We start from the raw sequence: 144,179 nt of genomic DNA, 5'->3' as shown, positions 1-144,179 counted from the left end.
CATCAATTTAATATGTAACATGATACGTTTGCAAGATATATTTTATGGTATTGCATTTGGGAGTGAGAAAGTTATTGTTTTATGTGAGACTCATTGAAAAGATGACGAAGCTGCACTAGTGATAATGGCCTTCAGAAATGCTACACAGTCGAGAGTGATCCCACAAGAGCGCTGCCCTTTAAATCACTCCTTCCTCCGGCCCCGTCTCTCCAGGCAAACAGCACATTAACCCCCATGACTGTGATTATCTCTGCTCTCATTTCAAGACAGCATATGGAACCAGCATAGGAGGACCGTAACTCAGAGGTGCACTAACTCACTTTCCGAGTCAGTTCGTGGGCACTTCCATCCTCTCTGTGTTAAACCGCTCTTACCAAATCAGCAGTTGAAATGTCTCAATCAAGCCTTATGAGCTGGTATCAGGAACCACGACACAAAGAGTCTTTACATTTGGCGCATGCAAGTTTTGTGGGAATGAGTAGGGAGTTGGGGCATGTTTTCACTAAGGAAAGACAAACATACATTCAAGCCCTGCACCCAGGCACTGGAATGTTGGCAGGAGACCCAGGAGATGCAGAGATTTGAGACAACCCATGCGTGTGTTACATCAGAAAGAGAGGAAGAAAACAGAACCTGTGAAAGGGACTTCAACTAAACAACCGTGAGGAAGTGGGAGAGTGGCAAGCCTGGAGCAAGGGCTGGGTAATCGAGGACCTTGGAGAACTCGCACACAACTCCTGTCTGCAGCCACCCCGGGGGCTTGCAGACACCACTGCTACCAGGCACCTGGAGTTCCAGAAAGGAACTCAAATCCCAAATCAGACTTACATAGGAAGTCTGATGTGAGCGTCTAATTTCAGTTGCCTGTGTTCAAACATTGATAAACGCAACTGAAGGAGCATTCTATCCTGACCTTCATTCTAATGAGCTCTTGGGAATTTGAGAAATTCACTTTGTGATACAAATGTTATGGGGCGCAAGGACCCTTAATATAAGACCTATCTCTGTTCAACACAAATAACCTAAAACTTATTCATTCGCTGAAAAAAAACTACCTGCACACGCTGGTTACTTTTAGCCAACTTGATTAGAGTAGGAAGTACCTCCACCAGATTGGCTTGTGGCCATGTCTGAGGGGCATTTTCTTAATTGTCAATGATGTAGGAGGTCCATGTCCACTGTAGGCAGCACCCTCCCTAGTCAGGTGGGCCTGGGCTGTGTAAGAAAGATAAATGACTGAACAAGGCAGAGGGCCCAAGCCAGTGAACAGCATTTCTCTGTGGTCTCCTTGGTCTCCTTTTCCATTCTTTCCTTGATATGCCACCCTGACTCTCTTCAATGATGGACTGTAATCTGGAAGTCAAATACAGCCTCCTTGACCCCAAGTCACGGTTGGTCAGTGTCTGACCACAGCAGCAGAGAAGCAGGGGGACTCTGCTCTGAAGGTTTATAATCGTGAAATACCCATGCTTAAACCCTCACCTGCAAAATGACTAGCTCTTAGCAGCAGGGACCTCATTGTGGGGTTGGTGTCTGGCTTAAAAGGCCAGGGAACTTTCCTCAGCACCTTTCTACCTCCTGAGGACATAGTGAGGAAATGGGCTTCTGTGAGCCAGCTGTGGACTCACGGCTGTGGACCCACATCTGTCAGTTCTTTGATCTGGACTTCCAGGTTCCAGAAGAGTGAAGCTTAAGTCCTTTGCTTCTACATCATTGCTTTCTGATACTTTGTTACAGCACCCAAACAGACTTAGACAATAATGGCATTTTAAGGGTTATGTGTTTGTCTTAGTTAAGGTCACTGCTGTGAGGAAACAGCATGACCAAAGCAACTTGGGGAAGAAAAGGTTTATTTAGGTTACACTTCTCTATCACAGTTCATCAACCAAGGAATTCAGGACAGGAATTCAAATAGGACAGGACTGTGGAGGCAGGAATTGCTGCAGAGTCCAAGGAGGGCTACCATTGATGGACATTTTCTTCATGATTGTTCAATCAGCTTTCTTTCTGAACCCAGGACCACAGGCCAAGAATGGTACACCACCCATCTATCACTAATTAAGAAGATGTCCTATAGGTTTTCCTACAGACCCCAATTTTATGGAAGTATTGATGTATGTGTGTGTGTTATATTTATTGATTTTTACATCCCAACAATAGTTTCCCCTCCCTCCTCTCCTCCAGGTCCTCCCCTTCAGTTCCCCTGTGGTTCCCCTCTCCCGAAACCTCTGCATCCATTCCTTCTCCCTCTCTGCTCAGAAAAGAGCAGGTTTCTTGTGGATATTGACAAAATATGGTATATCAAGTTGTAGTAAGACTAAGCACTACCAGGCAGTGATGACACATACCTTCAATCCCAGCACTCAGGAAGTAGAGGCAGGCTGATCTCTGTGAGTTGGAAGCCAGCCTGATCTATAAGAGCTAGTTCTGGAACAGGCTCCATAGTACAGAGACCATGTCTCAGAAAACAAAACAAAATAAAAAGACTAAGCAATCACCTTGTATTTAGGCTGGGCAAGGCAACCTAGTATGAGGAATAGGGTCCCAAGAGCCAGCACAATTCAGAGATAGCCCATGCTCCCATTGCTAGGAGTCCCACAAGAAGACCAAGCTATACTACTATAACATGCAGAGGGCCTAGCTTAGTCCCATGAGAGCTCCCTAGTTTTGGGTTTAGTCTCTGAGAGTTCCTATGAGCCCAGGTTAGTTGATTCTGTAGGTTTTCTTGTGGTATCCTTAACCCTTTAGACTCCTACAATCTTGCCTCCCTCTCTTCAGCAGGATTCTGCAAGCTCAGTCTAATGTTTAACTGTGGTTTTCTGCATCTGTTTCCACCAGTTAACTGTATGAAGTCTCTCTGAAAACTATTGGTCTGGGCTCCAATCTATGAATATAGCAGAATGTCATTAAGACATCATTACATTGACTTTTTTCTCTCTCCAGTCATGTTTGGTTCTATCCTAGGTCTCCAGGCCATCCAGCCTCAACCTCTGAGTTCTGGTGCTCCAGGTAGTTTCAGGGTTGGGCTTCCTCTCAGGGCATAGGTCTCAGTCTAGACCAGTTAGTAACTGGTTGACCACTGATGTGGGATTTCCCTCTATGTGCTGTGATTACCATTGATAAATAAAGGAACTGCTTTGGTCTATAGCAGAACTATAAGGGAACAATGCTAGGTGGGGAAAACTAAGCTGAATGCTGGGAGAAAGTAGGTGGAGTCAGAGAGAAGCCATGTAGCCCTGCCAGAGCCAGATGGAACTTTAGCTGATAAGCCACAGCCAAGTGGTGATACACAGATTTATAAAAATGGGTTAAATTAATATTTAAGAGTTAGCCAATAAGAAGCTGGAGCTAATGGGCAATTTAATTAATACAGTTTCTGTGTGGTTATTTCGGGGCTAAGCGGCCAGGAACCAACAAGTGCCCCCTCTTCACAACAGATCACTCCTACAAGCTCTGTGTCACCCTCACCCCCAGCACATCCCATAGGCCAGACAGACCAGCATATGTGACAAAGGCTATCTATGTGGTTGGGTTTGTGTCCTAGTCCCTCCTCTGGTAGTCATGCCTGGTCACAGGAGGTAGCCAGTTCAGTCTATGTGTCCCCTTTTGCTAGAAGTCTTAGCTGGGGTCATCCTTACAAATTCCTGGGAGTATCCTTCACACCAGGTTTCTGTCTACCCTGAAATGATTTCTTTACAGTCAGCTCTTTCAGTCCTTTCCCCCACCCCACCTGCACCGGATCCCTCATGTTCCCATCCCCACCATCCCTCAGTCCACCCATGAATTGTCTTCTGTTTTCCTTTCCCAGGGAGATCCGAGTGTCTGCCTTGAGCCCTCTTCCCCCCACCCCGTTACCCAGTTTTTCTGGTCTGTGGATTGTAGCATAGTTATCCTTTACTTTATAACTAATATCTACTGATTAGTGAGTACATGACATGTTTGTCTTTCTGGGTCTAGGTTACCTCACTCAGGATGATTTTTTTCTAGTTCCATCCATTTGCCTCTAATTCTCATGATTTTATTTTTTTGACAGTTGAGTAATAAATACTCCATTGTGTAAATGTACCACATTTTCTTTATCTGTTCCTCAGTTGAGAGATATTTAGGTTGTTTCCAGGTTCTGGCTATTACAAATAAACTTGTTATGAACATAGTTGAGCAAGTATCCTTGAGAAATAATTGAACATCATTTGAGTATATGCCCAAGAGTGTTATCACTGGGTTTTGAGGTAAATAGATTTCCAATCATCTGAGAAACCCCGTATTGATTTCCAGCAATGGAGAAGTGGTCCCTTTGCTCCACATCCTCTCTAGCATGAGCTGTCACTTGTATTTTTTATCTTAGTCATTCTGACAGGTTTAAGGTAGAATCTAAAGTAGTTTTGACTTGCATTTCCCTGATAATCAAGGAAGTTGACCATTTCTTTATGTGTTTCTCAGCCATTTGAGAGTTTTCCATCGATAATCCTCTGTTTAGATCTGTGTCCCATTTTTAATTGGATTATTTGGGGTTTTTTGATGACTAGCTTATTGAGTTCTTTATATATTTTGGAAATCAGCCCTATGTCAGATGTGGAGATGATGAAGTTCTTTTTCCATTCTGTCCTATTAATGGTGTCCTTTGCCTTACAGAAGCCTTTCAGTTCTGTGAGGTCCCATTTGTTAACCGTCCATCTTAAAGCCTGTGCTACTGATGTTCTATTCAGGAAGCTGTTGTCTGTGACATTGCGTTCAAGGGTATTCCTCACTTGATCTTCTATTAGGTTCAATATATCTGGATGAATATTGAGATTTTTGATCTACTTCCACTTGAGTTTTGTGCAGGGTGTTACATATGTATCTATTTGCATTCTTCTACATACCAACATTCAGTTAGACCAGCACCATTTGTTGAATATGCTTTCCTTTTTCCATTGTATAATTTTTAACTTCTTTGTCGAAAATCAAGTATCCATGGTTGTGTAGATTTGCATCTGTATCTTTGGTGTGATTCCTTTGATTCACATGTATGTTTTATGTCAATATCATGTGGTTTTTATTACTATAGCCCTGTAGTAGAACTTGAAATCAGCAATGGAGCTAGCTCCAGAAGTTCTTTTATTGTACAGTATTGTTTTAGCTATTCTGTTTTTTTTATCATATGAAGTTGAGTATTGTCCTTTCAAAGTCTATAAATAATTGTGTTGGGATTTTAATGTGGATTGCATTTTTGGCAATCTGTAGATTGCTTTTGGTATGATGGCCATTTTTACTATGTTAATCCTACCAATCCATGAGTGTGGGAGATCTTTCCATCTTCTGATATCTTCTCCAGTTTCTTTCTTCAAAGACTTGAAGTTCATGTCATAGAGGTCTTTCACTTGCTTGGTTAGAGTTACAGCAAGGTATTTATATTATTGTGAAGAGTATTGTTTTCCTGATTTTTCTCAACTATTTATCATTTTGTAGAGAGGAGGATTACTGATTTTTTTTTTTAAATCTTGTATCCAGTCACTTCACTAAAGGTATTTATCAGCTTCAGGAGTTCCCTGGTATAATTTTGGGGTCGCTTATGTATACTATCATATCATCTGTGAATAATGATACTTTGGCTTCTTTCTTTCCAATTTGTATCATTTTGTTCTCCTTTGGTAGTAGTCTTATTGCTCTAGGTAGATCTTCATGTACTATAATGAATACAAATAAAAAGTGGACAGTTTTGCCTTGTTCCTGATTTTAGTGGAATTTCTTTGAGTTTCTTTCCATTTAATTTGATGTTGTTGTATATTACTTTTATTATGTTTGTGTATGTTCTTTGTATCCCTGATCTCTAAGACTTTTATCATGAAGAGGTGTTGGATTTTGTCAAAGCTTTTTCAGCATCTAATGAGGTGACCATGTGATTTTTATTCTTTTAGTTTGTTTTTATGGTGGATTACATTGACAGATTTTTATATGTCGAATCATACCTGCTTCTCTGGAATGAAACCCATTTGATTATGGTGGGTGGTCTTTTTTTGATGTGTTCTTGGATTCAATTTTTGAGTATTTTCTTGAACATTTTTTGTATCAATATTCATGAGGGAAATTGGTCTGTAATTCTTTCTTTGTTGAGTCTTTGTGTGTTTGGGGTATCGGGATGACTGTGGCCTCATATAATGAATTTGGAAATGGAGACATTTTCTTAGTTGATGTTCTGTCTTCTCAGATGGCTTTAGCTTTCTCAAGTTGCCATGAAACTATCTAGCACAGTGTGTCTTCAAATTTTTAAAACTGATTTTTTTAATGTTGTAACTTAGTGACTTGAATTTTAGAGATGCAAGTAAGGTGTAAAATTGGTATAGTTGTGATACAGAGTATATCATAACTTAATGGATAATGTATTTTAGATATATTCTCTAATAAAATCAGAATTATATAAAAAATCTTATTTTATATGTGTACGTGTATTTTGCCTGCATGTATGTTTGTGTCTAATGCTGGGGTATCAGACATTTGTGAGTCATCCAGAAATTGAACCCAGGTCCTATGGAAGAGTAGCCAGCACTCTTAACCACTGAGCCATCTCTGCTGGACATTTTGAAAGATGACTGTTTTCTAAATCACTTAGGTAGGGAGTGTCAGGTGATGGATATTTGATGTTCAGAGGTTGCCTTAAATCTGTGGACTCGTCATGGCATGAACACTCCCATCACCTGGATTATTTGCTTCTTGTCGTTTCTAATTCTTGTTTATCTGACTTTTGTCCTGTTATTTCACCCTGGTGATCAGTTCCTGTTGGGGATTCAACCTCTTTATAATGGCTTCATTCCTTGACTTCCCAGGGGAGGCCTTACCCTCTCTGAGGAGCAGATCAGGGGGTGATGTGGGGAAAGGAGGGAATGGAAAAAGAGGAGGGAGGGGAACTGAGACTGGTATGTAAATTAATTAAATAAAAAAACTATAGTAGAAGAAGTCTGGGAGAAAAGATTCAGTTGGCTGCAGATGTGTGAGCTCACTTCTAAGGTTCACCTTCCATGTAAGTGGTCTGTGTGTCTGTAGTCATGCCAGAACCATACTGTTTTGCCTATCATGACTTTCAATATATTTCAAAGCCAGATAATCCAATGCCTCATGTTTTGTTCATTTGTTCAAGATATTTAAAAGCCAGATAATCCAGTGCCTCATGTTTTGTTCATTTGTTCAAGATGAATTTGGCTATTCCAAGTTTTTTTTTTTAATATTTGTATGTTGATTTTGTGCACCATGGCTGCTGAATTTGTTTCATAGTGTCAGAAGCATTTGGTAGGTTCTCTGGAGTTCTTTGTATTCAGATCACGTCAGCTACAGATGATGGCCTTTATAGTTTGCACTTTCTTTCTCTTCCCTAATTTCTCTGGCGAAGTCTTCCACTATAGCACTGACTAAAAGTGCTAAAAAGTGGTCATGTCTGGATGATCCCAGACCTTAAAGGTGATGCTTTCAGCTTTCCCCACTCAGCGTTGTCTTCCCTCAGTGTGGCTCACTACGTATAGCCTTTGTTGTACCTAGGTGTGTCCGGTCTCCACACTGTGTGGTTGTGCTGGCTAGTTTTATGTCAATTTGAAACAAGCTGTTGCCATCTGAGAGGAGGGAGCATTGATTGAGAAAATACCTCCATAATATCTGGCTGTAGGCAAGCCTGTAAGGCATTTTCTTAATCAGTGATTGATGGGAGAGGGCCAAACCCGTTGAGGTGGGGGGTCACTCCTGGGTGGTTCTACAAGAAAGTATGCGGAGCAAGCCATGGTGAGCAAAACAGTAAAGAGCATCCCTCTGCAGAATCTGATGTTTTGAGCTCTTGGATTTTGGCCATTCTTTGGTTCAGTTCTTCCTTGTTAACTTGATAAGCCTCCTTTGTACTGCTGTGCATAGTAAGTAACCTGCTTTTAAATTCCTTATCTTATAGGGAAATATGGTTAAATGATTGCCTCGCATCTCAGGAAAGAGCCTTTGGATTGCTGAGCAGTGAAGGGACTGTGATGACCGGGGGCATTCTTCACATTAGATGAATATATTTTATACTAGGTAAAACGCATGATAAGGCCTTGGATAGGGTTTGGGTGTGCAATGTCCTCACAGGCAGCCTCTGTGTTTGAGTCGTTGGTCCTAAGCTTATGATATTGTCTTAGAAGGTTGTGTAACCTTCAGGGAGTGGGGACTAGCTGGATGGAGATGATCACTAAGATACAGGCCTTGGTGCACTTCTTACCCAAGATCTCTTCTCCACGGATGGTGGTATGGAAAGCTACAGGCATGTTAGTGGTTAAGGCATGCTCCTGTCACTGCAGACCAAGCTCTTTTCTGTTATTCTGCCAGTGGCAGAATCTAGCTCCCTGAACTGTGAGCCAAAGGAATTCTCTCTTCCACGTCATGGCTAATCTTGGTTGTCAACTTGATATACCTGGCAAGAGAGGGTGTCAGTTAGACTTTCTTCCATCAGATTGGTCTGTGGGCGTGGCTATGGGCATTTTCTTCATCAGCAGTTGAAGCAGGAGGGCCAAACTCAGTGTGGCAATGCTACTCCTGGGCAGGTGGGCTAGGGCTGTATAGGAATGGTAGCTGAACATGAGCCCGGGAGCAGGTCCGGAACCAGCGTTCCTCCTGGTTTCTACTTCAAGTCCCTGCCTTGAGTTCCTGCTCCAGCTTCCCCCTACAGGGGATGGGGACCTGCAAGCTGAACTAAACTCTTTCCTCTCTATGTTCCTTTCAGTCATGTGTTATTGGCAGCCACAGAAAGTCAACTAGAACATGCCCCCATAAGACTCCGCATTCGGTACTTGACCTCCCCACTCCTACAGCGAGAAAATGATGAGTACACCAACAAACTTTTCACGTGTGTTCTTCAAAGCATTTGTGTCATGCCAGCATCACATTTGTCTGTACTCAAATGTGTAACCTCACGCCCCCCCCACCACCACCACACACGTACCAGGAGGATCTGAACATGTAGAAAAGGTCCCGGAGGGGTATATCACGTGGTTATCTGCATTTTCCTTCTTGAAAAACTGCAAATTCATACACTAGATGCTGAATACACCCACAGGGACAACAGTCAGATGTATAGCTAGACATTCAAGAAAGTATGAGTCTTTTCACCAACTGTACCAATGTCCCAGGTTTTCCCAATGATGCAACCACAGAACACAGGTATTGCTTTGTTGGCTTTTACATAATCTTTCAAAGATTTTATACTTCTGTAAGAAACCTTAAAATTCACCCATATACAAACACAAATATTCACACACGAATACAATTCATGTATTCACACAATTACACATAACATTAGACATATTACACACATACATACACACAGATGCAAACATAGCCATACACATATGTACATGCAGACACATGTAACATCATATGCATGGACACATATTCAGACATGTACAAACACATACATGTATATATGTGTATGTCCAAATACACATGTACATGTATATACGATATATTCATACACACATGTACACACGTATATACACTGACAAAAATATACACACATTTGCTGGTTCACATATATACATACATATATATACACACACACATACATACCACACACACATATTCACACACATAACAAATGATCACATTATATTGTTCTATGGTTGCTTTTATCTCTCAATTATGTCTATGAAACCTATATTCTCAACAAATTTTTCAAGTGGTTCTTTTGCAAGAAAAGCTTGATAACTGCTTTCTTGGCGCTTCTGTATCAAAATCAGAAAGTGTATTCTTGTCTATGACCTGTTCTTTGGTCTTAGTAGTTCTTCGTAGTTCTTGGTACTTCTAAGTCAACTTTGAGTCCTTCATCTTCAGAGACCTCGAACCACATGAATGAATGGGATCTGGCTTCATGAGAAGTATCCAATAACATTCTTGGATTTTCATTTGGTTTATGCCATGTGTCTTCCTTGAATGCAGTAAAATTATTGCTCATACCCAATATTTAGGGGTACATGGTTGGTGCTTGGGAACCAGCTAGCAAGTGAATGAAGGTGCAGATAATGAACTGGTGTGTGGTGGGATACAGGAAAGACTGACGACATGCATGACACTATTAGCCTATCGGAAGTCCTGAAAGTTTGGGGGACATTGAAAATGACAGTCTCTCTTCCTTGCCTCTCACTCTACTTGCCAGACCCCACAGTGTGGCAGGCCATGGAAACCAGTGCATTTATGCACACTGAAGGCTTCTTACTACAAAGATAGACTCCTGGAAATAAAGCAGATACAGTAGGCTAACAAAAAACCAAAACATGTGAAAAGACCAACCAAGCCTGCATATATACTGCTATCAACCCCAAACAGATGCCACCCTGGCTTTTTGGGGACTCCTAGATTCTCAACCTCCACTCTCTGGTTGAATAATAAAAATGCGATGAACGTCTAACAATTCTTTACAGAGACAGGTCCTGAATTTCACAAAGCCAGGCAAATGAAGGCTATGAAGGTATATTCTATGGTAATTTACACTCCTAAAATGCAGTTAATGAACTTGAAAGACCCATAGCAAAGTTTGAGATCATCGGCAAAGGCCTCCCAACGTCTTTTAAAGACAAAACCCAAGTGGGATTCTAAAAGGGGGAAGAGTCAAGCTAGATTGTAAAGATGAGGGTGTGGCAGGAATGGAACTAAATGGCCAGGGGACTGTTGGAGGGCCATGGAGTATAGATATCCCACCAAAGGGGCTAGTTCCAACGGTGTAAGCTAGCTGGGATGAATCCGTGCCTGAGCAGGCTCACGAGGTCTTGGGGGAGGAGCCAAGAGTGGATCAGGCAGATGCATATTCTCTCCTTGCAGTTTGCCAGCTCATAGGCATCACTCCAATCTCTCCAGGGCCTCAGCCTTCCAGAAGCCACCAGGGATAAAGCACAGACTGAACCATCCCAGTGGGGGTGAGTAGGACGCTAACGAGAATGTGGGCGTGAGAGGGCTTGAAAAACCTTCACCTGGGAAAGCATTTCAGAAATGAAATTCTTCAGACTAAGAGTTAAAACAGTATTGTGTTTTTAAAAAATGGTCATTTGAATAAAAACAATGTCCAAAATGTACTGCAAAGTGTTCAACTTGGAGAGAAAGGTTTATGTTCTGGATCGTCCAGAATTCCTGGAGTTTGATCTCTGGGCCCAGAATTTTGCTGACACCCGAGCCTGTAGATAGAGCAGTGAGGAGCAGACCTCTGAGATCAGATCACTCAGTAACTGGTTGTTTTTATCTTAGCTATTCCATTGCCCATACAGACTGGGGAATCGGGTATTGGCATGAGAACCTGATACATCAAAGAAGCAAAAGAGAAGTGACCAGCTGACCTTCCCGTTTCTTATAGAAGACCCAGCAAGCACATCTCTCTCCACACATCCAAGACCAAAAAGACCATGAAAATCTAGGTCCCTCCTTCTTCTTTCTGTGTGCCGTCTCTCTCTGTCTCCCTGGGTCCTCTGTACTCTATGGTTAATTCTAACTAGTCACGGGCTCCATCCCCTATCCAAGGTTAATTTTATTAACACAGGCTCGGAGTTTCCCAGTGCAATCAAATATCCCACAGCATTAGCTGTGGTAAGCAGGAGTCCCTGCTGCATGCCAAGCCGGAGCCTAGGACTTCTGTGGGAACACCAGGGCCAGGGCTACAGCCCTTGCTGCTGGGTTTGTTGAAATCACAAAACTAAAGAATACATAACATTCAAGATTTAATAAAGCCAATCAAAAACCTAAATTAGGCTATATAGTTGTTAGGGCAGGCATGGTGATGCACTTGGAAGGTAGAGGCACCAAGAGCGTGAGTCTGGTGCATATGGCCTTTGGAGTCAGCCTGAGTTATATCGCACCGGGTATATATAATAGATTACATAAATATTCCCATTTCAGAACTCTGAGAACAAGGGTTGTAAGAAGGCCCCGTGCTTATTGGATAAGTTGGCCATCCTACCTCCAAGGTTCACTTGGAGTATGTTTTGCTAAGATTGCTCTCATTCTCACCATCTCGAGCGTTTGGCTGAAGGAGGCGGGTCATTTCCCTTGGAGCCAAATCATTACAGCAAGGAACACATGTACTCATTTGCTTAATGGAGAGAAGCCAGTGTGATGGACAGGGCCAGAGTCTGCTTGCTCACTTGAGCACAGAGTCCCACAAGATGCTGGCTAATGTTAGCACTTGGCTGAAACCAAAAACAGACCCGGAGGACAAGGACAGTAAATGGGTGTGGCATGGGACAAGAAAACCATGTTGGACAGTTCCGGGCTTCCTAGCCAGGCAAATGCTGGAGTTTTGTTTCAGGAAAAAAAGAAAGCCAGGAAGGCGTTTTTTAATCTGTCTACCCCAAAAGCAAAGTTAAAAACAGATATTAACACTGAGCGATTAAGGCAGACTCAATTGTGTAATATAGGAAAGCCAGAATATTTTAGCCTCAAATATTCCAAGACTACTAACTGCAGGAAGTCTAGTAGTAAGGTAATAAAAGCTAGAAATGAGTGGAAACTTAGTTTAGACTCCAGGAATTTGTGAGAAGATGTTAAACATTGTCTAAGTGTCCTAGAGGAGCTGGTGTGTCCCCAAAGAAGCTCAGGGAGGTTACAGGATCCCACAGAAATGTGAGCAATGTTGAAAGAGACAGGAGGAAGTGATCAAAGGAATCCTATGGTTAGCTGGGCAGAGTCACATCGCCGTGGCTGGGGCGGAGAAACAAATACCACACTCTGTGGTTGGGGACATAGGCAGAGAGAAGACAAGTTCCACCTTTGTATATAGAGACATAAGGACAGGGCAAAGAAGTGCCACTCTGTGGCTCAGGACCCAGAGAGAGAGGAGAATAACACATCCCTGTGGCTGGAACAGAGGAGAGGTGGTTTTGTTGGCACTCAGAAACCCAGGCTGCGGAGCAGGAGCTGGAATCCTGGATGTGAAAACCTTCAGGGATCAAGCAATTGAGCAGTGGGGACAATGGAGACTGACTGCCCTGAGTGGGGCCCAGGGTGGTGATGTGTGACTTGGGCAGTAAGAGACGCCCCAAGAACGGAAGGAGCACAGTTATTTCCCCGCCAGTGTCTACAGCTGGAAAGACAGCGTGGGCTGCAAAATCCAGAGCAGAACAGGGTATTGATAGGGAAGGAGTATGAGACCAACAGACCCGGACTCATGATGCCACATACGAGCCTTGCAAATGTCAGCAGGAGAAGCTGTAACCTTTGCATTGTGAAAACGCACGCACAGTTGAGATAATGCAAGCCAGCTCACCAGTGTCTGAATGACGGGGAATGAATCGCGGATCACACAGGTGAACACACAGTGTTCCGCTTATCTCCAGTTTCAAGATGTTCTGTGTAACTCCAAGTGAGAGAGCAGTTTATTGTTTCAAAACAACGAAATTGATCTAGCTGCAGTGTGGCAGCCTTGTAGAAGCTGCTTTTGCTTAAAGCATTGTTCTCTGTTCCATCCCTTGAAGTCCCACGAGGAAACTGACATCAGGCAAAGCTGTGTGCTTCCTGCCTCTGTGTCTGTCTCCTTGGCTTAACACATCTTCTCCTCTATGATAGGTCATTTCCAAAACATTCAGTCCCCTTGGATTCCAGGAGCAGCAAATCTTCAGATAGATCAACCAAGAGATGAAGAGAGAGCCTGTGCTGTAGTGACTGCCCCCGGAAATAGACGGTCTTCTGGAAACCTGATTGATGCCCTCCCAGTGAGGGAAATGGTGAATTGATTAACACTGATCAGACTGCCTTGGAGAACCCCAGCTGAGACAAATGTGGGGCCGACCACACCTTGCACAGTGTGTGCATATTTACTGCCTCTGCCCAGTTTATCTCATGTTTATCTCATGTCTAAATCTGTATCTGCAGCCTGCAGATGATCCTGGGGTCACCAGATCCCCCGCATTTTCTCTTTCCAACACTCTGATTAAATGTTCTTTCTTAGTTTTCACTCTTAACTGCTGTGTTGGGATAAGTGACTGGGCCCAGCTTGTTGGAACCCTGGAGCTGAGGCTTCCCCCCTAAAAGTCTAGTGACAACAGAGGAATGGAAGAAAACATTCAGATCATTAGAAAATAGTAAGTACGTGGATGTTTTTAAAATTGTTTTTATTGCACTATACATTTTTCTCTGTTCCCCTCTCCTCTCATGCCCCTTTTATGCAGGAGATCTTGTCTTTTTCTCCTTCCTATTCAGATCCCCGTATGTCTTTGTTAGGGTCCTCTTTGTTGCCTAAGTTCTCGGGGTTGTGGATTGTAGGCTGATTTTTCTTTGTTTTATGTCTAAAAGCCACTTATGAGTGAGTACATATATGTGGATCTTAGAGGGCCATTTCATTTCCATTTGTTGGTTTCTGAGACACAAACTGACTCTTCAGCGGCACTCTAAATCAGTAAATAGAGTTTCTAACTCTAACCCCTGCAGAAGCTTGTTAATACGGACATTCTTATTACTAAGACTCAAGTTTTCAGTTCAGGTGAAAATCGTGTAGCACAATTACCCCTTCTAAAGCAAGCAATCCAGGGGTATTCAGTGAGTTTGCAATCTGGTCCAGCTGTTGCTTCTTCCTACTGCCAAATAACTTTCATCACTCAAAGGAGACTCAATATCCTGTAAGCAGTCATCCTCATGTCCTAGACAATCCAAGAACATTTTGTATAATTGCAACCATATGATGCTCAAGCCTTTGTGTCTCACATCTTTCACCTAATACTGTATGGGCCACTTAAACATGGAAGTATATATTGACTGTATTTACAGATTTTCAGGCCTGCATAATATTCCAGTGTAGGGACACATTTCATTCTGCTATGAGGTCAACCATCTCTTTCTGGCCCTTTGGCTCATTGCCACCTTTGGACTCTCGTGAGCAGTATTGCTATCATCCATACACAGCATCTATATGAACATCTGCTTTCAATTCTTTGGAGGGTAAATGGGTGAAATTGGCAAATCATATAGTGCTATTTATTTTAGGCATTCCCCAGCTTTCACACAGCAGAAACATACACATTCCCAGCAGCCATGTAAATACTTTTCCCTTCTCCCCACTTTTTAAGGCAATGCCTAGTATAGTCATGTTATCTTGATTTCTTAAAAAGGCATAAAGTTGCCCTAGTGGGTTTGAAGAGTCATTGTTTTTGGAAAAAACTAATGACACGGAACACCACTGACAAGTACCGTAACCTGTTGTGTGCTGTGCAGTGGGGCTCCAACTTCGCTCTTTGTTTGGTTACCCGTGTGTTCACTACACTGCTCTTCTCTGCCGTGAGACTCCACTCTGCTTTGACAACCAGCTGCAGAGACTTCATCTCCAACCATAGCCCTTCCTTCCTTCCGGGTGTTATCTCCCATGCCATGTTGTTTTAATGAATCTAGCTTTGAGTAAGTTTCTGAACAAAGAATATGAGTATTCCTGTTTTATTTTCTGCAGGACCGTTTTTGGCTTTCCAGAGTCCTTTGAAAGTCCATATGAATTTGGTGTCATTCTGCTTTTCATTTCTGAAAAAAAAATGCCAATGGGATTTTTGTAGGAATTCCATGGAGTCTGTAGAATTCTTCGAACTGTATTTGCATCTAACAATGATGAGGATCGCAGCCTAGACAAAAGGAGGTTGTGTCCAATAGTTTATGCCATCTTTCATATTAATCTGTAACCTTTGCCCTGACTTTAATATAGACCCGCTTTATTGTTCCACTATCCCAGCTGCAAGGCTCCTCATGTCCTTCTGGGATGCTCACTGTCTGTGTATGGAAACACAGTTGGCTTTTGTGTGTTCACAATATCTTAACACTCTTCAGATGCTCTCAGTAATTCTAACTGCATTTCAAACAGATTGCCTCGGAGTTTTCTGATTGCAAGAACATGCCATCTTGCGAACAGAGATGGTTGTACTCTTTTCTTTCCAAGGTGCATGCCTTTATCTTCATTTTCATGCTGAATTTCCCTTGGTAAATTCTCAGAATCTTGAATAGTAATGTTGAGAGTAGGTGTCCCTCTCTTGTTCCTGTCTCAAAGCTTCTAGCCCCTCATGGCTGATTGGGTGGTAGTTTTTTTTTTTTTTTCTCTCAGCATTCTTTATTAGATAGGAATGTTCTTCTGGTCCTTTAGAGTGTTTTTTTATTATTATTATTTTGTTTTGTTTTTAGCCTGAGCAGAAGATAGGTTTTATCAACTGCTTTTTTATAAAAATGTCTCAATTGGGACTGTCATTGAGTTCTTTTCTACCCTCCATGTGGTATTTTATGTCAGTTGGCTTTCTTATATTGAAGATATATTGCTTCAATATATATCTCATTTAGCCATGATATACAGTTGACTATCCTGTCTAATTTAAATAATTGAATCAACCTAGTATATAATATACTTACTAGCCAAAGTCCTGAAAACAGGACAACAATCTGTGGAGAAGAGTTGCAGCTCTGTCTCCCATGGAGTAAGAAGGACTGAAATCAGGAAGGCAAATGGAGGAGCTATCTTTATTGGATTGAAGAAAATATATATATATATATATATATATATATATATATATATATATAATCTACAGTCTTAAATTGCTGAAAAAGAAGGGTGTTACTAAAATCCCAGCAGGCGCTGGCCCTCTGTGACTCCAGTTGAGGACGTGGTTCATGCCTCCAGATCTAGGGATCATGAACAAAAGCAGGCACTAAGAACCACAAGTCAGACAATGGTGGTGCATGTCTTTAATCCCAGCACTCCAGAGGCAGAAGCAGGCAGATCTCTGTGAGTTCAAGGCCAACCTCATCTACAGAGCTAGTTCCAGGGCAGAGAAACCCTGTATTGAAAAAAACCAAAAACCAAAAACCAAAACAAAACAAAACAAAACAAAAGAATCACAATGAAGCTAAATAAATGGCTAAGTTGGCCTGTGTTTATAACTCTGTACTACAGCGGTTGATTTGTGTTCCTAATATCTGCGGCTGACTGGCAAGGTACACAAAATCTCTGGATGTATGACAATCAGATTATAATCTCTGAAAGCTCTGTAGTTTGTGTTCCTAATATCTGTGGCTGACTGGCAAGGTACACAAAATCTTTGAATGTACGACAATCAAATTATAATCTCTGAAAGCTCTGTAGTTCAGCAGTCTAGAAAGCCCAGCCATCACCTCCAATGGCTGGAAGGAGAGCTTGTGTTGTTGAGGGCTAAGCATCTTGTTTTCTCTCCCTCCCTCTTTCTTCTATTCAATAGCACAGAAAACATCATCTGGGGAAGAAATGAAATTCTTTACAAGGGATTATATCACTGACTCCAATGGACCCCAAAGGACACAGATAACAAACAATATTATAAACATCACTGTTTATCAAGCAATAACCAAATGTGTTCAACACTATCCACAAACATGTTCAACATGGTTGATATTCATTTTAGAAGATTGCTTTCCACCCCTGTATTGGATGTTTTCAGCAAATGATACGCCCTTATTATTCTGGGTCCAGGGCATAAAAGAGTACATAACTTAATATTACAGCTATGCATTACCTTAAGTTGTAAAGGTTGATTACATGGGAAATCCCAGGCAAGTAAGATTGATGGTTACTTTGTTCTCTTAAGGATAGGCTGAACAAAAAGGCTGGTTACAAAGTAAAATAGCAGTCTTACCTCAAGGTGTGTTATTAACCCCAGCTGTGAGGTCCAGCAAACGTTCCAGTCTCTTGGCACCATAGAGGAAGAGATATTTTTATAATAACTTTGCATTGCTACAAAATGTTGCCACTCTCAATACAAATCTATAAAACCCATCTTCTGGAAAACAATACTTTGTTTTTATTTAGGTGAGTTTTGGGGGGAACTATCAGAAACTATCATAGAGTCGAAGCCCTGGCTGTAGCTGTGACTGACAGCTCTCTGCACTTTGCTCTATCAGGGTCCATCCTTCCCGTCTGCAGAGCAAACAGCTGCTTAGCCTTTAAATGAACACAAAGATATAAGAATGGTGTCCTGGCTGTGTTAAGGGACATCTCACTGGATAAATAAAAGGATGCTCATTTATTTATGATGCAAAAAATCCATTGCTTGTTCTGCTGAGAGAATCATCCATTATTGATTCAGAACTCTGCGCTCCCAGCAAAGCTTTTTGTGTGCATGAGGGCATGTCTGTTCTTATTATTTTAAAACGTGTAATTTTATTTTTGATTGTGGTGGAGGCTCGGTCCTGAAACGTGCAGGGTTATAGTAACCTGCACATTTGATAAAAGATTTGACTGTATTATAACATTTTCATCTGAACCCTCTGTCGCCTTGCAGATAAATGCCTGGGCACCATGACCGATGGATAACAGGACGTTATTCATTCCCCAAATAGAATTATTACATTACTAGATTATTTATTATATTTTAGGAGCAAATATCCCTGGTATCTCTGACTCATCTTGCGTCTAATAAGGGTGCAACTGGATTGATATCATTTCTCAAATGGACATCACAGCCTGTAAACTCTGACTTTTATTCTTACTAGCTCTGGCTTCATATATCATCACCGTGAGATCGGATATTGGTGTACTGGTTTCTGTGGTCCATGTGGAGAACATAAGCAGTTGCAATGGCAATGCCCTTGATGCTGGCACGGGCACAGTGGGCCTTTGCCATAGTGCTCAGACTGCTAATAAACGAAGAGGTGCTTATGACCCAGGAATTTCCCCCCATAGAGCTGAGTGTTGAAGACTTTCTTGCTAAAGAGAATGCAAAATTCTCTCTTATTTAAGACTGCTGTCAGCAGCAAACACAAACGCAGCACAGTTAGAGGGATTTGACGATCAGCTAGCGAAAAACAAGCACCCAGATTCCCCACCCAGCAACTTTGCTTGGGCTCCTCCATTGACGTTGGCAAGGCCAGCACATATATGGCCCAGACTGCCTTTGGGAGAACCTCATAAAAGCAACTGTGAAGGCATTTCCCCCAAGACTATGCTCTTCCAGGCAGCTTCCTGTTGATGACTGAGACCATAGGAGGGGGGAAATCCAGGCTGTTTCAGCCCAGGTGAGGCTCTGGGAGCAGCCATCCTCCCTCTGGAGAGACAGATTCCTCTAATTGCTCTGCATTCTGAGGTTCTTTCCACCACATCTTCCTTGACCCTGTTCTAAGCAGTCTCACTTTCTCTTGTTCCATCTGTCCTTTATTAAAAGATAAGCAGCCACCCCCCTCAGCTAACCCCTCCCATTTCCCATCTACTGTTCCCTTGGGGGAGACCCTGGACTGTACACTCTGCTTTTCTCTTCTTCTCCCATTCTTGACACTAGGTCCTGCCCACTACCCTAGTCTTCCCCCTGCCCACACCCAGCAGCACTGTTTTCTTCTTTTCATTTTGGGTGACAGATTAGAAAAAGGCTATACAGATCCCATTCAATGTGAGCCTAAGTCATGAGCAGACTTAAGGCTCCTACTGTGCCCTAGGTCCACGCTGCAGAGTGGGGGCTGGTACTTCATCTTTAAGGAGGCTGGGCCTAGCTCCTCAGGCAGGGAAATCCTCTCAAGGAAACAACAAACACTAATGTAGAGTTTGTGAGAAAGCGTCCACTTCCTGTGACTCCATCGTTGGCTTTCACCCGATCATCTTCTCATCCCATATTACCTCACACAGAACTGCTGTGCTGTCCTCACAGGGAACACTTTATCTGCCCATCCCCCTCTTTGCGTATTCCTCCAGGAACCGAGGATCTTGTGGCCTCAAGCTGACCAAAGCATGTATAAATGGAAGTTCTCAACATACAAGCTTGTTCTTATTCCTCGTGTAGAAATCTCTATCAAAACGTTTGTGTCAGGCCAGCAAGGCGGCTTGGTAGGTAAAGACGTTTGCTGTGCAAGTCTGGGGACCTGAGTTCAATCCTCAGAGGCCAGTTCAAGGTAGACAGAGAGAACTGAGCACGGAGGCCACAAAGTTGACCTCCCGTATCCACAGCAGCGCTGTGGCATGCATGCACACATGTGGGGCCATATATGCACACACACACACACACACACACACACACACACACACACATGCTATTAAAGATGAAAGCATTTGCTGAACCAGGAACACTTACCTACGTTGGGCCTGATAGCCCTGTGCTGGAAAGCTGATTAAATTCATAATGGAAAAGCAATTTCCGTGGAAGTCAGATGGTGCCTTAACTAGTTGAAGACTGTATGGAAGTAGTTCTGTGGTTTCAGGATCATCTCTCATGTTGACGAGTTTATAATAATGTAAGGTATTTTCCTGAAATCAATCCTTATAATGATATTGATGAGTTTATGGTCTCTACGTTTTTTTTTCTGAACTGTATTTTTTAAAAGACATTTGTTAATTAATTATTTAATTTTAACTGAGACTTTCTGATGATGAGCACCAAGTAAAGTTGGAGACCCTTTGGGAGGGTCAGAAACAGTGGTATTCCTGGTATTAACCTGCTGCGTAACCCCCCCCCCCACACACACACACATATACACATATCTCACCTTAGCTGATCTAGAACACAATTCATATCTGGAGGACACACCTGAGACAAAGCCAGGCACTGCATTGGGCTCTAAATCCTTTGGCAGGCCATCATACACTTGACAGAAGGCCTTACAAGAAAAAGTAGTCGTACTACGTCAGGGTACACAAGGGGCTTGAAATAAGGGCAAATAGTATGACTTTCTGCTGACCCACTCCCAAGTTCTGAGACAAAGGCAGTCTGGCACCAGCAGCCTCATTTCCAATCCCTCCCTGATATCTTGAAATCCATGCCATCTGGGACAGTGGAAATTGTCTACAGCTTAGAGGGTGTAGGCTGGCTCCTACCCAGCTTCTAGCAGCCACATCGTGAGGAGAGCTTTTGTGGACATTCCTGCAAACAGTGTGCTCTTGGGATGCTCTGTGTGTGGGAGCAGGGGAATGAAGAGCCTGTCTGTTTTCTAATCAAAGCCTTTGGCAGGATCCTGGTATTTCAGGCCCTCTTTACTATCTGACAACAACTAATACAAGTCAGGATGCCTTCCCAGATGTTCCCAAGACCTTACTGGAGTATAGTCTCAGGACAGTCAGCAGATGTGGGAAATTTGTTGCCTGCAGCTGACCGAACGCATCAGGTGAGCAGAATAACCCTCGGAAGGACTTTGAAACACAAGCCAAAGATTTCCCCCTCACTTTTCTTTTTGCCCTTTTTATGCTTCCCTTGACCCAAGCAGGCAGAACATTCAACTCTCATAGCTTAGGACAGGAAACCATTTCAACAGCCACGCTCAGAGAAGAATAATTGTGTCAGCTTTGCATCAAAATTGAATTTTCCTTTATTTTTTTTTTAAAGCAAAGTCTTACTATACAGTCCTGCCTGGACTGGCACTCACTGTGAAGCCCAGGGTGACCTCAAACTTATGTCAAGCCTTCCGCCTTGGTTTCCAGAATGCTATAATAAGATGTCCATAGCTATGCCCACCTTTTAAAATGGGGTTGAAGTCTTGATTTGAGCAAGGCTAGTGGGACTTGTATACTTTAAGCCTTCCAGCTTTCAGGGCATATGAGGCTTAGTAAATACTTTTATTAAACATGGGAATAAAAACAAGATGAACAGCTGGGTTACCTGCCACACACCGGATTCCATAGTCTGAGAGGAAAAAAGGGATTGCAGAAAAAGAGAGAGAAGCCACAGATTCATCCTGCCCATTCCCTAGCCCCTGGTTCTCAGGTGGGATGAGGCAATGGGCCCCGAGGAGCCACAGCGGTAGGACAGAGATGCCTGGGAGACGGAAGCTGTTTGTTGATGAAAAGCAGAGTGAGCCAAGGGTAGAGTAGAAATGACTATCATTCAAGTCCCCAGGGCTCAGAATCCATGAGTTTAAGAGTTACACATGGAGCCGGGCAGTGGTGGCGCACGCCTTTAATCCCAGCACTCGGGAGGCAGAGGCAGGAGGATCTCTGTGAGTTCGAGGCCAGCCTGGTCTACAAGAGCTAGTTCCAGGACAGGAACCAAAACCACAGAAAAACCCTGTCTCAAAAAACCAAAAAAAAAAAAAAAAAAAAGAGTTACACATGGAAATGACCAAGTCATTGCTCCATACCCTCACCTGTCCCCAGTACAGGAGGACAAGGAGCCATATTTGATGAGGCCTGTAGGCTGGGACAAGAAAATTGAAGCAATGAGCAAAATGGTCAAAGAACTGAAGAGATGCTAGAAACAAGGATAGTTCAATTAGTGCCAGGACCAACCAACACACTCTAGGACCAGGCACCCTGTCCTCAGTGCACACACTCAAACACACAAGTTCAAGGGGGTGTGCACACAGACCTGCCTTGACATGTATCAAGAACAGAGGCACAAGGTCTAATGAATGAACAGAAACGTAATCTCTACAGGCTCCACCACATATTGAGTCCTTTATCTTTATTTTAGGCTTCTGAGCACATAGACGTGTATACGGACCTTATTTTCTACCACCCAGTGGCATGAGTTCCCAACAGAGCAAGTAAGATCAGCCATGGGAAGCAGATTCCTGTTTCCTGCAGAAGTGTGTAGACAGCTGAGTTGGATGTTTGTTTCTGGGGAATCTAAAGGGTGGGGATACAGAAATTCAGATGGGAGCTTAACCCTTGGCTCTCTCGTTCCTGACTCAGAGGCCATATTTGTCCAGCCTGGTATATAACAGGTTTTGCCCCTTTTCCCAGGTGTCTACAGCACATTTCCAGTAAATCAGCTCCTGGATCTGAGGGAAAACACACAGACCTTGAGTTCTCAAGATGCTAAATCAGTGGGTCTCAACCTATGGATTCCACCCCTTTGAAGGTCACATAGCAGATGCCCTGCATATCAGATACTTACATTGTGGTTCATAACAGTAGCAAAATTACAGTTATGGAGAAGGAGCAGAATAATTTTGTGGTTGGGGTCATCATAGATTGAGGAACTGTATTAAAGGGTCGCAGCATTAGGAAGGCTGAGAACCATTGTTTAGAGTCTAAATAAAGGCAGGAATCACAAGAAGCAAGGAGATTTTCCTCAGTCTTGGATTCTTCTCTTGTCTTCCTGCCCGGTGCCACCCTCGTGTGGTTTGTGTTGGCTCCTTCAGAGGTGCTTGTGCCAAGTGAGCTACCGGCTGCCCAAGTGGCTAAGCTCCTAATGCCAAGGCTGATGACAAACCAGCAGCTCTGTTCTGATGGAAGCCATGTGTCTGTGACTGGATGTCAGTGACAGATGAGAAGGAGGAGCAAAGCCTGGTTGTCTCATTCTACAGCGTCTGCTTCCAGTTCGTGGAGATCAGCTGCCCAGGCTACCAGGACTGCCCGTTTCTGAACTCCGTACAGATTCCCTTCTTCTAGATGAAGAGTGGGAGTGGCAGTCTCAAACCTGAAGCCATCCATGTGTCATGCCGCCCACCCAACACTGGACCTGGAGGGAGGGGAGCTGTTCCCTGAGAGGCCTGAGTATCAATCTGGCCTTTGTCCATTCGAGTGGAAAATAAAAGTCATGAAACCTCAAAGTCACCCCCAGTGCCTGTGGTTGATTATAAACAAAGAGGAGGGTCTTAGCTGGACAGGGTCTGGGGCCAGGACCACCATCTCAGGCCCAAGCCTAGGAGGGGTATAAAGACTCCCATTGTTTACATTGAGTCTCTTTGATGCCCTTGCAGGAAGCCCCCTTCACAAACAAAGTCGCCTCTGCCAGCCCTCGGGGAGCTGGGGAATTGCTTTGCCCGGCCTCTGGTCTGCGTGTTTAGACTCATGCCACACCGAGTTTCATCTGGGAGGAAAAGCTGTTTCAGATGACCATGAATAGCAGCTTTCAGCTGCTGTCACTTCTCATTACCGCCAGCACGATGTGGAAATGAACTAGAAGCCGCCGGGCCCCGGGACTGGAGCGGCCCTATTCTCAATGTTTATTGACTTCCTTTGTCCTTTTAAGAAAAAGTTAATCGGGCCATTGACTTTTCCACCCCCCTACTCTTGTCCAGGATCATCTGCTTCTTAGGTCAGAAGAAAACGTGGTCCTGGAGGCCGGCCGTTGGTTCGAAGCAGGTGCGTAGCCAGGTCACTTCTGCGACTCTCCCTGAATGGCCTCTTCCTGATAGCAAGCAATAAGGAACCTCAGCCTTTTCATAGGGGCTCAAAAGAAACAGCTACGCTTTCTCCATTAGAAGAAAGAGAACAATGGCTGTCTGGGCAGATGTTCTTTCTGTCTGATGACATCAAGAGGCTGAATCAGGAAGATCATGGGATCAAGGATGGAGCTAGTCAGTCTTAGATCAGCCTGGGTTGCACAGCGAAATCTTATCTAGAAAAAGAAAAGGAGAAGAGAAAAGAAGAAGGAGAAGAGAAAAGGCAAAGTAGCTACTGATTCATTTCGGTGACATTTGGTAAAAGAACAAGAACTGTTTTTTAAAAAAAAAAAAAAAAAAAAAAAACATAGAGCAACACTGCCCCCCAACAATCCAGATTACCTGTATAGTGCTTGCCAACTTCCAAGGTGTCCTTGGACTTACCCAGGCAGCTCACCTGTGCTCACCATATTCATCAGTGACTCTAATGTATCAAAGCTGAGGAGGCGTGAACCTCTGGCCCGCCCTCATTGGCAGAGAATCCCCACCACACCACTGGCACACAGGCTGCTGCTGCTCTTGATAGAAAGCTGGATGGTGGATAGTCCCAGGAATGTCTCCTCCATGCTGTTCTTGGAACTAACAGGAAAGTGAAAGAGATGATCATATATACGATGCGGGGAGCAGTTGGAAGGGAGGGACATGAAGGGTTGGGGCCTTAGTGGCGTGTTGAGTACCTGCCTCAAACCAAACAAGTCAGAAGAGCCCTTCATTGGCCCCAATTGAGTCATGACACTGAGAAAAACAGAACTTGGGAGGGGCTGTCTCTTTGGCCCTGTTAGAAGTTACCAGATCCTATGCACTCGCCAGGCAAGAGAAGACATTTCAATATCTTTGAAGAAAACCAGCCCTTGCCAGATATTTTCCATATGTGTTGCTCTCCTAGTTTGGTTTCTGTCCTAGTGATAAAATGTTTTAACCAAAAGCAACCTTGGGAGGAAGAAATCCATTTGCCCTGGAGGTTATAGTCCATCACTGAGGGAGGCCAGAGCAGGAACACAAGCTAGAAACCTGGATTTCGAAATGGACGCAGAGATTATGAAAGAACACTGTTTACTGGCTAACTCACCTACTCTTTTCTTAGAGCTCAGGCCTGCCTGACTAGGAATCGCACCACCCATAAGGGACAGGCCATCCTACATCAATGAGCATTTGATAAAATGCCCTACAGACAAGCCCATAGGCCAATCTGATAGAGACAAGTCTTTCATTGAGGTCTCCCCTTCCCAGGTGTGTCAGTTGACAAGCTGAGGCTAGCTATGATGTTTCTGTGGCTGAAGTAAATTCCTGGACAGAAAGCTCACACTCTAGCTTGGTACCAGGCAGGGTTTGGGTGAAAACTGCTTAATGCCTGGTGCTTGGTTGATGCGGTTGCCTAAGGGCTGCAGATGGTGGGGTCAATGGCTTTTGAGATAACTCAGGACAAACCTCTGCCATTAGGAGAGTCATATAATACAGTAACGGCAACAACAAAAACCCAAGTGGGTCATTTTTACAAAAGTAGAAATGCGCAATGAGCCCCAAAGAGTTGAGTCATTCGCCTTCTGTCAGCTCTCTCTGAGTGCGAGAGTGTGAGAAACATTTAGCCCTGTAACGAGCTGGTCCCCATATTCCTACTCCGAAGTCCTTCCTCACAGAACTCACATTTGCCTCTTTATCTATGTCCTGTGCTCATATCACAACATAGAAACATAAAATAGGCTTATAAACAAGGACAAAGTTTGAAGTGTCGTGAAGACTCAGATAAATCTGTGAGGTGAAGCAAAGGTAACTCGGAATTATGGACGAGCAGGTGAAGAGTAATGACAGCACCGGAAGTTGGTCACGGTCACAGTATGGACAGTGGAGGAGCGAGAAGGTGGGGAGCACTGGGGAACATACCTAGTAGCATGCAGAACGTGACTGGAGTCGGGGAGGCATGGGCGAGGAGCAGGAGAGGGCAGAGGAAACCACTAAAACAAGAACGCAGACAGTGAGACTTGAAGCGATGGATGGAGTGACTGGGTCTCGCTCTGAAAACAAAGGGATAATGAGAGTCTTGGACAAAAGGGAGATTGTCAAAGACCTTCTGGAAGATTCCTGCGGGGTAACATGTAGCCAGGAACCCAAAAGCAGCAAGATCTTAATTTAGTAGCCATTCCAATAAACACGGAAATGTGACCTGCTCAGGGTACCATCTGCATAAAATGATGACAACTGATAAGGCATTGATGAAAAAGGCAGATGAGATCTGCATAGCCAGCCATGAAGACTGGTTACTTCTCGCTGGACACCCTGCCAGCGCTTGGAGGTGAGCCCTAGTAAGTAACTGCATCCCACAGTATGAAAGAGATAGGGGTAACCAGAGGCAGCAGAGATAGCAGGGTTTCGTTGTCAGCCTGTCCTGTTTCCTTCTACCGGTAGCCAGAAAGATTGTACTATGTGCTTCGTACACATTCTCTCCTAACAATTAGGCGGAAAGGAAATGGGATGGATTTATTGCGGTCATTGAAAAAAGATATGCAAAGTCATCACCATCGCCTCACGCGTGGTAGCTACTCAGAAGGGCTTTGTAAAGGGGATTCTCTCGGCTTTGAAACTCTCAACTTTGAAAGCGCCCTGTGACTATACACCTGCCACTTATCAGAAATGGTAGGGTAGCCCCAAAAGGCTCCGGGGTCAGACCAGACAGGTTGAGGTCAGACGCCACCCCCTTCACCTTGCTAACCTCATGCCAACAGGTGGTTATGCTGTGTCTTGGTTTCCTCTTTCATGAGCTGGTGTTTCTAAAGAGCTGGCCTCAGACAGCAACAGGTGAACTTAGATTAACATCTAACCCAGAAAGGAATAGCCAGTGACTATTGGCTGGAAATGCCTATCAGTGTTTCCTTACTGAGCATTTACCTCTGTCTTTATCAAATGAAAGGTCAAAGTCCCTTAACATCCCGAATGGACCAGGGCTTTTCAATCCCCTGAAACCAGCCTGCATAAGTGTGTCCTCTGCTGCTTGCCACAGATACAGTCTTCATTAAATTTTCAGTTTGTCAGCTCTCTATCAAAACTATTCTGCAGAGGCTAAGCAGAACTCGGAAGCTATTCTAAATTTCTCTAGATCTCCCTAGCTTGCCTTTTTCTTCCCCATCTCTGCCCAGCTCAACCTATCTCCTCCAGGGCATGTGAAGACAGGATGGGACGCATTTGATGATGCCCCGCTTGACAGGAGCACGCGGCATCTTCCCTCCTGGGTCAGAGCGCTGTCGCTCTCTCAGCCCATCTCTCTCAGCCAATTGCTGCTCTGGAAATGGAACACCAGACCTTGCTCAGCTGTGTCGCCTCCACATTCCGATCAGGTGATGCCCCAGAGTAACCATGAGCCAAGATGGCAGTGTGAGCTTTGCAAGCGTGCAGCTGCAGCCATGAAGCTGAACACTACTGGCTTTACAGGGAGAGTCTAGCTAGGCTTGCTCTTTGTTCTCAGAGTTGATAGACTAGGAAGGGTCCAAGGGAATTTCCCCTTCTCTGTGGGGAAAGGTAATGAGGATGTGAGCAATGGACTAGGGGAATGCTTGGGGACTCTGGGTCTCAAGGAAGTTGGGACAGCCAAGGCCAAAAAAATCACTTTGAATTCCCAGATTACAGTAAATTGAAATGTAGGAAATTAGTGAGGGCTTTTTGCATTGCATTTGGCATTTCATTGACAGTCCTGATCCTTTGTTTATGCCCCTGGCTACTCACATTGAATTCTTGGATTTGAGCTCAGGGGATGAGAAAGGATCAAATTTCTTTTTGCCGGCTTTAAAACTCTACATAGTTGGAAAACTTAAACGAACGCATCTCTTAGTTTTTGTGAAGAAAGATAGCATAGGTTACGGATGTAATCAGTATTAATTCAGCCTTTAAACAAGACAATTTTAGTGACAGTAACTGGGACTGCTGATTTATCTGGTTATTTCTCCCCATAATTTTCAAATATCCTCTACTTGGAGCATGGGGAGAAAGGGGAAAGACCCAGTGATTTGCCAAATTCTTTAACTCCATCCCATTTCCCGCTCCCAGGCCTGCGGAGAGCTGCAATGCTTACCTGAAGGCATGAAGGAGTGGGACCGGCTGCTGAGACTCGAGTAGGGGGCTAAAAGTCAGCACACTTCATAAATTCAAGCGTCTACGGGACCCACTTGTTGGCAAATCCCTTCTCTGATCCTGAAGTCAAGGCTGAATACCACCCTTCTGCGGGGACTTTCCAAGAGAAAGCACAGTCCACTCTTGGACAGGAAGGTCCCTGAGTGAGCCAGCTCCCTGACTCCCCTTCTCTATTGGAGGCAGCTGTGGGTTCATCCACTCTTTTCCTTGCTAGAATAGAAGCCAGAATCGCACACGGGCAAAAGGATCATCAGTGACCACCACCAGCTCCAGATTAGGAAGGTATCAGAAAGCCAAGACCCATCCATATATTGTGGCCACAGCTCAGCCCTAGAAAAAGCATTTATTGCCAAATTACCAAATGTTTGAGGGGAAAAAATATATATTTTTCTCATTTGCTCTTGGCCATAATGGGGCAGAAAGAGCAGGAAGTTCCGCCTCCTCGGGAGCGGCTGGATCAAGCATTCCATCCCTGGTGTTAACTGGCAATCGGTGCCTGATTTATTGGTGCACATGGCTGTGATAAGGGGCACTGGTGGATGCAAGCTTCCCTGGTGGTGGAGAGCAGTGTACCCACTGGGGCAGCCCAGGGCTATGGAGCAGATGTGTTTCCTGCCCCGCTTATTTCACTCAAGTTCTGTAACCCAAGAGGTCCCTGGTGACACATTCCTCCAACACTTTCGAAACCACATTTCCCAAGAAGGTCTTTCTGAGGTGAAGTAAATGTTAACATGAAACACAGTGAGGGGCCGGGTCAGGCTGTGCTCCTAAGGATTGAAACAATTCACACAGTGCAGCGGACCCCCGTGCGCAAGTCCGCTGACCCCACAAGGAAAGTGTTGGGCTAAATGAGTCTGCCAGTCCCTTCACACAGCATGTCTGGAGCAGAGGCAGAGGAAAGCCCGGTCCCCACAAGAAAGGCCACACCAGTGGTCAGAGATAGCTCTCAACCCTCTCCAGAAGAATGTTTCAACATCCGAAGTGGTTGATTAGGAGCTCCACAACTGTTGCACACCTGATGTGTGATTTTCATCTGTATGTTGTTAAGATGTTTTATTACTATTGGTTAATAAAGAAGCTGCTTTGGCCTATGGCAGGGCAGAATAAAGCCAAGTGGGAAACACAAATAGAGATAGAAAGAGAGAGGAGATGGAGTCAGGGAGACCCCCAGAACCTTTATGGGTAAGCCACAGCTTCATGGCAATACAAAGATTAATAGAGATGGGTTAATTTAAAATTCATTAATAAGAAGCCTGAACCATTGTCCAAACAGTGTTGTAATTAATATAGTTTCTGTGTGATTACTCAGGTTTGGGCAGCTGGGAACAAATGAACATTTACACACACCAGGCCTGATTGTAAGAGCCTTGCACAGGCCTTTCCCGAATCTTTTCAGTTATCTGAGTACGATGCCCCCACTGTTTCCATTTCCATTCAGTGAAGTCATTCAGATGTAACATCATCTCCTTTTGAGCCTTTGGAGAATCTGGGTAGCATCTGCGTATCCATCTGTACATGACAGGTCCCAGAAACTGAAATGCAGTAAAGTTAAGCCCACATGGTGAAAGGCACTGCTCTTGTTTGGGATCTAGAAATCATGTCCATTTTCCTTTTCCATTCCCTTAGCCTATTTAATTCCTTTTCAGTCTCTGACCTCTGGATGGGAGTGGTGGAGAGATGACAATGGTCCCATGGCTAGACCAGCTTCAGTAGCCTCTAGAGCATGAGGCTGAGAGGATCCTGGGTGCGTGTGGGTATGGGTGTATGTGTGTGTCTGTGTGTGCATGCATGAGTGCATGTATATATGTGTGTGTGAGAGTGTGTAGATGTGAGTGTGTGCATGCAAAATGACACAGTCTTCATTCCCTCATCTTCCAAGGGATAACAGAGGAGTCACACAAACTCTAAAAGGACACCTGTTGCAGAATACTTGTTTAACTATGCAACATGTGGTTAACTATGTTTAAACATTTGTCTAACTATGTAAAGATGTGCTGCATTTGTTTATGTGGTAGAATATTTGTTTAACTATGTAAATATGTATTGCATTTGCTTAATTATATAAATATGTGTTGCTGTTTTACCTTGTGTAAAACATGTGACTGATCTAATAAAAAACTGAATGGCCAGCAGCAAGGGAGAAGGTATAGGTGAGACTTCTGGGCAGGGGGAATAAGTATGAGGAGGAATTTAGGCTAAGGGGAGAAAGAAACAATGACAGGGAGACACCAGGGGCCGGTCAGCCAGACCTGGAGAAAGAAGGAAAGTAGAACATACAGAATGAAAGAAAGGTAAAAAGCCCCGAGGCAAAACATTGATGAAAAGACAACAGACTACAGCAACAATCACACCATGGAGCATCCACAAGAAGGCTGTACATTATATGACTCCATTTACCTATCTGAATCTCTCTGGAGACATACTTTCCTGACTTGGAACAAGCAAGTGTATTGAGGAAGGCTGCTTATTAAGGGACTGAGCGTGGTCTTCAGAAACTGCATGAAGCCTGTGGTTGCTAAGAAAAGCTTCTGACAGCTGAGTTTGTCTCCAATTGACAGCAATAACTGGGTCCTGAATGCTCAAATACTCAAGGAGAGGTATTCTGTATTTACCTGAAAGACCTTAAGAACAGTTTCTTCCAAGGAGGAGACACCAGGAGAAAACAGCCTAGCCTACTGCAGTTTGATGAGACCCTATCAGAAGACCTCGGAAGGCTGCCCCTGTAGAGACTGTGAGCTAATAAATCTATGGGAATACTATCTGCAGTAGTACATGAAATAAAGACAAACTTCAAACGACAGCAATAACCACTTCTGGACAGTCAGGAAATGCTCCATGCCCTCCAGTACTATTGTGGGTTGAACTGTATCCCCTATAAGACAGGTCAGAATTCTAATTCCACACATGGGAGTGTGGTTTTATTGGTCAACAGGGTCTCCGCAGATGGAATCAAGTTAAGATGACGTGCTGGCTAGTTTTATGTCAGTTTGACAGAAGCTATGACCATCTGAAAGAAGGGAACCTCAGTTGAGAAAATGCCTCCACAAGGTGGGGCTGTAGGGACTTTTCTTAATTGGTGACTGATCCCTGGGCTGGTGGTCTGAGTTCTTTCAGAAAGGATGCTGAGCTAGCCATGAAGTGCAAGCCAGTAAGCAGCACCCCTCCATGGCCTCTACATCAGTGTCTGCCTCCAGGTTCCGCCTTGTTTGAGTTCCTGCTCTGACTTCCTTCAATAATGAACACAGATATGAAAGTTGTAGCTGAATAACCTCCCCTGACCCATACACAAACACAAAATTCCTTTGGTCATGATACTTCATCACAGCAGTAGTAACCCTGACTAAGACAGATGAGGTTATTCTGGGTTAGAATAGTTCTTAAATTCAGTAACGGGAATTGCTAAAGATGGTGAGACTTGGAGGCTGGGGAAGCAGAGACCTTCAGAAGAAAGATGGTCATGTGAAGACAGAAGCAGGAAGAGGAGTTCCACAACCATAAGCTAAGGATTCTAGAGACCACAGGAGCCCCTAGGACTTCCTGACTAAAGTTGCCAAACTTGTTCACACTATCTCCTGAACTCCCAAGTTATGAAAGAATAAGTTTGTTGGTTAAAGTAACCCTATTTGTAATGTTTTGTTAGAACAACCCTAAGAAATATAAAGTAAGCTTATTGGCCCAAATACTCAAAATTCCAAAATCTATGTTCATTGATGTGATGATATTTCAGGACAGGTTTGGATATGTATTGTGCAGGTGCAAATAAGAGCAATGGGGAAAAGAAATTAAGAGTGTCTCTGTATATGCATGCCAATCTAAATCTCATCACATAGACAGGTATTTTGCCAGATGCTAAATGGAAGAAAGAGTATTGCTTTTGTCACAACTCAGGAGCATGATGGTATTCCCTTTTCTCAGGATATTACCTGCTACCACATAATAACAAATTCTGTCATAAAATATAGACAATCCAAAGTAAGGAAAAATGGGAGTAGACAATAATGAGTCAGATAGGAATCAGGTATCAAGATGAAAATCTTACCCTCAACTCTATCAATGATTGTATTAAATATAAATGGTCTAAATATCACAATTCAGATGCAGAGATTTCCTAACCATTCCATATCTAATTATATGATGCCCAAAGAAAGTATTTTAACTCTAAAAGATAGGAGATCAAAAGAAAGATTTCCCATGCTAACAATAACCAAAATAAGACTTGTGTGCTTATAATTAATAGCATATAATTAATAATCTGATGAAAATCCATATTTCTGAACAAGTACTATACTGAATAAAGATTATTTTGTGTTAATAAAGAGATCAAGTTGCCAAAGAAACACAGAAATCTTGGATGAACCCACTAGAATTTCAAAACACATAAAAAATTGATTAATTTAAAATAATAATATTATAATATTAATATAATATGCCTGTATCATTATAATATAATATTATGTAACATATTATAATATATTATTTATTCCATATAAGAATAAATATGAAACTTTTTGAAATATTGGATATGCTCATATCTTGATTACAGTGATAATTTAATGGTTATTTGGATATCTAACAACATATCAGACTATGCCCTTCAAACTTGTTTGGCAGGTCCAATTATATGTTGATAGAGCTATTGAAAGTATGTTATAACTCTGGGCTAGAGAACCTGCTATACAAACATGAGAAACTGAGTTCAGATCCCTAATATCCACATAAAAAGTCTGTAATTGCAGTGCTAGGGAAATGGAGATGAAGGATCCCTGGACCTGGATGGCCGAATCAGTAAGCTAAGGTTCAATCAGAGACTGTGTCTCAAAAAGAAAGATGGGAAGCAGCTAAAGAAGGTACCTGGCATTGACCTGTAGTCTTTACAGGTAAGAACATGTGCACACACACACACGCATGCACACAAAACATGTTAGCAATCTGTAAGGATTGAAATAAGAAAACTGATTTATAAATTCTAGATAACTTTTACTTGATCCAAAAATATTCCTCTATGATTCTCACAAACCGGAAGACTGCTAGATGTAACTGGTTTGCATAAAGGCGGGGCCATGATAAGGGCAGAGGTTTGATAAGGCTTGTAAATAGCACAAGGCTAATGTCAGCACTGAACTGCTCACACCATCGGTACTGTCGGGATCATCAGGCACAGTATTCTGCAGACAAGTGTCAGAGAGTTTACAGTCACCATCCTCATGTGGTCCAGAAGGCCTTTACCAGGTAAAACAGAAAACACAAGCAAATTGTATTTGTAAGTTAAAACAACACTGAAATGAAATTGTCTAACATAAAATGTCTTTGAAGACATGTTTCATATCCTTTAGTTTTCTTATCATAAAAACATATACTTCAAATAACATAGAAAGAGAAAACATGGTGTGGTGATACAGTTTGATAACATCATTTAAAATGAGCATCTCTCACTTAAACTGGAATTATTAATTTGTTATTTTCATCCATAATTTCCTTATTAGTTTTCTCATGGTGAAATCACATTTCATGCTTTCAGTAGTTTCTAGCTTAAGTCTTTGGAGTGAGCAAAGCTACAAAATTGAGACCATTCTTAGGGAACATGTCTTAGTGACCCCTCCCCTCCCCCCACTCCACCCTGTACCCCACCCCCGCCATCAGCTTTCATAGGGAACACCGGACAGAAGAAATCCTGTCTGCGCTGAGGAAGCAGTCAAGGAGTTCTCCATTTGGGGAGCATTTGGAGAGACTCAAGACATCCACAAACTCAGAGTGCAGAAAAGATACGTTTTTGATGACTCAGACACTGAAAGGCTTTTTTCAGGTACCTTGAAAGGATTTTTGTAAAATATGAACGATCATCAGACAGGACCAGAGACTTGGAGCTTCAGATAGAGAACCTCCTTCCTGTAGCACACACCAAAATATTTCTCCTTCAGTAAATAAAAAACAAGTGGCGCCAAATGCACAACCACCACCACGTGTGGTCTCTCCGCTCCCTGTGCTCTTTCTCGGAGGAAAGTAAACTAAACTACACACTTGGATTGACTGAGCCAAACATTAAGGAAAACTGTTAATTTACTTATTTTTATGAATCTTGATGTTTACCAAAAGCCCCCAGGGATTTCAGATTTACATTTGGGAAGTAACAACTTATAACAACAAAAAGATTAAGAAACTAAAACTGCAACCAAGTAGGGCTGATATGTAAATTGTCAGTAGTCCAGTCTATAAAGATACGGCTCATTTAAACCTTCATTCCACAGCATAGAAGCCTTATTTCAGAGCGAGTGTCTTCACCTTGTGGCAATGCTGCTAAAGGTATTCACTGTAAGAGGTGGCCACTGTTAGCATGACTTATTCCATGGCACTGTTAGCATGACTTATTCCGTGGCTTCAGGTCATTCTGCTAAACCGCACCCCAGTTTGATTAACCTTGTTTTTGTAGTTGTTCAGATGAGCCAGCATCCCAGCTAGTGCCTGGATCAGCTCTCCCCAGGCTTCCATTTACTTGTTCATTTTCCTTTTCATTTTATATGTGTGCAGTGTTCATGGGTGTTTGCCTGTGTGCTCATGTATGTACAAACACTTGTACACTGTGCTCTGGGGATGCATGAGAGCCCAAGACTAACTTTGAAAACCTTCCTCAAGAACTTCCCACCTTATTTTCGGGGTAGGGTCTTCCTGTTGAACCCAGAGCTCACAGAAAGGGCTGGTTTAAGTAGCCAGTTTGCCCAGGAATATTCCCTGTCTCTACCTCCAGCACTGAAGTTACAGGCAGGCCACCATTCCCACCTAGCAGCATTCATGTGGGCTCTGGGTATCTAAACTCAGGGTTTCACACACTCAATGCTTGTGTGACAATCACTTTAACCACCAAGCCATAGTTTAGCCTTCATGAAGCCTTGCAGACATCTATCAGGTGACCATACCCATGCCAGCAATCTAAGTTCTAAAACTGGCACATATCATCACTAGGATTCACCAGGGTATTTGATTGATAAGCATCATTCACACCTGCTTACAGTCAGTATGGAAATTATCTCATGATTTCTGTATCATCACAAAACAGCGTCAATCATGAACTCCCCTTACCTGTAATGGATGCTGTAATGGGAACTCCCCCACAGCTTTGAAGTAGGGTGCCTGTACCCACAGGTCACTCCACCAGGAAACCTTGGTTTGTATTGTCTTTTGAACCACTTATCATGGGGATGCTTAGGTGAGCTCATGATTTGATTATGCAAAAGAGAAGAACATAAAACCATGACACACAGATTCCATCGATGTGTGTTACCTGTGGAATTATGTATGTTATGCTCTGCCTGCCCCTACATTCCATTCATTGAAATCCCACCATTGATGTGATATAGTCAGAGGCGGGCCTTTGTGGTGTGTTTAGATAATGGATAAGAGATGAATGCCATTGTAAATCAGACCTCTCAGTGCCTGCTTGTCTCCTTGCAATGTGGACAAGGCGAGGACACACCTGCTTCTCAATCAAAACTTGTCCTCACTACATAACCAATCTCAGAGCTGGGAGGAATAAAGTCTTCTTCTTTGTAAGCCATATAGTCTCTACCAGCTTGTTATAGAACCACACAGATGAAGATGAGTTTTTAGCAAGCATTAGCAGTTGGGAACTGCCAGTATGAACTTGAGCAGTCTGCTCATTTCAAGGGGAAATAATCTCAAGAGGTAAAGCAGTTGTCCCGGATTGCATCTTCTCTGCAAAGAGGGCTGGAGGCTCATAAGAAAAACAGGACGTACATGTACAGAGTTGAAGTACAGACATGAATACATCATGTATATTATTGCTTGTAGCAATCCCGTTGTGAGCACAGTCATCAACCCTTTGTGCACTAGAAACTGAGACACGAGGAAATTAAAAGTATCCCCAGACTCATACAGCTGCAAAGAGATAAAGCCAAACTGAACTAAAAATCAAACTGAAAACCCATGTTCTTCACTAACACTCTGCAAGGACCATCAGTAAGGAGATTTTATTTTAAATATGGAGATGGAAGGGCCTGAAAAGGATGTCATGTGATTTGTGGGCTTTATTGATGTATCTAACTCCCTTGACCAGCAGGAGTTCAACACTGTATGGGTCAGCTTCATCTGGCATGGACAGTTAATGAAATAAGTCATTACCATTCCTCTAGAATCTACAGGAATCTATCCACAGAGTAGATGGAGGCTCATGGTGTCTGTGCTTGGTAGTTTTAAGTCAACTTGGTACAAGCTAAAGTTATCTGAGAGAAGGAGATCTCAATTAAGATAACTCTTCCGGAAGATCAGGCTGTAGGCTAGCTGGTAGGGCATTTTCTTAATTGCTGGTTGATGGGAGAGGGCCTGGCTCTTTGTGGTGATGCCATCCCTGGTCTGGGTTCTATAAGAAAGGAAGCTGAGCAAGCCGTGGAGAGCAAGTCAGTAAGCAGCATCCCTCCATGGCTTCTTCATCAGTTCCTGCCTTCACATCCCTGCCCTGTTTGAGCTCCTGTCCTGATTTCCTTTGATGATGAACCGTGATATGAAAATATTAGTCTCTTACCAACTTGCTTTAGTCAGGGTGTTTCATCTTAACAGTAGTAATCCTAACTAAGACAGTGGCCCATCGCAGTGACCCCTCATTCATTTCCCCTTAAGATCCCCTCGACCTATCTTTATCATGTTCCAGTGACCAGCCAGGTACAAAGAGTAAGAATGAGGGAGAGGACATGGGGAGCTCATCTGATGACCAGGGAGGGTGGGATCAAGAAGGGAGTCAAGGGGGAGTGATAGTGTCTTGCTGGAGTGGAGATATGTCTTCTTGGAGGGATACAAATGGGAGTGGCTGAACATCTCATAGAGCCTGACGCTTGGATAGTTTATCCGCATATTTTTGAGGCTGTGAGAGGGTGCAGCAGGTGAAAGAGAAAAACAGCATCTCATGTTGTCCTTCAGTTCCTGCTTGGGCTCTGTGTCATGCATGCATAAGTGTGCATGGTCATGAACATGCAATAAATAAATAGATTCTTAAGAGAAAAGAATCGGGTACAATGTAACTCAGGAATGGACTCTAGACGCTCTGGGCGAGGCCTGTGCTGCCTCAGTAATGAATCCTGAATCCTCCTAGACACACCCAAGGTAGAGGACCTGAGATAGACCAAGGCAGGAGACCTGGGAATGGACCATTGTACATAGTAGAAAGTTTCAATTTTCTTTGAAGACAGTATATAACTTAGGACTTGTGAATTCATATTTCAGGAATTTTCTACGTCACACTTTCAGGCTATTGTCAGTGGGTACTTGAAACCTTAGCAAATGTGAGAATAAAGAAGGGAGGGGTGGCCTGGGAAGAGTTCTCTTTTAAACCCCTGTATGCTGTATGTTCAAATCACAAGAAAAAATCCATTTGTCCTAAACTGAGTCAAGGGAATTGAAGCAATTTATGTATGGCTATGCTCTGCTTGTCACTAGCTGAGCTAGAGAGCCAATCCCTAAGTCGTCAAGCCCTAGAGAGAGGGCTGCAGGGGCAGTCAAAGTGTGTGAGTGGCTTCAGATGCCAGGCTACCGTCCACTCTGCTATCCTGCCTTGGTAACTAGCAGGGAGGGATGTCTGGCGGTAGAGACTGAGAATGCATTCAGAAAGAGGTCTGGATATACATCCCAACCCTAGCATAAAGGAAGAAGTACAAAGAGTGAGACCCAGATACAACAGGTGCCATCGGGAACAAAGTAGGAGCTTGCTTACAGAAAAGGAAGATGAGCCGATTAAGCATCAATAGTCTGATTTCTGAGGTTTGGGTTGTCTATTAAGCAGAACCTGAAAACGTTAACTGGAAAATTCCACCAATAAGCAATTCAGAAATTTCGAAAGACAAGGTGTTTGAAGAGGAACCACGAATGCTCCGTCCTGTCCAGCACGAAGCCTCCTTTTGTCCAGAGTGTCCAGGCTGTTCCAGCTACCTGTGCACTCAGATAGCGGTGGCCCTGGACTAGCACACCATTGCCACAGTCAGAACATGTGTGTACAAGTCTTTGTGCTCCTTAATGATAGCCCCGGAGCAGTAGAGATGCCGGCAGCGTGGGTGTGCCTGAGAGAAGCTGCAAAGTACATCCTTTAATTAAAAATCTATAGTGAGAGATTGTGAGACCCAAAGAGAAGAGGGAGAGAGAGATAACACAGTCATGTAACTTACTATAATATATTGCTATAGCTGCTCCATTTTATTAAAGAATGTCTTACTGTGTCTAATTTATACATTGAACTTAGTCACAGGTCTGATTGTATGTACAGGAAAATGCAGTGTCTAAGGTGTGGTGCTGCCCAGTTGCGCGTGCTTACCTGGACTCTGGGAGCACATCTCTCCGGCACAGAGGACCACTGTATCAGAATTTGTACAAACTATGAAAGACGGTAGGGCTTCTCTGGGTATAGCCACCCATTTAATGTTTGGGTCTTGATAGCCATCCTTGGAAGGTTGGTCTCTGACCACAAGGTGCTCCTGAACTAGTCCCTGTGGCTGCCTCTCACCCCCACAGCAACAAGCACCCAAGGACCTGGCTTTTGTCCGCAGTGGCACTTGTATTATATGAAGTGAAAACCAAGAGCACAGTTGCTCATGCTTTTATTCACACGGCCATCCCAAGCAAGCTCAGGCTCACTGTTGAGCATCCTTTCAGTTAAAGAGAGAATTGTGACCGAGTAGCAAGCAGAATGTGCGCATGAGTGACATCTGACATAAAAATGGGATGGTACATGGAGGAATTCGTCTTCAGAACTCATAGGGTTGTGGTTGAAAGACAAACATCTTGAATTGTTTATTGCAGCTTTGGAGCAGGTAGGAGGGTTCCTTGAAGAAAATGAGGACCTGACAGGATCTCACATCAGGGTACCTCACATCAAGAGGAGACATATGTGGTCTCTCGGGAAGGTTGAGCACAGGTGTAGGACTACGGTGTGGAGGTTATATGAGGAAGGACAAGTGGGTCAGCTTTTCAGGCCATGAAAGATGGGCAAATCAGAACCCATTCAGATCAAGCCACACAAGCCTCACCAATAGACGATGAGGAACATTTCAAGGCAGAGAAGGTTTGGGAGAAGACAAGGGAAACAAACAGTGTGGTGAGGGGGGAGAGTAGCTTGTTCCTGCTGTGGAAGCAAAGAACGGCAGAGACACTCACAGCAAAGATCAAGGAAAGCATGGGAGGCTAAGGGAAGGAGAAGCATGTTTGGGGTCCACTATACAGGGCCCACGAGGGTTACCAAAAGGCCAGGAGAAGGCTGGGAAACAGAGCAGCTCTCTCTCTCTTTGTAATCTAGTAGAACTCCATTTGCAAAAGCGAAGCCAGGAAACAAATACTGCTGACAGTGAATGAGTGGACCTTCCCCATGCTGCGGACGGGATGCAAAAACACTGTTATCACCACAGGCAGATGCTTGGAAGGCCTTTAAAAAGTTAGAGTTAGCACATGACCCAGCAAATTCCGTTCATAATGTGCACTCAGAAAACTGAAGCCAGACTGTCCAGGAGGTCAGTGTGTGCCATGTTCACGGAAGTCTTTTCCACAGCAGTTAAAAAGTAGAAGCAGGCCTACTGTGTGCTGGTCGATGAATGAACAATGAGATGTGGCCTATATCTCCCTGTGTCTGTTTATGCTGTGAAATATTATTCTTCCTTAAAGAGGAGAGGAATCCTGAAACAAGTTACAGTGTGAATAAGCTTAAAATGGTTGCACTAGGGAAATAAAGTAGTTACAAAGTGCCGTCTACTACAATACTCTACTTAGACAAGTGTCTGGAGTCGCCATTCGTGGAGACATAAAGTAAAATGGTGGTCACCAGGGACAGGAAGTGGAGAGAGTGGGAAGTTAACGTTTAATGAGTAGGGTGTTTCTGATAGGGGTAAGACTAGAAATGAATGGGAATGATGGTTCTAAGACAACATTGTCAAAGCAGATAGCACACTGAATTATACCCTGCAAAGGTGGTTGTTTCTGGCTTCCTTTTTCTTTGAAAATGGAAAGGACACAAGAGACAGAAGACTCACTAGGAGCTTGAGAAGTTACAGAAAACAGCAGGTCAAAGCAGCCTGTCTGGACCAAATCAAAGAGAGAAGCCACAGTTAACACAGGAAGGAAGGAGTTTTCTTATTGCTATATTTTACTATTCAAGGTTGGGGGCAGTCTGAAAATTAAAGGGGCAAAATGAATGGATCAGAAGAGCCTCCATTTAAGGTTGTTAGTAAGAACTTCCTTGCTGAGTCTTTTTTGCAAAATTATTTTAGAAGCTGGGAAAGAAAGATATAAGATACGGTCTCAGAGCTCAAGGCCGGGGTAATATCAGGACATCCCGGAGCAAGGGAAGAGACACACAAGGCACATTTCAAAGGCAGTGGCATTTTCTCTTACCCTGGCAAATGTGACTGCTTTGGAGAAAAAAAGAAGTATTTTGTGGCCGTATGGCACGGACAATTTGGTGGCTTTGTGTGTGAAAGGGTAAAGTTGTTGATTCTCCTGAGACAGGCTCTTATTCTCTAGCCTAGGCTGGCTTTGAACTTGTGATTGTTTCTGCTCTGGTCTTACAAGTTCCAAGACGATAGCTGTGCATTGCAATGCCTGGCACTGGTGATCATTTCTTAAAATAGACTCAAAGTAGTCACTGCTGACAGAACCATTCACAAATGTCTCCAGGGGCTGGAGTGGTGACTCAGCCATTAAGAGCACTAGCTGCTCTTGTACAGGACCCTGGTTTGATTCACAGCACCCACATGCCCTCTTCTGGCATCCTTGATAGACACATGATGTACATATATGCATGTAGGCAAAACATTCACCCATATAAGATTAAAAATATTCAAGAACAAAGAAACATGTAATGTCTCCAGACATGTCTTGGGGATGGACAAGACCCTGACAGTGGTATTTGATCATTATTGTTGGTTTGACTCATATATAAGAAATGGAAATTCCACAATACTGATTCAATTGACTTCACCGTCGGTGTTGAAGTCAAATATACAATGTTCACGGGACACAGAGTTTCACCATTGGGATAGAAGGGGCTAGAAGTCTGAGACATCATTAAAAAGAAGAGATGGGAGCAGCCATGACATGCATGTTCAGAATCCTAGTTCTTGCAAGGCCGAGACAGATGAATCGCTGAAGTTTCTGGGCTATAGAGTGAAACTATATCTCAGAGATACTTTCTCTACCCAAAGAGGTGGAATCAAAACATGATTCTCAGATAATCAATGACATTCGTTGCATTGTTCACAATCATTCTCATCCCTACACCTAAACAGCACATGGGCAGCAATGTTTCTGAAGGAGGCGATGGACTGACAGGGACACACAGATCAGAGCAGGTCCAGTTTCCTAGAAAACACCTCAGAAGCAGCAGCATAGACAAACAACTTAGTAGTAGAACTGATAAAGCAGATTGTTGGGAAAAGGGGAAGAAAATGGGACCAGATAGAGAAATTAAAAAGAAGATCATAGCCATAATGGGAAGGAACAGGAGGAGAGCAGTTTGGTAAGACACTGTGTAGCACCAATAATAAAAACCCAGAGTCAGATATTGGGGTTCAACCTGAAGATCAGAAAAGCAAAACAGTCAGCCACAGGCTCTTACCTCTACCTCAGACTGAAAATGGCAATCCTACCTCCACTAATCTTCAGGAAGAGAGTGAGCTGAGACCTTTCTCCTCCTGTCTTAGACTCTTCCCTAGTACTGGGATTAAAGGAGTGTGTGCACCACCACCGCCCGACCCCTATGGCTAACTAGTGTGGCTGCTGGGATTAAAGGTGGAAGCCACCACTGCCTGGCCTGTATGGTGGACTAGTGTAGCTGTTCTCTATTACTTAATTCATTAAAATACAAATTAAATACCGCTGCAACCCTGAGGGGTAAGCACTGAAGACGTGGTGAGGGAACCCGACAGTGGGTACCATGGGTGCGTAGTAGAGATTTGTAACCTCAGGTGAAATAGATGAGATGAGGCCGGTGGATCATATGTTTTTAATCTGTAATAAAAGGAAAAGACATTCAAACCTTAAGCTGTGTGCAACTGTGCTATCTTATCCCATATGAAGGTCTAGTATCACCATTACAGAATATTTAGTTGGTCTGTTAGTGACGGAACAACTGATGCAGGATTTAGGGTAAGATCTTATAGCCAGGGATAAGAAAAAAGGTTTGGTTCTAGGGGTATCAACTGATGTCCTTGATAAAAGACCTTTGTTTCTATTGAAAAATTACAGTGAACTTACTAGAAAGCTTCCCTAATTACTACTCTTCTCTGACTGCTCACTGTTAGAGGCTTGAAATAAAGAACTCCAAGCTCCAGTGCTTTGTGGGAGGACAGGCAGGAGAGAAAAATCCACCAGCAGCCTGGTGGGAGACAACCTTTCAGAGTGGAAAGCCACATTACTGACTGGATTCTTCCTACTGGTGGTGAGAGGTGAGGTGAAGCACTGGAAGCCAAGTGTCTGTCCTAGTAAGAAGGACATTCCCATCTCTGACAGAGAGTGTGCCTCATACTTTGACATTAATTCAATGTCTTCATTTGGGACATTTTCTCATAGTGAAATCTCTTGGGGGACAGAAGCACCTTTAGCTTTTAGGCATTGGCATCAGGCATTCTCATCGCTCTCTGAGAGCTGATGTTGACAGCAGCTGTTCAGGGTGCACTTATTCCGGGAGCCTGCAACAGACCATGAACATCATTGAGTACGTGCATTAGGAAAGGCTAGGAAAGCCAGGGACAAATGATCAGTCATACCAACAACACACGGTTGGAAGAGGCACCAGACCACCAGAGGTGGGAGGCAATGGGACCCATCACACAATTCCCAATAAAAGCAAGATTTCAGGGGTGACAAACACTCTAGACACACTAAAAGTGACCTGGAGAGAGACCTGGGGCACATGAGCCGGAGTGTGACAGCATGGAGAGTAACAGATTAGCCCCAAACCAGAAATACAGCCTAGTCATGTGCCACCAAGCAGAGCTAACCAAGAATCAACCTTCTCGTGCCTGATCCTCAAAAGCACTGAGACGACCACATCCAGCCGTGTAAGGAGAGAAAAGGCTCAACAGAATGTGTTCCTCCACCGGCTTCACCTTTTAGTTGACAGTAAAACTAGGGGAGAGTAAGTTGTTGAGTATATGACTATTAAAAGGACACCACCAACTAAATTAAACTAAGCTAAACTAAACTAAACTAGGAGTGTGGGTTATAGCCCACAACATACTAGTGTTGCCTAATACTTCACAATGGGTTCATATATTAGAAACAATTTCTATATTTAGTTTTATTTTCTCCAAGCACAGTGAAATTCCACTATGTTATCGCTTCACTCAGGATGTTCCAAGGTCTCATAATTTTCCCAGATCCATCTTTTGTCAGGTCTTAAAGAGAAGGTCTGCCATCCGATGCGCTCCATTATCTAAGGAAGAGGTCCGTAATTTCCTGTTCATATTCTCCTCGCACAGGACTAAGGCTAAATACAGATGTGTCTGCGTGTTGATGGCATTGTTTCAAGGGCCAAGGATACTATAGTATCACTGATGTTTCCCAAAGGGGCTCGAGGTGCAGGATGGTGAAGTCCTCTTTTCGTTGATGCTGCAGAATTTGAGTGATTACTTACAGAGCAGCTTGCATGGGACTGAGTATCAGTGACTCTCGCCCTATGTTTAGAGCCACGGCTGCTTTCCTCCATTCTACAAAAAGAAAACACAAGGATTTCTGTGCTTTGAGGCAATAGGAATTTCCTGTCTTTGCTGTTGCTTAGCAGCCTGAGGACATTGGTAACTGTAAAACATCAGTCTGAATTGAGCCATTTAGGTGAAATGGGCTATTTGCTTCTCTCTAGTCACTCTGTTTTTGTCATGGTATTATGGACACAAATTGAAACTACAGTGTTTGAACTTGAGAATGCCTGTTTCGTTAGGTCATTATTTCCCTCCTGAAGTTTACCCATCCCACTTCATGGAGATGTCCTTCTCTGTCTGTTAGGAGTTGCTCCTGAAACTGCAACAAGAAAGGGCCGATTTTGTTCTCCTTAGTATGTCTCTTGACATGTGGATGTCCTCACTACAAGTTCCAACAAAAATGCTGGACTGGTGTTGGAGAAGCTAGTAACCAAACATCAGTACAAATGTAGCTTTTATTCATAGACACACACTGACCTTATGACTGACTGACTTCATTTTTTTTGAGCTGGGAACCTCGGCATGACTGGCATCTTGATTGACACCATTCTTTGTCTTGAAGGTCTATCTGGGTAGTACAGGGATTTGGTAGCAGTCGAGACATCAGCCTTTGAAATATCAGTAGCTCTGATCTCTAGGGACACCAAAAAGGGCCGCTCAACATTTCTATGGATGGAAAGTTACCTTTTGTTAAGGACAACACTCTGGAATCTCAACTTCCTCATCTGTAAAGCAAATGCTAATGAGAGTTGAGAGCTGCTGTTTACAGTATGATGATGTATTACTCTGTATGTGTGTGTGTGTGTGCGCGCACACGTGCTTGGGTGTGGGTGGGTGCACACTTGTGGTGCTTCCAAAGGCTAGAAGAGGGCATCGGATCACCAGACTGGATTCACAGGCAATTGTGAGTGCCAGGACTGAGCTCTGGTCCTCTGGCAGAGCGGTAATTGCTCTCAACTGCTGAAGGGGTAGTCTGCTCTGTGACTATAAGGCATTGCTATTTCACAGATCCGTTTGTGGGTGACAGCTTTGGTATGGCTCAGCTGGCAGAACAGACGAGGATGCTAGGAGAAACTCATTCTATTTGCAACTGTAAAATTGGGGGCTGGGCATTTACTGATGCATCTATGTTTATAAACCCTCTATTGGAATACAAGCTGAAGATTTGAGTCACATTGCCATTGAAGTTTATTTTAGGGTTGAAGATCTTACAAACATAAGAAAATTAGAGTGTGGTTAATCCTTGTAAGATAAAAAATATCTATTTTCTAGGAACCTGTTCCTGCCCAGATATTGGAATAATATCAGTGGATCTCAGCTGCTCAGTGATACTCTCTTATGCTGCACGCATGGTCCAGAAGCTGAGGGTTCAGCCTGAAGCTGCTGTCCTGGACAATGTTCCAGCCCAAAGGGAAGCGCGGGATGGTGAGCATGGCTTCACAGAAGACAGCTCAAGGAAGGAGGGCTCACGTTCCACCTGAGATCAAAGCCTATTGTTTGGTGTGGCTAAATGCATGGCATAAATGGGAGGCCAGTTCCATTCACAGCAGGAGTGTGCTCTCCGGGGAAAACAGAAACCTTCTGTTGCTTGTCCTCTGTGAAACTGAGAGAACCTCAGTCTTGTTCATTATCCATTAGACCAAGATTCAAAACTTTAGACCCCTTTAAGGACACTTACAAGCTCGAAAGTTTGCCCGGAGGACTCTTTTCATTCGTATCTCAAATCGTATGAACAAAAACATCCGCAAACTTTGACAAAGCAAAATTGAGATCCTTGGCACTGAGTTTTGTTCTTTTATTATCTCTTCCATGGGAAAAGAGAAAGGTTACTGAGTGCAGCTGTTAGATACAATTCCGGCTTTGTGCAAGCCGCTTTTGCATAATGACAGGCAGAGAGAGGAGTACAAAAGATTCAGAAGCACAAACAGAACAAATTAAAAGGTGAGCAGAGCTTAAAGCAAGTTTCTTGTGGCTGCTGGTGATGACTCACGTCGTCTAAAAACAGACTGCGGTGCTGGACGTTGAGGGTGCCGAGGGGAAGGAGACAAAGTGAAAAAGGGACCTGAGTTTGGGGCTTAACTCCCATAAGGGGGACATTAACAAATAAACCTGCAGATGACAAAATATGTAGAAAGTTAAAAAGCAGTTTTCACTCCCTTTGAACCCGTATTAGTTTTCTTAAGAGACATGGACATCTGTGACGGAGCACCTACGACAAGCTTAGAGTCATCCAGCATATTGTAAAACAATATTAACTTGATTGACAGCAAAGGAAAGCAGAATATTATTTTAGTATACTTGAGTATCTGGCCCTTTAAATTTTAGTACATAAAGACAATATTGATGGAATAGCAAACATTTCCTTTCTGTTCTTAAACCTGTAATAAAATGTTGCTGACGGACTAATTAAGAATGCTGTGTGTGCTCAGTGCCTATGTGCTTCTCCTAAAGCAATTTAATTCCCATTAATGCTAATCTCGTTAATACCCACTCAGAGAGCAAGGAGCACTCTCAATAAACTGTTGATTCATTTGAGCCATTTAGACAGGGGACAGGCAAGATGGGGGTGGGATTCCACCCACAGCTGTGCTTCTTTGAATGTTTTCCAATCGTTAATGAACTTTAGGTTGTAACTCCTATGAGAAGGAAATGGGGAGGCGGGCAGAGCAAGTGAGTGACAGGTCTCTCAATCTGAAAACTGGGGGAGCCGGAAAGGTTTCCTAACTGAGATCAGGGATGAGATACTACACAGAAAGGAAGATTTTTCTTTCAAGAACAAGGAAAGTAGCACCCTGCTACACTCTTGGTTGTGTCTGCCCATCTTCCCTCAATAGAAGAATTCAGGAATTTCTCTGCAACTCAGATGACCAGCCATGGGTCAGATTTCCTAGGCTCAGCGCTCTTTGATCAGCCAAGAGGCAAGACAGGCTCCCCAGAGAGCTTGTGTCCCCATCTCAGTGACTTCCATGAATACAGCTATGTAATGAGGCTGTGTGCCATAGGCCAGCCTGGAACTCAGATTGCAGTAACAAGGCCCCTCTGCCCTCGTGGGGTCACTCCAGAGCTTCTAAAGCCCCAGGTGTCTTAAGCAACCCCCTCTCCCTGTCATAAAATAGAGTCAAAGTGGCAGACAGGATTTTGCCCAGGATCCAGCACCAGGATTTAGGACAAGTCATTCAACCTCCCTGAGACTCAGTTTCCCTTACCTCTAAAATAGAAAATGATGATCTCCAAAAATGCCCTAAACACTTACAGCAATAGTGTGAGGGTCAAAACTGCAATGGAAACCTGCCCTGTGCCCATGTAGAGTATCATTAACTGCGAAGTGACTTAGCAGAAAAATTGGTACAGAAGAAAGATAGAAAAAGGGAAGGCCAGGCTCAACTCTATCAGGTTTCCGTACTTCACAGAAGGGAGGTTTACGCTGAGAATTTTCTTAAACCGTTTAGCGGTGACTGGTGCTTATCCTTGCGAAAAAGTGCTCAGAACATAAACAAACTGAAGATGGGAGGGGCAAATTTGATGCTGGTTATTCATAGAAACAGGAGAAAAAAAAATAAACTACTGCAACACGTACTTAATAAACAAATATTAAAATGTCTTTTCTCTACCGACGGGTAAAAAAATATATTATATTTTGATAATTTTTTTTCTTTTTAAATTATATCTGCTATCCATCCCAGCCGAAGTCGCGGCCGGTCATCTGGTAGAACTTGCGGTTGAAGGGCCTGTAAAAGTCACGCAGCTGCCGCAGCACCTCGCGCGCAATGGCGGGGTGCGCACGACCCTTGGTCTTGCCCAGGCAGTGCGGCTTGCCACTACCCTCCGCCTTCTTGAGGCACGGGAAGCCCTTGGTCTGGTTGAAGTAGAAGTGCTTGTCGGTGATGATGCGCTTGAGGCCCAGGAAATCCTGCACGCGACGCAGCTCCCCAGCTGGGTCGCTGACCAGCCGCTCCCCGCTCACGAAGAGCATCTGGCCCAGCGGGAAGTGGCGCAGCCAGGGCTCCAGATGCTTGGCATACAGGCCGATCTGGATGGCGCTCCAGGACGTGTCGATGAGGCCCGCGCTGCGGTTGCGGAAAGTCAGGCTCTCGAAGCTGGGGATGTCCGGCCGCTTGGACAGCGTCTGCGTGTAGTCCGAGATGGCCCTGGTCACCGGGTCGCGCACCACCACAATGAGCTTGGTGTCCTTGGACATTGCCGAGATGCGCGCTGGTGCCTCCCGGGTCACGAAGTAGCTAGGCGTCTTCTCCATGGTGATCTGTCCCTCCAGGGTTCTGGGCATCAGGTCCCTGTGGGAAGCAGAAAACATGTTAGAATCTGGGGAGAGAGTAAGCCAAGTCTCCTTCTGGACCCCAAGAACTGGAGAAGCATCCAATCTGAGTTCACATGTTCCTGGCCGGTTGTAGTTCCAGCTCCCTGACTTCCTGAATGCCAACTGGCCTTAACTGCTCTAGATTCCTTGAGCATGGGTCTCAGAACACACATATTGCTCCTGTCAGACAATTCCTGTGGTAATTAATGCACCGCAAGCGCTCAGAAATGCTCCCAACACAGAATAAAGACTCTGTTAGTTATCCATCTATGATACTCGGCACCCGTGCTTTCTGTAGGTGAATTACAACGTCATAATATCAAATGACATCAAAATACCCGATGCCATCCTGTCCATACCTGCCCCAAGTGTAGCTTTGTCCTTTATACACATGCCAATAATTTCTCTCAAAAAGGGTTTCCTCATTAACAAAGGAATCCTTTTTAAGGACTTATTTTATTTTTTAACTGTATGTGGTTTTGTACAATTATGTGTGGGTTTGTGCAAATGACGACTGGTACTTCTAGTGCCTGGAAGTGGCCCTTGGCTCTCCTGGGGCCGGAGTTAAAGATGGCTGTGCGCCTCCTGAGGCTGAACTCTGGTCCTCTGAAAGAGCAGAAGGTGCTCTGAATCCCTTAGCCACCTCTCCAGCCCCTCCTTTGAAGTCGAATATCAAAATGTACAAGTACCTCTTCTTTAAACTATTTACTCTACCCTACTTTTGGTTACTTGTCTCCAACAACAGCCCAAAATTATTGCACAGAAATTTCAGGCCTAAACAATCTGTAATTTTTAAATTGCATGCCGTTCCAAACAGCACAGTGGAAATCTCCCACAGTCCCCTTCTGTCTATCCAGGACACGAATCATTTCTTTGTCCAGCATATCCATTTTGTATACACTATCTGTCTGTTAGTCACTTAATCAAACTGGCTGTTACCTTATCAAAGTTCCTGTGCAACGGAGGCCCCAAAGGCAAAGGACAGTGACAAGGACACCCGTGTACCGCACACTGGAGCACACATAATGCTACAGCTGCATGCAAAGGGACAGGGCATGTGGGGAAAAAAAAGGTGGGGGGCGGCGGTATTAGCCTGGACTTCAGACCCCCACTGGGGCTCTTTGTGGGGCTGGTAAGCCTCATGAGTCCCGAGAAAATGACTTTTATATAACACAAAATGCTTGTCTTCACAGCTCCTCGGGGTTCTTTCCATCCCGTCTGTAATGGTTTGAAAAGTCCCGATTGTCCTGGTCTAAATATCTTTATTTCTTTTCTATTCCTTTGGCGTTTGAAAGGAGTCCCTTCCATCCAGGGCTGATAATGCCTATGTTGGGGGCAGGAAGGAGAGTGTGGGCACTGGGTGCCTTCCTCTTTCCTGTATGGACACTGACCTGCTCTGATACCCTACCTTGTCTTGGGTGGATTTGAGAAATTACAATGTTTCTAAAAATCATCTAGTGAGCATTCTGTCTCCATTCTTGGCCACAGTTTGTGTCTTCTGTCTTTTTTCATTCCTTCTCGGTCAGACCTCCACCCCATTTTCTAATTCACTGATTTGCATTTTAGCTTTTTTTTTTTAATGCTTCCTTTGTTTTTTAAGCTGTGCGTTGTTGGTCCCTTCCAAGGGATTTAACTACATGTTTGTTTTTTTTTTTCCTTCCAATCTGTCTTCTTTATTTTTCAGTTGGGACTTGATCAACTTTCTTAAGCATCATCATTTTGTCAATACCCATCAGTTACACTGAAGAGTTCTGATTTCCCTTTTGAGGCATATATTACCCATGACTGTGTTTATTTTTTAATTCTCACGGTGGTTTTACTTTCACAGTTCTGTAGTACCTATTTTGCGTATGTACTAAAAAGGATCTGCTCTGTGTTGGGCGCTTCTCCTTGTTGCTGTATTGCCGCCTTCCCCACCTACACTATCTGCTAAGTACACATTAAGTGGGAAATGTCAAACGTAAAAGAGGAAAACATGTCAAGTAAGCCTCACGCACATCATACCTCCTTCAAGAACACATAACGATGGCCAGTTTCACTTATGAGCCCCCCCCCCCACCCCATCTACTCCCTAACCATGCCAACTGGATTGTCTTAAAGCCAACTGGCAGATATGCGCTCAATTACTTCGCAAGTATTCGTGCTCCCATGTGGGTTATTTCTGGCACACTTTCTTTGGCCTTGGCAGTGTCTAGTGCTAACAATGCCTCGGCTCATACAATGGAGTGAGTCTTCCTCCTTTATTTGTTACTTTGGCAATTTGAATCACATGATTTTCCTCTTCTTTGAGGGAGAATGCTAGTCGGATATTGATTTATGGTGCTCAGCTCTTATTTTTAATATTTAAAGAATTTTGCAATTTATAAAAGGATACGCCACATTAACCATCTCCTATATATACCTCGAGGGCTGGGTGTAGGTGAGCACAGAGTGCGTGCCACTAGACTGAGATGCCCATCACCCTTCCTCACCTGTGCGTGCCAGATTCTCTGAGGAGTCAGACTCCAAAACTTACGATGCCCTTGTACAAGCCTGTCTCATGATGGTGGGATTTCCCAGTGAAAGGAATGTGATCAAATTTATGAAAAAGTGTTGGGCTCTAAGAAAACACCAAATACTCTGGAGGGGTGAGGGGTGTGCGTTGTCTTAAAGACACAGAGGCAGATTTCTGCCTCTTTGTCTGGACTCTTTGAGTTATAAAGACTTGACTTCACATTTTGCCTTGAATCTTAAAGAGATAGCAGACTGCTCTCTGACGCTCTTGGCTGGCTTGTCTCTGGAAACCCCCTGGGAACCTTCTTCGGAGACTGAAGTTGCAGTCTGTGCTTGGCCAAAACAGACACTACTAAACCTCAGAAAAAGGAGCCATAGTTTAAAAAGCCTATCCCAAATTGGTGCTTGAAGGGAGATGGCCCAAACAGGACTTCCCAAGAAAGCTAGCCTCATCACCTCCTATAACTCATGGGATGGAGAAACCCAACTAGTTAGAGCAAGAGTAGAGATCTGCTGCATCACGGGTAGCAATTCAAGAGCAAGAGTTCTGAAGACTGATGGCACTGCGCATGTGTGGTCAGCGCTCCGACCCATTAGGACACGGAGACGGTAAACTTTCCGCTAAGCACAGTTTACAACGAGTCTTCAGTTTTAAGCAGTCAAGAAGGAACAAAGGCTTTGAAAGCTGGATCTAGCTAGATTGCATCTTTCAACTTAAAGATAACTAAGTGCAGGGGGTGAGTACGCAAAGGGGCTGTGGTTTTGTTTTCATCTTGCTAGACCAAAGGGAAATAAAATAATTTTTGACAGTTTGTCAAGCTGATCTGAAATCAGAAAATCGCGTTTGTGGCTTATCCCTTCTAAAGGCTGCCAGGGCTCAGGGGAGACAACTTAAGCTCAACTTATTCATTTCAACAGAAAAGCCAAGCCTAATGCCTCAGGAACCAAGCCTCTAAAGGACTGTCCACGTGACTGCTGCAGAGCTCATAGGAAGCATTACTCTGAAGGGGGTGATGACCTGTGCCCTGATTCCCAAATGGCAGGAGGGCCCCTCGGTACAAATAATAGGACTCCAGATAAAATTGCAAATACCTTGTTTGTCATGACCCCGGGGTATCTAGCATCAGCACAGACATTGAAGGTCATGAGCTGGTCACTGTCTTTGGAGAGACATAAGTTGGCTGGTTGTGTTGGGAGAGATGAGCACATTCTGTAAGTGGATTGGTTATCTCCCACAAGGGGTCATCACGCCAGAAAGAGCTTCGGACATCACGGCACCTTCACTTTGGAGTTGATTCATTACTGGGTGATCTCTATGGGACAATAGTTTAAGGCAGAAGAGTTCTAGAGATCTGGAGGGTGCTCCCTCTCCACAATGAGCAGGGGACGCACCTGTCTTTGTGGTGGGGCCTCACAGACAGTCTGAGGACTAGGATGCCCCCTTGTATCAGGCAACTAATGCTTCACCATTGTCTGCATACAGGTACCTCAGTTACCATGAGAATCATCTAGAAAGAGCTGTCCAGGCCGCTTGGCAACTACATTCAGTATGCATCTAATATACACAAGAAGATACAGAAAGGAGCCATGTGTTCAGTCATTCCTACCAATTTGGGCCCTTTCTACTGGGTTCCTACTGCCCTCGCACTGTCTTCTTGATCCCCACCTTCCCTACATAATTGCTGACACCCATCTCTGGAGGTAGCTTCAAATGAATAAATGGATGGATGAATAAGTAAACAGATGGATGGATAAACATTCCTCTCTGTTGTAATAAGAGCAGCAGGGCTGCGTCCCCGGCACCCGGCCGCCCACATGGCTTATGCACCAAAATAATTACATGGAAACTGTATTCTTTAGAACACTGCCTGGCCCATTAGTTCCAGCCTCTTATTGGCTAGCTCTTACATATTGATCTAACCCATTTCTAATATTCTGTGTAGCACCATGAGCTGGCTTACCAGGAAAGATCTTAACCTGCGTCTGTCTGGAGTGCGAGAATCATGGCAACTCCCTGACTCGGCTTTTTTCTCCCAGCATCCTGTTCTGTCTACTCCACCTACCTAATTTTCTGTCCTATTAAAGGGCTAAGGCAGTTTCTTTATTTAACCAATGAAATTAACTCCTCCATCATTTCCCCTTTTTCTGTTTAAACAAAAAAGAAAGGCTTTCACTTTAACATAGTAAGATTACATATAGCAAAACAGTTATCAAGCAAGAATTAAAGTTACAATATTTATATCTATTTTATCTTTTATCATAACTAAGGAAAACTATAACTAACCATTCTTCAACTCCATCAAAGACTCCAGAAGGATATAATATTACCTAAGCAAACAAGAGATCCAAAACTCTAGAAATGACAGAGACATCTCGCTGCCTGGACAGTCACCCAAAGTTCTTTTGTACTGTTGGGGCATCCATCTTCAGCCTTCAGGTCCATAGTATCCAGCAGACATTTTTCATCAAGCAGGAAATTCCAAAGACAGTTCAGTCACTTTTTGCTGTGTCCTGCAGAATGTCTCGCAGACTCTTTTATGAGTCAGGAACCCCGAAAAACCATCTCACCTTTAGGCAAGTTCAGCAGTCTTCTTTCTGCGGGTTCTCTGTGTCCAGTTTATGCAACAGTCCAGGCAAGAGCAGTTTCTTGCCCAAATGGCTATCAAACTCCTTAAGGAGCCTCTTCAGTGCCCATCTTCCTCTTGAAGTAGATTGGTGCTGCCAGGAGCAGAAGTGTCTCATTATCATGAAAAGCCCTAAGTTATTAAAACATTAAATGCCATATTCTGCAGTCTTTGAAAGATATGAAAAATGCCTATCTAGCTGAACTATATCTATGCACATCTAGAAAATCTAACTAACATGACTAAAAGCTTGACAATTATCAATGATTATCCATTAACAACCTATATACATTACATTTTTAAATGAACTATATAATCACAATACCTTAATCAAGATTAGAAATATGCATATACATATAACAAAATTGACCTTCAAATCCACACCAATGCAAATTATTCATATCTATATCATATCCCCCTTTAAATGTAAAAGAACATTTATAAACAATATTTGGGAACATGGGCGCAGTTTTTTTCTCCAAACTGCTTCCTGCTCTATGGGGGCGCTGTATTCAGATCTTTCTTGGTGTAACCTGTGTGTCAGGGTCATCTCAGTCGGCAGTTGAGTGAAGTAATTTTCTGAAGGTGTTCACAGCAACCTTTCAGGAGGGCGTGGTCTATCATACCATATTGGTATAGACGCAATCCACAAAGTCTTCCTTTTTTTTTTTTTTGTTTAAACAGAAAAGGGGAAATGATGGAGGAAGGTCATTGGCTATTAAAGAAACTGCCTTGGCCCATTTGATTAGCCAGCCTTTAGGTGGGTGGAGTAAACAGAATAGAATGCTGGGAGGAAGAGAAAGTGAGCTCAGATGCAGGGCAGCTCATCTCAGAGCCAGAAGCTATGAAGCAAGCCGCCAGGTCAGACATGCTGAATCTTTCCTGTTAAGACTGATGCTACACAGATTATTAGAGATGGGTTGATCAGGATATGAGAATTAGCCAGTAAGGGCTAGAGCTAATGGGCCAAGCAGTGTTTAAAAGAATACAGTTTGTGTGTCGTTATTTTGGGGCATAAGCTAGCCAGGCGACCATGAGCTGGGGCGGCAGGAACACAGCCCGTAGCTCCTTCAACACCTCTCCTATTTGTTGTTAATAAGTTGCATTTAATCAATCAACCTCTTGTTATACATAAAAGTCAATTCCACATATTGCTTATAGACATAAGCAGGAGGAAAATTTCCAAGAGTAGCTTCATGATTCAGATGGAGGGAAAATGTATAGACTGTGTTGAAGAAATAAATGTAATAGGATGATAAGTTGGAGTAAATGAAAAATAAAGCTTTTTTTCATCAGACAATGCCACCAAGTGGGTAAAGAGGCAAGCTCCAGAGTGAGAGAAAATGCTTACAAAATATCTCTCAAGAGCCGTATCTGTGATATAGAAAGGACTCCGAGTCAATAAGTTAAAGAAAAAATAAACGCGTTGAAAGAAAATGAGGTTTCCAAGTGCGTGTGAGGATGAGCATTAACTGGCATCTTGCTGGTGGAGAGCAAGCCTACAAGATGATTCCAGAGCTGGTTGGCACCATTTACCAGAGTGAGCATGCGTCTCCAGCAACTTTACACCTCGTGATTTTGTACAGCCGTTCATCCATGTTCACATATTAATGATGGTCCCAAATTCAAGGTCCCCATACGCTCTCCAAAACACAGAAACATATCCAACACAGGGCAGTCAGAATGGGTACCTTCACATCTGCCAGTCACACCTGCTTGTGGATGAGTCTCAAACAACACCAATAAACACGGCTGGTCCTGGCAATGCATCTGCTGTATGACTGTTGCAATGGTTTGAATGACATACCCCTCGGAGTCTTTGGTACTGGATACTTAGTCCTCAGTTGGTGTTCCTGCTTGGGAGGGGGGGATGAGGTTGGAGGTGTGGCCTTGGTGGAGGAAGTATGTCACTGGGGTGGGGTTTGAAAGTTTAAAAACCTGCTCCATTTCAAGTTTGCTTTCTCTGTCTCCTGATGGTTTGAGATGTGAGCTCTCAGCTGATTCTGCCACCATGAATGGTGCTTGCAGCTATGTTTCTGAGATGGTGGAGATGGACTCTTATCTATTCCTATGGATCTGTCAGCCACAAATAAACACTTTGTTTTATGAATGACTTTGGGCATCATGTTTTAGCATAGCAACAGGTAATACAGCATCCTCCACGAAAAGTTGAGGTCAGAGCTGGGAAGAAGGCTCAGTTGATGAAGCACTTTCTGTAGAAGCCTAACAACCTGAGCTCAGATGCCTAGAATATATGTAAAAAGCCAGAGACAGCATGGCTTGTCTGTAATCCTGGCACTGGGGAGGCAGAGACCAGCGGATCCTTGGGACTTGATGGCCAGCCTATTCAGCTGAATCAGTGGACTCCAAGTTCAGCCAAGTTCAGTGAGAGACCCTGGCTCAAAAGAATGAGGTGGAGAAACAACTGGAGAAAACAGAGGATCCCTAACATCAGCCGGTGACTTCCACGGGCATGTGTGTGCCTCTTCCATGACTGTACACATGCTTGCACGCACATGCGTGCACACACACACATATCTGTGAAACACAAAGCAAAATAAAAAACCATTGTATCTGACTAAATGTCCAAAGGGTTGTTGCCCACGGGGTATCAGTGTGGAGAAGGAAGAACAAAAGCTTTTAACGTGATGGAGCACACCTGTCTGGATGTTCCTCACACAGCGCATCCACTTTGTGCAAGCCTACAGTGGAGCTGTATCCTCCAATTTGTGTGGTTTTATGTAAATAAATGGCCAGTTTCCCGCAAGGCTCCAAGAAAAGCACATACTTTGTAAAGCCCAAAGAGAACAAAAATTGCATTTGCCAAAACAGGCTTATCTCTGATTTGTAGAAATGTAGATGACAGAGGAAAAGGAGTGGGCTTTGGCCACCTAGGCCACCCGTGACCACTTTGCTATCACCCCAGACAAACCAAAAACACAAGAACTGCATAACTTCCATCTTACATGTGGATGGCTGTGCCCACAGCTGGGGCACAGTGGTGGGAATTGCCACAGAGAAGATGCTCAGGAATCCGGCCAACAGGGAGAAATTATCTGAAGATAGTATTGTGAGTGGGGATTGCAAAATGTTTTGGAAATAGCATTCTCAGTTTATTGTTGTAGATCTGTAAGGTAAAGTGCACCTATGATCTCCTCATGTATATGTGAATTAATAATAATATAATAAAAATAGGCACTAATGATAATACAGCAGTTCTCAACCTGTGGGTTGCAACCCCTTTGGGGGGGTTGCATATCAGATACCCTGCATATCAGATATTTACATTATGTTCATAATAGTCACAAAGTTACAGTTATGAAGTAGCAACAAAAATTATTTTATGGTTGGGGGTTGTTACAGCATGAGGCACTGTATAAAGAGTTGCAGCATTAGGAAAGTTGAGAACACTAACCTAAATGGTAATTGGTGCTTCCTCTGTGCTTCGGACTTGTTTATATTGATTCAGATAAAAAGCCAGCAATTAAAGGGACTGAGAAAAGAAATCCATAAACAAAGACTTAAAACAATAGCTTGGAGCTGGGCAGTGGTTGCACAGGCCTTTAATTCCAGCACTCAGGGAGGCAGAGGCAGGCAGATCTCTGTGAGTTTAGGACCAGCCTGGTCTATAAGAGCTAGTTCCAGACAGTCTGGAGAAATCCTGTCTCAAAAAAAATGACAAAACAAACAAACAAATGAAAAACAACAGCTTGAACAGTGGCTGGAGAAAATGAGAACCCAAGAGAGTGACCCAGAACACCATGGAAGATGCAGAAAGGCCTGGGCTCTGGACGGAGGATGGATGGGGTGTCTGCCTGCATGAATGGGGTGGTCTAGACTGACTGATGCATAATCACTGACATGGAAATGACTGGAAGCAGTGGACGGGATAGAGAAGAACACAGGCAGCTGTGTGATGTAGAAAGAAGCTCTCCCAGTGTAAATCCAAATGAGAGGAACTCAGTGGCGGTGGTGGGAAAGACAGAGGTGGGGGAGATGAAGGGTCATGTTTAGAGCCCAGAAATGAGGATGCCCTAGGTGATTTATGTAGGGGTGGCCTGGGCGTTTCCAAAGAGGATTACACAGGTTTAAAGGAAGAACATGATGACTACTTTGCCAACTAGCAAGTTGTTTGGGGTGGGGTAGTCCCCAACCCAAAATAGAAACATGTGTGTAGTTTTCTGGTTAGTGGGGTTGGATTGCTTGCAAAAAGCAGTTATTTCTTCCCAGGAACTCAGATGGAGATACATCATTGCTGTTGTTCTGAAAGATGGCTGTTTTACAGGCCTGTGAAGTCCAAGCAAGTCACTGTAAGACTTTGGGCCTCCATTTCCTCACCAGCAAAACATGACTCGTGTATGGTTCGGGACACTAATTTGCCTAATTTAATGCTCTGAAGAGTGGCAACAGAAAGAGCAGGGAGTCTAAAGCTGGTACTTGACTACACTTGACAAAAGCAAGTTCATGACAGAGGAGACCAGCATCTACCCTTGCTTCCTGAAAATACGATGCCATGGCTACAAGACGAAGTTCAGAGACCAGGCTTCATTAAAAAGACCAGATCTGGGGAACTCAGGAGTTCAAGCCCAGGCCTTGAGAAGACCCTGGTCAGAAAGTAGACACTTAAGAAGTATTCACTACAGACTGAGGCAGATGAATAATTCCTCTGGTCTCACCAGAGCAGCTAAGAATTTAAATTTTAGTTTCAAAAGACGGAGAGATAATACGGTTTGTCCCAGTGAGAGTTGTGATGAACAGGAACAGAATAAAATTCTAGGTCTTTCTCGTGCTGGAGTGCGTGTTCTTTCAGCCCTTCCGCATACCCAGGCGGCAGCAGTGTGACTCCTCCTGTCCGCCTCACTGGCCAGCTTGGACACTGTACATAAATGTCTCATTATTAAAAGCATTCCTTGCCCCATTCATCTTGGCATGTCAATTGTCTGCCCCTGTGTCTTGAAACAGGAAACAGCCCGTTATCCTGTTTCCTAAAGGCCCTCTTCTACAAGGGAAGCACAGCTAGCTGCAAGGGGAAATCCTGGGTTGCAACACAAGGACGATTTACCTTAAGAGATCGATAAATCTTGCCAATCTGTGTGTGCACGCTCTCAGTCTGGGTCTGCGAGCCGAGCCTCTGGCAAAGAGTACGCCAGGAAGGACTTTCTTTCTGGATGGCCAATGTCTACAGGTAGTCCCTGGAGATCCCTAACCGTGCGTGTCTGAGAAGGGAGGAAACCACACTGAGTCGGGAGCTGTCAGCTCGCTGTCCCTTGGGCCAAGGCTCACTTGTGCTAATATTTCTTTTCCTGCTGTTGGGATGTGAGACCTCACTCAAAACGTGACTTGTGAAGTTGGAAGGAAAACTCCCTTCTGCTGATGTTTGAGTTGGCTTCTGAGGAGGAAGGAGACTGCTGCTCCCACTCCGAGAAAACGTGTATGGGCCATTCTAATAATCAGACCATCAGTGAGAGAAGTTAAATGATAGATTGAGCGACTGGAATATGATCTGGTGCTGTGGACAGTCAATACCTTCCCAGACTCTAAATGATCAAAGGACAGGAGGGAAGCGAAGCGATTCTGACAGTCCCAGCATTCAGGATTCAACCCGTACCAGGGTTTATTTAAAGAATGAAACTCTAGAGGGGTACAGAAAATCAAGGATTCTTATTGCTCATTGAGAAACTTGGGAAAGGCAGAAAATACATCTGTTGTCATAAAAATACCAAGGAACCACCCTTAACGGAGAGGACAAGAGGTATCTTGGATCCCAAGTATAAAGAGTGACCATGCCTGTAGATGTTGAGAGTCTCCCAGCCAACCCCCTTGATCACGTCATTGTCTGATGACCTAAAGCAGCATTTCTCAACCTGTGGGTCGCACCCTCACAGGGGTCCCATATCAGACGATTACAGTACAATACATAACAGTAGTAAAATTACAGTTATGGAGTAGCAACAAAATAATTTTCTGGTCAGGGTCACCACAACACGAGGAACTATATCAAAGGGTCGCAGCCTTAGGAAGGTTGAGAACCACTGTTGTACAACTAGACCAGTGACCCACAGGTGTCACTGACCCCCTCTGAACTAAAGGATCCTTCACTGGGGAACTGGTGTTGTCCTAAGTTTAAGGTGACATTTCCACCTCTACGTTGTCCCAAAGCTTGCTCCAAGATGGTGACAGATTCATAGGGACCAAGCACTCCTTTTGTCTGTCTGTGAGACATTTGGAAAGCAAGAAACCACACTGAGAGGTAGAGCTATGCCTAGGTCCCTCCACAGAGGGCTGAGGCTGGCTCTGGGTCAAAGCAGTTCCTTATACAACTCTCCGCCACCTGCAGCTCTTGCTCCTTGCTGTTGCCCTTGGCCCCAGGAAGGATCCACATGGGCAAGCTCTAGTGGGTGTGATGGGGTTTGGGAACACGGAGTCTCCCAGGTAATTGCATGGAAAGAGAAACAGAATAACACAGTTGGGCTTTCTTCCACAGGGGAGGAGAGTGGAGAATGTAGCTTTCAACTTTATTTGGTGGAAATGCCCAGTGGCAGTAAAAGTTTAAATGGGAAAAAAAAGGCACTTTTATACTCAGCTAAGCGTTATTTCACCTGTAGTAGTATTAAAGTGATGTAATGTTCAGAAGTGCAAAGATTCAGGAAAATTCACACCCGCCTCTGCCTTTGGACAAAAAACTTGCAGGTTCATTTTCGCCAAAGAACTGAACAAGCCAAGTTAAAATGTCTTGAATGAGTCTGTGAATTTCTTGAATCAAGTGTATGTATTAAAAAAATAAAGTTAGTAACTTCTAAAATCAGAACAGAATAAAAGTCTTACAAAAGCACAATTAATGAAGTTAGAAAGGCCACAAGTAGCAGAAATAAAACAGGACATTACATGTTCTCTGGAAGCAATGCTGGAAACTCTCAAGCCCTGAAGGGTGTGCATGTTTATGAGCAATAGACAGACAGTCAACAGATAGAGAGACAAACTAAGAGATTACAAATAGACATTGGACATCAGAGATACAGATATGGTAAAGGGGCAGGGAGACGTACATCTTTCAAAGATGGGAAAACTCCACACGTGGTCTCTTGAGAAGTTCAACGGAATCATAGACCTGGGGTTGGGGAGATGTCCCCTGAGCCCTCCAGTGTCTTCCTGTCGCACTCTGTTCCTCAGTTTCCCTGACCCAGCGCTGGCTGAGATCCCAGGTATCTTCACCCTTAGTCCACAGTTCTATCTTACTTTATTTTGCCCTAATTCTAAAACATACTGTGCCCAGAGCATGGCCACTCTCATGCTGGTTCCTGAAGAGTAGAATTTGCCATCATGTGCAATAAACATATGCTAACACAAGATAACTCTAAATAAAACACAGTCCAGTCACAGAGGGGAGAATTCCCTAAATGACTTGGAACCAGGAAGATTCTGTTAAACGCGGGTCCTCATTAAAGGAAGAAAACACTTTCTTCAGCTTCAGATTCTTTGACCGTCTCTTAGGTCCACTACTTAGAAAAGGGAAGGAGAGTTTTAATGAAAGCATGGAAACCACGGGCCCAGGGCAGATGAGTTCTTGGGTCCTCTGTGATTGCCTCTCAGGTCGCCGTCTGAGTTCGCCCTGGCTCCTGACAGGAGTTCCATAAAATATGGGCTTGAGAGCCGCCATTGGAGCTGTGTCACTGTGGGCAAGGGCTTCCGCCAGGCTCTGTCTCAGCCTGGAGTTATCAGGCCTGTGCACGTGTGCAGTCGGAGATAAGGCCAACCCCACCTCCCTGACTTGGCAAGCAACGTGCAAAGCTTTTAGGGGAGAAGAACCTGTGAGGACAGGACCAGAGAAAATCTGAGACTGCAGGGAATCCCTTTGCTGCATTTTGGCAATGGTGGGCTTTGGTTCCTTCATTCCAGCCCCTTCTGCTCCCTCCTTTTCTTCTTCTTCTTCCTGTGTCTTGGTCCTAGACACAGAGTGGGAACAAAATCAAAGGTCTTCTTAAGTTTGAGACAGAAAAAGAGCTAGAAGCTACAATGCTAGCAGTAGCTGGAGGCCTGGACACCCTGGATGTTCTTTTTAAATTTATCTTCAACATTCTGGGTGTCTCTCTATTCCCCTGATTTTCAAGCAATAGAAAACAATACTAAAGTAATATTGAAACATACCAAAAATAATTGCAGACATCACAAGCCTCACTCTACAGCATGACAATTAGCAAATAACAATAGCACAATTAGCAAAATAACATCCTGAAATGAAGCTGCATGCATGTGTGTATCCTGTTTGTGTGTGGTGTGCATGTGTTCTTTGCCTCTCCTGATCCAGTTCATGACTGAAGGAGGAGCTCCCACTCACTGTGAACTCACAGCATTTACACTTGAAGACAAGCACACACCTCACAAGGAGACCAGCAGTACTGCTCTGAACCAGTCTCTAGCTCAGGCAAGAGGGGCGCTCATGACATGAACTCTACAAACAACTAGGAGGTGTCCGAAGTGGGTTCTGGGAGCTCATTAAACAACAACAAAAAAAGCCTTGCTAAAACTAAACTGCACAGGTTTTTACTATTTAATGAGTCAATTTTAAACAAGTTGAATTTTCAACAGTTTCTAGAGATTGATACAATGGTCTGACACAAGCCTATCTGGGCTCTTTTGCTGGCTTTCATTTTCTGGCAGACAACCTTTTTTTTCATATTTTTAATTCATTTAATAGACAATGTCCCATGAATTGACTAAAAATTACAAATGATGTTTAAATACATCCTTTAACCAGCCCGGTTGTGACATCATTGAAGGTATATTTAGTTGTCGGTATGCAATCCACACTTGTGACTTTTCTCTGCCATTCATGAATTATGCAGCATCATAGAAATGAAAGTGCACTCACTGCCCACTGCCATGCATGGCCTCTTTCTATGTCCTTGTGCACACATTTCCACAGTCCATTATTCACTGAGGCATCTATGCGAGTGCAAATTCACACATATAATGTGGAAATAGTCACACTGATGACATAATGAGAAAATAGCAACGAGACTTTTATTTGCAGATATATAGTCTTCATTCCAAGTAAGCAAAACTGTTAAGGGGTACCTATAGCTTTTCTTATGAGTCACAGGTGGTAAACAATGCAGACATAGTAAATGTTAAAAATGGAGGAATTTCTTCATGTGGGCTCTACAATACAGAAATTGTGCCCTTCATCCTTGACAGTCTTTAGATATTTTATTGTTTTTATTGTGCTATACTTATTTCTCCACTCCCCTTTCTTCTTCCCCCTCTCCTCTGCTACCCTCTCCCATGATCCCAATACTCCCAATTTACTCGGAAGATCTTGTGTTTTTCTCCTTCTAGCAGACAACTTTTAAAGACACACAAGAATAACTTGATTTCTTAAGCTTTACATTTTTTTGCATTTTACATTTTTGATCACAGTATATTATGATCTCCATACTTCAAAAATTCCTTATATATCTCTGATCGCATACTCAATTTCATACTCCAAACCTGCCTATTTTCTTTAACTTTCTGATTCTACCTGCATGTAACACTAATAACAAGCATCCCACAGTGCCAGGGGATGCGAGTAGGGAGAGCGGTGAGTGACAGCTTAACCAGTGTGTGTTTCCTTATGAGGTCACAGAATCGAGTAATGCTGATAATTAGCTTTTTTTTTAATCGACAAACTTTTGTCGAAAGAGCCATACCTATTTGCCTGCACACTATCTATTCAGCTTTTGAACTGAAAGCACACAGAAAGAGGGACGGAAGACATATGGCATGCAAGTCTAAACTGTTTACTCTCGGGATCTTTTCAGAAAACATTTCTCTGTCAGTGATTGAGACCATTACTGTCAATAGAATAAAATTAATATGAGGAATATTGATTGCAGCATAATTAGTATTTACTGAAAGTTGGGTTGAAAAATAAATCTTGCTGTGTGAGTGTCATAGGTCATGATTTGTGTATATCTTTATTTTATGGCTCATCCAAACATGGCTGGCCCATCCACAGAAAATCCCAAATGAGCAATAATAATTAAATTGAGTCATCTTTGGTGTTTTGCCAACTTTCAGACATATGAAAACAATAGATTTAAGCTTGTTTTTTTGTTTTATTGTTACCAAGGAATATCTGTCCAAGTAAAGGAGAGAGCATGTTTCATCTAACAGTGTATTAGCTTGATTTATAACTTTAAAAATGTTTAGACACATGGTATGTGAGCCTTCACTGGTACCCTTGTCCAGGGACCTGGAGATGTGAAGGGTGGGCCTGGAGAACATGCAGAAGACCCGGGGAAGTCATTAGGAAGAAAAATGAGGCAACCAGACAGGGCCCTTGCTGCCAAAGAAACCCAAGGGCTGTCAGGAGCAGCCCCTGCAGACAAAGCTGTTCACATGTGCTGGTGCCTCACTGCAGCAGAGATGTCGCAGATACCTTGTATCTGTGCACAGGACCTGGACTCTTCCTTCTGCACCTCCCGGCCACACCACCTTCAACTTCCATGGCTTAATTTTTTCTTTTAAAACTTTTACATATAAGATTGTTTTGTTGCATGCATGTGTATCTATATGCATGCCAACTGCCTGTAAAGGCCAGAAGAGGGTGTCCAATACCACTGGGACTGTAGTGGTAAATGGTTGTGAGCTACCATGCAAGTGCTGGGAACCAAACCTGCAGCTTCCTTATGAGAAGTTAGTGATCTCAAAAGCTGAGCCATCTCTCCAGCTTCCCCTGACACCTCTCTCTCTCTCTCTCTCTCTCTCTCTCTCTGTGTGTGTGTGTGTGTGTGTGTGTACGTGTACGTGTACACGTAGCCACAGATGGTATGTGTTCTTGATTACATGGGCCATGTCATGTCTAAAAGAGTATCACAGTTCTCCCTATCTCTTACAATCTTCCTGCCCCAGTTTCCATGGTTGAGTTAGTATTAGAAGTCTTATTTCACTTTTACCTAGTCCCTATGTGCTACCAAAATTTATACTGAATTTCTCTCTAACCCTTTTCGGTTTGTCAAGTTTCTTCCATTTTATGTTTACCCTGCTTCCTGCAGAGTGTTGCTACTATTTCCATAGTCTCAAACCTTACATGAATTTTCCTACCTATTTTACTCTTGTATATACTCTATTGAGTGTTGTCTCCTCAAGAATTAGAAAAATATTTATATAAAGTCCCTTTCCCCTCCTCCTGTACACTGAGACTGGGATTTCATAAAATGCAATGATGATTTCAGAAAGCAATGCCATTCTCTCCACCCTAAGCCCATTAACCTGGGAGAATAAAGCAACTTTCAACTATACTAATTTCCTTTTATGTTCCCGAGCAAATTTTTGGTTTATATTAAACCAATATATAAGAAAATAGACTTGGGGTGGGGTTCAGCTCTGTATGAGTGCTATGCTAGAGGTTTGCATAACTAGTCATGATCAGACTACAAAATTCTCCTCATTCCACTATCACGAATTGCTTTAGAGTCTTATTCTCTCTCACCCTGCAACTGTCTATCTAGATCTGGTCTCTGTTGCTGCTTGATGTGAGATGTCCTTCTATGTATTTGTTATTTTTATTGCTCGATGAATAAAGCTGTTTCAGCCAATGGCTCAGCAGGTCACTTGCAAGCAGAGATTGTTCTTTTGTTTTCTGGCCACCCAGACACAAATAATCACACAGAAACTATATTAATGTCAACACTGTTTGGCTGATGGCTCGTACATATTTCTAACTAGCTCTTATATCTTAATTTAATCCATTTGTATTAAGCTACGTATTGCCATGAGGCTGTGACTTACCAGTAAGGTTCTAGCATCTTTCTCCTTCGGCAGCTACATGGCATCTCCTTGACTCCATCTACTCTCTATCTCTATTCGAATTTCCCAGTTGGCTTTACTCTGCAAAGCCATTGGCCAAAACAGCTTTATTCATCAACCAATAAAAGCAACATGTATACAGAAGAACATCCCACATCAGTTGCTATCCAACTGGGATTATATGGCCTCTGGTTTCCAAGGATTGGCTCACTTCATTCACATTGCCTCCATGTGTTGGAGATCTAGTTCAAGCTGCTGTGTGCACCAAGAGTTCATGGCTGAGGAGTGCTCTGTTGTATAAACGCACTGCAGTATGTTTTTATATGTTATATAGCGTGTTTTAGCTGTTGTATAGACACAGCACAGTATGTTTTTATGGCTGAGGAGTGTTCTGTTGTATAGATGCACCAAAGTATGTTTTTAGATGTTGTACAGTCTGTTTTTAGGTGTTGTATAGACACACCACAGTATGTTTTTATGGCTTTGTATAGATGCACTGCAGTATGATTGTCTAGTCACCTATCAGAGAATATTGATTTGGTTCTGGTTTTCAGCAATCATAGACACAGCAGCCACAAACTTTTGTTTAAGGGTTATTATAAACACAAACATTCTTTCTCTGCTAAGTAGTAAGGAGGAAGGCTGCTGGGTCACTGAAGAATCCTGCGTTTAACTTTCTGAAATTCCTGGAGTTCTGTGAAGTGTGTTGCTTTCTTGCTTTCCCTAGTGCAGTGTGTGTTTTATTTGTCCCTCATTTCAGCACTCATCCTTTCCAGAGGCTTTCCAGTTTCGTGGATGGCTGGGAGCTATGGTTCAAAGAGCTCATGCCCAACATCACTGGAGAGCTTTATGAACAACTCTAGACCAGGAAAAAATACCAAAACTCCAAATGCAAAATATGGTTTTTACTGAAAAGGTATTTCTTTCCAATCACCGTAAAGTCAAAAACTCTGAAGTACAAGCATTGTAAGTTGGGGAGTGCATTACATAATTTGCTGCTCATGTCTAACAGATACATACTCAATGACTAAGTAGGTCAATGTTGAATTATTACTGTATATACAACGGCAAGATTATTCTCAACCAAGATTTTGACTTAGCAAACATTCATGGAGAGTCTGCTTCTGCCAAATATCCTATTAGCAAATAGAAATACTTGGATTACACCATTCCTGCCTTCAAAGAGCTTGCCACCTCGAATGGGTAGGCATTGCAATAAATGCATTTCCATAGCAGAACCACCCTACTGAGGAGGTTTTTACATATGAAGAATGTTGACTCTGCCTAAGGGATTTAGAGGGGGCTGACCAAACAAAGATATGAGAGCAGAGAGTGAGGTATTGATGAACAAAGGCACCATGTTGTATGATATTTGGTGTATGTTCTGACAAATAAAACTTGCCTGGTGATCAGAGGGCCGAGCTAGCCACTAGTGAACCATAGAAGCCAACCAGTGATGGCACAGACCTTTAATCCCAGTGGAGGTGGGGACAGGAAGTGATAAGGTGGGGTGAGATGCAGAAACAAGCACCTAGACTGTAGCTGGCAGAGATGTCCCCTCATTCTGTGATCTATCTGTTTGCTCTGCTGATATTTTCTTTACTGTGAATAAAAGCTTTGTATTTTGATGTAATTCAATTGGAGTCTTGTTTAGAAAGTTCTTGGAAGGAGTTACATCTTAGTGTGTATCTCCCTATCTTGGCTCTAGAAGTTTCTGTGCTTTAGGGTCTAAGTTAATCCACTTTGAGTAATTTGTGTGCATGGTAAGGGATAGGGGTCTAATGTCATCTTTCTGTGGTTGGTACCTAGGTTTGTCAGAACCTTTGTTGAGTACACGTCTTTTGTTCAGTGAATGTTTCTTGACACCTTCCCCAGAAATTAGGTGGTCATGGCTGTGTGTGTTTATCCCATTTCTATGACTTCTATTCACTTCTACTGGTCTGTAAGTCTGTTATTGTTATTGATTGTCTGTTTGTTTTTTGTTTGTACCAGACTGTCTTTGTCACTATAGTTCTGTAGTATAATTTGAGGTCAGCTATTGCATAATCTCCAAGTGCTGTTCTTTCTCCTTAAAATTGCTGAGGCCATTCATGATCTATTTTTTCCTGTTTGAATTCTTGGTGTTTTTTTCTAATTTTGTGAAGAATATTATGCTGGCTTATCAACTTGACACTAATTAGAATCACCAAGGGAGAGAGACCCTCAGTTGAGGAATTGCTACCACAAGATTGCCCCATAGGGCATATCTGTAGGTATTTTCTTTATTAATGATTGATGTGGAAGGGACCAGTCCCCTCTGGGCAGTTCCATCCTTGGGCAGGTAGTTCTGGGTTGTATTAAAAGCAGGCTGAGTAAGCCAGTAAACAAAGTTTTCTCTGTATGACCTCTGCTTTATGACATTTGCTTGAGCTCCTGTCCTGGCATCGCCAGATGGTGAACCATAACTTATAAGCTAAATAAACCTTCTCTTCCCAAGTTGCTTTTTGGCCATAGTGTCTACTGTAGCAACAACAACAAAAAAATCAAACTAACACAAATGTATTTGGAGCTTTTCTAGGGACTTTCTTGAATTTGTAGGTTACTACTGGTAGCACAGACATTTCCACAAAGAACAGAACTGTCCATTGACACATGGGCTGATGAAATGAAGAGCTACAAATGACCAATAGCAATTTTCAAAAGTTTTTGACACCCCTGGTCATCAGTGAAATGCAAATTAAAATTAGAGCTAGCACCTTACCCCGGTCATAAAGGCTATCATCGAGGAATATGACAACAAATATGGCAGAGAACATGGAGATAGAAGAGCACCTGCTAGTGGGGGTAAAAAGTATTACAACAATTATTGAAAGCATTTTGAATGTTCTTCAAAGTATTTTTTAGAAATAGCATTACCATATGACCCAGCTATACCACTCCTGGGAGTACACTCCAAGAGTAAGGCTCTGCATTCTACTCCAGACATCATTTCGGAGCCATGTTTATCGCTATTCTACTCACAATAGTAATATAAAAAGAACGTAGCACTTCCCAGCTCTATCCAATTTCCCTGCAAATTCCTGTGCTCTGTCATCATTGTTAGAAGATGCCTAGACCAGTTGCTAGAGGATGAAAGATGAAGTAACGTTGTGTCAACTCTGCTACACCAGCTAAAGCCTCTTAAGATCAGCCTTCAGAAGCTGACTCCCCAGATGTGTAAGATAGTGCAATCTCATCAGCCATCTGGTTGACCCATTGGTGACCACATGAGTCAAACTAGCTAAGATTCCAAAGTAGCATGCATCAGCTAAATGCCGCAGATCTGCTTAACGAATAGCTGTTGTATATCTGAGGGTTTTGATGATGTTAGGAAGCATTGTTTTAGCCATCGGTAATGGTATTCTAAGTTTTTATTAATATAAATTTAATAAAATATGGTGCATTACTAACACTGGGTGCCTCTAGAGAATGCAACTGCAGGCCAATGTTCTACCTCCAAAGAATATAAGCACCGAGAGACAGAATTGCTACTCCCTCTGGCTTGATCTATTCTTTTCCCTTAACTGTGTTTAAAATGCCAATAATAGATAAGATAAGATAAGATAAGATAAGATAAGATAAGATAATAAGTTTTAATCCTTGTGGCTGCCCAAGCTCTAAAATAGTCTGAAGGAACATAGTACTGGCATTGTTTGCCAAAAGCTTTAGAGTAGGCAACTTTTACTCTTGTCTCAATGCCGATGGCCTAACCATTCATCAATAAGCCACTTCATCATGATTTTATTTCCATTTTCCTTTGTGGCCATATAAGTGGCTCCAGCTGGGAGTGGAGTCATTGAGTTCATGACTATGCCTACGACAAATAGAAAAAGGCTCGGTGAGAAACTGTTACAATACCCAGCGTGTCCAAACATACCTTAAAAAGGCTTTCAGATGGTGAAGATGATGGTGGTGGTGGCACTAGCAGTGATTCTGAAGATGAAGACAGTGAGTTTTGGTCACAAGATCTATAATCTCCTCAACACTAGCCTTTCAGAGGACTGAGACAGTTGAGTTATGCTACAACCAAGTACTAACATGTAGAGTTATTCCACCCACACACCAACTGTCTGAGAGAAGATGTGGCTAGTGTTTAACTCTTGCAAGAACGGAAGTATAATGAAAATTATTGGTTGACTTGATTTGGTTGGTTGCTCTACATTAAATTTCAACAAATACGTTTAACCATCTGGAAGCCATTTAAAAGGGTGGCACACCTACAAAGTATCTGAGGGCCACATCCTGGTGTGCAGAACAGGATGCTTAAGGAAAAGTAGGATGGGGCACACCATGAAAACAGGTCAAGGTCAGATGAGCTTCACTGTGGACAGCCCCAACATTCCCAGTCCTCTTGAATCTGTAATGTGCTTAGGGGAAAACAAATCTAGGAATTCTCTTACCCTGACCACACATTGACATATTAGAAAATCAGAGCCAGGTAATGCAAAGTAACTGGCCTGCTGGATGGGCAGTTTGCTGCCGACTAGAAATAAGCTAAAACCATCAGGGGAGGAAACAAACTCCAGCTAAGAAAATGCCTCTGGGTGGATGGCAGGCCTGTAAGGCCTTCTCTTCATCAGTGATTGATGGGGAAGGCCCAGCCCATTGTGGGATGGTGGTCCTGAGTTCTATTAAAAAAAAATAAGCTGAGCAAGCCATGGGGAGCAAGACAGTAAGCAACACCCCTCCATGGCTTCTGCATCAGCTCCTGTCTCCGGGTGCCTGCCCTGCTTAAGTTTTTGTCCTGACTTCCTTTGATGATGAACTGTGATGTGGAAGTGTAAGCTGAATAAACTCTTTCCTCCCCAACTTACTTTTTGCCATGGTGTTTCTTTAAAGGAGTAGAAATCCTAACTAAGACACCTGCCATTAAGCCAAACAAACAGGATCACGAGGCTATGCTCGAGACTGCTCTAGACTACTACAGACTTTGAAATTTTTCCTAATCTGTGCATGTCTGGAGAACCAGCCTACAGTGACTACTGCCAGCATCATGGAAGAATACACACATGTATCCACTTGGCTTAATAAGAACTCTCTTTCTCATAAAACCAGACCATCATTTCTACATGCTGTTGCGATGATCTCAAACCTTGCATGCCAAAGTAGATCTACCCATTGCAAGCTCTTTATCATTTAAGAGAGTTAGCAAGTTTTCTGTGATCCACTCTTGGCCTTTCTTTCCACATGGCAGCAGCTGTCTACAATGGCATGCCCCCAGCTCCTGCCTCCCCATTTCACTCAGAACCTACTTCTTGGCTGGGCTGACCTACAGATGGCATTGTGTGCTGCTTTCGGGTTCTCTCTAATAGCCGACTCCTTTTGAGGCATACAAAAGCAGCCTGCACTTCTCTGCCCCAGTGAGCAGGATGTTCTGTGCTTTCTGATGCCCCAGCCATTCCCAATATAGACTTCATCTTGGGAAAAGAAGTAATTAGCCCGATGGGAACGAAACAGCCATTTCAGCAGTTTCCTCGCTGCTAGGTTTGGACAGAACAGGGGCCCAGGCAGGTCAGGAAGAAGTTGAGTGTGCTGGAGTTTCAATGCCCCACTAAGCTCAAATACCAGCCACTGGCACCCGCAGCTCATTAGTTCTGACCAACACAGCTAATCACCCGAGTGATGAATCAGCTTTCATGAGCGCTCAGGGAAGCAGTCATTAATGTTTTAACCTCAAAGTACTCTGGATGGCCTGGAAGACCCAAGTCTCACGCACGGCTATAAACTTGAAAAACAGCACTTTGAGCGCTGCGATGTAGAAATGCAGGTTTACTTGGTAAGGTCCTTATAAAGACTAACACTGCTCTTGGAAGAACCTGGGCATGCGTTATAGGCAAGGTGCGTGCTTCTTGGGAATCTGGAGAGGTGCTTTATGATTTGTGCACGCCATCGTTCATATCTGCATCTCTGCTTCAACACAGCTGGCATCGCAGCATGAATGGCTTCTTGTCGTACGGCTGTCCTTACAGCTATATAAGCTATTAGGAGCTTGAGCAGGTTCTTACATCTATCCTGTGGGTGTTAGCAGAATTCTCCTTCACTAGTCTTCCTCTAATGTGTGACGAGCAGCAGAAATGTCTCCAGACGTGGCCAAAGGTCCCCAGGATCAGAGTTGCCTCTTGGTTGAGAATAGCTGCTTGAAAACATTGCAACCCACCATTTCACAAAAGACTAGACATGCGGGGCATGGTGGTGCCTGCTTCCCATCCCTGTACTCATAAGGCAGAGGCAGGGTGACTCTCTGTAACTAAAACCCTGTCACAAAAAGAAAAATAAAAGTTGAGACTATAATAAAATAGAAAAGTTTATAAAATAGACACTGTATGCAAGACAAGAGAAAACATTATTCATAACCGTTTGTTTATATTTATTAGTTCTTTTGTAAATTTTCATGTAAACAGTATTGATAAGAGCATCTAATTTCTATAAGTCTGCTGCTTTATTTGTATTAGTGCTAAGGGGTTGACTTTGTTACCCACTTAGAAATTTCTCTCTGTCATCTGTTAGTGTATTGTCTGCTATTCTGGATTGGTTTTAATTTAATGTAGTTTTCCTTCAAAAATGCTGGGCAAGCAGATTATTTATTTATTTTACCTCATTGAGGCAAGTCTGACATTGAACTACTTCTACCTTTGAAATTATAAGGTTGTAAAAACAGAGCGTCATGGGTCATCCGGGAGATCAATGGGTCTTTATTACACACCGAATGAAAGAATACAACAAAACTCTGTATTCGGTCCTGGTGCCTATTTCAAGATACATTCATTGAACAATGTCTATTTCAGTTTTCCTTTAGGGACAGATGATGCAAGGTTAGTTGATGGATACCAGGTGTCCTTGGTTAGCTTTTACTGTCAACTTGACAAAACCTGAAGTCACCTGGAAAGGGGGCAACTTTACGGAATTGTCTTAATCAAAATTTTTCTGTGTCTGTATATGCGAGAGATTTTCTTGATTAGTTATTAATGTAGGAGGGTCCAGCCCACTGTGGGCAGCAGCAACCCTAGGCAGGTAGGCCTGCACTGTGTAAGAAAGCTAGCTGAGGGAGCCAGAGAGGGATCTAGTCGGTAGTGTTCTTGAGCTCCAGTCCTGACTTCCCCGCGTGATGGACTATGTGTGACCTGGAAAGGAAGCCACAGAAACACTTTTCTCCCCTGTGATGCTTGTGACTTCAACACATTGAAAATTTGAGCAAATGTATGATGGTTAGTTAGTTTTCCAGCAATATCATAAAAAAAAAAAACCCGGGGCAATGAATGTATAGGAGAGAAAGCTTTATGTTTCACAAGTTTCTGGGTCAGTTGACCCACTGTCTGGAGGCTTGTGAGGCAACCCAACAAGTGAGCAGTACCTGGTGGAAAACCAAGGGCTTTATCATATCCGAGAAGCAAACAAAGTGAAAAATCAAAGAGAAATAGCCACAATAATAACCAGAGGCAGACTCCAGGCAGAAAGGTTCTCATCAAGAAAAGGGACAACAATAAATGCTGGTGAGGATGCGGGGAGAGGCAAGCCCTTATTCACTCCTACTGGTACTGTGAACTGACTGTTGTTATGGAAACTAGTGTGAAGGTTCCTCAAAAAATTACAAATAGAATTCACATACCATCCAGCTATAGTGCTCCCCAGCATATGCCCGAAGGACTCTCTGGTCTCCCACAAAGAAATCTGCTCCATCCATAGTCACTGCCACTCTGTTCACAGCAGCCAGGAAATGGAACCAGCAACAGAAGGATGGGTAACGAAAATGTGGCATATATATACAAGGGAATTCCGCACAGCTGTAAAAGTATGAAGTGTACAGAAAACAATGGATGCATTTATAAAGGATTGTCTTAGGTGAAGGTGACCCAGAAAGACAAGAATAGCATATTCTGTCTCATGTAGTTCAGCATCGTGTCTAACTGTATGTATAGTAGCGGGGATGAAGATGAGTCAAAGCTATGGAACTAGGAAGGAGGAGAGAAGGGAAAGAGAAGCGCTGAGGGGTGGGGCTATGGGACATACACAATAGGAAGCCAAAAGGAGGATGGGAGGGTGAAGTGGGAGAGCGGGTGGGGTGATCTTGGGAATAGAGGGATGGATGAGGAAAAGCAACAAAAATATACTTTGTTTGACAAGCATCTTATTAAAACCTAATGCCGTATGTGTTAATTTAAAATGGCTTTAGGTAAAAATGAAAAAACTAAAAGCAGGAGGAACAACCCAAGAGGAGCAGTCACACCAACTAGGACAGTCACAAGAGGCAGACAGATCCAGAGCCTGAGTGCAACTCCTAAAACTCAGGAGTCTTTCAAAAGAACAGATGAAGCCGTGTCCATTTTCTCCTCACGTTATTTCCTTTCTATAAAGTGATCCAGTCGTCTGTCCCTGTGGTTCTGTGGGCCACAGTGAAATAATAAGGAAAACACAAAATGATAAGGTCCATGTGCTTTATTTCTCAAGAAGGGGGCAGGAGGCAGGATCTGTTAACTAAGACAGAACAAAGGCTGGCCCACACATGTGGGTTGGGCTTAAGAACAAAGAAAGTGAAGAATAAGAAAGGAACCCACAGGCAACCAACCAAACAGTCACAGGGACTAATGGGAAGAGCGGTCCACAAAGGGCGGTGTCCAATATCTAAGTCCACCAAGACACAAGTGAAGATGCTGAGCCATTAGAAAACATGGTCACTGGCATACAAAGAGCACGTTCCCAGATCGGTATGCCCCAAAGATGAGGGTTCCTCTTGATTGGGGATTTTAACTTCCTTGATCGTGTGAGATACTTGATGTATACACACGTGTGTGGAAACCAGAGGTCCATATCGAGTGTCTTCCTCTATCACTTCCTACTCTACGTTTGCAGACAGAGTCTCGCTGAACCTGGAGCTCCTAGATTTGTCTAGACTGCCTGACAGCAAGCACAGGACTGCATGCCTCTTCTCCCCATCACACTGTGCTGGCTTGGTTACAGGGGTATACCAGTGTCCCTGGCTTTCACATGACTGAGGAGATCTGCACACAGGTCCTCATGCTAGCCCAGCAAGCACTTCGCCCACTGAGCTGGCTCCCTGACACTGGTGATGATGGTTAAAAATCCCCAAATCACAAACATGTTTTCCTTGAGGCTATTCTCCGAGGCCAGTGCTTTCTCAAGTATTACTTGGGAAAACATGTAATGCCAACTTCCTGTTTCTCCTTTGAGGCACCTCATTTGTCCTCTAGACCGTTGCGGGGGTTGGTTCTGTTTTGGTTTGGGTTTCAGCTTATTTGTTTCCTCTATGTCTTTTGATGAAATATTTCCTTTTAGAACCGGGAGACTTGCGGGTCATTTTCATCATTTCTTCCCTATATTCAGTAAGCCTTTTAAATTGCTGGATGAAGTCTAGAGAAAACCAATTGGTTATTTTCTCACTCATTTTATGCTTTAATTGTGCATCACGGAAGGACGGAAAAGGAGGACATTCTCTCTCCGTCTCCTCCAATTGAGCCTGTCCTTTTAATGACACAGCCTTATGTCTGATCAGGTTTCTCCCCGCTGACCTCCAAGGCCATCAGAGGTAAATCTATATTTGCCAGTAGTTAGGGCTAAACAGGTTCTTTGTTTTCCCTTTGAGTTCTTGTGGAAATCTGTCCAGGGAAGAAGAAAAGAGAAATATTACTTTCTTCTCTGTGATTTCCTTTGTCAAGTTAAAAGTCAAATAACTATCCCTCGGGGAGGAAGCCGTGTGTGGGTGCCGAAATAGCATGCCAAGGAGGATGTTCAAGCAGAGCAGGCTGTGCTGAGCTTGGCTGTCCCCAGTGTGACCTCCATCAAGGGTCTGAGGTTAGCACTGTGGACTCTGACCTTGCCATCTGCAGGCCTGAATGCCGCTGACTTGCCCTGGTCTTCTGTCTCCAAGGAGTAGTCTCAGATCTGGCCTGGTCACTGCACTGTGACCTGTTGTCCCTTGGGCCCTGGATGTGAGTTCCTGATGGCTCCTCACCTTCCTTCTTACCCCAGGCTTTGCATTCTTGGCTCCTGGTGTGATTGTGATTCCTCAGTACAGCCTTCCCTGAATGCTGACTTAGTGAGGTCTTTGACATGTGGCCAGACAATGACAGTCCTTGCTTCATCAGTATGTTTTTCTGTATTGCTAACCATTGGATAAACCTTTATCCTAGAATCTTAGAGAAGACCAGACACACAGACTATAAAGTTCAAATTACTACATTGAACTGGGAGGCATCAGCAATTCTCCTATTTTTCATGTCTGGGGTTGGATCATGCTATGAATTGGAAGTGTTTATGCCCAAGTATTCACACACTGACTGGTAGCTTGATCCCCAGTGTGGTAGCTTCTTTAAGAGGTGAGACCTAATGAGTGGTTAAGAGGGCTCAAACCTTAGGATCATATCTGTGTTTGTTCCATGGAGTCTTATAAAAGGGAGAGTTCTTTCTAGAAGAGTTGCTGTAAAGCCAGGACACCCATGCGGTTTACTCCTTCTGCACATGGCAGTTTCTCTTCCACATTGTAAAACAGCCTGCATAGTCCCCACCAAGAGGCCAGGCTTGCTGATTGCATCTGAAGCCCTCAGAACCACACGAATAAAACTTTTTGTTTATAAACTCAGCCTCTGGTATTCTGTGAGAGCCACAGAACGTAGGCCAAGACAGCCCACAACTAATTTTCATTTCTTTCCGATTGAAATTAAAAAACAAACAAACAAACAAACAGATTCTCTCCAGCAGAGGGGACAGATAAGTTTAGGCAAGTAGGTGGGAGGGGCTCACACATCTTTGACATCTTTGTCTTGTGATCTTTTTCAGGAAGTCACACATTGTATCTGGCACCATTCCAGAGACAGAGCTATACCAGATACACCCCAGACCCACTGTAGGTGCCAGCCTCTATAGACACTTCCCATGTCCTCTCTTGTACTCTATAAACAGAGGTTGTTTGTTTGTGGGTCAGAAACCGTGCATCAAGGACAGAAAACAGATGGTCTGGGTCTGTTCTTATCTTCCATTCCCCACCTTCATGCTTGTCAATGAAGCTTACCCCTGTCCCTGCGGGGTTTAAAGATTCAGAACAGAGGCCCGCTTGATCCCCAAAACGATGCTTTAAAGAAAGGCGAGGGAGGGCCTGAAACATGATGGAGAAGGAGAGAGACACTCTGGGGACGGAGAGTTGATTCTGTCTAATTATACTTTTTAAATTCCCCTAATTGTTCTATTTAATTATTGATGTGGAAAGTGTTTCCTTGTAGAGAGGGGGGGTGGAGTAATCAAGAGCCCTGAGGACCAGCAGCCAGACATCACCTGCGCTGGGCTTGGTAATTAAGGCATTATCAGTCACCACTCAAGTGGGCCAGGCCCCTGTGGGGCAGCTTCCTCCCCCATGAGCAAGAAGATGGCTCCAGCAAGGGGCACACACAGGGCCTATAGAAATGCCCCGAAGTTTCTTCTCTGAGAGCAGAGAGGAAGAGAAAGGTTTTGGTTTTCTTCCACTCTGCTCACTGATCTTTCTTTTGCTAAAACATCTTCCCAGAACACCACCTACTTGCTGCTGATGAGTTGGGTCGTGGATCCAGTTCCCTTTCAGTATCTATAACTGTGTGGGGATTTTAAGGGACAAAAGCCAAATGTTTCATGTCACTAAATACTGTTTTCATATCTAATAGAACCTCAACGACATAGTACAGGTTTTAATGTTTTTTCTCATGTTCTTACCCAGTGTCAATGCCCCTTGGTCACCCTGGAGGAGGCAGTGCCTCTCTGGGGTGGTTAGAAAAGTAGGCACTTATACATGCTATTAATAACAGAGTGGAGGCGGAGATGGTTGGGTCGGGTCCTAGATTCTGATTTGAACTTCAGTGTAGTGTGGATTCGATCCCACAAAGCCAAAGCAAGGAGCTTGTGTCCCAGCATGAAGCCTGTTTCCACATATGCAAAACAAGGAGCCATCAGACAGCAGTGCAGCTAAATCCCCTCTTCATCTAACATTCTGAACCCAGGCACCACAAAATGAATGAGAAAGATCTAGGGAAGCCCACATTCCGTTAGTCCTCTGAGAAAGGACTTGCTGCATTCCTTGGTGAAATGTGTGGTCACGTGACAGACCCCATGGGGTCATCTCAGCAAACGCTGGACTCCATGTGAGTGTTGATCAGTGACAGAACAAGACAGTGGTATCCAGGGTTAGCACAATGCTGACCTATGATGAGGGTCTTTACTGCATTGCACATGGGGCTGGCAGGAAGTGATTGGCAAGGGGTCAGACCTGTCAATCTTAGCTTTCTCCTTTATGGATGCCTCCCTCAGAGGAACATTTCCTACTTGCTCTATCATGAGATTTGGTTCTAAGAGAAACCAAATAGTAAAAGAATGAGTTAAGGGGCAGGGATGAAGCCAACCACCAGGGAAACAGGAATCAATATCGTGAATGCAGGGCTGTTTGGAGTTGAACGCTGGAGAATGGATGAGGGCTTGAGAGTAGGAAACAAGAAAACAGACATTTCAAGCCCAAAGACACGCACAAAAGACTGGTGATGGAAAGAAACAGGATACGGGTCGCGATAGAGGGGGACATTAGACTTCACTGTGGGGCTGGCCTGGAAAGGAAAGTTGCAAAGTATGGGATCAAGTATAAACAGCCCCAGCCATTGTAGATGCCCCCCCACGCTCCTATTGGCTTGTACACTCCAATAAAGAAAAATGGTAATCCTGAGAGAATAATGAGCTACCCAGTGCAATAAAGTATATGGAATTCCATAACAGAGTACTTTTGACAGCCCCTCTAAAAGATATTTTACTTCTATGTAGGTGGTTTCCTTGAGCAAGTAGCACCTGCTATTTGTTAGGCAGAGAATGGACTGCCTGTCCCATGGCACGGCAAAATCAATCATATCATAATGTCAATCTATCATGGAAAATTCTAGGCTTGCCTTTACAGGAGAGAAATTGGCAGCCTGCTCATTCAGGATAGAAAAGGGCTTTCTCATGGGGCCCTAAAATAATTTCCTTAAGACCTAATTCTAACAATAAGGACCACCCATCCTAAAGAAGACCTCGTTTCATAGACAGTAATTTACATTAATTAAACAAACAATAGCAAAAAAAAATCCATCTTCACTCAGATTTCAAGCCTGTGGACACTGTCCTGTGACTTTTCTTGATAAATGCTCTCTCTTCACTACAGTGTGGGAAGTGCCATGGGTCACAAAGCTGCTCAGCTTTTTACAATGATCTCTAGAAACACAGCCCTTAAAGGACCACTACAAAATTTCGTTTACGTTTGTTGAATTCATTTCCCATTTGTATTTGATCACTACCCCCCTGCTTTCCCACCACCATGAACACTGTGGAAAAAACACTCCAGGAACATATTTTGTGGGCCAGCTCTTAGGAGGTCAGGAGCATTTCTCACCAAACCTGGATCATAAAAAAGGAAAGAACTGCCTCCTAGCTTCATCTTTCACTCTTGAACGGGATGGGTCTATCCTCGACCACAAGGCTCATGATGGAGCTTGGTCCTAATCTAGCAAATTGACTATGCGATAGAGATTCCTGGCAACAGTGAGAGCTGAGAATATTCAGTCTGCTATTTGGGAAGAAAAGCTCAAGCTGGAAACACACTTTTGAGTACATAAATAGGAAGTTCAAGGTCTACAGTTTGCCGGATTGCTGAACATTCACACATGGAAGAGTAAAGTTGAGGGAATCTGATATAGAATATTCTTACTAGGTGTAACCACAATAAAATATTCTAATTTTTTTTTTGAGACAGGGTTTCTCTGTATAGCACTAGCTATCCTGGAACTTTCTCTGTAGACCAGGCTAGCCTCCAACCTGTAAAAATGCTCCTGCCTCTGCCTCCCAAGTGCTGGGATTAAAGGTGTGCACCACCACTGTCCTGCTACAATATTCGAATCTTAACCACTTCTGACCTTAATGCAATATACTTTTTTGAAGTTTCCCGAAGGACACTAAAGTTGTTCATAAGAAAACAGTTACTCAAATCCATCCAACACAGCTGGAAAGAAAGCAATCTAGTGGCATCTGTTTTCAAAGGAGGCTGAACTAAATTCTGGTGGTTCCATGGAACTGTTTGAGAGTTGCTCTGGGAGGTGAGAGGGTATCTCAATGGCTGGGTGCTGGAGCCAAACTCATTTTGTCTTCAAGGATTGCCTACTATATCAAGCCGCAGCTCCGTTTTTGAGAAGGAGCTGTAGTGGTCCAGGTATTTGAATCCACCCCTCTCACCCACCTCTTCATCAGCCATCTCTACACATGCACTGAGGGCAGAAAACCAGCAATCAGGACAGGAGGTAAGACCAGGATCTTGTTTTCCATGAAGACACACCTACCTTCACGTCACTCTGGGCAGATGTAACACGAAACCCCACAAGGACTCTCATGCTCAGACCTATACCGCCCCAGCTGAAACCTAAATTCTGACTTTTAGGTTTGAATAAAGTTGAGAAGAAACCATGGGGCTCCCTGTTTCCTGCCATGTCTTTGGGTAAAGGGTGTCTACAAATACTAAGTTCAAAGCTTCATGAAGTCATGGGTTGAGGACAAAAATCTCAAATAAGTGGCGCTTACATATACCATCTTAACTAAGACAAATATCAGACAAGAAAGACAGTGTCATCTCAACTTTGCAGACAACAAAACAGAGGCGTCTGTCCAGCGTTAACTCAGCAGCTAGGAAGAATGGCAAAACTTGAACCCAAGACAGATTTCTTAGACAGTACTACTAGAAAGGCAATGGGTCACCAGAACTTTTATAGTCCTGTTCAGTCTGCCAGGATGTGGGTAAAACAGGCTGTTCTCAGTGCTTCTGATGGTACCTTCTATTGCAGAAATCAGAGGGAACTTGCCATCACACACAATTTAGATTAAATTATGCTTTCTAAATCATGGGCTTTCTCTGTATAGTCCCCCTCCCCCAGCCAGAGTCAGTAAACTGTGCAGTCAGAACAAGTGTGAGACACTCAGTAGTTCCATTTGTTTGCACGGTTCTTGCTTTGTGAGTGACAGGCGGCACAAGGCAGGCATTTTCCCTGACCAGTCAGTGGTTTCATAGCATCAGCTCAACTCCCCCATCACCGCAGCCCTGAGACCTCATTTGGGTGGGCAAGGGAGAGTCCCAAATGTTCTGCTATTTCTGGGAATAAACCCAATGGATTTCATATGCTGAGTAGCAGAACTGAGCTGCTCCCGGGTTTCCAACTGGCCAGTTGAAATGACCTTCCTCGGGGTCATCTTAACACCATCATCTTGGCCAAGCTTTCCATTGTCCCTGTGCAGAGAGGCTACTGGGGGAACAAGATTGGCAAGCCCCACACTGTTCCTTGCAAAGTGACAGGCCGCTGTGGTTCTGTGCTGGTGCGTCTCATCCCTGCCCCCAGAGGCACTGGCATAGTCTCCGCTCCTGTGCCCAAGAAGCTGCTGATGATGGCTGGCATTGATGACTGCTACACATCAGCCAGGGGCTGCACTGCCACCCTGGGCAACTTTGCCAAGGCCACCTTTGATGCCATCTCTAAGACCTATAGCTACCTGACCCCCGACCTCTGGAAAGAGACTGTGTTCACCAAGTCTCCTTATCAGGAATTCACTGACCATCTTGTGAAAACCCACACCAGAGTTTCTGTTCAGAGGACCCAGGCTCCAGCTGTGGCCACCACATAAGGGTTTTTATGCAAGGAAAATAAAAGTGAATTAAGTCTGTTAAAAAAAAAAAAATCATCCAGAATTTAAGGGAATGTGTCTTGCATGAGGGCCTACCTTCTTAATGAACTCAATCCAATGCTTGGAGAATAAAACACAAGGTGAGTTCAATGTCAGCCATGACCTGAGTTTGTTCCAAGAGTCCCTGATTCTTTAGACAAATGCACGGCTGAAGATCTCACTCTTCAACATCCAGAACTTGGGGCAAGACTATGAGCACTTCTTCCTGGGGGACCAGCCGTCCTGGCATATCATCCCCGAGCCTCAGAGCAGAGTTTGTAAATGGCTGTTTTATTTTTGGGGGTGGGGGGGGTGAGGGGCGCGGAGTCCAGCTCCATCTCAGGATCTGGGAAAACGCAGCCGAGTCGAGTTTACCCCTTTAAAAGTGTTGCAGTCAGGAAAGACCTCCTGAATGTTAGGAACTTGAATAGAGAAAAATGTCCATTCCTCTTCCCCTGCCCCCACTCGCAGTTCCCAGCATCTTTGTTTGAACCGACTCTCAAAAAACATGTAAATCTTGGGCCAGACTAAGCAAATCACCTTAAAAAGGAAGGTTAGAGAACTGTTTATTATTTGAAATGTCTCTCCCCAGACCTTGTTTTTGATGAATTGGCTTCAGCTTCATTACTTCATGATATATCTCCCTTGACATTTAATTATACTTACTCCAAACACATTAAGCGAATCAGTCTGAACAGCTTCTTATTAATATGCAAATTTCTCCTTTGAAAACCCATGAATCTGTGAAAAATCTCTTTAGGCTTCCATTAAACCCACTCAGGAAGTTGTATACCTCACACAGACACTTGCCCCATTCACTGACTCAATGATTCAGCATTTACTAATTGTCCAAGTTAACTATTCTGGCCACATCAAGGGGAGGAGGTAAGGATGCGAGGGAGGACAGGGAACCAAATGGGATTCAGAAGCAGAGCACTTAAAAGATGAATGATCAGAAGACCAGCCTTGAATTAGAGGCTGGTAATTAGAGTCGAAAAACCAAGCTGCATTGGAAGCTCTGTTGGCCAGATGAGCTGAGGCAGCCTGCTTAGCAGGGAGAGAGCCCCGATGCCCCTCATCACTGACTTCTCTGGCAGTTGGTGTTAAAGCTGCAGAGGGGGCTGTAAAGGAGGACGAGGGGTCCCCCTGCACACAGACAGATTGCCTGTGCCCTCCAGAGTGCTGGCTGCACACACGCTTATTTCTGCTTGCATTTACAAATGGTTTGATTGCTATCTGCAGCACGTGGGGATGTAGATAGAGGCATTCTAGTTAGCATGGGCCCAGGGAGATAACTGGGAAAGAGCTTGGGGAAAGAGCATCCCGAGGCTGACAAGGGTCAGAAACACGTTATAAAGAAGAAAGGGGAGTTCCAGCCACCAGGAAATGGAGCTCAGCATTTCAGGGACAAGCTGAGTGCATGTCAAGAAGGAGATCAAGGCAAAGGGGTGAGAAAAGCTGATTGTTTTCAAGAGAATCCAAGGGCTGAAAGAAAGGGGAACACAGTGCACACCAACAAAGAAAAGGAGTCTGGCATATGAGTCTGTGAGAAAAGCCATTCTTCAGTCTCTTTGACAGGACACTGAAGATGGAATTTGGGGACAACCATTTCCCCCCCAGACCAGCAGAAGGAAGTTTGAGACTGAACTTCGGGGCAGTAGGAGAGAGAAACACACATCTAAGGGCAGCATACAGTAGTTAGAGCGTTCCGCGGTTTCAGTATGTCCATTGGGTAATTCCAGTAGACATGAAACCAGTAATCAGTATAGGATTTTGTAACTACTTCCATGCATATAGAAGCATACACACTGTAGTATAAACTATATATGTCACTGAAAATAATCCAATATATTTCTCCTATTTTAGTGAATCAAAGCACACAGGCATTCTTTATATACAGCAGGTATTTAATCTTTATGTTTCATATTATATCATAAACATGTTTTTCATATAGCATGCTACTTCATATTTCATCATATCTGTATAAACATGCACACACCAAGAGAATCCATCCAGTGCACGTAATAACCTTGTATGTAGTTCTGCATCTCAAATTCAGGATCTTACACACGCTAGGCAAGCCTTCCACTGAGCTTATTCCTGACCCCAAAGTGCAGCCCAAGCTGATATGAGATTCACAATCCTCCTGCTTTGTCCCCGTCATTTCCACCATAGCCTGCTTGACTTCCTGATTCCTTAGTAATTAATCACAGCTTCTCTAGACCCCAGTCTCATCATTTCCCTTTTAGGGGTTGATATCATGTACTCAGGAGGTGTAAAGCTGAATATGACAGGTGGAGTTAAGGAAGGGACCCTGCAAGCGACAAGGAATTCCACACATGACTATAACACTTGAGCAAGCTTTCTTGTTCAGGCGCCAAGTTTATAAATGCCCTCCTGGAGATTAAGATCCTAAGTCATGCTCACATTTATAATTTGCTCTAACCCAGATGTTGCATAAGGTGATTTTGTGTTATCTCATTTCTGTCCTCACAGCTTCCCAAAGGGACAGAGGGACAAGAGATCATTGTGCTGAGTGCCGTCTGGGAGCAAAGGGTCTGAGACACAGGTCCTGCTCTAGAAGAATGCCCAGATCTCTAAAAGAAAGATGACATTAACACACACACAAAAGTTGTCACAATATGGTGATGTTTAAATTAAGCTGCTGGTATCTGTCGTTTAAGAGAGGCAACGTCCTTGGCAAAGAGTTTGATCAGAATAGTGAAAACTAAGGGAAATCTAAATGGGTCAGGACAGAAGATGTTAATTCCAGGGCTATAACTGTGGCTACCACCTCCTCAAACTCTGGGCAAGGTCTACAGGTTGGTCAAATGGGGTAGCAATAGCCAACATGGCATTTACTGAAGTTCAGGTTTTCAATCTCCAGTTCTTTTTAGCTCCGCCCCTTCTGCTCCACAGACCTTGAAGCAAGCACAGTCATTTCTTTTGTGATGGTGTAACTGATTCAAGTTTGCCCCATGCCACGGTAGACGGGAGAGCATGAGAGGAGAATGGTGATGGAGAATCCAGGGAACAAGTTCAAAATCTGACTGTGCCATTCAGCAGCTGTGCAGACCTGCATCTTTGCTTCTATGGGTGAATTTAAAAACTAACTTCAGTGTTGTTGGGAGAATTAGAGAAGATATAGTAAGAAGTGCTCGGCATCCCGACAAGAGCAGTTGCTGCTACTGAACACACTCCCTGAGGATGGGGTGCATTTGCCAGGATTTGCCTCTTCAATTCATTTGACAGGCAGAGCCTCAGAGCACACAGTCAATATACTCTTCTTGATCCAAGAGGCTCATTTGGGAAAGCCACTGGAAAACCTGAATTACTCAATACTGGTCCATTGCTCCCAGGGCAAATACAGGGAGTTTCTGGGCTTAATATCAGGACTACTCAACTCACAACCTTGTCAACTCATCTACCTTGAACAGGAGCCCCTCAGGTTGTCACATAGGCCTGAAGGAAGCTTAGGCAGCACCTGCGTTTTCTCCATAAGACACTGGACATTGGACAGCACTTCAGCTGTGTGCATGGAGCCATTCTTCAGCGACAGCACTAAGGATGAGTGTGGAAATGTGGGAAACAAGCCCTTGCACAGACATCCTAGGACAATCTGCCTCATGCAGTCTGAAGCAAGGGTCTAAAGTCACTTTGTTCACCGCAGCTGTAATGTTGAGGGGCTCAAAGTTTTAGCCGAGGCGTGTGTGTACACAGATTGCTAGTACATAGGTCAGCTTTGATTCTGCAGTCTGGGATATATTTTCAAGAGTGGCACAAATCTATAAATCAGAGACTGGAGTGTACTTAATGGGTGGATAGATTGAAAGGGTAATATTTAAAACCTGTAAAAAAAAATGGTTAGCTAAACTGTGGTATGTCTGCACTCCTAGGTGTGTATGTGAGTGTGTGAGTGTTTGTGTATGTGTGTGAAATTGCTTTAACTCTGCTGGACTATAGCTGCTAGACTTTTCCTGACCAGGAAAAAAGAAAACCCACAGAATTATTCCAGATTCTCTCATGGGTACCAAAAATAGAACGGGTGCTGGACCAGCAAGCTTTTCTGGTGACGGCGGGCTCTTTGCAAAATGTCCCAGAAGCTCCTCAACAAAGGAAGGCTGTTTCTCAGCATGCACTCAGGATACTGCCATCGTTTATGTAGGAGAACTTATGCTACATCTCGTCCTCATTCATCCTCCAGCTGCTTAGCTGCAGAGTCCAGACATCAAAGGTCCTTAGGCTTCCACGTCTCTTACGGTAAGTGTGAGAGCTACCATACCCATCCAAGACTAATTTTTAAATCACTAAAGGAACTGAATTTTCTTTCACAAGTAGGATAGAATATGTTATTTTTGTTAAAATAAGTCTTCCTTTGCTACATAAAACAGAAGCCACTGCCTCTTTCCTCCTTACTTCCTGTGTACCAGAAAAGGCATGGTAGCCTTCTCATATCTCTGTACAGAATCATGGGGTCAAACACATAAGGGGAGAAGTTCTTTGGAATTAAGACTCAAATTCTGTAAGCTCAACTCCAACTTTACCATAACATTACTATCTGGACCCACTCACACCTTTAGGGTGAGGTGCACACCCAGGTTGCTAGCTTTAACATAGGGGAGAGGTCTTGTCATACAGTCATGAAGCCAGGATGGGCTAAAAGGACCTTTGTGGTCCCATGAAGCCCACATGGACAAATGTCCATGCCAGAATGGCTCTGAGTGTCCCATTTACTGTGAGTATCCCTCTTTGTGTATGTACGTGGCTGTGTGTGTTCCAGGTATGAGCTGGAATGGTGTGTGCCTATGAAGACCAGGAAACAGCCTTAGGTCTCACCCCTCCGGCATCATTCACCTTCTTTTTTTCAATCTGAACAGAGTCATTCCCAGGCTTGGAACTCACCAAGCAGGCTAGGCTGGTGGGCCAGCTTTCCCCAGGCATCCGCCTGCTTCCTGTTGCCCACTGGTGGGAGGACAAGCATGGACCGCCATGACTGACTTTCTTAGGTGAGTTCTAGGCAGTTCTTCCTGCCTGCAAGGCAAGTAGTTTATCAACCGAGTCATTTTACATAACTGTATGTATCTCCCCTGCCTTCCCAATCATTGTAATCAGGACTCCTATGCATCCTATGCATCCTCTTGTACTGGCCTCACAGCGGGCTTTCTAACTGCATGAGGGTGACTACACAGATTTCTGGCCCAGAGTTTTTTGGCCTGACGCTCACTGATCTGACTGTAAATCTTCAAGAGACATGAGCTCCCCTGGATCTGCGACAGCTCATACACACGGACTTCTGTGTGACAACCTGCCTCCACACCTAGCTGTCTGCCCAAGTGGTCCATGAGCCAATCTCTCTTTCTCCTTCCCAGAACCTAACACAAAGCTTCTTCATTCACCCTGCTGTATCACGTCACATTTTTTAATGCACATGCATATTTATGCAGCAACTAGAGACCAGAAGCATCTTATATCATCTAAGGCCAACAGTCTGACTCAGAGTCTGGCAGGCCCTGCAATCCATCCTTCCACAGCTCCTTCATCTCCCCCCACCCCAACTCCTAGGGCAGCCTTCCGCCTGCCCCCATTACATAGCACAAAGGTGAATAAATCAACATGAATCTCTTATTATCTTATTTTCTCTGTAGTCCCTCCTACCTTGCCCTCCCAATCCTGAATGGACTGAGGGAAATTAATGCCCGTGTCTCCAGCAAATGTATTGCACCTATAATTCAGTTTTAAAACAAGCTGACTAGCAGTGGCTAAACCTTGGGCAGAAGGTTCATTTTTCACACGCGTAATTGAATCCTTCCCTTCAGTTTTCCTCCGTGTATTAAAGACAAGCGATGCCTCACTGAGAACTCTAAGAAAATATCTACCAGGCACTCGTCAGTGGAGGGCAGGGCGGGGGTGAGAGGGCTGTGACCAAATGTTTCCCTGTAGTTTACAGGTCGAAAGTCACTGTGAAGGTCTGAAAGAATTGTAAGGATTGTGTATTTCCTCAGTGCCTGTTTGGTGACATCCACATTTATGCAAAGTTAAGATCTAGGCTTAGGTATCACTATCAGGGAATTTAACTGACTTTTTGCACTAATGCAATAAGTAATCCAGCCCTGCTGAGGTTTTAAAACGTGTTTTCTATAAACGAAAAGTCTAAAATCTTTCTGTTCTCTTCCACACTTAGAATGACACATCTTTTACACACTGTATTTCAAGCCAACAGAAGTGGGTTTAATCCAGCAACTACCCAGGGATGAAGTTCACAGTGGTCCTGGGTGGATAAGATTCTTCTGGCGTTTACACATAATTATTTATTTTTCTGGATAAAACTATTTTGCATCTGACTTACATCAATCCATTACTAACTGACTTTCCGGCTACTTGAACCTGCTGTAGGTCCTCAGTGAGCTACTGAAATCACTTTCTGCTGGTTTTGTCTGGCAGCATTTTCTATCCCAAAGACCATTCCATTAGCCCCATTTGCCTTATCATATCCTCACCCCTGATTTCTGGCCCTTATCCTTACTTCTCCTGTGCTTATTTTTAAAAATAATTATCTATTTATATATTGTATATAGGTGTGTGTGTGTGTGTGTGTGTGTGTGTCATGGAGCATGGGTGGAGGTCAGAGGACAACTTCCAGAAACCAGCTGGGTCCTTTGACCACACAGGACCCAGGGATTGAGGTTGTCAAGGTTAGGGGGATTTGCTCTACCCACTGAGCCATCTCTTCGACCACTGAAACGCTATAGATAGTAATTCTGTGTCAGCCATGCCTTTATAACAGGATTTGAAAACCAAGTTCCACTATAACAATTTGGAATGTGAGTCAGGGCTGGTAGTGCATGCCTTTAATACCAGCCACTGGTATATTAAAGTAGGCCCTTTAATTCACTGAGTTTGAGGCCAGCCTGGGCTATATAGGGAATTCCAGGCCAGTTAGGGCTACATAGTGAAGGCATAAATCACAAACAATCCCACACCAGTTTGGAATTATGATTAATAGAATGGTTATTTATTTAAGGGGGAAAAAACTTACAGGTCACCTTCCCAGACAACAACTCTCTGCGCAATCAGGAAGGAGCTCCCGCAACAACATTGTAAGACCCCATCTCAAAAAGTGTGTGTATGCATGTGAGTGTGTGTGTGCATGCTTGTCTGTCTGTCTATTTGTGTCTTTGTCTGTGTCCATGTCTGTTTAAAATATCTGACTCTATGGTTTGCATTGGTAACCATGGCTACAAAGCCAAGGGCCACGTAAGGGATTCTGGGCCACACTTTTAGCCCCAATGTCCATTTAATCAGCACAGCAAAGTATACAGGGTCCACACCTCAGAAAGTCCCTGATGTTTTATTTGGGGGTTTGATTTATTTTTACTAAGTATCTACGTAACATCGGTGTGTACCCAAACAGAAGAGCCTCCATGTAGGAAGGAGAAGGGCCCAGGGAGAGTGCACAGAACAAACCCAGCTTTTCTTGCTGGATGTCAGTTATATCTCGTTATACAAGAAAGCACCACAGAAGATGGGGCTTAAAAGAACCATGAAGCAGTTATTTGCTCCCGACTCTGAAATGTAAGGAGAATGTGGCTGAACATCTGAAACCCTGTCAATCATTCACTTTCACTTGGCTGAGACGGAGCAGGCCTGGCAGGTCTGGACTCCACACCTGGGTCCTCAGCTGTAACAGCTGAAGAGTTGAGGGCAGGGGAGGCCTCTCTCTATGGCAGGACTGTGGCTTCCTTATTTGGTGGTTTGCAGCTCCAAGTGAGCCAGAGAGGAAACTGCCTGGGCTCTTCACAGTGTTATTTCCAGCAAATGGCAATGCGATCATAAGGCAATTGAACACAAGATGAAATAATTAGCTTCCAGGTCCTGACGGGAGAGCCGAAATGCACACATCTGATGGGGAGGAACTATTGGTAAATCTTGGAGACAGTCAACTGAACTAGCCATTGGGGTTCTTCTACACTCATATTCTAGCAAGGATAAGGGCTTAAAAGTCACTTGGGTACTAAAGACCCCTGGCAGTTAACATCCCCTCCAAGACTTTTACTCCACAGATTGGGGCATTGCAAAGAACCCCTTTTTCTTTTAATGTCACCTAATAGTTGCCTTTTCATCCTCATTTCAAGTTTGTTGGAGTCTGAAGCCCACATTAATTGACCTGTGGTTAAAATGGCAAACTTGCGTAGGAATTTGATAGCATACAACTTCTTAACAAAGTCAATCACTTAAACTCAGCTTAGAGAATCTCCCTTTATTTATGCTGCTTCCTCGATTCAGAAGAGACCTTGGCTACTGATATCACAGAAGAACAAATATGTCGGTCAAATTTTCATTTATAGACAATGGACAATTTCTCATTGAGCGTCTAGAAGTCTGAAGGACTCTTAGGGAATTCTAATGTTGTACAAGCTTAACTGTCCATTTGATTTTATCACCACCAACTATGTAGAATTGGATTGCCTTACAGGGTTACAAATTTGACATTGTGGGCCTATAAGGAGATCATGACCATTGTGTCCCAGTTTGAACTTAGTAAATGAATCTAAATCTTCTCCATGTTTGAGGCTTAAAGTTACAGACTGAGAGTCATAGCCTTTGTGCCAAGAAAAGCTGGCTCATCGGGATCTACCCCAGGTATAGTTAAGTGTGTCTTGGCCTAAGTAAAAGTAAGGTATTTCTTCTCCTTTCTATTGACTTTACTGTCATAACTTATCACAATGTCCTTGTGTGACAATCTTTAATGTTCTAATTCTTTGTGTCCCTAAGTACTTAACACTGAGCAGGAGAACTTCCATTTTCTGAGTTCCCCTCGGGGATTCAAGGTTGAATGGGAATGGAGAATTAAATAGAGTCTCGTGGGCAGTGGGAGTTGAGTATCGTGACTAAAAGTGGTTATCCTTGCAAAATGTTTGCCATCAAATAACACAATTGTCTCCTTTGGGTTCAGTTCCCCAAAACTTGCATGTTTTGTCACCATCATAGGGTTTGAAAGATCTTTAAAAATAAAAAGCATGCTCAATTGATAAAATATATTTATTTCTTCAGTAAATCTCTTAAAACATTCATTTTTTTTTCAAAATTTCCTGCAGTGAGGGATACCCACCTCCTTCCACCTCTGTCTTTATTCATGTTCACAATATTTTTCAAACTTAAGAAGAAATGTGACTTCCTGCTCCCCAGTCAGTTCCATTCACGCATTTCCATGGCTCACTGTGAGAGTTCCATGGTAGAAGGCCACGCCCCACAGACGAAGTCTTCAATCTGTCCTCTAGGGCAACCTCAAAGCTCATCCCCCAAGGACTGCTCAGAAGAGAGAAACTGGAAGAAAGGGGTCCCAGGCCCCACATTTTCAATTAAACAGAGAAACCCACTTTTGTCGGTTTTGTTCATTTTCCCTTCAGTATGAAATTTCACTTGAACTGAGAGTTCTCAGGTCATCAAGCGTTTGAAAGCAACTGAGCAAGGGAACACATGTGGGTTTGTAAATCCTGCTAAATTCATTTATATATTGTGATAGAATTCTCCCTACTGATGCTATGAAAGACTTTTTTCAAACTGAAAGCTGTGATGTAAGTCTTCAGACTGACCCGTCTATCCCCAAAGGCCTCCCCGAAGATTCTGCCCTGTGGCTTGTATGAGTTTTGAGTGGATGCCAAAGATTTCCAATCTTCTCAGTTCGCAAGGCTAAGAAGCCAGGCCAAGGGGGAAATCCCAGCTGTAAAGTTTGAAAAAATTCTCAGATGTTAATTCTGACCCGTGCGCCGGCATGTCTGCCTGGTAGGTGATGCCAAGTAATCTAGCTTTAGACTTCTTAATCCACATCCTGCTAATGGGTTTTATCCCTAGATCCAAAGGTTACAAATTAAAGACCCCATTTCCACCTCTTTTCATTAAATTATTCTAACCTCACCCTGAGTAATTCGTCACTGTCTCTCCAGCTCTTGGTTGAGCATGTTGGGACTGGAAGGACCAGTTTGCATAGTCAACATCTCCACCTTCCACACACATCCTAAGAACACAGGCCTTGAGTCCAGCCTCTCGGATGTGAAAGGGGTTCGTCCGGGTGTCACATCCTGTGCTGCGACAGTCGGTTCCAAGAGTCCCGTGAACCATAAAAACTCCCTTTTTAATGGTATTGTACCCCTTGTTATTTTTTCTTGACAGTTTTCCTGTGTCATTCGAGGTTGTACCTTTGGATGTCTTGACCAGAGGATCATTTGCCGGTGGTTTACATAGCATTCTTTCTGTGCACACAAATCCTGCCTGGCCACTCACAGGAAGGAAATGGGGGTCAGGAAGTTCACGTGGCCCTAGACTCTCTGCACCTGTGAATGGTGTTGACTTCTCCAGTTTCTGTGCATTTAATAAATTCTGCTGATGAAATGGAGGCCTTGGCTTCACCTAGTACTTGCCGTGAACCCAGTTTTGTCCCTAAAACATGAAAGCATTTAAACCCTAACTCCCAATGTGACTATATTTGATACAGAACTTTAATGCAGAGTTAGTGGAAGAAATGAAAATGTAGGAATGAGGCCCAATCTAATAGGATCCCTGTCTTTATTCAGGAAGGGATGATGTGGGATTCCCCTCTGTATGCTATGAATATGTTTTATTCCCATTGGTTATTAAAGAAGCTGTTTCGGCCAATGGCTTAGTAGAGTAAAGCCAAGCAGGAAATCCAAACAGAGATAGAGAGAGAAAGTAGGCGGAGTCAGGAGATACCATGTAGGTGCTGCAGGAGAAAGACGCCAGCTGCCAACTAGAACTTTATCAGTAGGCCATAGCCTCGTGGTGAGTCACAGATTAATAGAAATATACATAAGCCTCTGGCCAAACAGTGTTGTAACTAATATAGTTTCTGTGTGATTATTCTCATCCGGGTGGCCTGGAAGCAAACGAGCAGTCTCATACTTCAAAGGGTCACCAGAAGCTTGCTTGTATAGGGGAAAGGAATTAAAAGCCATGTGCACATATCAAATGAAGGACCCAGGAGAGATCGACATGCCAATACCTTGATCTAGACTTCCTGCATTGAGAATTATATCAGAATAAATTTCTATTGTCTGGACAAAGAAGGAGGCTCAACAGTAAAGTTATTTGTTATAAAAGCCCAATGACACGAGTTCCTTTGATTCCCATAACTTGTGGTAGGAGAAAACAGAGTACCAAGAGTTGTCCTATGATCTCCACATGCACATCATGGCAACACACATACACATACCACCATCACCACCACCACCACTGCCAATAACAACAACAACAGCAACAACAATGTTAATAATAATTACAATAATACCAGCTGCCAGGCCTACAGTACTTTGCTATTGAAAGACATATTTTTGCCTTCTTCTTGAAACACACAAGATGACTGATGGCTGGTGTTCTATGACAGACAGGAACTGGCTACCAGGGCAGCACTCATATGATCCCAGCATTAGAATTTTCATCCTCCTCTGGGCACTTGATCCACCAGGAAGGTAAGATGGGACAAAGATCCAATGACTCACTAATGGGCAATAATGGAATCAATCACACTTACATATAAAGAAGCATCCGTGAGCCTCCAAAAAAATTGATGCAGAGAGTTCTTAGAGAACTGAGCACAGAGAGATGCCCAAGCGTGCTGCTGGAGACAGTATCTTTCCTCGTGCCTTGACCTGTGTGTCATGACCCACCTCTTATCTTACATCTTTAGTAACAACCTCCCCAGCAATGGATAAATAGAAGCAAAGATTTGCCTATGTTTCATGAGCAAATAATTGGATCCCAGTGAGAAACTGCTATAGCTTTTTGAAGGGGTGACAGGAGTGTAGGTGACAGCCTCCTACTTAAGTCTAACATCTGAGGTAAATGACCATCCAGAAGTACTGAGCCTGTAACCTGTGGGATCTCTCACTATCTCGAGGCCCATAGTGTGCAAATTGAAGTTCCCAGTCAGCTGGTATCTGTTGGAGAATCCATTGCCAGGAACGCTGTGCTCAGTGCTGAATAAAAAATGGAGAGAGAACCTTGGGAGCTCAGTCCGGTGCTCCAGTGTGGGTCTCTGTCTCTATCTCCATCCATCGCTAGATGAAGGTTCTATGGTGATATGCAAGATATTCATCAGTATGGCTATAGGATAGGTTCATTTCAGGTTCCCTATCCTCAGGTGCCCAAGGAACTAACTGGGGACATTGCCCTGGGCATCTGGTAGCCACCCCAAGTTCAAGTCTCTTGCTAACCCTTTGGTGGTTCCCTTAACTAAGATATGAGTTTCCCTGCTCCCCTATCCAACCTTCCTATATCCCCAATCATCCCGTTTCCCCAAGTTCCCCTCATCCTCTCCTTCACACTTTTCTTTCTCCATCTCCCCTTACCCCTAATGAGGAGCAGAAGGAGGAAGAACATGTACAACGAAGTCAGGACCACGAGGGGTGCACCCACCCACTGAGACAGTCGGACCGATCTATTGGGAGCTCACCAAGGCCAGCTGGACTGTGACTGAAAAAGCATGGGATAAAACTGGACTCTCTGAACATGGCAGACAATGAGAGCTGACAAGAGGCCAAGGACAATGGCACGGGGTGTTGATCCTACTTCAGGTTCTGGCTTTGTGGGAGCCTAGACAGTTTGGATGTTCAACTTCCTAGATCTGGATGGAGGGGGGAGGACCTTGGACTTCCCACAGGGCAGGGAACCCTGACTGCTCCTGGGATTGGAGAGAGAGAAGAAGAGGAGTGGGGGGAGGGGGAGAGGGGCGGGAGGAGGGGGAAAATTTTTTTTTCAATAAAAAAAAATGGAGAAAGAAAAGTGTGTTTTCCCCTCTGCCATAGCCAGAGAATATTAATGAAGGGCCACATGGCTTAGATACCTGAAATCAGCCTGGAGAGTCACTTTCCTCTGACATGGGTTTCCTTATCTGGAGATGAGGCTTCAGTGTAGAAGACAATCACAAAGAAATCTAGGAATGTTGAGAAATTATAAGAACAAAAGCTGGGGGCTGGAGAGATGACTCAGTGGTTAAGAGTGTGCAATTCTCTTGAAGAGGACCTGCATTTGCTTCTTAGCATCTACATCAGGCAACTTATAACTCTGGGGAATCTGATGTACTTTTCAGGACCAGGTGGGCATTTGCACTCATGTGTAGAAATCCACATACACACACTCATACATATACTTAAAATGAAATAAATCATCATCATTAACTTCACCAGTATCACTATCATCATCACCAACATCTCTGTCATTACCTTCATAATCATCACCAGCACCGTTATCAACACCATCGTCACGGACCTTTGTGGCATCAAATGAAGATAGTTTAAAGAGGAAACATATGTATATTCATCTTTAAAATATGATGCATTCCAGCTATATAATGAAAATAGACGAATAATATTTTCTACACTCATATTCACTTAAGAAACATAAATGCAAACGTGTGTCCAGTAAAAAGGCAACTAAATAGAGCCATTTACAAACCTCAATGCTAGAAACATGTGTTACAATCCCCCCCCCCAAAAAAAAGCAACAAAAAGCTAACATGAAGATGGACAGAGGGTTCTCCATTCTAAAACAGATAAAACACACCAGGACAATTTATAAGAATAGAGACACACAAACTAAACTAGTCTTCAATTGCAAGATTCTGAGATGGTTCTTCTAAATTAAAGCAAAACTGCTGGTTCTGTGTGTCACCAGTGGAAGACCCTCCACTAGGAACAACGACCAAAGTCCCCTATTGTGTCAATCATCACCTGAACCGTCTGGGGCAGCCCAGCCCTTTTGTGTGTTCAGTTGACTCACATTGCTATGGTGAAGTGATGTCTGGAGGCTATGACTCAGGTGAGCAATAAGAACCAGATGGTGACAACACAAATGCAGCAACTCCCACACTGTGGTCCTTGCAGCAAGCATAATTATTATAAATGGGAGGATGATGGCATGAGCAGGGATCCAGGGTTTCCAGGGGGACCCGCAAAGCAGCATCCTCTACACGGGGATGCAGCCAAGCCTCAGATAACACAAAAGCAGCCAGATTGGTTCATGTTTATGAACACGGCACTCACTCGATGGGTCATTGTCCTAATCTGATTAATGAAATGATGATGCTAACAGGGGTGTTCAGTTTGCTCCGTCCTGTGACTGACCCACGTCATGCCAAGTACCCCACACCATCAATTCTCAGTGCCCTTGTCAGATAATTGTTTCTGAGAAGACAAATGCATGTCGCAATCTTGGCTGAAGGGGGCTGATGTATGTGTTGCTAAGGACTGAAATTATCAGCCTGGCAATAAATGGCCTGTGTGTTTGTCAAATGACAAACCAGGATGCATTAGCATTCCTCAGGCACTTCTTCTCTAGGCTGGTGTCTGATGACTACCAAAGATCACCCATGAGTAAGTACCAGGCTTTACCCAGACATAATTACTTGGCCAGTGCAGACATACTCCAAACAAAATTGATATCTTAATGATACCAGTTAGTGTCGAGTAATAAAAGCCTGGTGAGAAAGACATGGAGAGTCAATGAAGCCATCTACACTGTTCTGAGAGGAAGAACTTCCTAACAACGTGTAGTAGTAGCATTGGCTTATGATCATGGAAAAGCATGGATTTCTGACCTTTTGTCTTCTGCTGGATTCCTCATTCCACCTAGAAGCTCTTTCCTCACCACACTCTCGTTAGACCCGGCAGCTAAACATCTTTATACAGAGAAGAGCCTTTAGGGTTTGTTGTTGCTATGTTTTTCTCACACTTTACAAACTCGTTATAGTTATGTGACCTCTGAAGGAAAGCAGCTAAGATCTGATTTGGATGCTGGTTTGCCCTGGAAACAGATAGAATCCTTTCTTCTCAAGGAGCCATAGTAGAAACCTCTGTTGCTTGTGCCTACATCACCTAGAGCATCCTGCATCCAGAACTTCCTGCGCCCAGAGCATCCTGCATCCAGAACTTCCTGCGCCCAGAGCATCCTGCACAGTGCTCAAAAACCCCCATGTCAATCTCCATCTCTAACCACTTGTTAACTATAGGCATTGTTTGAATATGGGAGACGTATGCACATTGTCTGCTTCGTTGCCAACAGACATCCTACTCCAGCATCCTAAAATTCTAGCAGCCTCTCTGCTCATTACTAGGATACACGCATGTTCAAATTGACCTTTGTAGATCAACTTCAAGAAAAAAATAGCGCCATCTCACTGACCCTTTTACTACCAGCTTCATCTCCCTTCTCTAGTTTCATCATCTTCCAATGGCTTTAAGCCCTAACCGCCTGACTGAACTCACACCACCCCCCTTTTCAGTCTCTTTTCAACCTCCTTCCTTTACTAAAGCCCAGTGATTCATAACCTTAATCGCCTCACCTAGGAAAGGAAGAGGGGTGACATCATTTTCAAAACGTGTCCTCTACAACAGCAACCTTTCCTCCCACAGCTCTATAGATTAGGTGTCCAATAAATATTTGTTGAATGAATGAAATATGTGGAGCATGAAAGATGGATTCTGAAGACAGATAAGTTTGGGGAGAGTCGAGATTAAGTGTGTTTAGTCTTTAGTCTAAGATCCCTCAGATCTCTTAATGCGCTAAGAAGCTGGGTGAAGCTCCAAGATTATATGGAATGTGACACTGAGCAGACTTATTTTACATGGAATTCATGGTTTTCAGGTTGCCTAGGAACCTCTCACGGAATTACATTAGACTTAATGATTACCAAATTTCCTTCTAGTTATTCAGTTCTATGCCAAGTCTCTCTCACAGAGACCCGTCCCTCACCCCCATCCATCTTAGGGGGAAGGGGGAGTCTTCAGCTTTATCTCCTGCCTAAGCATTCAACACTACATCTTACCTTCAAAATTCCGGTCATCACACACACACGCACACACATGCACACACACTTGGTCTCTGTCTCTCTGTCTGCCATCCCCTTAGAATCCCTGGAGAGATAGATTATTAACTTTTGTAGGATAATGAAATGACCAGTAGCTGGGGATCCTGCAGCTTCAGAATTTGGACTCTTGCCAGAAAGACTCTGCCAAGACAGGCTTTGAGGGAACCTGTGGTTCCAATCCTTCAACTTCTGAGGAGGGTGAATCAGCTAGAGATTAAGTTAAACACCAAAGACCACTGGTTTACTGAATCTCACTTAAACAACAAGTGTTCATAGGAACCGCAAGCCAGAGTCAGGGAGATTCTGAGCTGGTGAGCACGGAAGATCCTGGGAACGTGATGTAGCCCAAGAATAAACAGATGCTCCCATCTTCAGTCCTCATGGCTCGTCCTAAACATCTCATCTTGCCCTGTCCCAGTAAGTCAAGTGTTTGCCAGACTCCCCAAGTTATTTTTGCCTAATACCTACTCTGAAAAGATGTTTACATAAGCCCTAATTTATATTCCAGGAGACTAGGAGGCTAGGGCTTTGGGGGAAGTGTCTGAAATGGGAATGTTCTCATGAAAAAAGGCTCTCAACCTAATACTAACCTTGAGCAAAACCCAGAGCTTTGGAGACTCAGTTTTGGTGAGGAAATAAAGCATGTTTGTGTCAGATGTGATGCTGGGAGGTGTAAATGCTAAGTTTCCATATTTCAAAGACAGAGTCCAAATCCGCACTAGCCTACCCACCTCCATGCATTACAATGGCCACACCATTAACTTTGGTGACTTTGAGGCAACATACTTTTTCTAAATTTTAGTGTCATACAGTTGTTTGAGTCTAAGATTACTGCAGCAAGATACCATAGGTGCCATGACTTAAACAACATTGTGATTCTCATAGTTTTTGGGGGGGTCTAGAAATCCCAAGGTCAATACATGGCCAAATGCATTATTACTTCTTAATTTTCAAATGCCCATGAGATTGTAGGGCAGAGGTAGGGGCCTCTGGTCTTCTTCTGGGTTAATACAAACACAAATCTCATCACAAGAACTTGAGCCTGATGCCCTCACCTTATACTCACGTCTTCCCAAAGACTGTACCTGTGCTCGTGATCACCATGGAGACTAAGGTGTCAACAGAGGAATTTTGGACCGACAGAGGTCTATTCTATAATATACATCCAACTCTTTTGCCCTCTCTCCCTCCTCTCTTCCTTTTCCTCCTCCGCCTGCATTTCCTCCTCCTCCTCCTCTACTTTCCTTCCCTCTTTTCTCTCAGAAATGGGTGTTCATGTAGCCTAGGCTGGCCCTAAATTTACTATCAAGCCAAGGATGATCTTGGACTCCTGATGTTCCTGTCTTCTAACAACTGGAATGATAGCTGTAAAAGTCAATGCTAGGCTCCACTAAATTTCTTTAAAATTTAGATAATATTCAGATTAACAAACCACTTGCAATTTGGTTCCATGTCTATGATAGTCCTTGATTTCACTGACAATCTGTGCCCAAGTTATTTTGTTGAACTCTTCATGTTACTCCCAAGGCTGTTTGTTCATTTCTTATTGATGATCAGAAAACTTCTTGTTCCTCTGGATCCACCCTCCCTGCAAATGCTCACATATACTGATGGATGTTCTAGAAAAAGAAAACTCATGGTGATAAAGTTAAACTCAAGTAAACACTTAGCCTGTCCTCAGAGGGCTAACTCGCTCACATGTATTTTGAATCAGCTGGAGATATAGGCCATGAATAGCCCTTACAATTTTATTTTAGTTCATAACTGGCTCTAAACCTTTAGATCACATTAGCCAAACTGAATAATAAAATGTTCTCTTTAGCAGTGTTGGTGAAGCGGTCTGTTGTTTCCATACCACTGTTCCCACCGCCACACCTATACACACTTATTCCTGTTTTCTCTGGAGAAAACAGCTACAAGTCATCTGCCAGCCTCCTTCCCAGTGTGGCTGAGTCTCAGCAAGAAGAACACGCATCACTTGCTAGCCTGGGCTTTGGAAATGGTCCCTCTATGCTGGCACACAGAGTCGCCCAGAGCAACCTTGTCATACACACTTAGTAATAATCACAGACCCGGTTTAAAAAACCGTTCTTCTGAGGTGCCCCTAGGCCCCAGAACTGACTCCTTCCCTGCTGCTCCTAGAATTTCTTCTCCTTACACGGAACAACACTAATTGTCCGCTATTATATATCTATATATAGAACTGTTTCTCAGCTCTTGACCTTTTTCTTTTGCTAGCCCCTCCTCATGTTTGTTCACTTCTATTTACTTATCTATTCACATGCTAAGAAAGCAAGCACCTCCACGGATCTTGACTCTTAACCCCTTCTCTACGTCTCTTCTCCTCTCAGGTACTTCCTTCCAAAACTGGAAATAAGATCTTGACATAAATATGCATGTTTTCACTAAATTTCCCCAACAGGTTATCCAGAAGAAACACTGTTCTTTGAATGACCTTCAGTGCAATGGCTGACCTAGGTATATTCCTATCAACATGTAAGGAATCTGCAAAGCAAGCCAGGTGCCATGCTGTGTGAGCAGAGCCACTCATGGCATCCCCAAGGTGCACAGCAAGCCAACATCACACCACAGAGTCAAAGGGAAGAAGGAACCCAGGCTGGTTCATCAACATATCCCCATAGCCATTCATCCCTAAAGCTGAGTGGCTGTGCTGCCGAAGGGGAAGAGAATCTTCAGTTCTACCAGGCTTGCTGCAGAGGTCAAGGTCAGAGTCTAGTTGCTTGAGCTGTTCAGAGCCTTTCACACATTCCAGCAAGGCAGCTGGGAAATTCCCAGCACTTAGAAGGTAATTGCTAGTTACTAGTCCCAATTTTAGTAGCAAATGAGCAATGTATAATGTATGGAGCTTATTAAAAATAAAAAACCAAAAGTGCCCATTAGAGGAATGAAAAAGTCACAGAGTTTACCAAGATACTGTCATCATCAGAGCTGACCTGTGAGGGTCCCAAGCCCTACACAGTGTCAGGGAGTGCTGGCATCTCTACGATGCTCTGTGCTCTATGTCACCTCCAACAGTGACACTCAGCAGATGACCCCATCCTTCCCCAGGAAGGAAGCCCAGTCCCTGACCTGTCAGGGCAACCAGATGCTCAAACTTTCTTCCTGAAAGAGACATAAGGCAAAGGTTTGATTTTTTTTTTTTTTTTTGGCAAACACCAAAGTTCTCCAGTCCTGCTTGGCAGGGATAAACACCATCCCTGAGCTTCTAAAGAGAACATCTCTGTCACCTCTTCCACCCCCTCTAGCATCCCCTCCACCTGCAGCCCTCTGTGCCTCATTATCTTAAACTGGAGAGAGCCTCACACACCATTCCCCAAGGGAGTCTATCCTGCATCCCAAGGTGCCCAGGCCTACCCCAGACACCCCACTATGGCACTGCTGAAAATCATTCAGAGGCACCCAGCTGACTGGCAAAGAATTAACCAGCATTTACAATTTATACGGAGCTGTCCCCATTCATCCACACAGCCGCCCTCTGCCCTTCGCTCTAGACTTTTCTGGGGCATCACATCCCAGGTCATGGCCTACATTTCTGCTGGTACAAAGCACATGTGTCTCCCTGCACACAAACTGACCCACAACTCTCAGCTAGGCAAGTGCCTGCCTAGGTCCAGCCTCCACCTCATTCCAGAAAGCCTTTCCAAAGTGGTGGCTGTACTAATCCACTTCAGGGTTCACAGAGCCGAGACATGACAGGTGGAAGGGAACCTGTAGCCACTCTTGTTGGAAGGGACTGTGCCAACATTACCCTTTTCACTCACACAGATTCTGGTTGTCAACTGAGAGAAACGGCTAGGTGGGAAAAGCCTGAACGAACTAAGGGGAAGAACTTTACTCTCCCAGGGTTCCGTGGGGATTTTAAATAAGGACAACTTTGAGAACTCAGAAAACTCAAGTTGCAACAATGTGGGCGATCACCATAGACCACTCTGAACAGGAAAATGTCTCCCCGATTTGGCAGGTCAAAGCGCAGTATGCAAAGCAGAAAAAAAGTTAAACCCCCAAAAGAGAAAGGATAGCTTGTCCAAAAAAAAAAAAAAAAAAAAAAAAAAAACCATGAAAAGAAAGCTCCCATGAGACAGGAGCCATCTACCTGCAGCTGTGAACAGAGGTCAGAGGTCCTGGGATACCACCCAGGCTCCCTCTCTTCTGTGGGTGGATGTGCTGAGAGCCTCCTGGCAGCTCCGGAATTACTTAATTAGAATGGGTTTTTCATTAGCTGGACCTCCTGTTGTGTGAGGCAAATTGTGCACTCTTCCTTCGGAAGGACTAAAGAGCCAGAGTGTATCTTTGAGCAGAGGTCAACACATAACACCTCACAATAGCTGGAGAAAGTGGCCACAAGGCTGAGGCAAGGGGACAGACCCTAAGTTAGAAGGGAAAATGTAGCAGACAGAACCCAAGGAGAGACTTCAGTGATGCTGCCCAGGCTTTCACAGAACCAAACCAGCTCCTTCAAGAAGCAGAGAGACAAACAGAGCTGCACAAGATGGGTTAGAAGGTAGCATTTTGAGAGCAAGGAAAAATGAAATGGGAAAGGGTGCCTTGGGAGGAGGAATGGCAAAGCTAAAAACAACAACAGAAACCAACAAACCATCTAAATCTTAAATACCCCAGAGAAAGCTTTGAAGACAGGAGACAGAAGGAAGAGAGGCAGAGCAGATGAGAGGACTCTGCAGGCAGCCCCACAGGGAGGACTCTGCAGGCAGCCCCACAGGGAGGACTCTGAAGTCAGCCCCACAGGGAGGACTCTGCAGGCAGCCCCACAGGGAGGACTCTGAAGTCAGCCCCACAGGGAGGACTCTGCAGGCAGTCCCACAGGGAGGACTCTGAAGTCAGCCCCACAGGGAGGACTCTGCAGGCAGCCCCACAGGGAGGACTCTGAAGTCAGCCCCACAGGGAGGACTCTGCAGGCAGCCCCACAGGGAGGACACTGCAGGCAGCCCCAGGAGGTGAGTAGCTATTGTGAGAGCTCAAGACTTTGGGGTCACAGACTGAAAATATCCACCAAGCACAGAGTTAACTGAGAAGAGACAAACACAGACTGGTAGACATTTGGTATTTTAGAAAGAGGGAGAGACTCTTACAAATTTTCCAACCCCCTACAGAAAAAAAGAAAGAAAAAGAAAGAAATCCCAATGATTAAGGCTGTCACTTCACACCATGAAATGCCTTAAGTGCATGTATGAGGGAAAATGCCTGCCTCATTAATGGTATGTTTTATAGATAATTTATTTGAAAAAAATTTTTGAACAATTGGTCATACAAAAAAATTTAATTAAATGATTAAAAATATGCCTTACTGTTTAAATAGTTCAACGCAGAGTCAGGTCAGTGGTGACAGTGAAGAGCCTCCCTGTGACTAGACTAGCTTATTCCTCTAAAAACTGTGTGCAGCTGTCTAAACCAATAAATCCCACTTCTAGTAATGAGAAGTTGTCTATAAAGTTAGTATATTTCATACATTATATTTTTTAAGAAGTGGAGAATAAGGAGATCAGAGAATAAAGTTTGACCATTAAAAACCAAAATAAATATAAATAATTAACATATAACGTTTAGAAAATGTCAGTGTCAAAAAATAGCCTTTGAGGGAAAACAACGCCTATTATTGGAAAGCAATAATAAAGTGTCCAGTGGTATAATATAATAGCCTAAGGTTTGAACTTGCTGTCATGGTTTGAGTGAAAATGACCCCCATAGGTTCACAGGGAGTGGCACTATTAGGAGGTGTGGCCTTGTTGGAGTAGGTGTGGCCTTGTTGAAGGAAGTGTGTCACTGGGGGTGGGATCTGAGGTTTCAGATGCTCAAGCCAGACCCAGTATCTCTCTTTCTCTCTTCCTGCTTCCTGGTGGTCTGATATAGAACTCTTGGCTCCTTCTTCAGCACTGTGTCTTCACGTGTGCCACTATGCTTACAACCATGGATCTGTAAACCAGATATGAATCCGTAAACCAGCCCCATGTTTTTCTTTATAAGAGTTGCTGTGGTCATGATGTCTCTTCACAGCAATAGACACCCTAACTAAGACACTTGGTAACAGCACTGTTGTGATGGTCCAGATTCCAACTGTAGAGATGAGGAGCTGTTTGACCATGGTAGGAGTTACAGTGTCTTCATTCTACTCCATCAGTACAAGGGCTCATAGTGACACTTATCTCACGGGGTGATGATAACAACTATGTAAATTAATAAATAAAAAATTCATGCCCAGGGCCTAGCACATGTGTGTATCTGATTAATATTAAATGCGGGCGCTAATTTTGCAATAAAAACAAGAAATGGAAAGAAGTGTCGTGAATATCAAAGCTCGACAACTGGCTTATTTTACAGAGGGTGAATAGACGCTTTCTCTCCATACCGTAAACATGAAAGAATATATTTTTAACTTAAAAAACTAAAGATAAAATTAGAGGAGCAAAGATTACAGAAAAATAAAACATTATTCGGTATTATTGAAAATCAAAGTCCATGTAGAAAAGAAAAAGGGAACAGTAAATAGTAAGAACACCAGAGTCAGGAAATGCAGGCTGAGTAGCCATGCTCCTTGATGACAGGGCACAGATGATGGTGGCAGGAGCCCAACAGATCACATGTGCATTTCAAGCAACCAGCAGTGCTGTCCTGGAGAGACAGCATACAGCAGAGTTTGGTTGTTAAAGGTGAAATGACAACAAAGATGCCAGGCAATCAAACGCTAACAGAGCAGAACTCGAGAGTAGCACAGCCAATAGCCGACCAAGTGAACTCAGAGCAAACCAGCACCAACCTCTCTTAGTCTTGCTGGGACTATGGCTTCCCCGGTAGAGCATCTGCTCAAAGTGCAGAAGGGTTCCATCCCAGCATCAGATGCTAGGTCTGCTTTAGTTCCTTGTTTGGGTGCAGGCACTTGGGGTGAATTTGAGACAGGGAACTTCATATTATGTATGATATTTCCCTTAAGTCACTGAGAAAGTCGTACATGTAAGTATCAAAACATCACACTTCGTATGAATACAAACTCTATGTGTGTTTGCACATGTATATGAGAATATATGTGCTTATATATATTTGTAACTATAAGTGACATTCAAAAAATTTACAATGAGTTCATTACATAGTTACGCATCTGTATATTATATGTAAAATGTATGATCTATAAGTTTATAAGTTTTATAAGTTATAAACACGTAACTGTTTTTATTGTATATATAATTTAAAATCCCAGTTCTTCAGTCACATTATTGTCTTTAAACGACTCTTCAGTTTGTAAAATCTAAGCAGTGAACACCCTGTGATGGGGTTCAGAGCCTCTGTTAGCAGCATGCACTGAAGACATGCGCAGTTAAAGTAACCGAAGGGGCTGAGAGGCAGCATGCAAACAAACATTTATGAGGTTTCTTGGTTTGGGTTTAAGCAGCAAAATTACCAATAGTAGTTTTATTTTCCACACAATTTGTTTAATTTAGGTTCTTTGTTTATGCTGCTTTTTAGATTTGTTTTCATTTTGAATTTTGTATATGTGTGTCTGTATGCACACGTGAATGTGCCAGGCCTCAAGAGTCCAGAAGAGGACATTGGCTATGCTGGAAGAGTTAAAGGCAGTCGCGAGCTACCTGGCTGGGTGCTGGGAACAGAACCTGGGTCCCCTGGAAGAGCATGACAGGCTCATGACTGCAGAATTGCTTCCCCAACCTCCCGTTGCTTGGTTTTCATAAGTGCCCCACCAACATTTTTGTCAATAATTCTTTTCATGCATGTATATTTTTTGAAACTTCCAAATTTTTGAAAAGTCAAGTTAGAGGCACACCCTCCACTAGCCACACGGCCAGAGTATGAGAATGAACACGTCCTCTGCTGACCCACATGTAAGAGGGCATCGTTGAGCGCTAACCCCTAAACATTTCCTCATGTGTTTCCAAGAACAACATTCCTTAAGTGTCATGATGCCAGCTCACTCTTGGGAACATCAACATGGACACTGAGTGTGTCTGTCAAAGACCGTGTCCCATCTTCGGGTTGCAAGGCAGGACTCTCCTCTGTCCAGACAGCTTAGAGGTTATACCCTGATGAAGTACATGGATTTCCTTCCAGAGAGCCATGTCAGGAAACATCGTGGATAAGAGCCATCCCTAATTGCTGCATATTATAACGTTATTTGACTTGACATGCACGTCAAATGAGTGCCTGACACAGAACCTGGCTTTAAGGTAAAAAGTGCTTAGCCCTTTGGGGAACCCTTCTGAAATACTTTCTTTTAAAGAGAAACCAGAATGTGGGAAACTGAAGTGAAGTGCCCCCAAGTTTGCACACATGAAGGTTGGTGAAATTCAACCTCCAGAGAGAGAGAGAATTTAAACTTCAGCTGCAGGTCAGCAAAGTGGAGGCAAAGCTTTAAAGCCCCTAATTCCTGGGGAGTGTGAGTGTGAACATCACACCAAGTGACCGGAGAGGAAATGTTCCTCCTCCCGCGCCGCTAACCATGCACTGTGGGCAGGAGGTCTCAGTCTTCCAAATACCACAGCATCACCTCCAGAGCCTTTAAATCTACATCAGAGCCCGCCTCGGACCAATAAGAAACAAGTCTCTGGGGATGGAACTGAGTCCACCTTGTTTATAAGATTCCAGGTGATTCTAATAAACAGGCAGCCCTGGGCCCCACTGTCCTAAGACAAGGGATGCTGGTGCTGATGTGGTCATGTACTTCTGCCCATCACCCTCCCATCTCTCATCTTGGAAAGGAAAGCTAGACTGTATTTTCTAACCCTTTGCTACTGATTTCCTTAAAAATCCTTCCCTCTGAGAGAGAGAGCAAGGCCTGGACCGTTCCTAAAGGCTTTGGCTATCTGGCACCAGACATCCCGCAAGGCTGGAAACACAGGGAAATTCCAGTGGGAGACAAAAAGCAAACAAGCAAACAACAAAATAAGCCCACCCTTAATGCAGGCTGGTCATTGCCACAGTATCAAAACATGAGGGTTGTGCATTTTGCCAGGGTGGGCATCCCAGACATGGGGTTTGGAGAGAATGTGAGCACGGCAGTGTGACGGTATGGTTCATCTGGACTGGGTGGTACTGAAGACAGACAGGACTAATAGGCCAAAGAGCTTAGCCCCTAGCTGGGCCAGGGGGAGGCTGCAAATCTCTTTCCCAGACAGCAAAACCCCAAGCAAGGACCCATATTTAGATCCTTTCCAGTCCCTCAACTGAAGAACAGTAGATTGGATTCCACCTTTTTTCTTTTATCCCGTCCCATCACGATTACCACCCTGTGTTTGGAGGAATGTTTGTGCAGTTACTTCAGCTCTGTCTCTAGTCAAAAGCAGCTTGGGCAGTCTGGGAGATTTTATTAAACTCTCACCTCATGCCAAGAGATGAGTCAGACACAGCCGTAGCCAGGACAAACCGTGAGGGGCAAGGACAAACGTGTCTTCTGCAGACAGACACCCCGGTCCATTCTGCAAACATTTCACATCCTGTCACCAACCTGGCTGCTGGGGCACACACAGGAGGGACAGAGAGCAGAGGTGGTGTAACCCTATCCAGTTCCTGACACTGCGGCCCCCTTCCTCCTGGCTCTGATCACCATTACATCCTGGGATTGAATGGCCCTATAAAAATGTCCAGCGTGAAAGACAGATTCAAAAACCGAGGAGACATTATCCTGATGGCCAGCCTTTAACATCCTCTACACTCTGTCTTCGGCCCTTCCCCCCAGACCCTACCACCCCCACCTCATTCCCTTGTCTGGCCAAGCAGAGAATTTATGGGCTGTAAGTTCTGTTTTTCTACATTGATGGAAATCACTGGCAGGCATTTCCACCGGGCCAAACCCCATCCAAAGAGTCAAATATCTAGGCACCCAGCTGAGCTCCAGAGGTCTGCATTTATGAAGCTGATCAATGTGCCCTCTGACCATAAACCATCCTATATTTACCTATGACAGCACAGTTTTAGAGTTCATAAAAGGATGATCTTTTTTCCTAACTTCCTATGCCTAGAAGACCCCAGCTTCTTTTACAAGAGGCTCCATGTATCAGGTGCACACAATGCTTAAATAAACAAAGCCTCTCACTCTTGGAGTAAAGGAATGGAAGAAGACCTAAAGAAAGCCTAACCGGGATTCCAGAGATTCCCAGGGGTGTCATGTGAAGTGGGAAAATATATGTACCTATTGTTCTATATAGAACAGAAGGCAGAGGAGAGAAGGCACCAGAAACCCCCATATGGATTCTTCCTGGATTCACAGACGGTCCCTGAGAGGGGAGGAAGTGACAGTTTCTAGCATCACCAAAACCTAAGGAAATGGTGGAAGATATCTTTCAGGCTGACCGTGGTACTGAGGTTTGAGTGCAAGGGAAGTAGTGGGGGGGATTAGAACCTGCAGAGGGAGGGTGTCTTTGCTCCTTCTGGAAGGATCCCAGTGTACTGAGTTGGTACTGAGTTTATCTCACTGAAAGCCTTACGCACATAGATCCTTGTTTGCTGAGATTAGGGGAAGCAGAGCTAGGTATCCGTAGAAACAGGAGTAGGAATACAGGCACACTGAAGAGGTACTGGCAGCATCCAGGAACTGCACTGCTGTGGACTGCTGACCAGAGCATGCGTCAGGAGGACAGCATCTAATTGCTTTCCTCACCACAGCAGATCAATGGGTTGGAAATCTGGCAGGTTCTTTGATTCTGACACTCACTGATTCTAGGAACCACTAAATGGATGGAATCCATAGGACAGAAAAAAAAAAAAAAAAAAAAACAGCAAAGCACTAAGGCCTGCCTTTGGGTCTGTTGACTGAGGTATCTGTCCCACCAGGTCCCACATCCATTTAGTCCCAAACAAACACACAAAGGCCTACATTAATTATAAACTGATTTGCCTATTAGCTCAGGTTTCTTATTAACTCTTATAACTTATATTAGCCCATAATTCTTGTCTGTATTTGCCACGTGGCTTGGTCCTTTTTCAGCAAGGCAGTCACATCTCGCTTCCTCTGTGTCTGGATGACACCTGCAGACTGCATCTTTCCTCTTCCCAGAATTCTCCTGTTCTCATTGCCCTACCTCTACTTCCTGCCTGGTCGCCCTGCCTATACCTCCTGCTTGGCTACTGGTCAATTCTCTCTCTCTCTCTCTCTCTCTCTCTCTCTCTCTCTCTCTCTCTCTCTCTCTCTCTCTCTCTCTCTCTCCCTCTCTCGTCAGTGTGTTACTGTGTTGGCATTTTGATATCCTCCTGGCTCAGTCTTTTGCACTGCACATTTTTAAGGGGTGATCAACCAGCAGCAAGAGTGTGTCTTAAATATCACAGAACTGTATCTGTGTGTATTGGTGCCAGGTACATTGTTTTTTATTATTAATTATAGTTCATTGCATGGACCAACCTACTATTACACAGTAAACCACTTGGATTCAGGCCCTGCACCAGAAATCTGAAGTGCCTAGAGAAAAGCCTACGCTCCTTTTAGCACACTTTCGTTCCCACATTTAATCAGTCCTCAGGAAGGCGTCATGCTGTAAGCCACTGGCATCTTTATATATGTTGCTTCCTTACACCTCCTTATAGTAACACACACTCTTGCTAGTAGTGTGAGACCAAGCACCTTAAACTGCAGGTCCCAGCCCCACATGGGATGTCTGCCGTAAGTGAATATGGTGGGTCACAAAACCTTCACAGCAGAAAAGGTTCATAAACCAGCAAGGGTCAAGTATGAATTCATAAACAGTGAATTCAAGCTGATAGGGGCAACACTGGCCTGGTCTGTGGCACACGACTTCACAGCAGCCTAGGTTTAGCGCACACAACACGATCACACACCATGCTACACCAGTGAATGCCTCCGAAAACACCAGGACTCAGATTCAAGATTAGTGTTCATTTTGAAACGGTATGCTTTTTCTGCACCTGAAAGCTTCTGTTCTTACAGAAACATAACAAATTAATTATAGAAAACAGACTTTTAATAATTTCCTATCACTAAGCCTCAGCATGCAGTTATCAAATTAGTGTAGCTTTGGGATGCACCATGTCAGAGTGTTTGATTTTGAAAACTGTGGTCTGAGAGGCTGACTTGATCTTCATAAAAAACTGATAAATTTTGGCTTAGAAGTAGGAAGAGAATTTCTACTACTTTATGAAATAGCACTAAGTGTACTTCTGGTGTTTTGTGTTATGCATTCATGCCTGCACTGATCAGATATGAAAAACAGTGAAGATGCTGCACATCCTGCAGCATCAGACATTCAGACAGAAAGAATGCACATCCTGCAGCATCACACACTCAGGCATTATAATCTTTGCATTTTATTTGCCCAGTGGTGCGAAGCAGGCATGAGCATGTCTGTCTTCTGAATTTTCTATGGGTTTCTGAGGTCTGCCCAGACCTGCGGGATCCACTGGTTTCCCTCATGATGGGTTTCTTTCCACACGTGATTGGGGTTTCTCATTGTGTGGTAATCTTCATCCTAAATTGTGGTGGGCAGCACCGGAAGTCTCCTGAGAATCGAGTTGTGAAAACCACCCAGAACAGTTTGGGTTTTTCCTCAACTAAAGATACCAAGAGTATCAGTGGTTCTGAGTTAAGTTCTTAGATTTGTGTGCTGACTTCTGGCTTTCACATTTCACAAGTATCATAAACCCAAGCTACACAGAAACACGTGGCTCTGACTTTCAGGTTTTTTTTTTTTAACTCCTTAGACTCAAATTGTTTCGTTTTGTCTAAAAGCTTAGAGAAAAAGTAAACTCCCTTGAAATTTTTTTCTCAACCCAGGAAATGCAGTGTTTTCTAATCTATAAAGTTAGACATGGAGTTTGTCAAGGCAGCTGACTTGCTTTTATAGGGGTCACGGTTTTCTCTCTCAGGTCAAATGCAGACTCCTGTCCATCTGAGAACCCCAGACCCATCTCTAAAGCCCTTCTGCCATTCCCTCCCTCAGCTCTACATGAAAACCGTGCCTATTCTCCTTGCGGAATTCCCTTTTTGAACTTTGGCTTCAGGAATTGGTTTTTGTTGGGGCAGCTGTGGTGTTTTGCTCAGCATGTTTTGATGTTTAGTGTTAGTGGGAGCAAGGAAAAGATTGCATCTTTCCTCAGCTTAGTCCATCTCATGCTGGAAGCATTGTCAAGGTAAATCAAGTACCGCGAAAGTAAATGGCCAAGGCTATGTCAGCGCCACATCTCGTGGAGAAAGTCAATGTTCAGTATCCACATGTCTTTCTGTGACAAGGCAGGCACACATGGCACTTGGTACAGGTACAGTATGCCAGATGATGCCTCAGGCCTGGGCAGATCAGCTGATTCACCCACTGATACTCTGAGGACATTCTCTGCCAGCCCTTCTGTTTCGATCTCTCCATACAACCAGAACTGATCTTAAGTCACAATTGTCAATAACTGAGACTTTTATGAAGGAAAGCAAGCCTGGGAGGAAAACGTTGATGGGGACTTAGTCCATTCGGACAGGAGTGAATAATAATGGGATAAGATGACGCCAAGTAGCACAGCTGGAGAATCTCAAGGCTGTGTCCTCTTTGGCACTGTCCCCTTTCTGTTGCCACATTCTCCATTCGTCTCCATCTCAAATGTGTCTCTGGCCATTCCTGCTTCTGCCCACCTTCCTGCTCCCAGGAGCTGTGTCCTACAGTGTAGGCTGGAAGCTTTATTCTAGGAGACACTCTTAATCCCTCCTGGAGACTGGCACCACACAGAAGATACAAGTTAGCAAGCAAATGGTCCTTTCAACCTCCTAAGATCCCTTGTGGCTCTAAGGTGACAGTATCTTCCAACCACTGGCATTCAGATGTTCTCATGACCCCTGAGAAACTCCAGCTGTAGCCAGGGATGCAGAGTCACGGAACAAGGGTGGGATCTAGAGGGTGTACCACCAGCACTGCCCGGGTTACTTAAGGCTTCCCTGCTGTGGTATTTCAGTGTCTTTCCTGAGTGTATGGCTGTGTCCTGCTCAGGCCAATAACTCAGAAACTCGGTTCTTGCTTTTCGTGCTAAAATGATTGGAACATCACACCATTGTTTGTGACACGTCTTTGATACTGAAGACAATGTTGCCTTATAACTGACTCTGGAAACAAGACCTTATGACCTTTTCCTGAACATAACTGAAATGATGAGACTATGTGTTTTCTCACATGCTTACAGAGACTTTAGGTATCCAAACACCTTGTTTTTAAAAGTCAAAGCAATTCTAGTTAAATCAAAGGAAAAGCATAATCATATTTTGCAGTAGAAACTGAGACACAGACATGGACAGTGAGTCCCAGGGGCAGGAGATGTGTGCAGCACACACGCACTTCTCAGCCGCACAAGCTAAAGGTTTACCATGGTCCATACAAGCTCACAACAGGGGCAACTAGTGACCACAGAAAGGATTAAAGGCAGGAAACTGGAAGGAAAGGTAGCCTTGAGAACCAGAGACTGTGAGGTCATCAGGATGCTGCCTGTTCAGAAGCAATGGGGCCCGGTCTCAGATGGAACACAGTTCTGAGGGATCCCTAGAAGAAGACTATCCATCAACTCCTCCATGACAATAGGAGAATGAACATGGTCCCTGCTGGAGTCTGTTGCACCAATATCACTTTCCTAAAACAACAATTTCTTTTTCCTCTTTAGCTCCACCTGTCTAACTCGAAGGCTGTGTATCATTTAGCTGGCAATTCTTTCAGCTCTGTTTGTGAGCCAGTGGGAAGAACTTGCTCAGAGCTCATCCGAGGTTTAGTGAGCTACCAATTTGCTCCTTATGCCCTGTGTCCATGGATAACTCAACTCCACTTAACTTTCCTGCAGACCTGTGGTGTCTGAGGGAAAAGACAGTGCCCAGATTTGGAGGAAAACAGAGGCTGTACACCAGATGGGAAACAGAGCTGGAAAGGTGTGTGACACGGTGACCAGGGTCAAAACTGCCAACAGAATCCAGGCAAGAGGTAGGTGGCTTTTCATAAAGAATTCTTTAAGCTTTGCTGTATAATGAAGATTTTCATAATAAAATTATATTTGTCCCTCACCCTTACTACGCATCTTAGCCTCTGTGTATCACTTAGAGAGATTTCTTTAAAGATGCCCAAGTATTTTCAGAAAGTTTTAAGCTAAGTCCCTTTTGGAGGGGTCTAAACAAAATCCTATGAAGGAAGCTGACTTGTTCCAAACAAGTCACCAAATGCAGAAGTCCTCAATCCCACATCAGTCTGGCTTCTGTCCACAGAAGCAGGCTCCCTGGAGGAAGGACCTTGGATGTGACCAGTTTTCTAGGGTCATTTTTCCTTCCCTATCTTCAGATCCAAGTTCTTATCATTCAGGATTAAAGAGATGGACATTTAACAACTGACTTCTAGGTTTCTCATGCAAGTGTGCTCTGCCAAAACCACATAAAATAAACTAAATGAGCGAAACCCAGATTCAAGGAGTAGGCATCCTGTTTGGGATATGGGACGTGTGAAAAAAGTGAGTTCACAGTCCCCTGTGCTGGAGAGAACAGATGAACTATGTGCGCTGTGGGTTTGTGTGATGAACAGCCTAACCCCAAAAGGACAGAAAGGAATTGTTCTCTTTTACATAGACTTGGAGTTTAAGAGGATGTGGCAAAACATTACAGCAGACTCTACTAAAGTTTGACTCTCAAATACGGACCATCCATGAGATTGTTTATCCGACCGTCCCAGCTGCCAAGCCCACTCTATCTTCAGTGTTCTTGGTCCTCGGCAGCCTCTTCCCACAGTCCACACTTCATATCCCTGGCACCATTGTGGCCCAGTGTCTCATTCATTTTAAAGCATCTTTCCATAGCCCCACGATACCCCTGAGGTCTATCCCAAGGCCTCTTGTTTCCCCTCTTGAAACTTGCTTCAACCATGGCTTCCCTTCCCCCAAAACAGCACACTCCAAGACAACAGTTGTAGTCTATGCCCGTGTCAGGAAGGCTCCAAGCAGAACTCAGCACCTCCCATCCACCTCCCCGCAGCCATCCAGATCCACTACCCATTTTCCCTCACCTTCCCCACACCACACTGAAGTCTTTCTCCCACATTATACAGAAGCCAGAAGAGGATAACTCTTCCTTTTCGATCTCACCCAGGCCTTCATTGTGTTTAGCTGAGAGAGTTGCACTCCTCGGCTTGGAGGAGTGTCTACCTGCCATACTTCTGTCCAACATGGACCCATGACCTGTGGGTTTGATGTTTTAATTCCTCTAAAGTTCCTGAGTAAAAGCTCTAATTCCAAGTGTGCTGGGGTTGGAACTGGGTTTCTGCAAGTGTTGGATGGAGATGAGGTCATGGGACACAACGGAGTGAGCACCCTCTAAAGGATATAAGAGTGCTTGTTTCATTTCTGTCCACTCTACTTTGGGAAATTCGTCAAGAGCGTGACAGTGTACAAACAAGGAAAGTTTCTCTTTTAGATAGCACATCTAGTGGTGTATTGACCTAGGACTTCCTGGCATCAAGAATAAGAAGAAGCAACTGTTTGTCATTTAAGTAACCCAGGTTATAGGAATTTTGTTCTATCAACTCAAATAGATGGACAGAATTCTTGGTGGAGTTTGATCCCCACTCATGGTCCATGAGACTCACATCCAGACACGTCTCGATTGATTTAGCCTACACCTGCCACGACATCTACTTTCCAAGACATTTAAATGCCGACACCATGACCCTGCTCAAAAATGTTGCCATTTCTGTAGAAAAATCGCATTGGGAGGTTTGAGCCAGGTTTACTCTGAGTAACAGCCCTGGCTGTCCTGGAACTAGCTCTGTAGATCAGATGGCCTCAAACTCACAGAAATCCACCTACCTCTGCCTCCTTGGTGATGGGATTAAAGGCAAGCACCACCACTGCCTGGCTACAATCTTCTCTGTAGCTCTTCCTCCACATGCAATTATCTTAAAGGGAGTTTCTTTGTGATGTTTCACTGTTGATGTAATTCTTACCCATTCTTAAAAGTGCCGTCGCATTACAGAACCTTTCCCCAAAATACTGTCTCATTCAGGAGGCTTTCCCCCAATGCTGTCTAATTGCAGAGGCGTTCCCTCAATACTGTCTCATTCAGGGGGTTCGCCTCTTATTCTGAAATTCACTGATGCAGATCTATACACTTTTTTTCAAACTTGCATAAGGATGTTTGAGGTAAAAAAGCAATAAAGTTCTAAGCCTCTATTTTGACTTCATAATTTTCCAAATTGCTAGGGGTTTCTTGGTGAGCTGTACCAGCCAGATAAGAGCAGGGTCATTTTCAGAGGGAGGAGAGAAAGGGTCCCTGGGCTCCTGAGTCTACATCTTCTCATTCCTCATCCCAACTAAGAACTTGTTCTTTGCATCTCTACAACTGTGACCCAAAACAACCTTTAAAATCATGTGGATTCTGGGGCATTTCATTTTAAGTTATACCCCTCCCATAGATGATGCAAGAGATAATCTTAAGATTTAGTTCATTATTCCAAAAGCGAGCAACCTTCTCTTAAAATTTGTGTTGTTTTGTTTTGTTTTAATTTGCCAGTAAATTGAATGGTATAATTAGTCATAATTTTCAGGTTTGGTGCTGATGGCAAAGCGGGTATTTGCTTGGTAAGAGGATCTATCTAACGTGCAGTTGATGAATTGAGCTTAAGTTTCCACCAATACCGATTCTGTCTGATCTGGCTACATTCCCAGTCCTCCAAGGTGCTGTCACTTTCCAGTCCCCAGTCGTACCCGTGCAATTTCTTCCTTGCTGCCTCACTTGAGGGCTACCTTCCAGGATGCTTCTGACCTACACAGACTTTAGATCTAGAAGAAAAAGGAGACAGAAAAGCTAAAGACCCTGGTCTGAGTTTTCCTCTCTCTCATTGTAATAAGATACTGACAAAAACCAATGTGGGAGAAGAGTTTATTTGGCTTATAGATCACAGTCCATTTCAATGAAAAGCAAGACAAAAACTCAAGGCAGGAACCTGAAGGCAGAAACTGAAACCAAGGCCCTGAAAGAGAGCTACTTACTAGCTTGCTCCTCATGGCTTGCTCAACCTTCTTCTTCATACAACCCCAGACCTTCTTGCCAGGGTCGGCATCTTCCACACTGGCCTGTCTCCTCCTTCATAAAACATTAATCAATGAAATGTGCTAAAGACTTGCCTATAGACCAATATAATGGAGACATTTTCTCCATTACCCTGGCTTGTTTCAAGTTGAGAGACTTAACCGGGACAGTTCTTCTGGGAAGAACAAGAGTGAGAGAGAAGCAGAGTTTACTCAGATCTATACTGATGCCACGTTTTTTAAGTCATAGTCACTCAGCACAGAACACACTTACAGAATGGAATAACTCCAGGCGTGGAGAGAATTCTTATGAAATATTTTAAAGACTACTCCATGCAATCTCACTAACTTATTTCGAGCCCAGGCCTGAATCTTACTGTAAAGGTCTTTACTCTCACAATGGATTTGATGCTTGCACACTGCTCAGGCTTGCTCCTTTTATGTCTCAGTCCAAGGAAGTCAGACACTGAAAATAGATTTTTTTTTTTGGCATATCAGAAAGCATGCTTACATGCATGTTTAAAAAATAGCATACAGATGTTCTGAGAGGCCATTCATAAGATGAAGATAGAAACTTAAAGTCGCTTTAATGCAGTTCACCCACTGGGCATTTCCAGCTTGGCCTTAAAGCAAGATACCCAAGCCAGCCTTAGCTGAGTTGATCATCTAACGCCAAGGCCATTTAGTAATAAGACTGCTAAATAATTAACAGACACTTTGATGGGCATTTTTGTCCTCAGGACAAGTTGTGAAAACACAGAACACCCAAACCACTACAGAGTCTTGCTTGCTGCTCCACATGATAGCAGGAGATGAGGCGCTGTGGCTCATTACCAACAACCAGCATCGGTTAAAACAAACAAACAAACAACAACAACAACAACAACAATGACAATGACAAGAAAATTGTTGTCCTGTGTGCTCCAGCCTAAGAGCAGATGCAAATGCACAACTCAAAGTGTTATTTCTCCCAAGTGGGCACTGCTTTTGGACTATGGTACAGTCATACCAGATGTCTGGGATCACCTGTATACTTCAGGCATGCACAAGGATACATAGAGAAAGGTGTTGTAGACAGGCTATCGGTCTAGAGCCCTAACAGTGTTCATTCTCTCACAGGACCAGTAAGATTCTGCTGCAGCTTTTTACAAAGGACAGCTTTGTAGTCTCTGCGAAAGGCTTGAAAACAGCTTCACCCCGTTTTATTCTAACTGTTGTTTCTCCTGAGACTTTATCCTGCAAAAGTCACTGTCAGTGAGCAGCGGTGATTGGTCCAAACAGTCCAAGACAGTTAACGTGTGTGGAAATGAGATACTGGAATTACGTTAAACGTTGAACAACAGGGTGGCTGGCTCAGGTGACTTACCATAACCCAGAGAGCAGAATCTATGAAATGTTTAAATTCATTCTAATAAGTCTTTAAAATCTGATTATAAGCCAGACCTTCCGCATTAGACTCTGATTTATTTATTCAATGCTTTCCGGAGCCTGTGCCCCTTGGCCTCTGTTCCCATCTGTATGTAACACAGGGCTTAGTTCAGGAAAGGGACTCAGTCATAGCTGATGAGCGGAAGTGAAAAAAGTTACACTCCTAGTGTGACTCTGGATGGGCCCTCACTTTTGATATTTTTATTTCATGTCTGCAGCTGTTTTGCCTGCATGTATACCTGTGTACCACAAGCATGTAGTGCTAGAGAAAGGCGAAATTCCCTGCAACTGGAGTTACTAGCTATTAGGTTCCATATAGGTGCTGGGAATCGAACCTGGATCATCTAGAAGACTAGCCAATGCTCTTAACTGTCATCTCTCCAGTCCTGGATGGACCCTCTTACCTAAGTAAGAGCAAAAGCAAAAGGCCACAGAATAGAAACAAGGATAGTAGTTGCTTGAATTTGATTTTTTCCCCTGAATCAGAAATAGATGCTGATTGTCCACTATCAGCTGTAACCACCCAACCTGTGACACTCATTGTCTACACACCAAGGGGAATATCACACGGGTAGACAATCTGGACACTTTTGAGCCTATCACACACTTACTACATTCTCAGCTATCCAAATGTCTAGCACTGCATTATTTTTGCAAAGAAATCAATCATTCCATTAATATGAAATTCTGTACCTTTCTTGCTCGACCACATTTCCACCTGCAGGAGCCTGCTCAGACTGTGAATTCTCACAGCCTGCTCTAAACCTGTTTCATCCTATGTTTTGAATGTGCTTAGTCTTTGGCCTCCTGAATCTCTCCCTGGAAATATATATCCTCACCAACTCCCATTGGCCATCACAGACAGCTGGCAAATGAGGATCCCATCAAGTGGACTATTTATAAGGGCCTCAAGCTTGAAAGTGCCCTGGAGACAATGCCAGTAAATCATGGTAGATTCCAATGTCACTGGAACGTTTATGAAATACTTAACATTACAGTTAGAGGACATGAATCTATGCTCCCAAATGATAAAGGCAGTGTAGGAAATATGTGCACACAAGTGACACATAGGGAATACCTGACAAGTTATGTATCAATCTGGTGACTAGGGCTGTCCTTTGGAATTTTGTTTGCTATTTTGTTTCCTGGTTTTCTGTAATGGATGTGCAAAGGCAATCAGCTCTGCAGCTGTATGAGAATATCAGTCCATGCCACATAAAATTGTGCCAAGTAAGAAGACTGGCAATGGTGGTAGCAATGTTTTACAAATGATAAATTGTTAATCCTTCTGTAATACTACAACCAACACAGTACTTCATTGCTGGAAAGTCTCTTAGACAGTGGTTCTCAACCTTCCTAATGCTGCAATTCTTTAATACAGCTCCTCATGATGTGATGACCCCCCCAAGCAAAAAATTATTTCATTGCTACTTCATTACTGTAATATTGCTACTGTTGTGAATCATCATGCAGAAATCTGTGTTTTCTGACGGTCTTTCACCTCAGTGAAAGGGTCAGTCAATCCCCAAAGGCATCACACCACACAGGTTGAGAACCACTGCTCCAGTGTTTTCTCTAGGAAGCAGGCTTTGGAAGTTTGCAGCCTGTGTGTTTCTGTGAAGTGTTGCATGGGGGTACTCTAAAGAAGGCTCAGCCAAGCAGCAGATTTGAACGGCTGTAATGTGGGATGTCCTTCTGTATATGTGTTGCTTTTATTGGTTGATAAATACAGCTTTTTGGGTCAATAGTTTAGCAGAGTAAAGCCAGGTGGGAAATCAGAACAGAGATAGAGAGAAAGAGTAGGCAGAGTCAAGGAGACACCATGTAGCTGCCAAAGGAAACAGATGCTGGAACCTTACCTGTAGGCCACACCCTTATGGAAATACACAGATTAAAAGAAATGGGTTTATTAAAGATGTAACATCTGGTTAAAGGAAGTCTGAGCTAATAGGTCAAACAGTGTTGTAATGAATATAGTTTCTGTGTGATTATTCGGGTCTGGGCAGCCAGGAATGAAAGAGCAGTCTCATCTCACAAAGTGACTTACAAAGTGTCACCTATACATTTGGGGCTAACCCACATGGCCAGTCACATACTTCTGGTTTGGATGCTTGTATGCCTGCTCGGGGTTAGGAGGAAAATAACTGAGAGCACCCCAATCTGGGAAAGCAGCTGGATGGGGTCTGCTAGATTTGCACAGGCAGGAAAGCATGGTGGATTCTCGCATCCATATAGGGAGACATTTCTAGTATGCACAGCATGCTGCATGGTATATTTAACTTTTACTCAAACAAAAAGGGTTTATGTGCTGCACAGTGCTTCTGAGAGTTGACATGTGAAGCTCTCACCCAGCAGTCCCAGAGCTGGTGGTAAATGTACCTCAGCCATATTGAAAGGCCAAGAGAGGCAGTGCCAGCATCCAGGGCTGCTTGAGACAACACTGCTTACCATTTTAAAATGCTCCTTCTAAGAAAAGAATTTCAGATACACATTAGGATAGATTCAGACATAAAAGACCTCTAAACAAAAGACAGTGTGTTTTTAAAAACTGTATGTAGTCTTGGGAGAGAGAAGAAAAGGAGTATAGATAAGAGGACAGAAAGACATAGATTAAAGGAGTAAAGATAATAAATATTAGAAAGAAATAGAGTAAAAAAATAAGCCGTGTAAAGATGAAAAATACACAGAGAGCTTGGATTATATGCATTATTGTGTTTTCTTTAAATTTTTTGACTGTTAATGAGATGACTGCAGAGAGACATTTGATTCCAGGGGCTGTAAGTTAAACCAACATAAAAGTATCTTGACTTCAATTTTGGGTCTAAGGATATGTTACTTTGGAAAAGAGGTTCTGCTTTTGTTTCCACAGAAACTGAGAACCTGTGGATTCCTTCCAGTCTAATGTGGTTTGATGGAGCAAGGCCCCTGAAAGGTCTCCATGAACCCTAAAAATACTTTGCCCAACAAACAGCAGGATGCAGTTTAAAGATAACAGCCCTCAAATTTCCAAAATTATTATTTATAAATGTTTATTTTCATTTAAAGGGAGATATGATATAGAAATGAATACTTTGCATCGGTATGGATCTTGGTTTATTGATACAAAATTAAGGTCAATTTTGTTATATGTATATTTCTACTCTTGTTTAAGGTATTGTGTTCATGTAATTCATTTTAAAATGTAATGTAGAGTTAAGAAATATAAATCAATAGATAGTCATCTATAATAATCAAACTTTTAATTACAGAGATATATTTCAGCTATCTAGATAATCTCCAACACTTCAAAGACCTACAGAATATGGCATTTTAAAGGTTTTAAGAACTTGGACTTTTCTTGTCAGTGAGACATGTCTGTTTCTGGCAGCACCAACTACTTCAGAGAGTTTTGCAATGACGGGCATTGCAAAAACTCATTATGGAATTTGCTTTGGGTGCCACAAAGCTAGCCATTTGGGCAAGAAACTGTTCTTGCCGTTCTTGCCTGGACTGCTTAATGGTATGCTGCATGAACTGAACATGCAGGACCCACAGGAAAATGACTGCTGAACTTGCCTAAAGAAGGTGAGGCAGTCCTCCAGGGTTCCTGCTTCATAGAAGAAACTGCCAGACATTCTGCAGAACACAGAAGAAAGCAAATGATGAGCTTTGCCAGTACAAGGCAGAACAGATCTTCAACTTTCCCGCTTCATGGAAAAGTCTGCCAGATACTATAGGCCTGTAGGCTGAAGATGAATGCCCCAATGTTACAGAAGAACTTTGGGTAGCTATCCAGGCAATTAGATGTCTCTGTTATTTCTAAAACTTTAGAAGTTGATTGTAATGCACTTCCTGTTTATTTAGGTAACATTATATCCTTCTGAGGTCTTTGAAGGAGTTGAAGACAGTTATAGTTATAGTTCTCCTTATTTATGATAAAAATGAATTAGATATAAAACTTTAGACTTACAAAGATAGGATAGATGATAGAGTATTTTCCTTAATTTGCCAAATAGTAAATGTACTAAATATTATAACTATAATTCTTGCTTGATAACGGTTTGTATATGTAATTTTACTATGTTAAAGTTAAAAACCTTTCTTTTTATTTAGACAGAAAGAGGATATGATATGGGATGTCCTTATGTATATGTGTTGCTTTTATTGGTTGATGAATAAAGTTGTTTGGATCAATGGCTTAGCAGAGTAAAGCCAGGCGAAAGATCATAACAGAGATAGAGAGAGAGTAGGCAGAGTCAAGGAGACACGGGGTAGCTGCTGAAGGAGAAAGACACCCAGTACCATTACTGGTAGGCCACAGCCTCGTGGTGATACAAGATTAATAGAAATGGGTTAATTCAAGATGTAAGAGCTAGCTAGAAATAAGCCTGAGTCATTGATTGACCAAGCAGTGTTGTAATTAATGTAGTTTTGTGTGATTATTCAGTCTGGGCTGCCAGGAAGAGAAAAAGCAGTCTCTGCCTATACAGCAGTGTTCGTAACACAGTCACTGCTGCAGTGTTGCCTCTATCTGGCTGCATTCAGTGGAATACAGTTTTCTGCATTCTTCCAGTGTGTGTGTGTGTGTGTGTGTGTGTATGAATTCATACATAAGAAAATGTAAAATTCACATTATGCTCCAAAGGTTTCAAAAATATTAATCTCACTGAGGGAAAAATGGTCAAATGCTATGAATGACACTGTTTTCCTAATAAATAAACAAACTTGAATATAAGCTAACAACAAAAATAAAACACTCCCGAAGTTGTCCGTGCTAACCACACTGTATCAAAAACACCAGTCCCAAGGACAACAATGCTATAATGAAGGAGTTTCCTTCCCAAACAAGTCCTGCTGTGCCAGTATGCAAGGGTTATCTTAGTATATTATCTGGAGGAATCTGCAGCTAAGAGTACTTGATCTTCTTCAGAGCACCTGGCTTCAGTTCCCAACACCCACATGACAGCTCACAACTCCAGTCCGAGAAGATCCAATGCCATCTTCTGGCCTCTGTGGACCCTGCACAATGTGGTGCACAGATATACAGGCAGACAAAACACTCACACACGTGGAATAAATAATAACAATTTAAAGCATGTTGTCTGATGAGTGCAATCACTCCAGAAATATTTTTTTTAAATGTTGATCAGATAAGAACTGGGTTAAATGACCCTGAGGTCATTTCTAATCCCAATAATGGAATTTAATAATAGTCTACTTTGTTTCTTAATTTTTTTTAAGGTATGAATTAACATGCTCCATTCCCAGAGGGCTGAGCTTTAGGGCAAACTCCATCATTTTTCAATAGGGATCAAGTATTATAAAAATACAGCCAGTCACATATTCTGAGTGGATGTGTTTCTAATTTATATTAAAATTTTAATGCACTTTATGTCTAGTCATAGTCATATCTCAAAATCTGCAAGGGCATGAAATGCCTCTCCTTTCTGCTATTCTTTTTGCAACTGTATGCTGTAACCGTTTAAATTATTTAATTCTGGTTACGGAGACACTTATTTTCTTGGACTGCTATCTTGGCATTTCTCTGCCAGTGAAATACAGCCCACAGACTCATCCATTTTCTCTGAGTGTTACCTGAGAACAGCGTGAAGCCTTCCTCTGGCTTGAAAACTCCTTTGACTTAAACAAACAAATATAAAAGAGCTTCCCCGGGAAGGGGTTTATCCAGCGAATCACTTCCTTTTCTCCCTGATGGGTAGCAGAGAAGAGAAACTACCCTAGAAAAGCATGGGACATCATCACTCAAATACAAGTTCAACCTTTCAAACTCCCGGAGGCCTTAGGGAGAAGAAAATGGGGCTTCCTGTGGACTGGGAAAATGACTCTACCCGGGCTTCCAGAGCAGAGCCAGTCTGTCCCCCGAATTCTGAGAGCAGTTCTATGTAAAAAGTCAGGTGTTTACATCACCACTACACTCGAGTTGCTTAGATATCCAGCTGCTAATTTATGTTTTTGAATTTTCTACTTTGAAGGGAAAGTAGGAAATTTGATTGGTCCACAGCTTTGACACCTGGCTTGTGTATCGTGTTAGTAAGCGCATAGCAGTGGGTGTCTAAGTCAGGAAGCTTGCAAAAGTGTGTCCATGGGCTCCTGTTTCTCTGCTGTTTAAAAAGTTTTAAATTGCATTTAATGTGTGAGTCTGCGTATGTGTCTTTGTGTGTGTGTGTGTCTGTATATGTGTGTGTGTCTGTCTGTGTGTTTGTCTATGTGTCTGTGTGTGTACACCATGGCACACATATGGAAGTCAGATAACAATTTCTGGTACTCAGTCCTCCCCTTCCACTACCTGGGACCTGACGCTTGGCAGTGAGGGCTTTCATATCCCACCAACTGCCTTTGCTGTTTTATAAGATGCAGAGGAAATGTGCTTACAAAATCAGAGCCAAACACAGCCTGTCCACCGATGCAGCGTGATAAACAGTTAAACATACACATATACATAGAAAAAGCATTTCTCACCCAGTGGTGTCTAAGCATGTCTAAGTGTTGCCTCTGCATGGCTGCAGGGCACTATTCTCTCCTTCAACACAGCATTTTATTAATGATTTCTATGGCACTGGATGAATCAGTAATGGAGAAAGTGCATCTGTGGTACTGTCGCATTTTCCAACACTGTCATAGAGAGGGGTCCTCAGTGTGCACACACTAGAGATTGAGATTCACTGTAGAGGATACTCAGTGTGTACACACTCAGGATAGAGATTGACTGTAGAGGATACTCAATGTGCACACACGTGAGATTGAGATTTGCTGTACATAGTATATAAGGAGTTGCACAGGTCAGGAAGTCCAGCTGGTTGCTTGCTGTGGTAGATGACTCAAATTTCTGGGAAGACCACACTGCTATCCATCCACCAAGATGTTTCTTCATGAAGGAAGGTCAAGGGAACAAAAGTATGTACAAACCGGAAAGGTGGTCAATAGAGGGTGTGAGGAATCACCAAAACTCTCAGTCACAGAAACAAGGCTAGGAAGAACCATGGAGAACAGGTACATGCTTTCTCCATCTGTGATCTTAGGGCTCGTCCATCTCTTGGGGGAAGACCCAGGAAATACCAATCTTAACAACATACGGAACCTGAAACGACTTTCTTGTGTGTGTGCATGTGTGTGTGTGTGATGTGCATGCATGTTCTGACATGTATGGATGCACATGTGTGCTAGGGAGTACATGGATGTGTGTGCATGTTGCCTAGCAGTTCACATCAGGAGTCTTCCTTGACTGCTCTCTCCCTTATTCACTGAGGCAGAGTCTCTCAGTTCAGTGCCAAGCTTGCAATACTGCTGGTCTACCCAGCCAGCTTGCTATGGGATCCTCTGTCTCGGCCTCCAAAGGCTGCAGTTGGAGGTGGAGCACCCTGCTTCTTTGATTATTATGTAGGTTCTGTGGAACCAGGTTCTACTTCTCACACTTGCTGCTCCCACAGCAAGCGCCTTAAGGGCTAAGTTGTGTCTCTAGCCTCAGACACCGTTTTTAAACCTTACTTTCCTTCCTGCAGGCCACTTTGTTCTGCCAGAGCAGATGCAATGCTAGCCCTCACCTGTGATGCCCACTCCCATCTGCTATCTGCCTCCTTCTTGCTGTGGAGTTTCTGCTCCCACAGTGAACCAACTGCAATGCCCTCACTCCTTTGCAGAGGGCCACCCAAAGGTTAACTATTTCTGTCAGGGCGTTAGAGAAGTGAAGACTTAGGAACCCCTTCCAGTTTGAGCCAAGAGGGTTCTGCTTCTTCCTTTGGCTTCCTCTTCCAGCCCTGCCCTTCAGCCCACCTCCCTCCCTCTCTCTGAAAATAGCCCCTCATGAGTCACTCGGTACACTGCTCCAGTGGATCTGTGAATAGACCAGAAGGATAGTCATGGCAAAATAAGTTATTTGTAATAGTCTAAGTTTAATCTTAAATAGACATACCAGGAATAATTGCTGAACTACCTACAACTCCACTTGTTTTAATTTAAGCTCATCTGGAAATTTCCAAGTTATTTCTCTGTGAAAATCTATGAGTTGGAGAAATAAAACCACTCTCACTTAAATGGGCATTCAAACACCGTAGTCAGGTATTTTAGAGCCACAAGCAGCAAATTTGTAATTCAGGAGATCAGGAATGAACTGTCTTGGTTTTCTCATGTTGGAATATTTTTTATTTTATTTCATCTTTAGAGCTTTCTCATCGACACCAAATGTCCAGAGACGAGAAGAAAGATTCAGGATCATGTTGGAGAGTGAGAAAGTGTTTGAATGTTGACTGTGATTTAAGGTTTACAGTGAGAAATTGAGAACCCATAAGAATACATATATAACCATTCCAGTGTTGGCGGCCATGGGGGTGAGTAAAGTTAGATTTCTTCATTGGCACATGGGACTTTCAGGCAGGTGTTCGAAGTCAGTTTTGCTTCTCACGTGTGGAATTTAGAACAGGCTGATGAGTTGCCGCTTTAGGGATCGGCCACCACTCTGTGGCCAAAATGTTTAAGAAAACATAACAAGCATATTGAATGCCATGCGTGTTCTACAATTAACAATGCAATCCACTTGCATCCATGCAAAGACACACTACCTGATGATTCAGAAGTTCAGGGCATTTATTTATTGCTGGTCCAAAGAACCCAAGTTCGGTTCCTTGCCTTCTTATGGTCTCCACGGGCACATTTGCGCAAGTACACATCCTCCCCCCCCCCCCCCCCACACGCTTGAAACTTGAATTGGAACGGCCTGAGAACAAAGAAATTATTAGTGAAATCACCATAAGTAATAAGTAATAACATCAATGTGAAAAACAGGATTTAAAACACACACACACACACACACACACTTGAAACCCCTCGTCAGCTCAAGAAAATTTGTTTCTGTGAATGACAAGCCAGAGTGATCACAGAGCAGTCATGAAGACTCTGGTCCACTCACGTCTAAGACAGAAGGGGAGGTGGAGAAGGCTGGATGCACACATGGTATCATCCCCGGAAGCCCCCCTTCTCTGATGGTTCTCCTTCACCCAGCATCTCATTGCTACCCTCAAGGTTAGACCCATGGAGCCCAGAGGGTCTCAAAGTCACTCAAGACTTCCTAACTGACAATGCAAACAGTCTCAGCCTTCTAGAAAAGCTTTCCATGGCATTGAGCTTGGGACCATCCTTTACCCCACACTGGCATTTTATGAATTTTTTAAAAGATAGCTGTTTCGAGAGAATTTTACAATAAACACCCATCTGCCCATGAACTCAATTCTAAATATGCATTCTAATATTTTATTGGCTATTCCTAATTATTCTTCTATTCAATTTCTAAAGAGACAATTCTATCAACTCAACTTTTTAAATGTTACTCAAAATTAAGTCATAGACACCCATACAGTTCCTCCTAAATGTGGTTCGTGCTCAACATGAATTGCAGAATCTACTCCCAGGAGTGAGCTCTTTCCATCCCTTGCTTAGCTCTGCCCCGCACTCAATGGATTCATAATTGGCATGCCATACCCTATTAAGACAGCAGTTTCTCAATCTGTGGGTCGTGACCCCTTGTGCCCAACCGACCTTATGAAAGGGGTCACATATCAGACATCCTGCATATCAGATATTTACATTAATGATTCATAACAGTAGCAAATGAAGTATCAACAAAATAATTTTATGATATGGGGTCACCAAAACATGAGGGAACTGTATTAAAGGGCTGTAGCATTAGGAAAGTTGAGAACCACTGTCCAAGGGCCATGGGCGCTTGCTGGTCTCTGACATACGCATGCACCCTGACAAGCAACAGCACTTCCATTTCCCAAGTCTAAACACAATTTGTTCTTTTGGAGAGGTGTTTTTTCTCCTTCTGCATTCACTGCTAACACCATCAATACAATATACTCACGAGAAAATGCTCAAATGTTCTGCAGTTTCTGTCCATTCCGTCATTACCGGTAGCCTTCCTCATGGATTTATAATCTCTACAGACAAAGCATTGAGCAAATCTCTCCCCACCAGCCTTACCCATCCTCAGCCCTTCACCATCCTCAGGATCCCTCAACAGCCTCCTAAGTGGCTACAAATCCACATGCCACCAATGAGGACTGGATTTCCAAAGTCAAATCAGAGACGAGGAACAAAGCCAGACTTCCACCAGCCTATCAGTTCCTTTACACGGGATCCTCTCCTGAGAGCTGTGTGCAATCATGATGGCGGCCTGTTTCCTGGAATTATGGACCTTTTAAAGGGCAGCCGAGAAGAACTGAACTGTGTGTCAGTGTGAAATGCATGTAGACTAGCTGATTAGTCAGTTTTGTTGTGATTGCACACCACGTTTTACTGTACAAGTATTGTTTTTAATTATGGCGTTGTTAAAATTCTTCTCTCCTCCTTATCATGCCATTTAAATGTGTGCGCTGGATAGAATGCTTGACGTGCGGGGATAGTTTCCATTACATTGTTTTAAAAATTATTTTAATGATGCAGCAATTGTGCCTATTTATAAAATATAATGTGATAATCCAATACATTATACAACTTGGGCTAACCAAATAGTATAATTAGCATTTCCATCTCCCTAAGGGTTCCCATTCCTTTGTGTTAGGGATGTTTGGATTACGTGTCTGCTTTCCTGTTAGTTAGAACAGGCCTAAAATAAAGCCCAAATGCTTTAAAAAAATGTCACCTGCTGATCCTCTAAAAATCTTTGCCTAGCCTTCATTCCCGATTTGGCACCTCTTCACCCACACAGGCAGGATGGCAAACTCATCCACACTGGGAAGTTGTTGCTCGGATTGTAGGTCTGGTGGTAATGAGCCAGACTTCCTTCACTGTGTCCCCAATTACTGGTACACAAATACCCAACATGCAAAAGGAAGAAGGGGGTGTAACTAAAGAAGCGCCGTAAACCAAATACACTCAAGTTCAAAGTCTAGGAAACATCAAAATGGATGCTCAAGCTTTAAAAAATAAAGAAATAAGCGACGCCTACTTTGGTGTTTGTGTGTCCAAAACAGAATGTTTGTAGCTGGGCCAATAATTGCATTTCCACAAAACGGCCTCATCTGGAGCCGCTCTGCACGTTTCAAGTTCCAATGGGCTCCAGTCATGCTGTTCCAAGGCAGGATGGTAGAGCACCCGGCACCACAGCAGGGCTGCTGCGGCTTCGGATTGGGATAGGGACAGAGCTGAACAACCTGCATTGTGCACCCATCCCGTGGCTCCCAAATGTCCCTGGTCGGTGATCTGCTGAGAGTAGCAAGAGGTAAGGGAAGACCTCACCTTAACCCCGAAGTCTGCAAGCTATAGGTAGTGCCAGACTGTCAGGGACAGCAAAGGTGCTAACAGCCGGGCTGGGCATCCGGGACCACACTGCAAGGTCTATAGGCCTGAAGTGTGAGCTGTCTGACCCTTCCCAGTAAAACAAAGCAAAAACTTCTAAGTCTTGATCTAGTTGGGGGGAGGCAGGGGTGGTCATTATTTTTTATTATGAAGTAGTGTGCAGATTCCCAGGCCCTAGGCTCTTTTGCATATCTCTTCAGCTGTATTTCCCAGTTTACTAGCTGGTTGTTTTCCAACTTTCTCTTAAGTCACCACGCACCGTAACAGACGTTATTTCACATCCAAAACTTCTGCATGCACTGCCTTAAATAGCAAATGACAAAGATGAAATTTATCCAAATGATAGGGTTCTTCCTGGAATGCGGGATCCACTCTAACTTCCTCTGTCACACTCCATTATAGTTCTATCAGTGTTGGCTTTAAAGGTTGGTTTTATTACACACTCGTGAGGGTCCCATGCCATGTCACCCACCACCTTTCCTTTTATCTCTCGCTGGTCCTCAGTGCCTATCAGTCTGAGGGGTAACCTCAGCCTCCTCAGGTCGGGTGGTTCCACTCATGCTGATTCTCTTCAGTTCACCCATGGATTTCCAGCAGATACACTCCCTCCCAGCCAGCAGGGACTCTCCCTCCCAGCACACTCAGGCATGAGTATCCCTGTGTTCTTCTGACGTGTCTAAAGACATGGAAATAACGAGCCTGCTTCTCTTCATGCCAAGATCAGCAGGAGCAGAGAAATAATTTCTTCAACACTTGCTTTCTTTCTGCCACTCATGGCCACGGGGCAAACACACCTGAAAATCCCAAGAATTTTCATCGCAAGCATTAGGTCCCTATGACCTTCCCTCATACAAATATAAAACAGATCCAATTTGTTTTCTTTCCATCGTTAAACCCTCCCAGGGCATTCTAAGGGAACCTCTGGCTTCAGGAAAAGCCTTTTAAACAGATACTGTTGCAATCCCAAGGCCTCCTACACCAAAAAGAAAGAGCAAGGCCCCATTAGGAAGAAAAACAAACCAACTTTATTTCTTAAAGTAAAAAAGAAGCAAACCCACATTTGATGATGAAAGAAACTACAAGAATAATGAGAGTTCATCAGAAAATTTTTTGAAAAGAAAGAAAAAATAATCACGAGTTTTTGTTTACTTAAGATCAGAGTTTGTGACATGAAATCACAGCTATGGGGCTATTTCCCTCTCTTTCCCAGAACTTTTCAAAACCTGAAGTAGGACAAGCGTGGCTTCAGTTAAGCAAGGAAATGCTGGGATCTCTCTCTCTCTCTCTCTCTCTCTCTCTCTCTCTCTCTCTCTCTCTGTGTGTGTGTGTGTGTGTGTGTGTGTGTGTGTGTGTAGGTTTAATCCATACTGGGACTCTTCAAGGACTTATGACAATTAGACACATCATTTTTGAGTTTGTCATTCAACTCACTCTGGTCACTTTGATACTTCCTAGTGAGAAAAGAAATCTAACCCAAGAAAGAATGCTAAAAACGGCAAAGGAATTTTATTCCCACAATTTGATTGATTGCTTCCTATTCTGAATACTCAAGAGGTTAAAAAAAAAAAAAAATGAAGCCTTCCCTGGCTGGACTTGGGTTTCTCCAGCTAGTCTTCCACAAGCAGGCAACACCAGAAAACACAACTTAGTGACAAGGATCCAAGGGCCAGGTGGCCCAGAAGGGGCTCAGACCAGCTTTTGTCAAACGCTGCTGAGGAAAGCACCTAAAAACAAGTAAATGAAGAGTGAGCAGATTCAATCCGAGCTAAGGCTTTTATGAAACAGTTCTTGGATAAGAGAAGGTTATACTTCAACTGGTCCCAGCCCAGTAAGAGTTCTGTCCTGTTCCATGTACACCCCAAACTAAATATAGGTAACCTAGAGGGAGTATAGTTGTCAAAAGCTAGGGCATATGTGGCTATGGCCTGGGCACTGGGGACAGGCTCTCTGCTCACAATGGCCAGGAGGCTACAATAATGATAACAGAAGAATGCTAGGTTATGGTGGACTATGTTCTGACTTGGGGTACTAACTAAGGCATCTTAAGACTAAAGAGGAAAAAAATGTCAATCCAAAGGTAAGTGAGACGAACACTTTAGTAGAGAGAGACTTGGCAGCATACAGGGAGAAGGCCTCTCCTCACACTGCAAAGGAGACCTCAGGGCCACTGGTGACTCCAGACACTGGGCACAGTAACCACCTCACCTGGGCCCTAGTGTAGGAATGCAAGAATCTTTCCCACCATAGTCCTGCCAGGGCTTTGGCTTCTGCGTGCAGCCATCCAGAAGCACTGTGCTCACTCACTCAAGAGGTTGTTTGGTGATTATTGTTATATTTTAATGGATATGGAAACAGCCCATAGCTGGTTCAATATAATTAATATACTCAATAGGATCAGTTGCTCAATTTTATAACTAATGGTCCCTGATCAGAATCAAATAGTGCAGACCAGTTTTATAACTAATAGGTCCTTGATCAAATCAAACCAAAACTACATAGCTGCTCTCTGTAGCCAGGATCTCTGGGACCCTGGTGGCTGAAGAGTTAGGCAGCTACATGTGGCTGTTTCTGCCAGAGAGCATCCCAGAATGCCCAGGAGGTGGAGCACACTGAAGGCCTAGATGTGGGACAACCTAAGGTCATATCAGTCTATCATTTGGGGATTAGTTACTTCCATTTTCCAAACCTGGGTGTTTTTAAATGTAGGCTGCAGGAAATATCAAGACAGACTTTAAATATTGGTCCTACTAAGATCAAATAGACTACCATTCACCTCATTCAGCATACAGCAAGAGCTCAACACAACCAGTTTCGGCCACTTTACACCTAGAGTGATGCATTTTGGCAAAGGTTTCCATGTTTTGTTTGCTGTTTTGAAAAAATAAATAGTTTTAAAGGGACACATCTGTCACTACAGTGGGGAGAATGCCAAAAGTAGAGAATGCATTAAATCACCAAAATTAATTTTATTTGCACAAGCAGCCATGTCCATCTCTCGCACAAGAGATACCTAAAGCAGATCCACTAAAGAGAGTACCATCAACCCAATAAAACAAAACACCAGTGACTTCCTAGGGGCTCTGAAATGAGCAGGTGTAGCTTTGTTTTTATTAAGAAAAAAAGTGATGTGGATTTTTTATAGTCCATTATAAATAGTTTTAGAATTATTAAATATATATGTTATTTTTACACTTGTTATAAATATCACAGGGGAAATGTTTGGAGGGAGATTTTCATCACCCTCTTAAATGAGAGGCCCAGCTCTGCAACTGTGTGGTTAAAAACAGCACCCAAAAGACAGCCTGCCACCTAGACAGGGCCTTCAAGTCTGATGATGCTGTCAGAGAAGAGGGGCGCCAGCAAAGTAAGCCACCCCGCTCTAGGACGCTCCATTCTATTGGCTCTCCTGCACTCTGCCATGAGGCCCTTCTCTCCACCTCTTCCATGTTGTCATCACAGCCCACATCTGTACCCCATACCCAGCATCCCCAGCTCTGAGGACTACTCTTCCTATATTTGTAATTAAGAATGAAAACCTTAGGGATCTGTAGAGATGGCTCAGCAGAGAAGAGCACTTGTTGCTCTTGCAGAGAAATTGGGGTTGGTTCCCAGCATCCACATGGTGATTAACAACTCTCTGTAACTCCAGTTCCAGGTGATCCAGCACCCTCTTCTGGACTCTGCAGGCACCAGGCATGCACATGGTGCACAGATGTATGCACAGGCAAAACACCCATACACCATGCGCTTAATACACATACAAAACACCATACCCATAAATAAACCTTTTTTAAAAATAGTTTGTTTTAAAGCCCTATGTTTCATTTGTCTGATTCACACTTTGGCTTTTCCAGTTTTTCAAGCCCAGTCACTTGTGCAAAGGTTCTCTGTCCATAGGGGGAGTTTCAGGGTGGGGGGTTTCATCCCTGCTTCACTTTGCTTTTGCCATCTAGAAGCGAAAGACAGGACAGACACTGTCTCTGTGGATGAGCCAGAGGGAGTATTGTTCTGCCTAGGGGGCAGGGTGTCATCCTGTCTGGAAGCAACAGGTGCTGCGAGGAGGGGAAGCAGCCAGCCCACACAGGCCCTCCAAAGTAAGGAGCCCGGGACACACAGAATGTCTGTAGTGTGCTTAAACACAAGCTTCCTTTGCTGTCCCCTAAGCTCTTCTTGACTTCTCTGTTGGCTTCATGTGAGGATAATTTTAGATATTTGAACCACACAAAATAGCACAGAGATAAACTTTGCCCTCTGGGAGATGGGTATCATTTGCAGATACAGGCCAAGTATAACACACTGTTAAAAACCAAGGCGCTCATCTCAGTCAACTAGACTGGGTGTGGCAACACATGCCTATAGTCCCAGTACGTGGGAGGCTGAGGCAGTCAGCCTGGGCTACAGGCAGAGATGTCATCTCCAAACAAAGCACACAAACATCAGAAAGTACTCCTCCTTCTATTCACTCTGGAATTCTTCGGGCCCAAAATTCCCCGAAAACCATAGCCTTAAATGCAAGCAATTTATATGTGCTCACATACAAAGGTAATGGCCTTTACCTCTCTGCTAAGCATGTATGCGCTATGGCCGCAGCTTCTGCAGTTTGGGGGCATGCCAGTAAAACTTGTACAGCTTTCTCTTTCCTTCAAAATCCTGCAGACAGAAAACTCATTTTTGTCACAGACCTCAGTAAGTCAGTATTCAATAGAACTTCTCTTTCTTGACTGAGATTTGGACTTTTCACTTAAGGGAAGCACTTTGTGCCTTTTCTTCCTCACGTTCAAGCTGCCAGCATCTCTACTCCTGCACTTGCCTCACTGTTAAGTGAAATGAGGATTAGTTGCATTGGAAGCACAGGGATACTTGGAGCCTGGAGCTGAGATGGCTGCCAAGTGGGTAACAGGTAGGTGCTCTATACAATGCGAATGCACAGGACACAGGGGTGACTCACACACTAAGTGGAACAGCATAAGATCTCATCCTGCTGTCCAGAAAGGCACCAAATTGAAGACGCCCGAGTTCTTTGTTTCTGGAATTCTCCACTAAGATTTTCAGCCTGTGATTGGCCACTGGTAAGAGAAACCCCAAGCTACCTTTCGTTCAAGGAACCACATCATGCACACTCGCCTCGTTTAATCTCGATTCACTTATTTTTCTGCTCTAGCCCGAACCAATGTCTTGTAGAGTGTTGCTCAATTTGGGTTTTCTTAGGGCTGTCATATTTACATGGGTTCTGGACCCAGAGGAAAATATCCCACAGATGAAAGTTGTGTTCAATGAATAACATCAGGGCAATAAACAAGACCTCAGCAGAAGGCAGTGCTGCCCTCAGGCACTGCGTTTCTTGATTGAGGTCACTTCTTCCAGTTTCCCAGTTATAATGTCCCTATCCCCCCCACCCCCTTCCCACTGTTTTAGCCTGACTCCATCTGTCCTTGAGCGTGGAAATGCATCTCTGACTTCTGTCCCAGGAGTTATCCTGCATCTGGAGAGCACACAGCAGGAACTCCAAGGGTTAAGCCAGCTTCTGTATGCCTCTTGTTTCCTTAAGAACCGCAGGACCCTCCTCCAGAGCCTGCACCACACAAAGTCATCTGGAAGCATTTCCATCTGAAGCCAGCTCTCAGAAACAGAGGCAAAACGCACTAACAAAAGTAATCTGGGGCATATGGCATTCCTTCCCCTACACATTTCTAATATAAATCCTCTAATCATTTGTATCTTGCTTTTCGGGTTTATTGTCAAGTCAAGTCTCTTTTATTTCTCTCCAAAGAATAAGCTGCCTGACTCAAAGAAGGGAACTGCCCCTACCTAAAAGAGGCAAAACGCAACAGCTGGGCTAGGCGGACGGTACCTGTTATGTAAGTGTTCTATACTTCGTTATTCTCTGTCCCTCTCTCCCTCTCTCCCAGTCCCTTTCTCCCTCTCCTCCTTTTCCCTCTCTTCCCCTCTCTGTCTCTCCCCCTCTTCCCTCCCTCTCCCTCCTCCTCGTTTCCCACTCTTCCCTTCTCCCACTTTCCTCCTCTCCCTCTCTCCCTCCAGTCCACTGCTCAATATTCTCTTCTACAAAGCTACAAACACAACCTGAGCAAGCACCTCTGAGCTCTGGCAAGGTTTACTGACTGCTCATTTCACCACTAGATGGCACTACACAACACATTCAAAGGAGACGGTTCTCAAGCGAGAAGGAATTTTGTTTATATCCTTTCAAAGAATCTCTCTTGCATTCCTAACGGCAAGTACTTAACTGCATTATTAATAAACACTCCCCCTTTCCTGCCACACATCTGCTGTCATCTGACAACTCCCGAGACTGCTTAAAATTCTACTCTGCGGTACAGAACTCAAGTGACCTTGCGTTCAGGTACCTGAGAAATGCCAACCAGTCAAGGATGGTATCACTGGAAGCAGGAATTAGGAGAGAACCGAGCCCTGGCTCAGTCTATAGCTTGGCTTCGCATATGTTTTCTTACTAGTTGTAGTCACATACCCCACAGAGATTTTTAAAGTGTATCAAATTAGCACGCATCCTGAAGTGTTGAGCATCTGATCAAGGTGAAGGGCAGAGGGCAAGTGTCGTTTCAGTGCCGTTTCCTCCCTTTGTGCAGATAAGAAAGCCACGTTTCTGGTGAGAAACTTTACTTCCACAGTGTTAACTCATTACTTAAGGATAACAGAATTCTCAGACTTCAGGGTTTAATTCTGTTGGGAAAAACAGACCAAGAGACTACCCTAGATTATTGAGTTTTGTAATCTGGTTTTTGGATGGCGTGCCTCAGAGGGAGCTAGGCTACTTTCAAACTTGTGATCTTCCCAAGTCAGCCTCCAGAGTCCTGGAGTTACAAGGTGGGGCACTGTGCCTGGCAAAACCAGTTCTCTTTATGGACCATACCTCTATTAGGTGGGGGTGAAAGGTATTTCCTCCTCAGGAAAAGAGCTACTTATTGCCTGGACCCAGTAACAGCGTTGCTGGTGACTACAGTTTACAGTTGTTCAATGTGTCCCTTGGAGAGATGACCAGTTCTTATGGCTGTTTACATCAAGGAGGTTTGTTTGCTCTGTGACCAGCATTCTTCATGATGTGAACATCTGGTCTTTGTAAGGTTAGCCTCTGCTGTCATTAACTGCACAGGCCCACTTTCTTCCCATGACCCGTCTGAAATACAGACTTGGCACTTATTCATCCCGAGCCAATCAACCGGTTTATTTATATGAGGCAAATATTTGGGCCAGAGTGTTTTCTTTTAAGGGAAGGTGGGGCAGGAGATCACAACACTGAGCGGGACTTCCACCCAGAGATTATCTTTGCTTTCTCACATGAAGTGAAGCAGCACACGGTACCCTCAGTTTACAAGGGGAGGCATAACAGGAGGAAGTGCAGACTCAAGGTATTTCAGCTCCAGGATAATCGGAGCCTCTTCTGTACCTGGCTCAGCTAAGTCACTCCCTAAACATTTATTGAATAATTTAATTAATCATACAGATTTTATCCCTTCCCCCATCTATTACATATACCCTTCTATGCACATATACATGCACACCACACACACACACATGCATGCACACACATACACACACATGTACACACACACACACACACACACACACACACAGCTGATTAAATTATCAGTGATATCTCCAGGAAAAGAACCCAGAATTCAGACAAAGACAGCAGGTGGGAAGTATATTCATGGAAGAAATAGCTCCGTTTTTCTCCGCAGATATGAACCCCCTGGACTCAGAGTCCTCCCCAACCCACGTTCTTTGCTTATTCAAGGACACAGTCTCTGGACTTCAGTCCTTATGACCTTGCATGGGTGGCCAGGATCTGCACCTCCTTTGGCTTAAATTTCAGACTCTTTGTGCAGAAGGGGATGGTGGTGCAGGGGGTGGGAATGGTTCCTGGAGGTCCTCTGCAGCTGCTCCCAGCTGCCACAAAATGCAGAGTTCTCCCGGAAGCCGGAAGTTGCTTTGCTAAGTTGACTCTCTAGTGGCCTTGAAAAATAAAGCCATGATCATGAAAGGTTAAAACTCACATTTTGATTAAGTCAGGAGAACGCTAACTCCAAAACTCCAAGCTGAGTAATCGTCTATCTTTACCGTATGCTATAATGTGATGGTCTTCTTCGTTTAAATGATCTCGACTTGCTAATGAAGGGAATTAAAACGTGGGGCGTGCTAGCACCAAAGACAGCATAAAGAATGTTTCCTATTATGGCCCAAATAAAGATATAGGGTGTTAGAGGAGCCACATATAAACATGTGTGTTTTTGTGGATGTGTGGATGGATAAATAGATACAGAACAGACAGATGCATAGCAGGCCCTCTGTATCTACAGGTTGTACTTCCAGAGACTCAGCCAACTGTGTATGAAAACATGCAGAAAACATTACATCTGTGTTGAACATGTCCTGACTTTTTTTCTGTTATTGTTCCCTAGACATTACTGTAGCGGCTCTTTACATAAAACTTGCATTGTATCACGCATTATAAATAATGTACACATGATTTAAAGTGCAGAGGAGGATGTTTTAAGTTATGTGCAAATACGGTACCATTCATAGGAAGAACTTGAGCGTTTGAAAAGTTTGACACTTACGAGGGGATGGGACCAATGCCCCACAGACACCAAAGGAGGAGTGTATATATGCATGAATATGTACATGTATTGTTTATTTAAATAACTTACAGATATACGTCCTTTGTTCCCGTAGGGAAAATGGAATACACTTTCTCTGCAGATGTAATAAACAAGCAGGGACAAGGCCTCTCTCATTCAGTTCAAAGTTCACCTGCCCTTGAACTGCAATAGAGGCCACTGGTCTTGACTCCCAGTAAAGATCTCCGCATTTTGGAGAGAGTGGAGTTATTTCCACTCGCCTTTATGATCATACCACTCGTGCAATGGAAACAGATACAGTTCGCTTTGAACGACTACTGTCACGTGACATGCAAGCTGCAGACATTTGTTGCACTGATACCATGTCTGCTAAATTAAGTCGTGAGGAATGCTTTTCAAACCCAACAGGGTGGAGTTTCATACCCAGAATCCTCCACTGGAGTGTCCTGCGTTGTTAGGAACAAGCCTCCACACACAAAAAAACATTGCCAAAAGACTTGTTGAGACATCAAAGGCTTTAAATCAATAAGAAGAACCTTCTGCTTAGATGTTGAATAACAAATTCATTTGCATTTTACTATAATTTTTTTCAAAGATGGACTTATACTTTATGCTGGAAACACAGCTTATGTTTTATATTCTTCTCGGTGATGGAAATATATAGAAACATCTCATCAACAAGAGTTTCTAACTCTCAAACTACTTCTCCGAGAGATTTCTTCAAACTTCCTAAGAGCAAGTTTTCTCCCTTCATGAGGACAGTAGGGGGCACTGCCACAGCAAACTGTTAACAAACACTTGAGAAAGAGAGAAGAGGGGGAGAGAAGAAAGATAAAAAGAAAGAAGAAACAAAAAAAGAAGGAAGAGAGAAAGAAAGGATGAAAGAAATAGAGAGAAATAAAGGATGAAAGGAATAGAAAGAAAGAAAGAAAGAAAGAAAGAAAGAAAGAAAGAAAGAAAGAAAGAAAGAAGAAAACGAGGGAAGAAACAGAGACTAGATATATTTTTTATTTTCCCCATGACAATAAGCATCTAAAAATAAATATATATTCCCCTTATTTTTTTCTCTTTAATTTTTCAATAGAAAGTTTGTTTTTGTTTTGTTTTTTCCTCTGCATGTGTATATGTCTGTTTGTGTAGTGTGTTCATGTCTGTGTGTCTATGTACCTGTGTGCCTGTGTGTGTGTGGTCTTAAATATGTGGTAGAAATTCTCTATTGCAGGTTTGGGGCAATTTAGAAAGGTCTACTCAGATCCTTGTTCTATATATTAGGTAGATATAAGTAGCCAAAATGCACAGTAACTTCAAGTTATTCTGTGTGGGATTTTCTCATATAGGGAGTTAAGTCTTCAGTCTTTCTCATGAACATCAAACTCCAAGTTCAGAGTCAAGAAGAAAAAGAACTGTGGGGGAAATTTCATTAAATAATCCCATAATCCAGGCTCCACAGGTTGTTGCTTTTTTTTAAGGAGTTTTTCATATTACTCCGTGAGCTTAAATTTATGCATTCAATAAAAAAAAACACTCACTGTGAATGTTAAAACAAAGACATTGTTCCGACACTTGGAAAATTAAATTCACCAAACCATGAAGTCTACTGTGCAGTTATTTTTGTAACCGCCATAAATTGCTTTTTAGAACTCCTCTGCCGGGGGTAAACAACCCGAGGAGATCTCCTTCATAGCTTACCACCAGTTTCCAAAGGCCAGGGCAGTCTCAAAGTTTATGACTTTTGCTTTTCATTCTTTCCCTACTCTTTTTTTTTAAGTAGTTGTGTTTTTAGTTACCTTGAAACCTTCCTGCTTTTACACGATTTCAGAAAGTTCCACAGAAAATCAGATCCAGGTCTGTGGATATACTGTGCCCTCAAATATACGGTGCTGGAATAAGAAGAAACAATCCTACCTTGTGGAAATAAAGTTTATAGAGCAAAACGAAAATAAAGGAGGTCAGTACTAAATATTTCACCGTATTTAATAGTACCTCAGAGCCTGCGGCTGGCCTAGAAATCTCAGACTGATGGCTTGAAACGCGTCCCCCCCAGCACTCTACGAGGCCCAATTCAATTCGAGAGGCTATAGATAAGAGCTTTAGGGTGTTTAGCCATTCCTTTCTCATGTCCTTGAGGAATAGGACAGAACGGCCTTTGTGTTCAGAAGAAGGACCTGTTGTCCAGATTCAACAGGTCAGTTTTTAAGAACTTCCAGAGGGTACAAGGTAAATGACGGAAGCGTGGGCGGGGGAGAGGGGAGTTTTTTAAGTGGCTGAGGATTTTAAATGATATATATTCGCTATCAGGGAAGGCTGATTGTTTTTCTTTCCAATGAATGGAAAGCTGCTGTTTTTAGAAGTGTTTAATGTTTGAATCTGATTTTTTTTTAGGACTAAACTATAAATTCAGCTCCTGAAATCAATCTGAACGTGTTCTTGACCCTACATGCAAATACACTCGTCACATCATGCCCGTCTCTGTTTTATGAATGGTTCCTTCGCTGTATCTCAATTGTGTCATAACTTTTCTAATATTGTTTCAGTTATAATGAGAATGAATGTTTTATGAACAGGCTGAACTTTATAAAATGGGAAAATTCTAACCATATGATTTTTCCTTGAACTTGGAGGGAGGGGGTGGGGATGATGAGTATTTTTTTTTTTCACTGCAAACTCAATCCAGGCCACGCTACAGTTTATTAGAGTTTGGCTAACTCTTAAAGGTGATCTGGATTTGACACTGGCGAATAAGCTTACCTTGCTTTTTCCACGATTCCTTTTATATCTATATATAAACTTCTTTTCCCTTTTAAATTCGCTATCTTATTTGTAAAGATAATTGTTTAGGCCAATGGTATCACCAAGGAAATGTTCTTTAAAAACGCAACGACTGGTTGCTGGCACTTGCTGGGACATAGATTATCGAAACTACATGGACTCCCGGCATTTGACACTTTTACTAAGTCTCTATATGACTTACCACTTTGGACAACTATCTGGCAAAGGGTCAAGGCAAATAAATACTGGGGCAAATACCGTGTTAACCACAGGGAATTACCCTCAAAGATAAAGGAACAGAAAGAGGCTTCTTTTAGTGGGATAACCCAGGAATGACGAACAGGTTTCTGACTTTAAAGAAAACTCTCTCGAGTCTTTTTTTCTTTTCCTTCATCTGAATACAAGGGCGACTTCAAGGGCAGGCTGTTTGGGGGGAAAGGGAGTCCTGAGGATTGAAATGAAGACAACCCCCTTTCCTCTCTCAATCTGCCCTTCTCAAAGGAGAAGGGGGGAATGAGAGCCCTAGTAGGGAACAGCTACTTCTTCCCTTTTGCCGCCCCTTCCAAGCCTCCCCCTCTGCCCTTCTGCTCAGCCTGCGCTCAGAAATACCCATGGGGGTTCCCCGCGCTCACCGGTACCAGGCGAGGCCCTTGTGGTAGCTGCGGTCGAAGAAGTGAGGCTCGGCGCCCACGGCGCGCACGTCGGGGTGCACGCGCAGGAACTCCAGCAGCGCCCTCGTGCCGCCCTTCTTCACGCCGATGATGATGGCCTGCGGCAGCTGCTTGCTACCCTCGTCCAGGAGTAGGGCCAGGGTCCCGGACTGAGCCTCCGCCACGCTGCTTCCCGCCCCGGAGCCTCCTGGAGCCGCGGTCAGCCCAGGGCTCTGCTCAACCTGGTCGCCGCTGTCTCCTGGCCCGGGCCGCCCGCGTCTCCGCCGTTGCCGCAGCTGCAGGAGGCGCTTCCTTTGCGCCCCCGCCGGCCACGCCGCCAGCTCCCTCGGTCCTGCAGAGACGCCGCTCCCTGGGACCCCCGCGACGGGGCCTGACCCGGGCTGGCAGCGCTCGGCCAGGCAGTAGAAGACATAGAGGGAAGTGAGTAGCGAGCAGAGCATCAGCAAGAACTTCCTGAAGATGCTGCGCGACAGTGGCTCAGCCGGGCCTGGCTGGGCACCGGCGGGGCCCGAGGGGGCCATCCTAGCCGCAGGCGACTGACGACGGGCGGGCCATGCTAGGCCGGGACTGCACCAGGAGCCCTGCCATCCCGCTCGCTGCCCTGAGGCCACATCGCCCGAGCGCCCTTGTCTGCGGGAGAGGTGCCCCGCGGAGCGGCGGCCAGAGCTGGAGCGGGGACCAGAAGCCGCCCGCGAGCCCTTCTCGGGGTCCCGGGCTCCGGACGAAGGGGCAGGAAGGGATTCGGGGCCGTGCTTAAGAAACCATCGTCTCGGGTCTGAAATGTGCTCGTGTCCTGAGCCTAGTTGGGCAGAGCTCGGCGCCCCGGGTCCCCGAGAGTCGCCGGACAAGGCAGTCTCTGCGGCGGGCGGCGGTGGCCAAGGCGCTGGGCTCAGCAGGGTTCCTGAGCGGCCACTCGGTGCGGATCTCGGCTCAGTGACCGTGCATCCTTGGCTCGGTCCCTGTGGAGGGGACGCGGGGCTCCCGGTCCGCAGAGCTGTGTGCGCTCCGGACAAAGCGAGTGACCCTTATCCCAGTCGCTGGCTGCTCTGCTTTCCTGGCCCTCCAAGGAGTGCGCTCAGAGTCCTGGCTCAGATGGTCTCAGCACGGAGCCAGGTCCCCCTTAGCCCCTCGGTCTGAGGGGAACTCGAACCTTCTGGCCTCTTGGGGCTCTCCGGAAGTCTACCCACTCCTCTGGGACTCCAGCTGGGAGCCGCCTGGAGTGGACCCTCTGCTCGGGACCTGTCAGTGGTCGTTGCCACTGTGCTCCTAGACGCTCCCTGCAGCCTCCTTGGCCGCTACCGCCACACGTGGGACGCGAAGGACAGCAAACTTGGTGGTGACGTCAATGGCCCAGGCCAGACCAACCCAGGGATCCGCGCCGGGGTGCCGAGCAGAAGCTCACGGCCCCGCTAGAGGGGCCAGAGGGGTGGGACCGAATTAAAAAATGAAAAAAGGCGGTGGCGAGGCACCGCCCAGTACACTGGGGAGGGCGGGGGCGACAGAGGCGACGCCCCTTCCCCACAGTCCCCTTCTCCTTCCCCCCCACCAGGTCTCTGGGCTGCTGTCAACTAACAGTTAGGGCCTCTGTGGTTGCCTGGATCTGATGCCCACCCTGTCAGCCCCTCGCCGGATTAGGGATTCCCAAGTCTTTCCAGCTCAGTTTAGCCCTTAGCAGCCTTGACGCTCCCCAGATCCCAGTTCCTGTTTCCTCTTGTCCCAGCTTTGGCATCCCTATTCCTTTCCAGCTGACCCATTCCCATCCCCTCCTTCTCATCCCAGAGATTTGAGAAGTTTTGTTTTCAGGAATTCTTGGCGGCCCCGGCAGGCCACGCCCCCCGATTTGTCTGGGCGAGGAGAATTATTCAGGGTAGATTTGACGTCTACTTCACTGTCCACCGAGAGCCCTTGACAAACCCCTAGAAAAGAACCCCTTAGGAAAGAGATCAATAAGTAAATCAAAAGTAGAAATTAAGATTTTTTTAAAAAAATATGTGGATCTGATTCCAAATTCATATGCCCAGTTATTGATAAAGTTTACTACTTTGCGTGTGTGCACTATTGTGCTATGTGAGGCTGTATTTCCACTCTTCGAGGCTTAAGAGTCCTTTCTTTCGTAAACACTGATTTCCTCTTCCTGTTATTTCCCCTGACCCTGGATACCCTTCCTGTGGCCCCAGAGCAGGTCACACAGGAGCAAAATCTGCCCCTTGCTGGCTCCTGGGGAGGTGGTCAGTAGAATCTGCAGATGTTGGAGGCTTCATTGTTTTCTTTGGGATCACTCTGTGGAGATTTTGTTTTTCAATTTTATTCATTTATTTTTATTTTATGTGTATGCCTGTTCAGCCTGCATGTGTGTCTATGTACCGCTTGGGTGTCTGGTGCCAACTGGTGGGTGCTGTATCTCTTTGAACTGGAGTTACAGATGGTTGTGAGCCTAAATGTGGGTGCTGGGAATTTCACCCAGGTCCTCTAGAAGAGCAACCAGGGCTCTTAACTGCCGAGCCATCTCTTCAGTTCCCAGATATTGCACTTTTGTTCTAGTCTTAATGTTTCCTTATGTCTGGCTGTGTCCTAAAAGGCCCTGATCACTTTATTCCTATCCATGTGTTTGTAGACATTTTTCTGCCCCAACCCTATCCCCCAGTTACCATGACGATACCTCATTAGCCTTGACACCCAGATTTTCTCTCCTCTTCCTGCCTGTACCCCATTTGACCATGGAAGTGGAAGTTAGGGGGTTGCCTCTCAGTCTCTACAGGGGTGCTACTGATTCTAAGTTTGCTTGGTTAGAAGTGGATCGTGTGTGGCCTGCTGGCTAAAATGTCACAGGTGGGTATAGTCTTGCATTCATAAACTACCAAACACAGTTGATTCTACAGCCAATGAAGAACTGGGTAGATTTTAGGACCAGGAAATGCTGGCCTTTGCCCAGGATGAGCAACAAACCCTGCCAAGTTTCCATGTCCTATTATGTCTGAAAATTGGGTATTGACAAACCACTTTGAAGTTTAATACTGACTGAAGGTTTAATTTATTTCGAAACTTTCCTCAGTGTGTTTCAATCTGGCTTGTAGAAGGAAGGGAACAAAAACAGTGGCCATTTAAAAGTTGTTCTGAAAGCAAGTAGTTTCACCGTCATCAGAACATCTGTTTTCTCATCTGGAATGCATTGGGCGCCGAGTTCACCTGTAGCTCATCATGAAGTGATATTCTGCCTGTATATCCCTCTGTGAGCATTAATGGTGTGGTCCCAAGCCCCCAGACTTCCCAGCATCCAGACGCATAAACTGAACAAATGTCTATTGTGCATATTGACCCAGTCTGTGGTACTGTTGAACAGTGGAGAAGAACCACCAGCCCTTCTTTCTTCTTCTTTTCTTAATTCAAGTCTTTGGAGGTAGTGTGTGTTCTCTTCTTACACGCCTTAACTGATGCCACATTTCAGATGCTTTCGTGTGTAGCTTGTGACTACTGAAGTAGCGGCTTAGATGCCAGTGCTGTTTCAGAGGAGAAAGGCCCCTATGGGTTTCAACTGCAGCCGGGCACCCGCAGTCCAATACAGACAACTCCTAGAAGCTTTATCAACAAAAACATCTGCTTATAGAGAAGCAACAGTGACGGTACCACATATATCACAGGACTCCTGGGTTAGCGGTCTCATAGCGACTAAGTTTACATCTACAGAAGTGAGATAGATCAGCGTAGAGAAGGGATCATAGTTGGCAGGAATAGCTACATAGAAAAGCACCACACCTTGGTGTTTGGGCAAAGGTGGCCCAAGTTGACCTCCTAGGGAAGGAACCAGAGAAAGAAGTGTGTGGTGGTGGTGGTGGTGGTGGTGGTGGTGGTGGTGGTGGTGATGGTGGTGGTGGTGATGGTGGTGGTGATGGTGGTGTGGTGTGTGTGTGTGTAGAAATAAACAAATGATAGATAATACAGAAAGCATTGCTGCAGACTTTTTTTTTAACCTGCCCTTTGTTTATCCCCATCTGTATCCCTGACTTCATCTGGAACATCTGGAATCAGCACACCCTACCAGACTAGCCAACACAGAAGTCAGAGAGCTCAGGAGCTGGCTGGTATCATGTATCCAGGTCAGGCATAAGAGGAACAAGAGATAATGCAAAAAGACTACTGTGTCCCACCTGGGGGTGGGGGTGGGGGAACATGGATTTCATGAGCTTATACACCTTTTTAAAAAAAGATTTATTTATTATGTAGACAGGGTTCTGCCTGCATGTATACTTGCAGGCCAGAAGAGGACACTAGATCTCATTACAGATGGTTGTGAGCCACCAGGTGGTTGCTGGGAATTGAACTCAGGACCTCTGGAAGAGCAGTCTCTTAACCACTGAGCCATCTCTCCAGCCCAAAGCCTACACTCTTAATGAAACAAAATCTTTGCCCATGCTCATCAGAATATAACATTATTTCCAACAAATACTAGATTATATGTTCCACATTCAGTCCCTGATGGCCCTTCCTATTCTCTCAAGGCATGCAGTGTTCGCTTCTAATATCCTGCAGATTCCAGTTCAAAAGTCATCTTTAAGATTGCTTCTTTGGTTCGATGAAAAGCTTCTTTGGTTCAGAACCTGCAGTGATATTTTGTTTATGGCTTAACAAATAAAACTTGCCTGAAGATCAGAGTGCAGAGCTAAGACACTAGAGGTCAGGGAGTGGTGGCATACATCTTTAATTCCAGGACTCAGGAGACAGAGGCAGAGGA

The 144,179-nt window shown here is 43.8% G+C and overlaps 1 protein-coding gene across 2 annotated transcripts; it reads right to left on the bottom strand.

The window, feature by feature from the left end:
* Positions 1 to 47,499: 47,499 nt before the first annotated feature.
* On the bottom strand, positions 47,500 to 140,257 carry LOC130877853 (heparan sulfate glucosamine 3-O-sulfotransferase 3A1). Of its 2 annotated transcripts, none has more exons than XM_057775475.1 (2): positions 139,412 to 140,257; positions 47,500 to 48,133 (listed from the first exon to the last, which is right to left on the bottom strand). In XM_057775475.1, the coding sequence occupies exons 1-2, from the start codon at positions 139,969 to 139,971 to the stop codon at positions 47,512 to 47,514; spliced, it is 1,182 nt and encodes a 393-aa protein (XP_057631458.1). In that variant the 5' UTR covers positions 139,972 to 140,257; the 3' UTR covers positions 47,500 to 47,511. The 2 variants fall into 2 exon arrangements, with proteins under 2 accessions (XP_057631458.1, XP_057631459.1); XM_057775476.1 differs by lacking the exon at positions 139,412 to 140,257 and adding an exon at positions 53,218 to 53,258.
* Positions 140,258 to 144,179: the final 3,922 nt, after the last annotated feature.

This window comes from Chionomys nivalis, chromosome 7, assembly GCF_950005125.1.
Source record: "Chionomys nivalis chromosome 7, mChiNiv1.1, whole genome shotgun sequence".
NCBI classification, from domain to species: Eukaryota; Metazoa; Chordata; class Mammalia; order Rodentia; family Cricetidae; genus Chionomys; species Chionomys nivalis.
The sequence above is the reverse complement of the archived record's forward strand: the minus strand, read 5'-3'. Positions and strand labels throughout refer to the sequence as shown.

What these genes read in the sequence shown, in the direction of transcription:
- LOC130877853 (XM_057775475.1), bottom strand. Translation starts at nt 139,971, where the DNA reads ATGGCCCCCTCGGGCCCCGCCGGTGCCCAGCCAGGCCCGGCTGAGCCA. An exon ending in AAGGGCCTCGCCTGGTACCG is followed by an intron (nt 48,134 to 139,411) that starts GTGAGCGCGGGG and finishes TGCTTCCCACAG; the next exon opens with GGACCTGATGCCCAGAACCC.